The 144,179-nt window shown below is 40.5% G+C and overlaps 1 protein-coding gene across 1 annotated transcript; it reads right to left on the bottom strand.

Moving 5' to 3' along the window:
- Nucleotides 1–66,348: 66,348 nt before the first annotated feature.
- Nucleotides 66,349–137,825, bottom strand: ttll7 (tubulin tyrosine ligase-like family, member 7). The gene is made up of 21 exons (XM_062424080.1): nucleotides 137,620–137,825; nucleotides 130,921–131,318; nucleotides 130,478–130,606; nucleotides 128,349–128,470; nucleotides 125,479–125,546; nucleotides 125,001–125,159; nucleotides 120,710–120,926; nucleotides 118,645–118,809; nucleotides 115,318–115,476; nucleotides 104,545–104,639; nucleotides 102,500–102,647; nucleotides 101,813–101,886; nucleotides 98,533–98,668; nucleotides 89,652–89,738; nucleotides 86,300–86,531; nucleotides 83,932–84,227; nucleotides 82,610–82,744; nucleotides 79,357–79,437; nucleotides 77,485–77,645; nucleotides 74,431–74,604; nucleotides 66,349–68,197 (listed from the first exon to the last, which is right to left on the bottom strand). The coding sequence occupies exons 2-21, from the start codon at nucleotides 130,943–130,945 to the stop codon at nucleotides 68,077–68,079; spliced, it is 2,784 nt and encodes a 927-aa protein (XP_062280064.1). The 5' UTR covers nucleotides 130,946–131,318; nucleotides 137,620–137,825; the 3' UTR covers nucleotides 66,349–68,076.
- Between the last annotated feature and the right edge of the window lie 6,354 nt (nucleotides 137,826–144,179).

The raw sequence follows: 144,179 nt of genomic DNA, 5'->3' as shown, positions 1-144,179 counted from the left end.
ATTTATTGTACTGTACTTTATTTATTTTAGAGCTAGAAGTCCCCCTCAGCACAAAAAGCAAGTCAATGTTAAATTTGTGTGTGAACACTGAAGGAGCAAAAAGTCACCTGTTGTTGAGATTTGCACAATGCCAACAATTAAACTCAGTCCTGTGCTTTGTTTACCAGGCCCATTCAGTGCTACTAGTTTTGTATTGACTGCTGGCTGAAATGCACACTGACATTTTTTTTGCCAAATAATATACTGGTAAACATTTGCTGAGTGAATGTCAGTAGCTGATTACAGATAGTGGTGCTGTAGTAGTGGAACTTAGTTAATTTGCGATCTGTACGGAAATTAAATGTCTCATTGGAGACAAAGTAAACAAACTGCTGTAGCTACATGTCATGAACAGACATTTATAGAGCAACAACCAAACCAGCACCTAACAGGTCTGAAGTGACATTTGCAGATATGTTAACACACTGTTTAGTCACTAATTAATGTTAATGTGCACTTTTCTTCAGTAAATGTTCGTTTGGTGGCTCCTTCCACAAGCTAAGGTGCAGGACAAGACGTATGTTCATGTTTGTAAATTATCAAGTTTTGATGATGTGGACAGAGGCTATTTTTGACTAACTACTATAATTGTGTGCTTCATATTGCACTTTAATTTAACAATTGAGTATTGAATATTTTATATATTTTAAAATTGTATTTAAACATTGACCATCTTGAATGTTGTTGCTACTGGCAAAAGTCCATTGCTTTGAGTGTTTTACTTTTATTTGTCTGCCCTTTTTTTGTTTAGTTTTGTTATCTGGCTTATCTGAATGATCCAATCCTTGACTCAAAACCGATCCTAACCATGAGTTTTGTGATCTGTTGCACCTCTAGTTACAGGCACACATCTCACATGGTATTCAATGTAACATAATAAACTTGCCAATCATAAAATGTGAGGAAACAGGAGCAGCAGTCCAAAATTTGAAAACTCACTATTGATAAATTAACTGTCAGCTGTTTAGAGTTGCCTCCTGGTACTATGAAATGAAAAAGTTGATGACAAGATCAACAAAACAAGTAACACATATTTAATCACAAAGTCACATAATCACAAAGTATGAAAACTCATCTTAGTTTTATTCTTTGCCCTTCTTACTGCTTACGTTTTGCTGTTGAAGGAATGCAGTGCCTCCTGCTTATGCGTAATTGTCAGTATTCAAAGTTAAATGCAGTTGTTTGTGTAAGAGAAATAGTATTATCTGATGTTCTTATTCTGGCGCCAGTGCCTAGCTTTAAATCCTCCTTAGAACTTGTGGTACTTTCTTGTGGGATAATGTTTCATCCATCTTGTCGAGACAAAAGTCACACTCACTCTATTATAGTCTTCAGGATCTCTCGTCACATTCTTCCCGTCTCTGTGAAAGCAAACGTGCTAATGAGTGAAATCCCACAGATGGACGGTGATTGTTAAAATGCTTAAGCAGTCATATGAAGTCTTTAACCCTGACTTACCACATGACATGGGTGGGTCTGTCATTTGAAGTCATCAGAGAGAGCAAGATATGGAACCCTGGGAAATTAAGGCACATAATAAGGCCATTGTTCTGTGCAGAGTTGCTGTGCCCTTTGGTTTTTCCCACTGTAAGCGTAATGAGTGAAGCCCTAAATGGCCAAAACAACTAAGAGAATACTGGACTGGAATAATTATTTTATGCAGCGGTGGAATTCATATTGTGACAGTGACACATTTACTACACTGCAAACCTTTGATTCAGCTCATTTGTAATTTCTGTTTGCAGTATTCAGTGAAAGTTTGCTGTTCTAGTAGTTAATGATGTAGTAGTGGAGGGAATAAGTTGGGTCCACACTCTCCTTTATTCAGCTTTTTACTTTGCTATGCCTCATTTTCAATAGAAAGATGTGCATAACACAGTAGTTGATGAAAAGAGAGAAAAAAGACCAGCTAGCAGGTTTTATTTATGGATTCTCAGAGACTTTTTTTTCTTTTTTTGTACCAAGCCCAGCTATGGGCATTCTGGCCACCAGTGAATTTATTCCACACTCTCTAAAATGATGACATACACCAGGCTTTGTTGTTGGGGGAGTGTGTTTACTGTGAGGTGGTAAGCTTCCCTGTGCAGTTGTTTGGGCTGACCTCTCCTCCCCGTCAGTGACATACCATTAACTACTACACATGCTTCTCTGTGCACCTACCATCCCTCGTCAGCGCAGGCAATATATTTTGTTTGTCTTTTCCAAAGGTGGCACTGCTGGTGCTACACTCCCAGCTGCTTGTTTGGCTCCACTGCTTACCATACAGTATGTTAATGGCCCATACAGATGTCCTTCAAAGGATGGGGAGAAAGGAGTGTATTTTGTAGTCATGTCACATTACTGTTCTTTCAGAACTGATGTTAGCTGCTGACAGTTGCAATTAAGTGTAAAATAACATGCTGTTCCTTTCCTGTCAAAGCAAGGAGCTTGGTCAGAATGCCTTCACCCGAAAATGGCCAGAGGGATAACTCTTCTACAGCCCCATTAAATGGAGATGGTGGAGTGTGCCGGTATGCTGGTAAAATGGAACTGGGTTGCTAGTTTAATTTTTTTTTGCCTTTTTTTTCTGCTGTGACATCTATACAGTCTCTCTCACTCCTCATTTTCTTCTCTGCACTGTCTTGCTGTGTCAGGAGAGCACTGGAAGCTCATCTGACACTCAAGCTGAGATTTAATGTAAAAGTGTAATAAGAGCTTTGAAAAGAGTCAGCTCCCCTCTAAAGCGCAGTCCCTTCAGATTTCAGTGTTTTCGGAGGGTATTGTTATGGGTCGTTGAGGCACCAGTGCTTTTCTCCGGTGAGAGTGGCGTCCAACATATTGGCCTGTCGTCCTTGCTGATAATGGAGCCCATATTTATAGGAGTTGCGTTCTAAGTGAAACTGAGAGGTGTTCCTGCAAAATGGGAGATAGAGTGGGCGTGGGGTCACAGTGATGGCCCTTTTATTCCCAGCTACCAATTTCAACTTTGATATAAGTGTTTGGGTTCCCATGTAATCAAGGAGAGACAAATGACATTTCAGGATGCAGATGAGAGACAGTTACACAGTTCATACTGTGGCACTGTAGCTGACATTTGTGGCAAAGTGGAAAATGAGAGACAAGTAGTAGTTTGGTGGTTCTACAGCTGATACCCACATCATTTATTTATATTTTCATTATATGCATCTGCATTAGGGAATATGTTAAAATACTACAAATTAGGGATTCCTTGTGGTTGGAGGCGCTCTCTATACTCCACTGCTGTCAAGCATCATCACCCCAGTAAATTTTCGCTCATGCTACCTGTAAATACATTCAATAGCAAACAAAGTTAATAGAGTAAACTTGGTTTTATGCTTAAAACATTTGTCATAAATGTGTGATTACAGTCAACAAATGAATTTCAATGCTGTTGTTTTATTTTTGCAGCCATTTTCTTTCCTAGATTTAGTGTTCACATTTAAAACCTGTGTATTGTAGAAAGAAATGAATGGCCCGGGCTATCTTTTAATTAGGTTTTTTTTTGCATTCCACTGTTGCTCAAAAAATGGCAAGACAGAAGGGTCAAGGTCAGACCAAATTAATTACATTTTCATATCAATACAGGAAGTAAAATATTTTGTGAAAAGTATTGTGCATCAGGATCTGGGGTGGGGGGTGGGAAGGGGAGAAAGTGAAGAGCTCATCAGAATGCCAATTTCTCCTGCAAAATGTAAATAAATTAAGCACATTTTCAAGTGTCATGCATATTGCTGAAACAGGTAAAAAATGTGTGTTTTTCATCTCTGACAGTGCTGCCTTAAAAGTGTGTAATCTGGATCCGTTTTCACTTCCTATATGACAGAAAAATGTGCATCGTACTGGCCCATTGGAGGTGAAAAACTGTTTGATTTGAATCTCATTTGAATTGAGTACCAGAGATTCTTGGCAAGTTTGAATTTTTATTCTAATATTCAAAGTGAAAATGATTTTTCATAGCTATTCTTATTACTCATTAGTGCTGAAATGACAAGTTGAAGAATTGATTATTGATTGGAATTTATTTGGATAAATAATTTGAGCATTTTTTCAAGCAAAAATGTCAACTATTTCCTGGCTCTGGCTTCTCAAATGTGAGAATTTGCTGCTTGTTTTTGTCTCTCTGTCTTGACTGTAAACTAAATATCTGGTCAGACAAAACAAGCAATTTTAAGATGTCACGCTGGGTTTTGGGGAAGTCTGACATTTTACAGACAAAACAATTAATCAAAGTATAATGATTGATATCAGAACTTGTGTGCTAACATAAATGTGTGCTTTTGTGTATGTATTAGGTTTAAATACCACTGGAACCTTATGTCTTTATGTTTTTTCTCATGCAAATACCTCTTTTATTTGTTTCATGTCATTCTTATGTCAGGATGACACTTACTTCATCAGTCAGTGGGGGTGGGGTCAACAATCATGATTGGTTCTGTACCTTGGCAGAGACCTAGACAAAGAGTATCAAGTTAGACCCATATATTGTATGTAAACTTGTCACTGGTCTGCTCATTCTGAAACCAAGCTGTTGCAGATATTCTAAGAAACATTTTGATGGAAGACCATCACTGAGTCCAAAATGTTTAGGGGTCCTGTGGAAAGATTAGGAGATCCTACTGTAGCACCAGTGCCAGGTTCAGGACTCCAGTTCAAGATAGGCTACAGACACCTAAGCCAAGCTTTTAAAGTAATATTGTTAAAATGTCTTGTAACTATGAAGTTAATGTTGCTCTAGTTTTAGTGTGCACAGACATGGTGTGAATAAAAGTCACTATGTTCATTGTAGCTAGCCTGAAATGTGACATGAAACATTAACACATAATTCATCGGTTATTCTTACAGCAACACATTGTTAACATTAAGTCACTTGCACTTAGGACAAAAAAAAAGATTAGTCCTGTGGCGACTTTGTGATAGATGTGAGGTTGTTAATGATATTTGCTATAAAGAAATAAAGCTTAAAAATGGCAGCACTCTCTGTAAATTTTACACACCGAGGCCCCAGTCTGTGAAATTAAGAACCTTCTTAATACATAAAGAATAGATAGGAAGTTTTAAAATAATAAACAGATAATGATTTGTTTCAGTAGATATTATTAATTAAAGTTAAGGAAATACTTTTTTTTTTAATGTTTTGTTCATATATTTTATAACTTTTTTTTTTTTTATCAATTAATGAATTAAAATATCTATTTTATTAGTGTGATTATGACCCATCTGGTCTTTGTTAGCTTTCAGTACTGATGTTTTCTTTTGGTGTGTGTGTGTGTGTGTGTGTGTGTGTGTGTGTGTGTGTGTGTGTGTGTGTGTGTGTGTGTGTGTGTGTGTGTGTGTGTGTGTGTGTGTGTGTGTGTGTGTCTGTGTCTGTGTCTGTGTGTGTGTTTGTACCTGTGCATGCATGATCAACTGTGCGCCAACAACAAGCTGAGTGAGTTGGGGTAGCTGAGCAGCACCAAGCTGCGTCAGCCCTAATCTGTCTCTTGACAGTCCAGCCTTATTTTGAGCAGAATACTCATATTGATCTGTGCTCCTGTTACACAAATAAATAAATAAGTCAACTACACTGCACCTGAGTTCACAACCTGCCCTTGACAATACTCTGATCGTGTGCAGAGAGAGACGGGGTGGAGGGGTGGAGGGGTTGCTGTTGTGCAGCAGGGGAGCAGAGAGTCAGAAAGGGTTCTGCATTGTTGATCCAGTATGACATTGATAGACAGCAGCTGAAGGAAAGCTGATAGCCATGTTTGGCGTGCTGGTTTTTAAAGGACGGACGTGACTGCCGATCCAAAGTTGACTGAGCATGAATTCAGCAGGCGATCGCCCCAAGTGGTTGTGCCGAAGAGAGGTGAGGAAGGAAACTTTCACATATGACTTGCTTGACTTTCCATCTTTTCCACTATTATTATTCTCCCCTTGAACTACTGGTTTCTGCCAGGGTCGTTTTTACATGAGCCTGCTCCTCTTTGATTTAACACAGCAAAACGTGTTTGTGTCTCTCTGCTCCACCGCAGGCAGGATGTCAATTTTTTCTGTCAAATCTGATCTATGGCCTCATGGATCGTTCACATTAAGTGAAAATGTCTCTCATAATCTTTAAATTGTCTAGTCAATGCTGATGGTGTCTGCAGGTCTGTAAAAACAACCATACCCTAACCTAACCCTAACCCTTATTCACGGTGATAGACAGACATAAAGGCTACCCAAGTCTTTATGCTATCTGTAGTGGACTCTCAAAGTGCTTTTAAGTGATACAAGGAATATAAAAGGATGAATAATAAGGCTGACAGCAGCTACACCTGGTGCATGACCTTACACATGACTTTCAGTCAGGTAAGTGACATTCATGATAGTGCCATTGATGCAAAAACATTTTGGTTGAGAATGAACTCAAAGGCTTCACTGACAATATACACTCTCTTGAGCTTCTTCACTCTGCACAATGCAAGAAACTTTACCAAGAAGCCCAGAGAGTCTCTGGGAGTACTTAGCATTGTGTCGAATCCTAACAAAAACAATATCCTATACTGTTAGCTATCTCGCTACAGTAGGTTTCTGGTTAGCCTCACTTTTCAAAGTGCCATTTGACACTCTTTTGGGGGACTTGCAGCAGCTGCTGCTCCAAAAAAAATAGTGTAAGGCCAGCTAAAAACCCAACTTAAAGACCCTGACAAATTGATATTAAATGGGGACTGAAGTTTAGCAAAGCAACTGTTGTAGAGTTTGTGAGGTGCTCTTGGCTGCCTCTCCTCTTTCCATTCAGCTGGTTGTGTTCACCTCTACACACACTTAACACCTCAAAATGGGTTTTATGAGGATTCATAATGCTAAAACATGTATCATATTTTTGAAAAACAGAAGCTAATTGAACAAGGTTGCATTCTTCCATTTTTTCAGGCATGGGTCACATAAAAATATTATGGAGAAGAGGTTGTTTGTGTTATTTTTTAAAGTGAACTGTAGTACATAAACTGTGAACATGATAAAGCTTTAGACTTTGTATCATTGAGCTGTTTGGTGTTGGCATGGGATATGTCTTTGCTGGCACTCCTCTCAATACTTCTCAAGTTTGGTTGTTTCTTTGTTAGTATGCAGTTAGCTGTGCCTAAGACTAATAACTTGTGCTATTATGACTTAGTTTAAAAAAAAAGAAAAAAACAATACATCCTCTGCAGGAAAAGCTGACTAAATATTTGACAGTGCTATGGTGAATGGTCCCTCCTTCTGTTTTTGTCTATTGGCTGACATTTTCGAAAGATGGAGCAATTCACATGTAATGGAAGGCTACTGTGTTACATTGTCAAATAACATTGCCTGCAGTACTGCTGTGCTCTCTGGGGAGTTTTTATAAAGGAAAGCCAATGGGCAGATTGATGATGGTGCACCATGCAGTTATGTCTGCAGTGGGTGAGGATGTGATGTTAAGTTAAAAAACAACATAAAATAAGAGACATGCCAGCACGACTTGCTAAGTGAGTTGTGTTTCCTCACATTTGCTGAGCCCTGAGTTGTTGAAGACTAATTAATTCAAGAACAAACGTCCCCAAAGGCTGCAATTAATGATAAACTTATTAGACATGATGGTGCCCATGAGGTCTGGATCTCATCGTGGTGTCCACGCTCCTGGTGGTGTTACTTACCCAGCTGTCACTTCAAATAAAGTAAGAAAGGGTATGTTGTGCACGCACACATGTATGTGTGTGTGTGTGTGTGTGTGTGTGTGTGTGTGTGTGTGTGTGTGTGTGTGCGCACGCATGTGGGCGCGCATGTGTGTGAACTTGTGTAAGTATGTTCAAGCTTTATAATTTCATTTTTCAAGACACAGTCAGCCTTCGTATAACCCCTCAATCTCGTTCTATCACTTGACATTTGACATGACTCTGTTAAGGTTTTATTGACACCATGGCCAGCATTGTGGAGAAAAGATATAAATGTAACATATAGACAAGTGGTGAGTGTGCTTTCTAATGAGTCTGTCAAAACTGAATTCTCAGTAGAATGGACGTCTTCCACACTGCCTTACAGAGACTGTCAGTGCTGAAGAATGAGGGGTGATTCAATGACCTCCTTTCTTGCTAACTCTATCAGACTACAACAGCTGCACCCGGGCCATTTACAATTTAGTTAAAATGTCCCCCTGAGCACAGTCACCCTACCTTGCCATACTAAACAGAAAAGTGCAGTGAATGTGTATGTGTATGTGAAAGAGAGAAGGAGAGAGAGTGCCTGAGAAAAATAAGAAATTAATCTCAAGTCAGGCAGGCTGCGTTCAGGGTAACCTCACGCCTCACCAGTTTCACTTCAGTTTTACATCCCCAGGGGTTAATACCTCTCAGTACACTGCCCCGCTCCACTCTAACGATGCCAAGTGACGTCAGAGATGTAGAAGCAGTGTCAACAGATGTAAACGCTGTTTGTGTAGTACTTAAGACTGGTGATGACTTTTGAGTCCCAATAATTCCCTGTGCCATTCTCGCACACATGCCATTATTACACCCGCTGAATTACCAAAAGAAAGTAAAACCTTTATTGAATTAATTTAAACTAACATCAAAGTTTCACCTAGTGGTTTTAAGTAATTGTACGTATCCCTTTGTGAATCCAAGAGTGTAGCAACACAGGCAGCCAGAGACTTTCAAAACAACATATGGTTAACGAGCAAATGTGAGTCAAACATTAACATGAGCTCTTAATTTGGTGCTGATTCTATGCTACAGGAAATGTATAGGAGGATGATTGCAAATGTAATCCCCCCATCGATCAGTCCCACTGCCAAAATGACAAGTGTGATGTAACCGGTTGGTAACAGGACAGACACAGAGCAACGCCAGTAATGTGTTGGTGACATATGATGCATTTTTCAGGTTTGGTTCTAAGAGCTTGGAATCTAAGCAATACCCTGCTCTGCACTGACACAAATAAACCCTCAATAAACTTGAACAATCTAATGAGGACTTTGCTTTAACAATGTTTCAAGTCCCCTTTCACTCTCAAGCTTTCTTTTTTCACTCTTTACACAACTACTTCTGTCACTTTTGGTCTGTACAGCTGAGTGCGACACCATGAAAGACAGCAAAAACAGTCTGAGAGTGTGAATACTTATTATATACTTAATGTGTATGATTCATTACATTGTAACTAAGAAGATGACGGCTGTGGCTGTAGAGCGGGTAGTTCACTAATCTCAGGGTTGGCAGTTTCATCTCCAGCTCCTCCTGTCTGCATTTTCTTGCTCCTAACACCTTGCATAGTAGCTTGCTGCTATTGGTGTGTGAGTGTATGTGTATGAATAGGTGACTGTAAAGCACATTGGATAAAATCACTAGATGAAAGCAGCTATTTAAGATTTACGCAAAAGACAGATGTCTTAGAGAGAGATCAGGGAAGTAAGTGGGATACAGCCAGGAGGAGACTGTGACAGCAGGCTTATTTCCTCTCTTTCAAACATGGCCATTCACAACAGGTACAGACACTTTTTTCCATTAGACGTACTCAGACAATGGGTTACACAATCTTATCTGCTGGCTCAAGCGCAGCTCAATGGTATAACGGAGGAGCAGCTGCTTTAGGCCACCACTGCCCTGAATTTGATAAACATCAGCCATCTGGACACTAGCATGCTGGAGTAAACTTCTTGAAAGACTGCCAATTTCTCTTAATCTTTATATGTGGTGCGGTGCTATTTTTTTTCCATTTTACAGAGCTGTCTAAATGTGGAAAGCCAAATGTATAAAAGTCAAGTTGGCAGACATCATGGCAGGTGAACTAAAGAACAAAGTAGAAGTGCACTTTACTGCATGTTTATACTCTCCTCTTTGTCCTGTCTTGGTGTGTGCGTCTATGTGACATCCTTCAGCGACTCTGAGTCTCTCCCAGTAGTTTCAACCAGACCGAATGAGCTTTTCAAAAGTGCAAAGATTTTAATCCAACTTCCAGATCCTCTAACCTACCGTATGACATTCCTCCTTGCTTCCTGCCTTGGAAACAGAGTCTGCATGGGGGAGTCTATGTCTCACTGTTAAAGCCAGCTAAATTAGGAGTTAGACTAGTTGTGGGCGAGGGGGATGTGGTTGTGGTGGGTTGTGCTGTTGCCAAAGGGTGTGTCGGGGCAATTTATTAGCTTGCTATGCATGCATGTGTATGAGTGTGTGTGCCAGAGTGTGTTCCCAGCCCTTGGCAGCTAAGCGCACTCAATGACTGAGGCACAGCTGTACCACTATTCTAATATGGAGTCATTATAGCCATCTTTAGTGTGCCTCCAGTTAATTCACAAATTTGACCATCACACACCAACTTTTTCAAAAATGTGTATGACAATCTTGTGGTCCGTCCTTTTCCAAGTTACATGAACCTGAAGCTATGGTGCAGTTTTGCCACACTCACTGGTTTGTGTGTACCACTCAGACTATGCAATACATGCACAGTAGGTAACAGGTGTTCAACATAGAAACATAGATTGGTCCCTCTGGGAGGGGGAGTTTGAGTATATGCTGCCAGTGCTCAGGTTTTCTCTGTCTGTGTGTGTGTGTGTGTGTGTGTGTGTGTGTGTGTGTGTGTGTGTGTGTGTGTGTGTGTGTGTGTGTGTGTGTGTGTGTGTGTGTGTGTGTGTGTGTGAATATGTAGTTGTTTGTAATTACATGTTAATGACCCCCCCCCCCCCCCGTATTCAGCTGTGTTGCGAGTAGAGTAGCAGCCGTCCGATCAAGGATCAGACAGCAGAGGAATACAGTGATAAGGTTTACATACTGCCAGCACCTGCTCTGCTCCCAATTCCCTTCAGCTTTTGTCAGAGGCTAAAACAGATGCTAAGGGACACTTAGCCTGCAAAATCCAATCTGCAAGTCTTGTTCATTGTGTTTTGGGAGCAAAAAACGAAGTGAAACAAAAAAGTACAAATAACGCTGCTATCAGAGTCTGTAAGCACCTGCAGATCTTGCTCACATTGGAACATTTTAATTGACCAAGCAAAAAAGTCACAGAGACAGGGGAAACGCTTATACGAGTATCCCCACCTAATCTGAACAAACGGCTGTTTTCAAAGCCCCATCAGCAATCCTTTACTGTAATGAGGGAGGTTTGGGGAAATTGGGAAATTGTGTCAGTTTACCATCTCTGAGCTGTGGGTCCTGCTGTCCAAAATATGGGATAGAGGGAGAAAGGTGCTGTCAAAACACGATAGGCGCAGACATCAGCACAAAGTTAGAGAGATGGAGTCAAAGTCCCCATGCCTAGACTTGCAGTTCTTTTGAGCGCCACACAAATGAAGTCTCTCGACTATTATGAACCAGAACACACACACTTACTGTGTCAGTTACAAAAGCAACACAAGCTATTTTAGTTTGGCTTGTTGATTAACTACATTTTACAACAAAGGACCACACCACCATCAACAAAGGAACCAAAGCCCCTTGCTTGACATTTATTTTAAGAACAATCATTGCTTACCCTGGCACAGTGAAGGTAATAAATATTTATACCTCTTTTTGGAAATGTAAGCCATATAAATTTTTACCAACATTTGCTTTGAGAGTGACTGCCCTTGATGATAACAGTATAATTTAAATGTATTTTCCTCATTTCGCTTGTTGTCCCTCTCCCATTATCTCTCTCCTGTTCACTCTGTTTTCCCCCACCACTATGTTAACAAGCTCCTTTTCTGCCCTATCTGGTATAGGTGAGACAGCTCCACAAAATGACAGGTGAGAGGGTGCCTGTGTGGGCTTTTTTTGTGTGTATTGTGTGTCTGTATCTGTCCCTGTGTGTCTGCATTTGTGTGTAGGTTTGTGGCTTTGCTTGCACTGTGCGTCATGTGTGACCACCAACCACTGTCAGGGCTCATGTTGCCCCCGATGGTAACAATAATCATGGGATTTGATTGCCAGTTCCCTTACCCTCCATAATTGATGAGTCCAATATTTACTCTGTTACCTGTGTGTTGTAAACATTCATTATGGGGTTCCTTCCCAGATAGGTGAGCAGGAGAAGAGAATAGGACAAGTCCAGCCTGCAGGGACCAGCTGTCAGTTTGACTAATGACAGAAATGAATAAAATCTCATAATTACTTTAGAAAAAAAGGACAGTCTCCACCTTATCTCGGGCCAAATATGCATTTTAAAAAATTTTGGCGGGTTTATTAAATTCCAAGCCACCCCCACCACCTCCACCACCCAGCCCCACCATAATACATTACAGACAGAGGCAAGTTCTCAAATTTCAAATTTAATTTTCTACTCACCATACACACACAGGCTGCATAATCAGATTGGGACATTATTGTGTTTCTATTGACATTAGCATTGTTATTATTTTGTACTGTGTAAATATCAGTAACCGGAGCACGCCTGGTTGCTTTGCCAGGAAGGGATTATTTTGTGTATTTATTTTGTTCTAATGCTCTCAAAAATATCCTTTCAAGATGATATCCAATGCATTCCATTATCAAGAGATGCCGTCTCTGGATGTTGTGATGCAGTATTATTTTAATGTAGAGCTCTGCACAGTTAAATTAAAGTGGCTACCTGGAGTTTTTATGTCTGCTTTATTGTGACACCCCATACATGTTACATAGCAACTACAGGGACCCAGCTGTACGCTACAGGGCCCCCGAAATAGGATATCAATGAGACACATCAGATTTTCTATTAGACAGAAAGCCACCACAGGTCAGTCCATGCTTTTAGAGCTTCTTGTTGTGTGCGTGTGTATGTGTGTATAATTGGATAAGTCTTCAATAGTGTGTATGTGTTTTTAAGTTAGTGCATGTGGTTCGCAGTGCACCAAGTCTCAGGAATAGGCTGTAGCATAGTGAAGTGCAAAGCTCTCAGCCAAATCAGGTATTCAAGATAGAGGGATGGAGGGATAGATTAATGGCAGTAGGAATGGAGGGAGATTAGAGGGGAGGGAGGCACAGATATGGGGAGAGACAGCTCAGTGATATACAGTAGGCTCTACTTAGACAAGTCGACTCCTCTGTGCCATTAGGCCTAACAGAGGGCAGACTGTGGGAGAGCCATAGGGTAGAAGTAAAAGAGAGTACTGCTATCAAATAAACAGGAACATCTGCCACAATCTATGTCCAGTGCATGTTTGTACTTGAATTTGTTCATGTGTGAGTGTTTGTACAAATAATTTGCATTCATTTGTAGCCTCTTTAGTTCTGTGTTGTTCTTTCAAACTCTAAATATCAGACAAAACTCAACTTGATTCCATTTGAGTGGCTATTCTCTAATGTCATTTTTTGCCGAGTGGAATCCCACATAGAAGCGTGTAATACGGCATATTTGTGTCTCATGGAGGCAGACAGCTGATCGTGTCCATTTGTCATGCTGTCAAGTTAATTACTAGATTGAAAAGGAGAATGAGATTACCCCCTCCCCTTCCAACGGACACTCACACCTCCGCACTTGCAACACACCCGCACACACAGAAACACACACACTCAAGTGTCACAAAGAAATTTTCAGTGTGCCATTGTAACAACTTACTGGAGTCGAGTGAACAACAAGCAGAAGTAAAGTGAAGAAATTACACAAGGTCAGGCTAATGTCTTCAACTGCGAGTGTGTGTATCTGGGTATGTGTGTGTGTGTGTGTGTGTGTGTGTGTGTGTGTGTGTGTGTGTGTGTGTGTGTGTGTGTGTGTGTGTGTGTGTGTGTGTGTGTGTGTGTGTGTGTGTGTGTGTGTGTGTGTGTGTGTGGCAGTGAGTGACGCAGCATGCAAGCTTTGCATATTTTACTTTATCTCCGTCACAGGAAAAGAAGAAATCTTTTGGCTCTTTTGAAGGTCTTGTTAAAAATGTGCTTCACTTCTGCTTTCATGAGTCCTGCCCACTGAGAAACTAGCTCTTAGCTAGTTAAGTGAAACGTAATTCTTATGTGCTTGAACTGTGTTTTGTGCAAAGAAGTTTGTGTCCATACTTCCGCAATCAAATAGGAAACTTTGAAAAAGCAGACAGATCATTAGTGCATAATGAGCTGAAGTACTTTGGGCAGTAAGGAGGATTTCCTCTATAAGTGATGGCTTAAGGAGATGGACACAAGAGGGTGGAAATCAAATTCTCTCTGCTGCAGACAACCTTTCTTCTCACCAGGTGAGTCCTCTACCTCTGTGTATGTTTGAAGTTGAGCGCAACTCAAACAAGCCGGCTAAGAGAATTAACAAAGCCTTTTGACACCCTGACAATCATGTCTCCAGGTCTTGCAGTAGATCCATTCTATTATGAGGATGCATGCATGGAGATCTGAGTTATACATTCACCAGACTCCAGGCATGTGAGGACAGCACCTACAAAGGGTCTCATCCCCAGCAATATTCTGGGATGAAAAACACCCAGTTTTTTGTCAGGCACTGACAAACATGAGTATCATAGGGAAGAGGAAGAGGCTTTGATGTGGTTATAGTGGTATTGAATGAATTACAACACAGGACAGAAGCGGGTTTGTAGCAAACTTGGACCATTTGGGAGCCAAGACAAAGAGTACAGGGATATCAAACAAGTGATAAAAGGGAGGTGATTCACCCTTGTGTATGTGTGGTGCGTACTTATTCATTAAAACCTTGATTAAATGCCAACTCTTCCTCTTTCTCTCACCTTGACAACCAGGAGTTTTATCCAGGAGATAGTAATTTGTTTACCAGTTTCAGAGCAGACCTTCTAATGCAACTATTGTCAATATGCATGCTGATCATGTAACAAACCAGCTCTATTAATATCACACCCCCCCATGGGGTTTTAAAGAGTCATGGACTGCTTAGTTGAGATGTGATGGGGCTCTGTGACAGCACCCAGCTGGCCAAAGTTCAGCAAGGGTGTCCTTTGTGACATCACTGCAAGTGGGGCGTGAAAAACCGCCAGCACACCAGTCGCGACCCACGAAATAATCTCCGACAGACGAGGACAAGGGCCATCTTTGCTCGCACTCCCACCTGTTGCCACTTTACCCCATCCTCCAACAGCACAAGAGAAAGGCTGGTGCTTTCGGAAAGGTGTCAAATGCGCAGCGTGTATCGCAAAAAGGGAAGTTGCTTCCTGTCAGGTGATGACAAGTAAGTGGCAGGGGAGGAAAAATTAAACACACCACCAAGCTCCCCCCACCCCCCATCCCTACTTTCTCATGCTGTCAATTAGTCTCAATCAATCCCAGTCGTTTCTGTTTAGAGTTGTTATGGCAACTCCAGTCTGTCTTCCTATCCATCAATGCATAATAAATACGCTCTACAATATATGTTATCTCAACACTTCTGTCAACCGTTGGCAGCAGCAGCCCTCCCTAATTGTGCTGCCACACTGGACAAAATGAGTGTTGCTTTATTTGAACGCATCTGGGGGGAAATACGAAAACAAATGAAACCTCAGACTTGTTTTGGATTGTCAGGACATGTTGCCCCCTCTAGCCGCTCCGAAACACAATCGCTTCAGAGTCTTCTGATCGTAGATGTGAGACAGAACTGGGAAAAAGTGAATGCGAAAGTCATCTCCTCAAATGAGAAGACGTGATTGGCCTCTAACGACTCTCCTTTTGGCAATATTTGAGTGTGAGGTGAAGCGGTACTTATCAATAGCGTAAGTCTGCCGCAATGTATTATTAACAGGCTATGGCGTGCAGGGTTTGCTTGGCTAAAAAGGACTTAAGTGATGTGGGAGCAACACTGTCAATCTTAGCCTTCCTCTGAGAGTCAATTAGGAGATAAACAGGGCTACATGTCTTTGGTAGTGGGGAGAAGGCTGATAGGCTGTCCCATGGATGTCCTGGGGCAAGGTAAACTGACAGTACAGCTTTGCCGTCAGGAATGGAGGCAGAAATAACAATATGCGACTGCCCATGCCACTTGAGAGAGTAGGCTCTGTATGTTTTTTATGTCGGCATGCATGTCTGTGGCTGTGCAATACGTGCTGGATTTTTTTCTGTTTGTGTTTGTGTTTGTCCAAACACCTGACTGAGCTGAAGAAACTGAATGTGGTTATGATACTTTTCCAAGAAAAGTTCATGTGGAAGGTGAAATGATGATGAGGATAAGTTGTGACAATGACAGTAAATATTGTCATTGTTCTAAAAACACACATTTGTATTTTCTTCTCCAAATGTATACATTTATGTAAAATGAATGTCAAGTCAGATCAGTTTTTTATTCATATACCAGGAGAACAGGAGTATGTTTAAATATTTGCATACGCATGTGTGAATACTTTCAGAATGGGTGTTTGTAAGAAAAACATACAGATGGAGAAGTAGTATTTACTATCTTCCTGTATGCAATATTCATTCTGTATATAACAAAATGTGTGTGCCTAATACAGAAAACTGCTTTTCACATGGTTTATATTTAGTGTGTGCTAGGAAGTCACAAAGTAGGTCTCTCTCAAAAGCACAATTACATGCTCATTAAGTATGTAGATCCTCAGGTTATACAATGTAACCCTTTTCATAAGAATACATTACATAAGCAGTATACTGCACGTTATCTATACTGCATTGTGTGTATTCCGAGAAGGCAATGTATATTTAACCAGAAAGTCACAATGTGGCTCAGTTGAGGATATTATTACATGCTCATTAAGTATATAGATATTCAGGTCTTTACACCAACAGTGGTGTTTTTCATATAATTAAGCGTGTCAATATAATGAGATAATTTTCCAATATCTTCTTTCTCCATGTCATTTAATTCATGCTGTACACTAAGCTGAAAAAAAGCTCGACAGATGAATTTTAATCAGTGGTGTGCCATTATTACCCTCATTATTTTCCAATTAGCAAACTGTACACCACATCAGCACAGCACACAAAAGACCAACTACTGTACCATACAATAAATACATCTACTCTCTTATCTGTAAATAACAAGAAACTCAATACGAGGCAGTAAAAGACTCCACAAAGGATAGATCATTGCAAGTGCACTGCATATGGAACAATTCCATCGAGCTGGGACAAAATGTACTAAAGATAATGAAGGCTATGGTAGCCCATACCAAGAGCCAACCAGGGCTAGGAATACAGATACAAAATAACAGAATTAGAGGCATTAATTCTGCAACATGACAGAAAAACTGAATGGAGGGGAAGGAAACAGAAAACTGACCCTGCATGTGTTTTATCTTTGTAATGGCAACAAGCTGGTTAGTCTTGTCACAGTGAATTAGCAAAGGAATGTGTTTGTGGTTTAAACGGAGAAATCTAAGTTCAGGCTCACAAGTCTGAGGCGTGGGTCAGACACAAGGATGGTACAGAGTTACAAATAATTGACTCACCAGAAAAAATACAAACAAAGAAATGCCAATACTGAGCTGCAAAGCCTGGAAGTTATTTAAAATGACGGTATATATATATGTTTGATATAGTATTTTGACAATAGTGTTTATCACAATTATGACTAATATATCTCTAAAAGTGTTCATATGGCTATAGATCTTTGTTTGTATATTGGAGTATTGATTTCAACAATAAAATGGACTATTATTATTTCAGGAATGACGCAATTAGCGCCTTCCTGCAGTCCAGAACCAGAAGGAGGTAAGTATAGTAAGGGCGCCACCCTTCTGTGCTCCATGCTATTGCTCCCTCTATTCTGATGAACACGCCCTCCATAGCAGCCATTTTCAGATGAACCACATCTGCGTAGTGTTTGACCTATTTTCTGCGGGCTTGCCTTATATGCGTAAAAGAAAAAAAAATACAAACGGTGTCACTGTATTTCAGTCAGCTCAGTTATTTTGGGGCGAAAAAGAGCCGTCTTCGGGCGCATATGTAGCGTGAAATCCAAGTGGCGGACGAGTGACACTGTCAGCTCGTTTTCTCCACCTTGTCTTTTGGTCGCGCAGCATAAGAGCTGGTTGGCTAGACAGGCGGGGGCTATGTGGTCATTGTGTGTGTATGGAGAGATGTGCTGGGTGAATAACCTTCCCCGGTAACAGCTGTCAGATCCACCAGAGCAGAGCAGAGGACAGAAGAGCAGGCCCAGTCAGGCCCAAACCAGACACAAGGCTGATAGGGGTGGATTGCAGAGGGGTGGGCGTGGGCTGCACTGTTTGCAGTCCTCAAATGCTGAGCTCAAGGGTTTTGATGGGTGGCCACACCGAGCCTCTTGACGGGGGTCTTAGCACCCAGGCAGCTTATTGTTTAACACAGTGCTCATCTCTTTTATTCCCCCCAATACAGATTCCATGCACAGCAGTGCAGAGCACACAGCCCCAACGGCGGCCTGGGACGCTGCCTTTGTCGAGGTGTCAGTCGCCAACGCAGTGTCTCAGCATGGTTCACCACTGGGCATGACAGGGGATGCAGACCCCATGAAGGGGGATTAGTATTGCACCTATTGTCTGAGGGCACAGTGGTGCTGGATTTGGCTACATGGCTATTCAACGACTGTATTTCTATTCTCTGACACTTGACAGGGACGCTCAGTGGCCCCACTTTTGTTCCGCTGCAGTTTCAGAATGTGTTCATGTCATGCCCCCAGCCGAGGCCCTTATTATCTCAGTTGACATGACGAGGAAAGGTGCGATGGTGGATTCTGTTATTGCTGTCTGCCGCTGACCTGCAGGTTAGGGTGTTTTTAATGGGTTAGGTAGAAGCTTGTTTCTCATGTATAATTTACTGTTGATTCTGTTAATGCTGAAAGGAGAGCATGTTGACCGAGACTTAACCTATGAGGGTTTGGCTGAATTTGATGTTATGAATACAAAATTAAGGGATTTTTTTGTGGTGTTGTTGGTTTTGTTTTATTTGCACTCTTTTATAATTCAAATCAAATCTCATCCATTTTGTTTCACATGGAATGCTTTGAATAAATCCCTTCATATGCAACTGGCAAATGATTGCTGTGCAATCATGTACAGTCACAGGAAAAATGTGACCATACATGACATGAGAGAAAATTTGTCCTAAATTTAACTTCTAAATATCTAAATATTATTACATTAACAGCATGATTTTTAAGAAACCGGTTGTTAAAATATATTAAGTTAATTTATTTCATCTAAAAACAAAATTCCACATCAATCTCCTATTCAGCAGAGAACAATACAATAATAGACGTTTTAGTATATCTCACCATGCACAGTTGCTCAGAGGCCAAAAACCTATTGTCAACCCCACAGTACTCATTTCTATGTTAAGAGAGCAGTTTGGGCGGTAAAGCACTGTGGAAAATAGTGATGGATGGCTCCTTGGTCGCTCATAGAATAGAGAGGCAGTGGAAGTTTTTTTTATTCCTTTTTTTTTTTTTTTTAGATTAAGGCTGCAGCTGAAGTAGATACTGGTTTAGAGTAATGTATTTTTTCACTGCTGTACTGTCTGAAAAAGCTTTCACCTTCAGCTTCAACATTTGTTACATTTTTGGCATTTTGGGTCAACCTCATACAAACTCAAAGTCCATTAGAACAACACATTCATTCCATTCAACGCATCCGTTGCATCTTAAAAGATAAAACAGGGGTGCCCCAAAAATCTTCCTCAGCTCTTGAGTAATTTTTTCAGATAGTAAACAATTCATTATTTGTAAAATTCCCCCTGCTCAGATACAGAAAAACACTTTCACATGTAAACAAATTATGTGATGTGATTGTTCTGCAGTTGTGCAAGCATTGCCAAAGCATGCTCCAATGTTGATGATACAGTAAACAAAACGCCATTGTGACTTCATCCGGACTTAAAACTGAATTGCAGACATATGCTGCACTGTACACTATCCTGGTCTGAATTTTAGTTTCCCCCCTCAGCTCTGTTTATCAAAAGATTTTCCACATACCTTTCCAGGAGATGTTGAAATAAAGAGACGAGAAAATCCTGCTCAACATAGTTCACCAGTCCTTTTTGCCAAGTAGCAATCCCCTGACAAAAGAAGCCCCATACCTCAGAGGTACCACAAATGTTGAAATGGATATTTCTATTACCAGCTATTACTAACACACTTGCCTTAACACAGCTTCTCATTTATGGGGATGAGAGGGAAACACTCAGAGAAGAGTGTATCATCTTTATTTTTATTTTTATTCCTCATCTTCTCTCTTATCGTAGTGTTGATGTCACTGGATGGTGAGCAACTGGGTCATGGTTAGCTCAGAGGTGGCTGAGGTTTTACTGGCCTTGATCCCTGTCAGGCAACTATAATGAGGAGGTTCCGCTTTCCCCATCAGTTGGGAGTAATGGCCGCCATAAAGACCTTGATTGCAGCTGCTGCAGAACACTCCTCCACATGGCAGAATGACTCTTGAACTCCTTCAATCATCTGTCTGACTCATATACAACCTGTCATCCCCTCAGACCATTTCGTCAATGTATATCACTTGTGGCCCCACTACTCCATACACATGCCATGTTAAACTATAATGTAAAGCACTTCCCTCATCACACAGGGTAACCAGTTTTCTGAGCTGTCACATCAAGAATTGCTAATGTTATTTCACCTCATGGAAATTATTTACGAAATATACATTATATACAAATATTGCATTCTTTTTATTTCAATATAATGAAAATTACTTAAATTTTTCTGTTGCTTGTAATTTGTTGCCCATTATAATTTTGCCAAGAGAATATATTCAACTAATTCAATGCAGTACAGAAAGAAATGAGAAGAATCACACAAAGGTGAGACAGGCCCTAAGGTTGTGCCTGAATCTGTACAGTCAGCCTGCTTAACATTAATCTCTCTCTAAAAAGGGTGCAAAAATACTGCGCTCGTTTACCTGTTAGACAGAACGTCATGTTGTCTTGTTAAAGCCCCAGTCCATGACAGCAGGGTGGCTCCCCCTGTTGAAACAATGTCACTTCAACACAGCATGTATCACCTACAGTGATTTACTGGGTTAAAAATATAGTTTTTTTTTCCCCCACTCTTCTTTATTCTCTATGCTTTCATCCAAATTACAGTGCCTTTCTGCAAAACATGAATTTTATAAATATTTTAGGATGTGTTCATAATCATTATCAATGGATACATTAAATTAGAATTTAACACTTTTAAGTAAAACCTTTCACTGTATATAATTATTTTTAAAGTTTAGATGGGAAAATAAATTCTAACTTGCCATAAGAGGTTAAAATAAGCGTGATAAAGGGGGCCACGCAGGAGAACAACGTCATTTGGGCTGTCACAACAGAGTGTGGGCGGTGACCAGACATAGCAGAAATCTGGAAGAGGTGTCCCACTTTGTATAGGTCACTTCCAATTCACTGGATCACCATGTTCATTCACAATCAGACCCGTAATTAAGGGGTACCAACCCAGAAATTATCAATCAGTTAATTACTGGGATGCTGCAAAACAAATCCAGCTCCTGATTGAAGCCCACTGGCTGCTCTGACGAGATGCTGCCGTCATCCAAATGAAACCAGAAAGTGAACTGACCAACCAACATAAAACAAATGTCCATTTATCTATCAAAGTGGAAACACAATGTGTAGCAGTTATTTAAAAATATTTTTTTTATTTAATGTTTAAGGACCAATATTTTACTGGGGCTCAGATTTAGCATAGGCTTGGCATTTTAAGCATTAGAAGTATTCATAGGTTGAGGTAAAATTTTAATTCACATTTAATTTACTGCGTTGTATCAGTGGTTTGGCAACTCTTCATGTTAAAGTGCTTGTGTTTTTTTGTTTGTTTGTTTGTTTGTTGTTTTTTTCAGTTGTGCAGCCAGTGGCACAATACATATGTCGCATATAACATGTAACCAACTATTAAATCCCCAATGGCAAGGAAACAGAGATGTAATTCAATTGCAGAGTGTCATGTTAATTGTTTTCCTTGTGCTTGAAAATGTACAGCAGGAAAATGTTTTATGATTTTAAAAAGCAGATCATCTCAAGGCTTGATTGGGAAAAGTTAGCATTTATTTAATTTTAGTGTTGGATGGAAAAAATGTGATGCAAAAAAACACACTGCATTCACAGACATGCAGTGTCAGTGGTGTGAGACTACATTTTCCCTCAAAATCTCATTCTGTGAATATATTAAATAAAAGCACCATCATTCCTCATTAATTATTTTCCTACAGCTTTTTATTAACACATAGCTCCCAAAATAATTACCATTTTATGCATTTTTCATTTCAGACTTAATATGTATTCTATGTATCCAAAGCAAGCTTTTGTAAACAATCCTGACCAAAAAATGCAGAGAGGCTCCAGCTGGAAACTGCACACCCAGTGCTTATTGTGATTCACTTAACTCTTTTCCCATATGGGAAAGAAAAGGACCTATAAATTGCTTGACTCAGGACCTCCATTTTCCATCAATACATTTCCTCTGCTCCCTCTAGGCATTTGAGCATCAAAATGCATAAAAATCCCCTGATAGTGTCAGCAACCTATGGCTCATCTCTAAAGTAAATGCTGGCCAGATAGAATTAAAGAGGAGGTCCTGTGTTTTTCTTGGCAAAAACATTTTCATGATTTCTCTGTTAAAGAGATGTCATCACCAGAGACAAAAACAAAAAGGAAAAAATGCAGCTTGGCAGTCCAGAAGATGACAGCACATCAGGAAACTACTATATGTGAAAATACTGGAGCCTGTAGATAGGATCATGTGTAATAATACATCGTGAATAAAAGACAGTCCCTAACAATATGGCCACCTCCACCTATGATGAAACCTTTCATTACAAATGGATGAATTTGTCCTCATATTGGCTCTAGATTCAATATTGCTTTGATAGTCTTTCTTCGATTCTTTTTTACTGCTGTTCTCTTCAGTCATTTCTTGTCATTGGTTTCCTCGTGGATTCTCTGAGCGAAATGCAGATTGCACAGAGCCACAGATCTGAGCTTGTTCTGACTTGTATGAAATGACCCCATACACTAGTACCCGGTGACTTCAAGATGTTTCTGGGAGCTGCATCCAAACAGGGATGCAGAGGGAATGAGCTCCAGTGTTGGTGGCAGGCGGTGGGTGGGGTGGGGTAGTTGGAATGAGACTCAAGAGGCCAAAAGACCGAATCTGGGCCCAGGGTTTTTTGGCAGGCAGCAGAGTGTGAAATTTACAGAATTTCTTATGTTGGTGGTACAGCTGCCTCTGTTCTTACACCAAGGTAGCCTATTGTCAGACAGCACATCTGAGAGAGGACTAAAAGGCTGGACAGAGGGATTTCAAGAATTTGAGGTTTTGCCAGCGTTTGTACAAAAGACTACAATGCAGATAAGATGGCACTATTGGTAGGTTACATTCATTTTTCTACGAATAATAATAATAATTCAACAGCTGAAATTTTGGCTGCTTAAATTGTTTTTGTCCTTTTTAGTCCTCTGAATTACTTCTGCAATTCTCTTGGTGCAGCTAAGTGTAGGGGACAGTTTGTAACACTATTAAAGTCAGTGATTCATCCAACATTTGGAGTAGCAAGAATCAAAGACTAGCCCAAACAAAAACTAAAAAATAGCTGCGCTTCACTGTTTATTTCTTTGCTCCTTTTTTTTTTTTTTAACCCTGTTTTTCTTTTCTGTCTCCTCGTCTGAGCCCAAAGCCACTTATATTTACATGGCAGTGAGGTGGAAGTACTGCAGCATGCCTAATTTGCAGCAGGCCCCATGTTTTCTTTTCAAATTGCAGTCACATATAATTTAGTTTCCTTTTATTTTTGCAAAGAAAAACAATCAGAAAACCTCAAATGGGGGCCATCGTACACTGGTCTCATCCCTGGCTTCGCTTTCCCTCCCAGTTCATCTCACTAACTGTCTCTGCCTCTGCCAGGATTTGCTGGAACAGATGCCTTCTTATTTTGACGGCCTGCTGCTTGCCTCAGTCAGTTGGGCAGCAGGTCACAAATGCTCACATACCCATGAGGACACATGAGCACACACACATACATGTACGCTGTGATGACTGTGAAGCATATGTGTTTAACTTACTGGTTGTTTAAGTAAGCTGAGAAGAATCCCTTCAGGTGATTAGTTCATTTGCAAGTCTCCGGCTGTTGAGGCTAGCACAGGCCTGCTGCCCCACCCTTTCTGTGTCTTTCTCTGTTTAGCCCCTTACTCTCTTTCAGCCTTATTTTTTCACGACCGGCCTTGCTTGCTCTATCGGCGTGCTCTTTTCCCCCTCTGTTCTGCTGTTGTTTCTCTGGACTCTGAGGAAGGAAACAGAGATAGAGAGCAAAAAAAAAGGGGGAAAAAAACTAAGAGAGAAATGTTAAGTCGGCTCGAGTAATAGCATCGGTCTTTGTCCTGCACTCATTATTTTCGCTTTGATTACAATCTGGAGTAGCTCAAGTTACCCTAATTCGGCCGGCTGAGGCTCTGGCTAAAATTGTGCTGTGCTGAGTGATGGTTGAATTGAAGCTGCCAGGGGGGTCAGCGCTGGATCGGGTGTGGAAAGGAAAAAAACCCATCATAATAATAAACTAAATAAATAAATAAAAGTGAAAACAAAGGGAGTATCGACGGTAATAATGTGACAAACGCTCAGAATCATAATAAACACAATCTCCGGGTAAATATCAGACTCATCCAGCATAGAGGAGATGTAAACGATGAGACCAACCGTGTAATTCCTTCTGGGACGCTTTCATGCCAACAGGACGTCTTGTTTATGTCAGAATGAGAATGTTAAGAAATGGTCTTGGTGTTGCGCAGCGCTGAATGGATGGAAGAGCAGGCAGGCATGCTGGGATTCTCTGGCCAGTGACGGTGGTACCATAGGAGGGGAATGAGTGGTGAGGACGCCGCCTCAGGGGCCAACCACCACTAGACACTAAGCTCTGCAGAAGCCTGGTCCCCATGTAGCACTAATCACAACCCCCTGCTCCTTCCATCTGTTCTCTATCAGCAGCCTTACAGTACTACTCCACCCTTTACCTCTATCCACCTTCTATTCTCTCCCCTTCTGGCTATCGCTCTCACTATCTCTTAACCTACTGAAGCTTCACTCTTTTTCCCAGGACAGCATTTCTTTACTTGCTACTTGGAGGTTTGCAGGATTTGTTACAGCTGTTGTCTGAGGGCAGACGCTTGACCGTTTTCATCCTGAATATTGGTCTCTGTTTTCAGAAGTGTAAGCTTTTTTCTCCTTCAGCTAAACTTAAATACCTCCACAGAATACAACACACTAACCCTGCTGAATGCTTTCATGAAGTCTTGTCTTTGTCACCCTTTTATTTTCCCAATGTTTTTCCCAATGTTTCTTGATTAACGTCACTTTTTTGCCTTCTGGTCACAGCACGTAATCTGGTAGAGATGGCAGAAAGCGTCATCAGACAGATGTTACTTTTCTTACCATGTCACTGCTATCACTTCAATTACTAGCCTGGTTCACAGTTGTATTATAGCTATGCTGCCCTTAATGATCAGATTAGAGTAACTAATTAAAAAAGAAAAAAGAAAAAAAAAACAATATTACAAGCTGCCCTAACGCTTCTCTGGGTGGTGATGAGTGAGGGCAAAGTTATTATTCTTTTGAACTCCTGCCGTGTGGGGGAATGACGGCAGACATTCAAAGCAGCATGACGTTTGGTGTTTGTTATTTCTTTTTCAATTTTTTTAATGCCTGGGCCAGTGATTTATGGCTCGATAAGTGCCTCGAACCTTTCTTTTTTTTTTTCAAATGGGGATCATTTAAACACCTCACAAGCACACAGAGCTTTTTTTCCCCTTTTCTTTCTGTTCATCTGTTTCTTTCAGTCTTGCTCTGTTTTTTCTATTCTCCTTTTATTTCTGTCTGTCTGACTTTTTCTCTGTTATCTGCACCACAGTGGACGTGGTATGTTTTTCCTATTGGGATTTTCTGTAAACTCAACATTATTTAATGCAATTCAACCTCCTATGTTGGAAAAAGAAATGCATGATATGACCACTTGTGTCGTATTTAAACTTTTAAGTCATGTCCATAAGCTCATGTATTTGCACCCACGAATTGTGCCACGCTTGACTATAGCACACAAATGCTGTGTGGAGAGAGAACAGTAAATAAAATATGTCTGAGGCCAAGAAAATGACCCACATACAAAGACGCTCTCTTGTGCTGCTCATTTAATCAATTTCATCCACTTGCCTCAGATTTTAATAACTCTATCAGAAGTTTTTGCCCTTTTCTTCTTTCCAGAGCAAGTGTGAGAAAAAAACTGACTGACTTATGGATGTAGGTCAGAAAAATTTGGATTGAATATATTATAGTTTTCACAGATTTTCCAAACCATACCGTCCCAACCAAGGGCTTCTTACGTTGGTGCCCAAAAGCTAGCAGCATACGGCACTTCCTCATTCAGCCATTACATCATTTATTTCTATTTCCTGTCAAGCGTGACTGCTCGACAGCTCATCCGTATAATTAAAATGCCCTTTAAGCAATTTGCTGTTGAGTTTCTAATATTTTTAGCCTGGTCATTATTCCCAATGCACAGATGTGGCATGTCAAGGAGGGAACATGGGCCTGACAGCATCTTGCTCCCTATTGTTCATTTGGGGGGAGTGGGGTGTATAGGTAGTCAGGTCGGTGATGGAGCTATTGCCCAATTTATTCATTCAAGTGTCAGTTATACAGACAGATATGTGTAGTGCCAATGTGGTCCTGAATTTTGGAGCTGTTACAACCTGTCAACATAGTGACAGCGCAGTCATTAATCACCATACATTTGATCAGAATGCAGCAAACCTCTACTGTTTCCTGTGATGGAAGGACAATGGAAGGCTGTGTTAGATCTTATTCCGCTAATTGGGTTAGTCCAGCTAATGGCCATTTAGATGGCGGATAACAGGGAGGCATTTTACTGCACAAATGTGATGATGGAAGCAGACACTATTATGTATTTGAATTATACTCAATACAAAAACAGCTCACAATTTTCGGTAGTGCTTGCTTCGGACTTGCTTTGGATTATAGTGTGAATGTAGTTTGGTAAATTCTACCTTCAAACTGTGACTTGGTTGCCGGTTAATCTTTAAAGTGGGCTTTGCCACAGCATAAAAATGCTCTACAGGTATTTATTTCATTATTTCTTTTATTCTCATAATCCATGTGTGATACATTTGTAGATACGTTATGCATTGCAGTGTGTTGAGTGGACTTCAAAAATGGTTTCTGATTTGACCAAAATGCTTTCTGAAATCACATCACCGGCTTCTCTGTATCCCTCGTAGTTTCAGCACACAGAGCATTTTCCAGGAAATGTTACTTCAAACTCATTTGAGAAGAACAACAGCCCACTGTACAGGGATGTGGAATTAAGAGGGGAATTAAAATTACAATACCTGCATGCCCAGCTGCCCAACTCAAATTGCTTGGCTGTTATATGCTTCTCTATGCAATATCCTGCCATTGAGCTCTGTTCAAGGCATGGTAATAATGAAGCTGTCTCTGGTGTAGGGATTTCCATGTGCAGGTCAGGAAAATTGGAAAAGAGGGGATAGATATGTGACTGTACTGACCTAAATGGGCTAGGGGGCTTGCTATTCCCCAACCAAAGTCACTGCTACTGTTTGTGGTGTGTCCTGTGGAAATGACTTCCCAGTTGCTGTTGAACACGTGGCCAGGTTGAAACTACTCAAAACAACTCAAAAAGTGAAATAAACTCAATAATATCTGAAGATGTCTACGCAGCTCTTTTAGTGTTACAAAAAAAAGAAACAAAAAGAAACAAAAAACAAAGACTGGCTGACGTCCTTGGTTGAGTGTAGCTCTGGGCACAATTTCTGTCCGACTGCCAGCGCAGTTTCTGGCACCGTTATTTCCTTCCAAATGAGAAAGAAATGTTGTTTGTCCCCACCATGAGCAAGCGGCTGCTTAGATGAGAAATAAGCTCACTGCTTCACACAGACTAACGTGACAGCCTGCATGACATCACTTAGCCAAAATGGATTGCCACTTCAAAATGGGACAGTTCTGCCCAGTGTTAGTAGGGCTCTCACTGGAAGAAAATAATTGACTCTGAAACGTATTCAATGTATTTTCATTTAGTTTTAGTTCTGGCAGTGGTATTGTTTTTCTGTGGGTGGCAAAGATTAGTTGGCAGTGTTTGGTATCTTCAGCTTGGATTTGTGTGGGAAAAAATGAATTAAAGAATTAAAACACTCTAATTAGAGCCGTTGACAGCACTTCACGACGTCCTATGGTGTGTTTAATAACTTATGTTCAGCTGTATTTCCCAGGTATGATATTTAGTTAGTGAAGATCACCTTGGTGACTCCCACAGACTAAATTTAGGGAAATCATATTGGCTGAAAATCTTAAATATTACAGACCCTGAGGAGACCCATAGAAAAATTTTGATGGGCAGACCAAAGACTGCCAGTGTTATTTTTATTCTAAGTAAAATAATTAACGTAATTGTCTTCTGATTTGCAACATGTTAAAAAGGATTTGTTCATCCGAATCACAAAATGTTTCTCCAATAGTAAGCAATGGAAATAGTTGGTAGTAGTAGGTTGTATTTGTTTGGGTTTTAGATATTGGCTGCTTAATCATCTGCTGCCACCCTACTGAAGAAATACATCTTTCAGGAAAAAAAACATCCTGTTAACTCCAGACGTTGTTGTCAACAGTTATTATCAGGATCTATTTTCCAGGTTTCTCAGCGGGTGAAATCTCAAAACTTTGGCAAAGTAAACTGAAAATAACTTCCAAGTTGCTTTTTTTTTCTAATTTATGTTTTCCTCACTTTGTTATTTTTTTTCCTGAATACAAATCAAGGTCATCCAGCCTGCAACTCTTGTAGGGAGGTTCACATTAGTCAAATAAAATGTTCTATGCACATAGCTGTTTTCCCATGAGTGTGTAGGAGTGTGTGTGATCCTCCCACCCCACCTCCACTTTCTCTTAGGTGACCTGTGCACCACTAAGGCCCTGGGGGCTCAGGCACACACACATGGCCTGATCCGCTGCTCCTGAACACTTTAAATTTCACTCAATCCACAGAATACACATATACACATTTATTCTCACAGCACAAGCACATCTGGTTTCCAGGATGACTCTCATGAATGCAGACCTTTTAGCTGCCAGTATAGGCAGGCTGCTGGTGTTAATGACTGGGGCATTCCTCGGCTCCCAGGATGAAAATGGGGTGAGATGCAAAACAGAGGCAGCCATCGCTTCTAAGGAGTAACACAATCCATCCTACTACATGTGTGTGTGTGTGTGTGTGTGTGTGTGTGTGTGTGTGTGTGTGTGTGTGTGTGTGTGTGTGTGTGTGTGTGTGTTTGTGTTTGTGTGTGCGTGTGTGTGTGTGCGTACATGCGTGCGTGTGTGTGTTTGTGTGTGTGCGCGTGTGTGTGTGTGTGCGTGTGTGCGTGTGTGCGTGTGTGTGTGTGTGTGTGTGTGTGTGTGTGTGTGTGTGTGTGTGTGTGTGTGTGTGTGTGTGTGTGTGTGTGAATAAATGGCCGAAGGGGGTAGGCCAGCAAAAGGTCCTTGGGGTCAGCACAGGCTGCCACAGCACCCCGGTGCATATGTGCCAGGTCTGGCTTCCTCCCAAAAACACAGAGAGGTCACAGCAATTTCCCCAAGTCAGGAGTGGGTGAGGGTCCCACTTCCCTTACGCATCAGTCACTGAAGGATGAGGAGCCGAGCGCAAGGCATGGTCTTTGTAGAGTTACGTTCCCTAATCCCCAGAGTGTCAGGACTGGGAGGAAAGTATGCTGTTGTTTGGCAAGGCATGAGTTTATGTGAGGGGTAATGTGAAAGAGACTTTATTTTTCAGTCTGCAACTTAAAATGTAATTATTCCATTCATAATTGGTGGGGAATTTCCACACAGGTGTCATTATCTTTCTGGTTATTGGCACAGTCCCACAACTGTGGCATTCAGTTAAGTTGTTCTTTAACGTCACCTCATGTCACTTGGCAGCAGTAAGTAAACAGGGGTGCTTTGCTCAGAGCTGAAAGTGAATACATTAAGGGTGGAAGTAAAACGTTGCCCCTGAAAAGAGCTCAATAATGATTTAAGTAGCTTGCGGTAGAAGGGATTATTTGACTGATTTTTTTTCTCTTCTTCGTTTTTTTTCTCTGAGAAGTTTTTCCTTGACCCAAATAGCGGGCTTCTCTCTGTCTCTCCTCACTTGCTCTCCCACGTATCGCTTTTGAATCCCCAAAGAAAGGTTGCAGTCCAAACATACTCCATATTCACTGATGCGTGGTCATTTAGCAGGTTGCTTTGAATACATCTTCCCCCCCAAAAAAACTCCACCTGTGTGAAGTTAATAGGCCAGCACTGCTCACCCAAAACCAGCCATGGGCGACGTCGGGGGACTTAATTTAACAGACTTAGGACTAATACCATCAATACATTAAGCAGCTTGATCCCTGAATTTTCTGGCTCTTGACAAATGCAAAATGTATTTGGGTTAGGGGAGCTTTCTGCTCAGCACACATTTCTGTAGATTGCGGTGATTATTAACCGTCATGAAAATCTAAATCCCTCCCTAAGTATGACTCGGACAGCCCCAAAAAGTTGCTCAAGGGCAATGAAAGCCGATATTGGCTTGACAATCTAGGCTCCCAGTGATGCCTAATATGAACTGAGAAACCTATTGGTGCAGAAAGGAATGCAACACCATGTGAGAATTCACATATCCTATAGGCCTTCTTCTGGCCCAAGACAGCTCAGACAATAGTTGGGCCTGTGAACCCCTATAGGGGGAAGTAGTGACGTTTTTATGCAAAATGAAGTTATCCAAGGGCAGAAGAAAAACATCAGTCCTGAACTCCCCTTTGTTATTTCTTCTTTCTGTTTATTTCTCAATTTTAATGTTCTGGCTGCAACCTTAAGGCTTTGCCATGCACACACCCACCCCATGTCATTAACAATTAAGGAGTATTTATTGGCAAATATAAAAAGCAATAAACATGTGTCAAGGGATGGTTACATGGTTGTCCGCCTCGGGAGCCTGCTGCCCTGCAAAGATCAAAACTCATCAGAGCAGTGTCCTTTCCAGTTGCATGAATGTGTTTTATTTTTTTTAAATTAGCACAATGCTGCCCACTTTCTTAAAAATGCTAATCCTACAGAATAGGTGCAAAAAATCTGAGAAAAATTTAAATTGTCAGCGCTTCTACATTTTTTTTCAGAGCTAAATAAAATATAAAATAAATACAAAAAAATTGGAAAAATAATTTAATAGCCTCTCTCTTTCTCCCACTGTCCCTGTTGCAATAACATATTTCAATGGATGCATGATTAACTTTGCATCTGAAAGCACGAGTCAGTCACCCGGACACTATAGCAAACAGGCTGCCTGCGTGCTACTCGAGCTGTTGATAACAAAAGCCATCACCCTGCACTGCTAAGCAGTTACCACATGATTTTATGAGGGCCGTGCTCATTTATGAGTGCAATCAGTTGCAACCCAATGCCCCATAGGATGTCAGTGTTAGCGCCCCTCTTTGTCCTATGATGATGGACTGTCGGTTCAATGGCGTTATTGTAGCTCTAGTGGCCATCCAGGGAGTAATACATTGATAACAATATCAGCTCATGAAGATGGGCTGTTGGAAAAAAGGTCACTCCCTTTTCTAGTCCATACTGTATCTCTCTTTCCGCCTCCCTCTGTCTCATGATACCTCCCCGGATCCTCCGTCACTCCCACCTTCTCTCTCTTCCTGTGTCTGTGTCTCTCTATCTCGCTCGCTGAGGGTGACGACGGCTGCCCCTCGGTGTGTAAGGAAGCTGGAATGTCACGTTTTAACTGGAGTTAGAGGTATGTTGACAGGCCAGACAGAGGGAACAGATGGCAGCGTGACATGCCCAAGGTCATCTGGCATGCCGCTGTCGGGCGCGCTGGATTTGAAACCTAACACTTTTTTGCCTGCTTCCCTTTTCTTTCTTTAGGGTTTCTCCTCTCCATTTCCCTTCCTCCCTTCCTCCCTCCATCGTTCATACTTTCTTTCACCTCTCTCTCTCACCTCTTATCACTTTCTCTAACCCTTCCCCTCTCTCCCTTGCGTGCACTGTGTATGTTACTTCTTTTTTTCTGTTTATCATTCATTCCCACCTCAATGTAGGTCACAAAGCCCTCCTGTACAGGCTGCTGCCTATCTCTGCTTAAACACACTGCCCCCTAAACTCTCCTGACTTCACTATTCACACACACATACACACATATTCACTTCATTCAGCATCCATATTCTTTCCTGCTGCCTTTCCTCTTTCTCTTCTACACATGCTCAGTTGGAGTCCCATCTGCCCTGAGCCCCATAAAAATGTGCCAAGCTACCTTTGTCTCCTAAAGTCTTGCCCCGAACAGTCCTGTCAGCAGAGAAAGAATCCAAATGAGTTTTAATTACCTGTGCAGCCATGCCTGGAAGGTCGTGCACCGGAAATCCCAACCATACCGGTACAATAAGCATGCCATGTTGCAACACATGGCTTCTTTGTCTTCCAGCTAATTTCCAACAAAAGCATAAAGTGCAAAAAAAAAAAAAAAAAAAAAATGGGCAAAGGAGGGATATAGAGAGAGGAGGCAAAAAAGGGAGAAAACCGCTGTTGCTGCTGCTTTACCATCTGAATGTTTTTGATGGCTTGTAGCTAAATCCCAAGCAGAGCAGGGCACAGCACAATGTCCTCACCTTACCCAAACCTTGTCAGAAGTGTTTGTTTCAGCAGAGCCGTTTCTCCAAAACAGCATTGGCTTTTTCCCCCCTTTTGCTGTGATAAAGAAAACATTTTAGTGGTGATGCAAAAAGCAAGTTGGGAGGGTAAAAAGTCAAGGGATGAGCGCAAAAAAAAAAATGTATTCGTAATTTACATTTTGTAGCCAGCTGCATGCAGCTTGTGTGAGATTTGCTTGTTTATCAAGCATGTCAGTCGGCGCATGTCCATCCGGCCAAGAACTGGTAACCTCTCGTTATATTTTTAATGTTCCCCTGTGAGACTCCTACTGGTGCTTTAGCAGCATTTGCAGCTTTCACAGGTTGCTCTCAGCCACACAGAGAGTGGCCCATACAAATCCTAACGAGGGGAGAATGACACCACGGCAGCCTCCCAAGGTGACATTTCCTCTACATGAGTCGCACCAACAAATAAATACACAAATTTGTTTTTGAGAGACCTCATTTAGCTAGGTCTGCCTTTTCCTCCCTCAGATCACTGACTCAAAACTGTCTGTGTTGTGTTTATTAGCATGTGTTTACAGTTGGTATTTGTAGTCATTGGGGCTGTGTTTGTCGTTGCTGTTGCTCAGGCCCTCTGATTATGCCTGTCGTTTTTTTTGGCAGAGGGTTGTCTGAATATTAACAACATAACAATGCTAGGGCTGATTAGTCTTGAATGCCACATAGATGGCAGATCTCTATCTGGGGTGATACAGCAGTAAAATCATGCTGAGAAAGAGAGAGAGAGGAAGCACAGACGAAGGAGAGAAGGCAGGAGGAAGGGAGGGAAAAACTGTTTCAAATCTTCTCATCTACAAAGGTTATTTTCTGAATAGTAAGTCTTTCAGCATAAAACCGCATGTTTTTCCTTGAATAGAAATATGCGTAGCCACAAACAGAGAGCATATGGATGTATTTATGGCTCTGCTTTGTTCTTGCAGTGTTGAATGTGTAATGTTGAGACTTTAAAAAACCTCTTTTCATCTCTTGTTTTTTCCTACTTTGCCCCCACTTTTTTAAAACTCCATTTTACTCTGCGAGAATGGAATTACAAGGTATATTACAAGTAAACGCTAGTATAATTTGTCGCAATTACACCTTATAAACCAAGTTGTTGCTCGATATGTCTGGTACTCTTGTAGCTTTCTTGTGGTTGTGGGAATGTGGAACATTTGCTTTTTTTAAGTCTGAAGTTTTTGAGCAAATAAAAAGGGCTAAGTTTGAAAAAGGGCAGTCAAAGTTGGGGTCTGGATTGACATTTCAGTGAGAAATTTGATTTTGTGAACAACTCCAAAGTTGTTTCTTCGGCCATTAATCATCTGTCCCCGGAGAAGGGAACTCAGTGGAGCAACGACAGACTGAAAGCCAAACCCAGCTTTCTTGAACAATAGATGCCCCAACATGACACCATTTTGCTATAGTGTGCGAGTGCATGTGTGTGTGTGTGTGGGGCAAGATGGATTCTTGAAAGTATAGTGACACCTAAAGGCCTAATCCTACAGGCCCTCTCTCTCTCTCTCTCTCTCTCTCTCTCTCTCTCTCTCTCTCTCTCTCTCTCTCTCTCTCTCTCTCTCTCTCTCTCTCTTTCTCCCCCTCTTTCTCTCTCTCTCTTACACTTAAGTTAAGGACATGTTGAAATTTTGGGGAAAACTGATGAGTTTTCACTTTTGCTGCACTTGATAGTTCCAAGTGCTTGTGCGGGGCATCAAATTCCTCTCCTAATGACATGCCTGGGGCTGCCTGCAGGAAAAGTGGCATTTTCATCTTCCAACCTGAGCATTTGATTGGACATTGGGTGGTAGAGCCCAAAAAGTCGGATGCAGTGCGTTTTTAAAGTGTTGGAAGTGTTGGTAGACTTGGAATTTATTTCTGTGCCCTCAAACCAGTATTTCCTTTTTTTCTTGATTTGTTTTGTTTCATTTATGTAGTTTTTTTTCTTCTTCTTTTAGTTCTTTTAAACAATCCCAAGAATAACTTATGAGTATTTAGAAAGAATAAGTTTTACAGTACAATGGGTTTTTTGTTTTGTTTTGTTTTGTTTTGTTTTGTTTTGTTTTGTTTTGTTTTGTTTTGTTTTGTTTTGTTTTGTTTTGTTTTGTTTTTGCTTTTTGGGTTTTTGGGTTTTTTTAGTTTGTTTTTAGTTTTCTTTTGTCGACAATACAAACAGGAATGGACAGAAATATAGACCCAGCCAAGCAGTTCATCTATAAATGTATAATTAGAATATAATTTACTTACTGATCTGATGATATAAATTGATAGTTAAATAGCAGCAAATGAACATAAATATAATGTAGATCATTAAAGCTATTTATGTATTTTTTATATTATTTTTTTTATTTAACCATGTATCTAAATTTGGTATAACTCACAATCATATTTAAGCTATGAATTTATTTCCTACTCATACAGTGCTATTTTGTATTTTAACTGTTTCTATGTTACTGTACAGAGCCGCTCACAGCACACACACACTTACACACACATTCCCCAGCTGAACAGTGCCACTGTAGTGGTGAGATCCTCACTGGGCAGCCCTTTGATCTTGACTCCTCTCTTGTGTCTGCTTTCACGGCCAGCTCTGCATGCAGAGCCAGTTTTTAATATGGCAGCGCACCCAGGGTCCCAGACTAACAATAAACTTTACCTTCAACTGTCAGCAGGTCTTAATCACTGGGATTACTGCAGCACTAAATGTTGGATTCCTGTTCATATTCCTGCTGGTGAAAAAGGTAAACAGACCCAAAGAGATAAATATCGTCCACCCCTCAACAGAAATATCCTTTGGAGTTCACAATCTCATTTTCATCACTTGCAAATATGGCATGGAAGTCAAAAAGGCGGATAGAATAAGACTCAGTTTCAGTGAATGTGGACAATCACAATGGAATTCTTTTTCGGCGATGGGCTTTCTCCCACAAATGTACAATCGGTCATTCTCAAAGAGCCTTCAGTGGCGCTGTTATTTGCTGTCCCATGAGGCACCACGAGGCACCAGGGCTGAAGCTCACCAAAGCAACTAATGGAGCTTCAGAGGCCCGCAAATTGCAGGTAATAGATTTAGATCTCCATTAAGGTTAGCTTCGCTGCACAATGAAAAGAAAACAACAAAGATATTAAAGAAATTATTATTATTATTATTATTATTATTATTATTATTATTATTATTATTATTATTATTATTAATAATAATAATAATAATAATAATAATAATATTAGACTGTGGTTCACTGGTTGCAGTATTTTAGAATAAATTGCAATAATAGTAAAAATATGATTACACTTTTTTCCTGCTGATGTGAATTATAAAGTATTATTATAGCACTTAAAGCTATGTTTTTATTATACTGTATGCAGTCTTTGACAAAGCACAGAATCATTTACCAGCAATGTTGTGTGACTATTATTTTTGTTTTATGTTTGTCAACAGTTTCAGTTTCAAAATTGTATCTCATTGTGCACAATTATTTGCACTCTCCCTAACAGGCAAAATATTTTAAATGAACACATACCCAATTTGACAAAAGTCAGTGTCATCCATATATTCAGACACCCTAAAAATGTCATATAGTGGAGTGAAGCGTGCTGTTTCAGAAACCAAATCCGGGCTTCGCTGGCTACAAATATTTTACCATAGCTTAGCTGCTCCACTAGAATCTGCACTTGTGTGCACTCCATTGCCCCTTCATCTTGCTTTGAAAACACCACTGGATTAGAGGCCGTTGTCTCAGGACTCAGGCGGCTTGACTCCTCCGCGACACGGGTCTCATGCCTGTGTCATGTTGTGGGAATAGTCGACAGACAGAGAGAGAGAGAGAAAGAGAGAGAGAAAGAGAGAGAGAGAGAGAGAGAGAGAGAGAGAGAGAGAGAGAGAGAGAGAGAGAGAGAGAGAGAGAGAGAGAGAGAGAGAGAGAGAGAGAGAGAGAGAGAGAGAGATTTTTAGACAATTCAAGAGTACAGTTTCTTCAGGGAAGAGCCACTGCAGGCTTTGAAAGGTTGGGCCTGTGAACAAGTGTTCATGCATTTTCATCAACAGTGATATCATTCAAAGGGAATGCAATTCAGGTTGGTTTGAATGAATACATTAAGTAACAAAGGGCAGACATTTATTTAGATTGTGCTGTATAGTCAATGTTTAGGCTGTGCATGGCTGAGCAAAATGGCTGTGTGCATTTGGGGGTTTTTTTGGGGGGGGGACTTTTTCCATCCTCATTCACTCAATTGTATTCCATGTAAGTGACCCTACCTCTTTTTTTTGTAGTACTCTAAAACAAATTTGAATGTATGAATAAACCCACCCAATCACATGCCTGCAAGATCCCCAAAACTAGAACCACATGAATATTTTTATAAAAAACTTGTGTTTTCAGATGAAAAGCAGGGTTTTCTCACACATCAATTGTCTTTGGTTTTTTGACGCAAAGCTTGGCGAGTAAAGGGAATATTATCAGGCAGAGACGTTTCCATCACCCTATTCCTTTTAGCTAATTAAATTGCTATGAATCCTGCTATCACAGTGTTAGCACCACAGATATATGGTGGCAGTCTTTATTGAAATGATTTCCATGGGTGTTTGTCTCACTCCTGGCTCTGTTTCAGGCTTTTAGGAGGAGAGATGGAGAGAAAGAGGCGGGGAGAGTCAGAGGGGTGTGGAGGGGGTGCATGGGGGAAAGAGAATATGAAATTGATTAGTGAGCTGGGATGGAAAATAAAGACTTCATCAGGATCACTCTGTGCAGTCCTCACAATCAGCTGTGAAACAAGGCAGCCTCCCTAATGAGGACAGAGAGACAGGGACTTTGTGTGCATCTGTGTAGCTGCATGATATTTGTGTTTTGCTGTGTTGTGCCACTGAAATGAAAGTGAAAGGGATCAGAAAGAGAGAGTGTGCATTGAAAGAGTTTGTGCCACATTCACTCAAATCTTACAAATTTTCCACAAGAGTTTTTAAAATCAGAAAGTCGGCCACGCCATTCCACAAATCTTCAGGCAAAGAACCAAATGAATCTCCTTTTCAATTCTCAACTTGAGTATTGTTGAATTGAAGTTTTCAAAGTCTCATCAAAGATTAGAAATGTAATTATTGTGAACATTTTATGAGGAGGACAGCGGAAGTGGAGCCCTTGTGGGTGATGTATATAATTGACACAAAAATATCAAGTATAAACTGCTGTTAAAAATATAGACTGACAATGCAAACATAGTAGAAATAGTAGTGTCAACCTGTTTTTAAATTCAACTAATTTTACTTTTTACATTTCATGAATAGAAATTTTTTTAATTAATTAATTACATTTAGTTATTTATAATTTTGGAAATTAATATAATTGTAATCAACAGTGAATTAAATATTTGATGTTTACAAGAGCTTTCACTTCCCAAGCTTATATGAATTTATGGTGACTTGTAGACGTGGCCTTGCCGTAGTTGTATGCATGACACAATTTAAAAAATATAATTTATTTAGTATCTGTATATTTTGGTAAGGAAACAAATATTTAAAGATGAATCAGTTCTCAATGAGCTATTAGCAGAACTGGTTTTACACAGAAAACTGCGGAAATTATATTTTTATTTTAGCCTGATGTGTGACAAGCAGTACTTTTGGTACGGTTGAAGGTTTTACAAAAATTTCAGACTATTTCTTTTTCTCTTATTAAATGTACTTATTTTCCTCTACCGTGCCTTCATCGAGCATAACAGCAGAATTCTTTTTTTTATGCATTTAAGGAACTCTGTCAATCTTTACTCGTCTATTAGGGATTTTTTTTTGTGTCTTGTAAGATTTTGTAGCAATTGATTGCTTTTTTTTTAAATTTGTGTTTTGCACCAGTACTGTTTGATATACATCAGACAATAATATCACACTAATCAGAGAATAACCAGTGTAAACTATACAGATGCAATGAAATTTTTGGGACCATGTTGGATACAAGTGTTTTAAATTTAACATTATTCCTTCGATTTGTGTGTATGCGTCTGTGTGTGTGTGTGTGTGTGTGTGTGTGTGTGTGTGTGTGTGTGTGTGCGTGTGTGTGTGTGTGTGTGTGTGTGTGTGTGTGTGTGTGTGTGTGTGTATGTGTGTGTGTGTGTGAATCAATAAATGAGGTTCTCACTTAAACAATTATTTTTTGAGATGAACAGAAAAGCAGCAGGTGGTTGATGTTCATCCTCCAACTCATGACACCTTGACGTGTATTCAGCCGTGTAGTTGCTGCTAGAGGAACATTACCCACCCCGACCTGCTCCATACACCTGAAAACCCACTGAGATGCATTCAATAAAACTGCAGTGGAGGCTTGACAGAGATGCTCAACAAATACAAAAACAGCAAATACTGAAGCAATTATTGGCACACACATTTTTAAACAGAAAAAAATTGTCTTGCAATGCAAATGGTAATAAAATCAAATAAATTTACACAGCAATCACAACTGAAAAAAAGAATACAATATTATCAATTTTCTAAATTTGCTTCTCTTTTAGAGCCTCTTTAGCTCACCACCAGGGTGCCAATACCTCTGTGAGGCACGATATTTATAACACTTCAATACACAAGACCATCATTTAAAGTCTAATTTTGAAGTTCTTATTATCGACACCATGGACAGTTGTAAGATTCATTAAACTCAAGTCTCCAACTGTGAGGGAAAGATACGCACCAAACTGGGGCACATTTCAACAGCCAATCAAGACTGAGCACCATCAGGCAGGCGCCCTATCAGAAGGCTGCTTTAGGTCGAGCTGATGAATCACTCAAAACTTTTTTTTCCCCTTCTTCATTTTCCTCTCCTTCCTTATCTCTATGCTGGTAGAGTATTCTGACTGAATGTGAGAATGGCTGTATTGCCACAGTGTTGCTCTCACACTGTCCCCTCCCTTAGTTATTTTGGTACGGTAGAGAAACTGTGGCTGACTCCTGGAAGAAACCCTCTGGCGACTGCTATTTATAGGGAAGAGACACAGTCACATTTGCATCTGGAGCTTATGAGAGAGGAAAAGACAGAGAGAGAATGAGAGAGATGCATGAAGGATACAGTCAATTTTTGAAATAATTAATTTATCCTGTAACCTAAGTCATTTCTTTCCAGGACAAATAAGAGAAGAAAGGGAGAAGAGGATCGGAGTGTAAGAGAGACTTTGTCCAGATTCTCTTTTCCTGCACAAAAGTGAAAAAAACCCACCTTGAAATAAGACAGGCTGACCCAAATTGAATTTAATCGATTTGGGTTCTCCTGAGCCTGCTTTTTCCACAGTGTACAAAGTATTATCCTCCATTTCCTGTGACAGTGTCATGAGCAGTATGCATTACTCAGCTCCTTATAAAAATACTCAGGACCAACGCTATCGATTCTTGCGCTTCAATAATTGAGCTGCCAATGCAGAACAATGACATCCCTATTGTTCCCATTTGTGCCGCTGGAAGTGCATCTCCTTTAAGGCCTGCTTATAGGGAAGAAGCCCTGGCCTGTAAGCACAAAGTGAACGAATGATGTTCACCATGAGATCCAATTCAGACAGAGTACAGTGCTGATTAAAACCTTGATATATTCAGGATTCAAGTTTCATTCCGTAGAAAGAAAATGGTGAAAAGAAAAAGAGAGAAAAAAAAATGTCTTGATGGCTTAAACACATTTTCTGCCTGTGTGCGTTTGTACTGTTTGAAGTTGTGTGTGGAGCTCGGATGTGATCGGCATGAAGCTCAAAGTGTGCAGCTCCTTCAACATGAGATGGAGCACAAAAACGCACCACTCTCTACGTCAGTGAGAGAATCATAGAGAATTGCAGCAGGTCCTTTTAAACAGATCACAGCACCTTAATCTCTCACTCCACAGACATACACACCATGAGAGACTGAGCGTGTGTGTGTGTGTGTGTGTGTGTGTGTGTGTGTGTGTGTGTGTGTGTGTGTGTGTGTGTGTGTGTGTGCACATGACCCCTCTCTATGACGACCACGACAGCCAGAGCGTCCAAGTGACCATTTCTGGATCAGACTTTCAGTCGTGTGTAGGTTCAGCAACACATTAAGACGGCATAATTAAAGAGCAGCGTTGAAGTGTGAAAGGAGTTGTGTTCTCGAGGCTTTCAAATGAGTCCATTTACATTGTCGTTGTTGTCACAATTTTTTCGGATGGGGGCTTAAGATATAAATATGTTAATGCGTGTTTACCCCCATTCACCGCAAGGGCACGGACGCATTGAGTGTGGTGGAGCACGCAGTTCTGTGGTGGAAGGGTGCTGAATGGGGAGAGAGTTAAGGAAGAGAGGCAGAGGGAGAAGTGGGGAGAAAAAGATGCAGGGAGGGAGGGAGGGAGGGAAGGGGGTGGTGGCGTATACATTATTAACTACGACTTCATCACATGTTCCCAGTTTCTTGGGGACTTATTATTCCGAGGCGCTTTAATGAATAACAAGAAGACAGGGCAGAGGGAGAGAAAGCAAAAGGGAGTGATTGATGAAGCAAGTGCAGACACCGCCACCAGCTGACTGGCTCCAGTACTGCTCCACAAACAGCAATACCAAGGAAGATATAGGTACTGTTTGTAAAAATAGCCACAGAGGGCAACAACCTAAGAGTCCCTGGCATTAGCATTTGACAAGGTCCCCGCGTGCCACGCTGCATATAGATTGAGGTTTACTTTGTCAAGGATACTTGTCAAGTGGATGCATGACAGCTAGATTTCATGAGCTCTGCGCAACAGTGAGGTTGGACATCGAGGCAGGCGCTCAGTAAAGCCTCCCAGTGGGTGTGTGTATGTGTGTGTGTGTGTGTGTGTGTGTGTGTGTGTGTGTGTGTGTGTGTGTGTGTGTGTGTGTGTGTGTGTGTGTGTGTGTACAGAAGAGAGAAAGAAAGTATGTTTGAGCTAGAACAAGTCTTTGTGCTGGAGTGTGTTTGAGTTTGCAGGCATGTGTGCCTGTGTCCATCTGTGTTTGTGTGATTGAAAAAGAAAATTGGAGGGTAAAATTCACTGTATCCAAGGTGACCGCTACCTTTTTTCTCTCTCTAAGAGCGGGTGGGGGCATTTCTGATCACCATCGTCCTACTTTCCAGAAGTTTATCCTCCCATGTAAGAGAAATGTACATTTCTGTATAATTCCCTGCCATATTACTCACTGTCCACTGGTCATTACAAATGCAGAAGAGACATAGAAAGAAAAGATAAGAAAGTTAGGGGGAAGAATTGAAGACGGGTTTCTTTTTACATTTCTTGCAACCTTGGGTCATATGGGTAGTTTATCTTTTAGTATTGGCAGCATGCTGCATGCTGTTTGTTAGACAAAAACTACCCCAAAAGAGTTGCTTCTGAGAAGCTTCTGCATGCTGCAGGGCCTCAGAAATAAGAACGATGGGGGAGTGAATGAGAGGGGGTAAAGTGTAGACCTTCTGGGGAAGACGAAAAAGAGGATGCGATATCAGAGGTTGTCAGGTCCATTTACAGAGCAGTGTGATTCAGGCCTGTAAGCTCCCGGCTGCTGTCTTTCATTTTGACTCACAGGAAAAAGTGCGGCATGTTTAGAGGGCCATTGTAGCGAATAAGAGAAGAAGAGCTTTTATTCTCCTACTCAGTCCCTTCATTTCAGCCCCCTATTCCTGTCCTCTGTCCATACAAGTGAATAAGTGGCAGTTGGCCACCTACCCATCCAAAATGTTGCTGCTCTTTCATAGTGAAGTGTTTTCTTATAGACAAAGAAAAAAACTCAGCCAGAAAGTGTTTTTCTAATTGATTCTATAAAGATTAAGGGTCACTAAAGGGTTTAGGGCATTTTTCACAATTTTCGGACATTTTGTTGACTTAACAATTAATCTGCAAATTCATTAATATTAATTCGTTTCAGAAATAAATAAAATCTCTCCAAAATGTGTGAAGCACTACAAATATTAAAGACAGCCCATGAGGAAATGTTTCTCTCAGTGTCAGGAAAGGAAGTCAAAGCTGTTGGAATGTTTGCACTGAAGAACAGCGATAAATGAAATGACAGGGCATATTAATCAGGTTTCAGTCTGTTCTCAGTCGTCGCCTCAGTTTTGATGCCACTCCAGATCAGAAGCAATGTCGATGGCAAAAGTTAGTGAAAGGTGACATCTTGTCAAAACTGGAATACCAGCCCCTTTGTAATGGCCGTAAAACTTCGACAGTCAGTCTCCCACAAATGACCACAGTCTGGTCTGGTCCTCGTCATCTTTATTTTGTAACCCTAACCCCATCTGCAGCTGTTTTTGCAGCCCTTTGATTTTCCCTTTTCTTCTCAACAATCAGGCCAACTGGTACTGTGTTGCACAAAAGGCTGCTACTTGTCCTCTCTGATGTGTGACAGCTTAACTGTTTCTCTGCTTGACCAAGACTGAGTGCAGCAAACAAGCAGCAAAGTCCCAGGGATTCAGTTGGTGACTACCAACAGCCAGACTTCATAGACGTGGCTAAGCGTGTTTATAACATGGGGTCAGAGTTCACGCATTTCCTAATAACCTCAGGCAGGGCACGCCATCGAGACTGGTTGGAAAGGAAAGGCGGAGGCGTACAAGAGCGGCTGTCACACTTGTTACTTTAGAAGAAGAAAGGAGAGGAGTGATGGCAGAGTTTGAGTTTAAGAGTTTTGGGAATTGGGAGGGTCTACACCTGTAACCTGTCACTCAAAGCCTGTCATCGCCGATTTCAGCCATTCATCATGTTTGTAAAATCATTAATCTCATTCCTCCCCAGGAGCAACTGTGGTTGCAGATGAGATCCAGCCTTGCCTTGTTCCGCTAAGTGACACCTTCATCTGTTACGCCTTGGTAAGGAGGCAGCTTACATCCATTCTGAAGTGTTACAATCGGAAATATAAAGCCTGTAGTCACTCTAGCAAAACTCTTTTGTCCCAGGGTTGTAGCACACACTTGCAATAACCAGTGACATATAAATGTATCAGTTAGTTCTCCAGGTGATGAAAACCAGGATGAGTTCACATGCAGCCTCCAGACTAAATCATCCATCATGTTGTCGTACAAGACCAGACAAAAAGATCACACACACAAACCAGAAAGCAATGGGTTTGTACGCCGGCTGCAGCAGAGGTAATCTCCTAAGACTTGGCTTTATTGCCTCTCTCAGCCCTATAATGATGTTAAGACTCTGGGCTTCTTTGGTCTGCCGTGTTTTGGCTCCCCAGCCAGCCTCCATTTGGCTTTGGGTGAGAAGGTGATATTGGACAGTCTGCACTGAAATTTCCCCTAACAGGTTAAACCTCAATTTATACTGTAGTCACACATAATGGAAATATGCATGTACACACACACTAACAATGGTGCATGTAGACAAATATGCACTTGATGAACATATATTGATTGACCTATACATATTACAATATATGTGTAAAAGCAGTCACACATAAATAAAGCACACACTAAATTTATGTTAACTCCTTACCTCAGTTTGCCCCCCTTTGTTACTCTTTTTATCACAACGAGTACAATATTGAAACCCAAGAATCCACTACATCAAATGGAAATATTCTAAATGTCTTATCATTTTTCTACATATCTTGATGTTTGTATGAGCATGAGATGGTAATGACTGACCTACCTAAACAAGCCAGCAGATTATCGAAACCACTTTAATTGGATGTAAAACTGAAAGCTATGGCATCCTAAAAGTTTGTAATAAACACACAGGGTACAGGAAAACTGTGACCACTCAACTCTGGCTAGTTTGGTAGATCAAACATGAGAGTGTAAAGCTGGAACATGCTTCTCAGGGTTGCACATAAGCCAACATATACTTTATTTTATAGTTGTTTGGACGTACACTGGATCATATATTTTTTTTCTTTTTCCCTTCAAACCTGCCTCCCAACAGAAAATCGAATCTACCAATCAGCTTGTTTGATGTGCAGAGCCTCACACCATTGAGATTTGAGAGGTGTGTGTTGGCTCTGCAAACCTCTGCATTCTACACTTACCTATAAAACCTCTCTTTGTGCAGACCCACAAAGATGTTTACATGTGCCTTTGCAGAATTATTCCAAGCTAAACTATGGTGGATGTTTAAAAAGAGGGCTTATAATCCTACCTTTTTTGCCTTTATTTTTCTCTTTCAAATAGGTTTGGTTAGCCTGGTGGTTGGTTTAATTCCTGTCTGATCATTTGACTGCTCATGTTTCTTCGCCCACTGTAAAATGTTACCAGGATTTTACAATATTTAACTGTAATATTTCACAATAAATTACTGTATTATTACTTTACAGGCTTTAACTGTAATAATCACAATATAATACTGTACTTTAGTATTTACAGTAAATTACTGTGAAAAAACTGATACCAGGATTTCACAACATTTTGCTGTATTATTTCACAGTAAAATACTGTATTCAAACTGTCCTCTGTGATAACACAACAAATTACTGTAAAACTTGAATTGCGCTTGAACCGCGCTACATTGTGGGATCAAGAAGAGACAACAGGTGGATAAGGGTGGATACTGAAGAGCTCAAAGGTAAGGTTAACATCATTAGCCTAAAATATTAGACAGTTTGTCACAACTTTCTATTAGTTGTGTGAGTTAGTAAATGAACCATCTTTTGGATCAAGGTAATGTCATTTTATGCTCAACTTTTTTGGCTGTTAAGTCATTTCAAAGCCGTTTTTCTCCGCGAAGCTTTGCCTCACAGATAAGTAACTTATATCTTTGGAAAGCTCAAAGTGTGTGTTTTTTTCCACATGTCATTTGGAGGGATAGTGTGTGAGTTATTCGACCGAGAATACGCGGTGTTTTCACCGCGTATTAGCGCGAAAGTCAAAGTTAAAGTGAGCTAACGTTAGCCTCCAGCTGCAGCAACTAAGTCATTTCAAAGCCGTTTTTCTCCGCGAAGCTTTGCGTCACAGATAAGTTACTTATCTCAAAGTATGGGTTTTCATTTAATGTTCTCCACATGTCATTTGGTGGGATAGTGTGTGAGTTATTCGACCGAGAATACGCAGTGTTTTCGCCGCGAATAGGCGCTAAAGTCAAGGTTAAAGTGAGCTAACGTTAACAATGCAATATAACAATGCAATAAATCTGTAAAACTGAAAGTTGTCTTTGCTTATTGTTTACAAGTGCTTCTTGGGCATTAACCCTGAGATGGGCTCCATGTCGATGAACACACGTGGAGCCATCAATCAACATGTGAGCACACTGCAAAGAAAATTTGTTGACTTTGAGTGGTCAGTATAAAATGTAAATATGAAATTGTTATATAGTTTACGTAAATATGTTCAGAAGTTGTAAATTGTTTATACTGTATTGTTGCATTTGTTAAAAGTTGTAAATTGACGTGTGTTGTATGTGTAGGGCTTTATGTTCAGAGTGTTGAAGTCTGAGCTATTCTACTTGCTAAATCTTTCTCTATGTGTGAGCTCAGTCCACGTGTTCGTTTTGATGAAAAAATAGGAGAAGAATATTCGGTCTCAACAAGCTATTTATTTAACAGTAAATGTATAAAGCATATACAGAGCTCCGGGTCAATTTACTCTCCCTAACATTCAACAGCGTTTCTGTCAGCGTTCGTAAATTTCTGACTCCTATCTCTTTCCCTGACCCTCCTAAATACAAAAACAGAATGCAAATTGAAATGTGAGTTGTGCCGTCTCCCGCTGGGCTGTAGGTCTGGCTTCATCCTTCATCTTCTGACTCCAGGATCTGTGACCTCCCTGTGAAAATCCCTTACAGGTGGGGTAAGGTGTGATTCCCGTGTTGACCCCTACAGAATCTCCAGAAATTCTGCGGGGGTCTTTCAAGGGTTCGTTCCCATTGCCCAACAAAAGGTTAAAAGTTACCCATACAAACAAATCCAGATGTTTTCTGACCCTGTTGTTACCAGCTGATCAACAGATGGAGACTCAGGACTATGTTAATACAGTCACCCCCTTCCAATCACACCTCTGTGTGATACTGGTTCCCATGCTCTTCACATGTCTTGGGTGTATTCCTCTCCTTATGACACACATCATGTTTTCACTGTTATACATTGTACCACATTTAACCATTGAAAGAAACAATACAGTACTAAATCACATTATCTGATATTTTAGCATTTGACAAGTTATAGCATATATCTACAAGAGACAGCTATGGTAAACTGTTGAATTTAATAGTTGTATAATTATTAAAAAGTTCAAATGAGTATTGTCTTTGTTTTCTTTGTTCTTGTTTTGACTTTTAATTTAGCAAATCCAAAGTATGTTAGTGTGGTAAAATCACAGTTAACCAGTCAAATTTGCAATATTTTATAGTATTATTTAAATTGTAAATTTACAGTAAATTACTGGCTACTGAGTTGGATTACTTTTAGAGTAAAAATTAAAAAATACAGGCAATTACTGTAATTTACATACAGCAAGATACTGTGAATTTACAGTATACAGTTGTAGTTGCATTGTATTTTACTGTGAAATATTTACAGTACATTACTGTGAAACAAGTGCAGTAAATTACTGTGAAATATTTACAATAAATTACTGTAAAATTACTGTGAAAGTAATGCAACTAGTAGCCAGTAATTTACTGTAAATTTACGGTGAAACCATTTACAGTCATCTTTTCATCAATGTCCGTTCCCAGATCTCAGCAATAAACTTGGTGGGTGTACAATTATTATCGATTATACTTGTGAAATTGATGACCAAAGCTGCAAAAATAAGACCGAACGTGGAAATGAAAGCGGAAATTCCCTTCAAATAACATTGTGAGGTTGGGTGGATTAAGTGGGTGTAAAGGTGTTTCAATATGTGTTACTGTTGGCAGACATAAAAGAAATGATGCAATTACTTAAAAGGCACCACACATCCCTCTACCAAGTTGCATGGCTGTGTCCGTGTGTGTGTGTCTGTGTCTGTGTGTCCGTGTGTGTGTGTGCGCGCGTGCGTGTGTGTGTTTGTGTGTGTGGCCGCTCTTCCATGGGCTCTCTTCTGCATTTATCATGTCACATAAACTCATAGTTGCTTAACTCTTCAGAGGGCCTTTTAAGAGCACTCTATACTCTCACAGATACACACACCAATCTAATAACACACCACACACTTCGGGGTTCAACAGTTCACATGATCACCTTGTGAACTATCTTTCAACCTCTGTTCGACATCAGTGGTCCCTCTACTCTACAGAGCGCAGGAGAGGACCTAAATGAAATAATAAATATCCGCAGTATATCTCCCACTTGCACACCAGGCCACTCTGACCCCTCTCAGGACCTTCCAAACCAGGCAGGAAGAGCCAGTGAGGGGCAGGGAGCAGGAGAATATAGGGGAGGGAGGGTTGCACGCTGCTCAGGTGACCCAGGAAATGCCTGGACAAGGCTGGGGACCATTTGATTGTTTCACGGGGCCAAGAGTGAATAGCTGGACAGTTGAGCAGTGGTCAACAGAAAAACTGGAGCCTTAGCTGAGCTGTGATGAGCCAAACTAAGCCAGGCAGCTGGCAGACATCACTGAAAAGCAGGTCAGAGGGGCTCTGATCCAGGAGGGAGAGAGAGAGATGGAAGAGGCAATGAAATAAGTGAGATAAAAGAAAAATCAACTGTGGGAGAAAAGCAAGGGAGGAGAACATAAGCTCTGAAGAGCAACAAGACAAAGTGATTTCTGCAATATAAACGTCTTTACTTAATGGCATCAGATCACAAAACACAAAAAGCAAGGCAATATTCAGAAAGAATAAACTTAGATGTGATTTCAAAAACAAAATCTACAAAATTTTCTTGCAGAGCTAGAACCATTCCTAACATCTTGTTACGTTATTGCTCATTCATGCACTTCTCGCAAAGTATATTATCTTTAACAAGTGATATATGTCGACTCCTTTTTGATCCTCCAATGTGTCCTTGACCCCAAACAGGACACCGTGGGAGTGACGTCTACAGGTCCAGATGCTGCGGCCTGTGAAAATACGGTGTGGGCGAGCCCCCTTCTCTCTGAGGGCTCAAGTTCAGAGCTGTTACAACATAAGAGGACAGTGGGATCAGGTGAAAACCTACAGCTGTGCATGGAGTGTGTGTGTGTGTGTGTGTGTGTGTGAGAGAGAGAGAGAGAAAGAGAGCGAGGGAGAAAGAAAGCTTTAAAGGATGGGTGGTAATTTGAAGGATAGAAAGATAGTGTTTGACATTTGTATGCAAGGAGGTGCATGTGTGCCTATGTGTGTACATATGGAGGGGTGGCAGATTAGTCACTGATGACTGTAATTGTACCGGGCAGGCTATAGTCATTAATGTGTGAAAGTGTGAATGTAAATATAGATGTTGCTAGAAGGTGACCAGGCTCAGGTGACCTTCACTGGATGAATAAAGGTATGGGAAATGGGAAAAATACATCTATGTTTGCATTTAAACCTGTAACATGTATGTGCCTTTCTACTGTTGTCAACACAACACTTACTTCCTCCACAGGACAAAAATTGCAGTCCATTTCCTCACTTTACTTAGTTGTTAAAACATTACAAACTAATAATCGAGTATCACTTAAAAACATAGAGATGAGCCTGTTATGGCTTGAAAAACAAAGTCAGAATTTTCACATTATTTTCTCCAATGGAGTTCTGCAAGCTAAAACACGACATCAGCTGTACTTTTAGAGGATGTATAACTCTATGTAGGTGGTACATGGATTGCAATAATTAAAGGAAAAATTTAAATGAGTGTGGGGGAGAAACTGTCAAACAGCTGAAAACATGGCAGCTGCGTCAAATAGTCCACCACATCCTGAACGGTATCCAAGCCCAGCTGTTTGCCAAAACACATGCCAGGAACCAAATATCCAACTATTTCACTTACAGAGCCGACATCAACCGACGTCCAAACATCAAAATCAAAATCCCTGTTGAATTGCTGCTACAAAGTGGGCTAATTCAAGCGCAGGAAACACACTGCTCTCTGTTTTTCGCATCTGGCAGAGTATCTCAGTTTTATGAAAACAGTTTTGATATTTAACTTAACAAGAATTGTTTGATTACATTCATGATCGCTGATTTTTTTTAAAACTACTTTTGATTTACTCACAGCTATCACAGTGACTGCCTCTTCTCTCACTGTCTTTTCCTGTCTCTCCCTCCAACAGGCATCCGGGGACAGGCTTCAGTACAGCGCATTTCTAAACAGCCTGTCTACGGGGGGTTAGTTTGTTTTACTGTCCCAGCAGGAGGGCTGATGGGAGTCAACTGGGGTCAGGGCAGGCTGAGGCTTCATAGCAGTACTTTGACAGAGGGGCGTAGCCTCTTCAGACCCCACAGATTGCTGGTTCAATAACAGCACCGAGCACCACACTTGGGTGTTTGTATACCCTTTATAGAGGACAACTTTAATCAACCACCGCTGAGCTGTTTGTGTTATTGTTTTAAAGGAGTAATAAGTCATTTCTGTTTTTTCTAGACTGTGTCAGTTTGTCATTTAGGTGTGTGTGGAATGCAGTTGGCCATAAAACTTTCCTCTGCATTTCTGGCCTCTGTGCGAGAGATGGAGAAAAAGTAAGGCATTTGATCGGACTTGCTTTCAATTTGGAGGTTAAATAGAAAACTTTCCTGTTCCATATGGAGAATGGTAATGGCAAAATGAGGATGTTATTAAAAATCTGAGCAGCATGCCACTTTAGCATAGATAAAGTAACTTTTTTGTGTTGGAGGATGTATTGAGGCCAGAGTTTTTACCCACCATTGTTGTCGTCATGCATTGTGATATCCCGCCCCTGGAGGATGTGTGAGAGGAGTTTACGGGCATGGCGAACAGCTCTTGGCAGATGTGAGCAGCTGGGCTCTGCAGAAGGGCTACTTAAAGAGGCCTTACAGGTGCGGTAATGAGCAGGTTTTTAAAATCCCCCCGCCGCCTCGCTCCTAATCAGCCTCGGGGCTATTTTTACCAACCCCTACGGGCCCCTCGGGCTCATCCACTTTGAGTTGCTCTGAGAGGGCAGGCTGTTCTCACTGAAACACACACAGAAATATAGTGACACAGCACACACACTCACGTATATGTAGAATTTAGTACACACACACTGAGACACACATTTACATCTAATATGAAGCCACAGGCAAGACAGTAGTCATATGCTCTCACAGTGTTGGAGCTCTCAGAGGTTTGTGTGATGTTTTAAAGTTTTGTCTGACAAGAAGTGATGGATTCAACTTATATCTCCTGAGACGATGAACAAAAAAAATGTACAACCTGAGCTTTAAAAAAGACAAAATGAAGGATCTCCCCACAATTTGCCACAGAGATAAATATGATCTAGTATATATTTCTGATTCAGATTAAAAAAAAACTTAATGGAGTTGTGAAGTGGATGGTGTTCGGGGTTATAGACGTAAAGGCCTCATTCATTTATTGCATAGGCAGTGTAAGGTGACTTATAGTTGGAGCACTTCTTAGGCTTGGATGGGAATTAAACTTTCTCTGTTGAAGCATCAGTACTAAAGATGAGCAACTGTGTTAGAAAATATCAGATTCTTCTATTAAAATGTCACAGTAGGGATGCCCTGGTGGAGAATGGGTTAAAGCGCCAATTTTTAACTGCAATACCCGAGGTTGGCGTCCAGCTGGGAACCTTTTTGCGTGTAATTCTCCATCTTTCATCTCATTTCCTGTCATCGCTCTTAATGTCATCTGGCATAAAATGCCCCAAATACCTTTTAAAAACCAAAAATCTATTTTTTAAAGAACAAAGGTACAAGCCCTAATGGAATTATGAAACGTTCAATCACCAAGCTTACATTTCTGTTGTGTCTGGTAGGAAAAGCTTAATTTTACACTTTTTTAGAAACCTGAAAAAACATCTAGAAGTTTAAATGAATTCAAGATTTTTGATCACTTTTTGATTAATTTTGTTGATTTATACATTTGACTAGCCTTTACTCCTCTGCGACAGTGGCTAGGTAGTGCAGTATTTAGAATCAATAAAATGTGATTTCATAGAAACATGATTAGAATCGTTAAAACTGGTGGTTTTAACATAAACCATTAGTATCATTAAATGATCCCAGAGACCCACATGTTTCTATTTAAAAATATTGAGGATACCATTAAAAATGGGAATTTACACTGAGAAATATTATTTCTGGAGAAGTTAAATAATGATATGCACATCATAATGCCTAATAATAGTTTGATGTAGGTTTTTTTTAAAGAGCAATAATTTAGATTTAAATCAATAATACATATTATAAGGTATTACATTTATTGAGATCTGACAGTGTCAAGGTAAGATATATAATAACTGTAACTTCTCAATGACCTCTAATGACAGCTACTGCTTTTCAAAATATATTTTTCTATCCATCCCTTCCACGCCCTTTGTGGTTCCCAGCTTGATTGACATGGTGGAAGGTCAGCAACATGCTCAGTACATGATACAATACATCAATAAACACTCAAACACACAACATGACGCGTGGCAGTGGTCTTCCAGCTGGTAGAAAATCACAGTCCTGTCACCCCAAAGAAAGGGGATGCAGTGTGGTTGGATGTTGCCATAGCAGCTGCGAACATTTGGCCTAGTGGAGCTCTGTTTACAGTAGTTGTTTGAGCTCAGTTTGTAAAATTTCTAATATGGAGATATACACACTGGCAACAACTGGATTTTTAAACATGGCACACTAAACTGGATTTTCATGCTCAGAGTCTTGTGTTGGCATCATCATTGGGGAACTAGTCATGCTAAATATGTGTGTATGGGCATCTTCACTTCCCCCCGAAACTCTTTTTGCTCCCCATCTGTCTTTCAGTCTGGCTGTCAGAGAAAGCCAACCATTTGTCTCTGTGTCTCTTTCTCAGAATCATTCACAAGGATAAAAAGAAAGAAGAGGATTGGGATTAATTATCCATTATTGCATACATTTGAAGAGCACAGTTCAAGTTTCAAGGCAGCGCTCTCCTCTTTGCCTTCCACCATCGAGTTTGAAGCCCTCAGATCATCTATAACGTTTAAATCTGCACGAGGCCTTTGAAATGATTGCACAGCAAAGAAACGCTCATTTTAAAATCAAGTTGAATTATTTCCCTTTGCACTATGTTTCTTTTCACTCACCACACACGTCTGCATGTAAAGTTCTGCGCTGCAGTGGAGACACACCTACTTGTCGTCTCTGTTGCAGCAAAGTCTATAGCCCAAGTCCATATATTCCTTGATGAAAAAAAAAAACAGTAGGTTATCAATCCGGTCATTCATTCTCCAGTGACAGACTCACATATGAAATCTGCACCTACAGTGCAGCTTATGAAGGCTGAGTCCAAAGCCCCAGGCTAGAATCGTTCTGACACTCTTTACACATTAGCCAAGTATTGTATCCATGTGAGTTCTTGAAATACTGAGTAGATTGAAAGACCTACTCACCTCCAGTGTCATCCCTCAAATCATTTGGAAAAAATACATGGTACACAGTAGTACCACAGCATTCATATTTTGCATTGAAAACACAGTGAAAAGAAGGGATATCAACGTTGTGGTACTAACTATGTATAAGCAGTGCTTTTCATTATTTTTCTTATTGTCAACAAATCCTATTAAAACATGTAATTCAAAAACGTGTCTCTCGATACAGTCTGACTAAAAACATAAATCTTCAAAAGTGGGTCACAATTGTATACTGTTGTACATTAAAATCTGGTTATAATTGTATACTCGTGTACATTAAAATCTGGTCAGTGTAGTTTTCAGCAAATGTTTCTCAAACTGGAGTAAACACGGCATTTGTTGTGAACTATTTTCAACCACAGATTAACACATGGTGTATTAAGCAAGTACTTTATGGCAGCAAGGTTTATATAGGGCTGACTCAAAATATACTACTGAGTCATGTTCATGGTGATGAAGGAGCATGTCCATGGATACGAAGAATAATGGCTTTAGATACACAAGCACCACTTGTTAATGAGATCAGTTCATTGTTGGTTATGGTCTTTTCATGGGATTTGTTGCCCATGTGTAACATCGACACTAGCCCTCATTAGTGTTTACCCAAAACATTGATGTTTTCAATTCAACAACTTGATTATAAGGTTCAGTTTGTGTGACAGTTCATTTGAATGCTGAAATATAGCCTGTGTCCATTAGGTCTGTAATTAATGGAGTCACACAGTTAAAGTGTTGTTGGTTGTTGATGTTGTTTAAAGATCATCTGTACAGTAAATATATTCATAGGCAGTGGTGGCCTGTCAATGCGGGGCGCTGGGGCGCCGCCCCCATCAAATATCTGGCCAAAATCTACTTAAACATATTAAACATAAATGAATTAGAAAATGCAAAATAATTATGAAATAAATAGTATTTTTTTGCAAGATGGTCCTGTTAGCCTCTAAGCACCTGTCATCATTCATTATAAATCGATTCCAAATGGTATTTTATTAATTTCTATATGTACTTCCTGTATGTGGGGCGCCGGACTAATGGAAGTCAATGCAAGCCCTCAAACTTTTGACAAGCATGTGACCTGAGGCTGCTCTCTCATTGGCCTGCGTCACGTTTCCCACGGGGCGCAGCTCTGCGCCCCGGACACGCCCACTTTTATTGGCAGCGAATTGTTGTTGTTTCATGTTTTTTAATCTACTGTGATTGGACTTTTCCGGCTGTCATTCACGCCCTCCCGTCAGCTGCTGTCACCCAAACTCCTGCTGACGGTAGGTTCAGGAGATGACGTTAAAGTGGAGCCGTGGAAATTAAAGAAGATTATTTTGTAATTTCTCTACAAAAACCTAATTTCACAAGACTTTAACTAGAAGAGAGAAAGAGGATAAAGCAGCAGCAGGTGATGGAGGAGCTGAGAGTATCTCCTGCTGCTGTTATGATAAACGGAGCTGACTAGCTGGATGCAGTGTGAGTTATTCCTTTTATTGCTTCATCTGTTTGCTGTTTCAAAGTGTCAGCACCGAAGCGTTGTGGACAACGACAGGGGAACGAGACCTAAAACATCTCTCTGAAAAAAATCAAACAGAAAGCTGCAGCCATCGAGACAATAGCATGGAGCTAAGCTGTTTTTAGCAGACTTAGCATTGCTGAGCTCTTTCTGCAGCTGTTTCACCACATCTGGCCACATGTAGACCTCTGCTATGCCAAGCTCCAGAAGAGGAACATAGATTCAGTCAGTGGCTGCATCCAGCAGCTCCAACAGGACATAAAAGATCAGGTAGTAGCTGCATTGCTGTTATTAATATTGTAAAGTGTTAAAAAATACTTTATAAAAGACATAACTATGAAGTGTAAAAAACTAAAATGCATAAATGCAGGATAAGAAATGATGGAAGTAATTTTGACTATTACAGTTGATTTGGGTACATTTCATTATTAAAATAAGTTAAATAAATGATGCCTAATCACAGCAGTGTATAGTGCTTAATGCGCCATCTATTGTCATGTTTAGGTATTGCAACAACTAACAGATTACAGTGAAATCAGGACTGAAGACACAATAACTAAATTAAAGCCGCAAGCGGCGATGGCGGGCCCTCGCTCACCCATGCCACCGCGGGGCCTGAGGCATGGCGGGGCTGTGGCGTGAAGCAGAAAGTGAGAAAAAACCTGGAAGGAGGCCAAAAATGCAATGTTTCGTTCATCCAGTAGGGGGCAGTCACAGGTAGTTACACATATGGTCTGGTGTGGTCTGGTGTGTTCAGGGCGGCCACTCATCAGTCATGTGAAGTTTGGAGTGAATTGGACAAAGCATGAAGGAGTTATGAGAGGTTGATGGTTCATCCACCAGGGGGCAGTAGAGTGTAATAAAACACAAGCGGTTGCGTTCAGGGTGGGACAGTGATTACACATGTGAAGTTTTGTGGAAATCGCACAATGATGATGTAAAATATGGCACTTCCTGTTTCCACTAGGGGGCGACACGAGTTAGATCGCCTATGAGCGAATGGAGACGTTGAAGTCGGCACCCTGGACCTGTGTACCAATTTTCATGATGATACGAGTTCAATAAAGCCATCAAAAAGCCAAACGTATTTTCATGGCGAGGAATTGATGGTCGCTGCGTCGCCACACGGACGCCATTACTCGTAGCTTCACAGTCTTCATAATGTAGCTTCACCAACTAGTTCTGCATGTTTTAGAAGTGGAATGAAGTTGATGGGGTCAACTATGTATTTTTCATGAATTTAAGTTCACTTCCTGTTACCACCGGGGGGCGCTATGAGTTACGTGGGAAGTTAATATATCGGGACTTTCAGGGTGGAGCCATCATCATGTCCAGCAAGTTTGAAGCTGATTGGATGAAGTATGTGGGCATGAGAGCCACTTGTATGTACATGGCGAGCACGCCAAAGTTAGTTGAGCCCTGGCAGACACGCCCTTTGACCTACGGATGCGCAGAGCACAACTTAAGCTCAGCTAGGTCTGGAGATGTTGCGTACCTAATTTGAACTTGATCGGGCGAACGTTGTGGGAGGAGTTAATTTTAGGCGGGAAAAATCAAAACCAAAATGGCCGACTTCCTGTTGGGTTGAGGTCATGAGGTCAAGAGGCTTTTTTGCATATGTGGGTATAATACATATGTGTACCGAATTTTGTGAGCATAGGACAAAGTTAGCAAAATTCCCTATGGGCATTTTTGGAGTTTGTAGGGGGCGCTATTCCGCCATTCTGCGTCGACCATGTGCGACCACCCAAAAATATCGAATTTCGGATGAGGCCGGACGTCCATGCAAAAGTATAAGCATTTTAGCATTTGGGAAAGGGGCGAAATTGGGGCACGAAATGTCGGAATAATAATAATAATAATAATAATAATAATAAACATTACAATTTCAATAGGGCTTTCGCCAGGCGACTTGCAGTCGCCGCTCGGGCCCTAATAATAATAATAATAATAATAATAAACATTACAATTTCAATAGGGCTTTCGCCAGGCGACTTGCTTTCGCCAGGCGACTTGCAGTCGCCGCTCGGGCCCTAAATATAGGTGGTGTCTCTTTTTAAGCATATTACCTTATTGGTAACTCTGCTTTAACTGCTGGTATCTTTAAGTGATGTGAGTGAAATGGGCATTTTATCATATCTGGTTATAATTTTGTATTCCTCTCTCTGTGGGTCAGAGATACCATACTGGGACAAACCAGGGGACATTATAGTGTGTTGTGTTGTTTTTAGATTAGTTTTTCTTTCTTATTTATATTTTTTTGCTGCGGTATGAAGTGGTGCTACGGCTTATTTGACACTAACACTAGGACCACCAACCATCAAACTGCGCCCCCCCCAAACATTTTTGTCACCAGCCGCCACTGTTCATAGGTGTATTGAGCACCCTCAACTGTGGAGACTTGTGAAAATACAGTTAATGACTTTCTTTTTGAGATGATTTCAGCTTAATGGAATTGCTTTTTAAATGACAGTATGGGTATGACCAGTAGGTGAAGAAGTACTCAGGACAGTTACTTTAAAGGGAATCACTCAAAAAGTTGTTGCGCTGTTACTGTGGTGATTGACTAAATGAAATTGTCCTAGGCTAGAGCCACAGTGCTACTGTGGCTAAAATTGCAGCATCAGTTGATCATACTGTGTGTATTGTGTGTAAGGTTTTAATATGAAAGGTAATACAAGGACTGTCAGCGTCAACACGTTAATTGCAATTCAATTAAGGGCCGAGCATAACGCTATAACATTTTGGTTCTGTAATCGCACTAATCGTGTTGCTCATTGACTCACTCACTGGGCACATGTTTCTGCATAATGTCGTTCTTTGGTATGACAAACCGTTAAAGCAAAGGAGTGCTTGGAGCAAACCATTGTACAATGATGACTGATTGACCAGTTTTTCTTTTGTTCACGTTCCTCAGTTTTCAACTGAACTCAGAGTTAATGGAGATATGGAGTCTTTATTATAACGTGCTGTAGGTTTTGTGCATGCACTTCTGCATATTTCTCAATGTGGAACAGTGGAATCCTTCCAAAAAATAGGTATTTCACAGAATAAGCACTTTGAAGTTGTGTCCCACCTCAAGACCAGACTGTTGTTGTAGCCTTTCTTTTCTGTTTAATGCAAGCTATATTTTCAAAGTAAACATTGTGTCACCTCAGGCTCATTGCACTTCTTTTGATTTGAAATAAATTTAAAAGACAAGTTCACAAAGTAACTTTCTTTGCATTCATTTGATTACCATTCAAGATACACTAGTAATAATTGCTTTACATTGTTAATATGGACTTAAAACCTGTTGTGAAATGCAAAATAATAGAATTTAAAATGTGATTTTTAAAAATGTGATTAATTGTGATTAACTATTGAAATTCAACAATTAATCGCGGTTTTTTTTTTTGGTTTTTTTTAAAATAATTGTTTTACAGCCCTAGTAATTAGTAACTCAATGTGGTGAAGTAAAAAGTACAGTATCTTCCTCAAAAAGGTAGTGGATAAATTAGAATTAATGGAGATGAAATACCTCATAATTGTACTGAAGAACAGAGCTTTGGTAAATGTTCCTTCCCATTACTTGGTATAAATCCATAAGAAGGACACCAAATAAATTGAGAAAAAAACTAAATTGGATTTGTATATCTGTAAGTGATTGGCATCATAAGAGACCTACAATGATTTCTGCAAGGTTTTGGGTAATTGTATTGAACTTTTTATGTGCTTGACGTGCATGCTATTTTATGATGATAATGTCATTGTGGGCATGGCATCAGGTTCAAGGATGAAGCTGTACAAGTTGAGATGCAGACACGCCAGCATTCTGAGAAGCCAATTATTTCCAGTTTCAAAGGCTACGAGAATGCTCCGGTAATTGTCGAAAGCTGAGCTTGTTCAGTTGCTGAAAAGCTGCACATACTCTAGAACAATTTGCTCCCATTGAGTACCTAGACTAATTAACATCAGCCTTAGTATTGAGAGAAAGTTGGTTTTTTTAGTCATCCATTTACATAAGCTACTTTGATTTAACACCTCAACTTCAAAAATGTTTTGAGCAGCTGTGACTTGAGTTCTAACGTCCCTGAAAGGAAACACAAGTTTGAGGGACCTTGAGTGTTGTGCGTCTTCCTGTGGGTATATTTAAAATGTCATCTTCAAAAGACTGGCTTTCTGAGACATAATGGGAGCAAGATAACAGCTATATTTACTAAAGTGATTTTATGCAAAATAAAACACTGTCTATGAAATACAAACACAGATTTGGGTAAATACACAATGCACACAGCAAGTACACATGGAAAAACAACAAAACATATAAGCAAACACATCTGACACACAAATCTCCCACAAAGTCTAATCTCAGCAAATCATGCTATGGATGGAGCACACAAAGTGTTCAGACAAAATATTTTGCATTTACATAACAAACTAATAAGGTACAAAATAAGATTTTTGGATCAAACTCTGGTAATAATTAGCTGTAATCACAAAAAAAACTTTTTGGAAGTCAAGCCAGGATATTGACCAGACAAGATTTTTCTACACTTGACTAGAGTGAAGCTAGACACTGAAAGGATCACCAGAGAGGTCATTAACACCAGTGACCTGAGTCCAGCTTATTATTGCAGGATAACAGCTAAAACAAAATGGAACTGAGGAGCTGTAACAAAGACGGTCATACACCTGACATGTACTCAGAAAGGGAAAAAAGGGATTGCAGACATAGCAGAGGAAAAAAGCTTGCAATCTTGGCAAGCTTCGTGGGGTCACTGCTTTTTAAATCCCCTGTGTTTTTGAAAAGATGAGGTCACTGTTTCGCCTGTTTAAGCCATCTGAGAAGGATTCAAAATGGCGACTGGCTCCAGACACAGAGCTGTGTGTGTGTGTGTTTTTTTTTAGGGTTTCCTTCATGTGAAAGTGCAGAGCAGATCGTTCTGTGCTCTGAATCATCATGATTTAAGTGGAGATTGGGGATGATTTGGCATTTGAGCAGCTGGTAGCAACAAGAGAGAAAGCTAAAAGATGAGAGCTAAACATTACACAACATCTGACCAATTTATGGATCTAATACCCTAAAATCTTAATTTGGCCCATATTTAATATATTGCTTTCTGCTAAAAATATGTCTGGCCACCCATTAACACTTTATCTATTTTGCATTAGGATGGGAGATTGAGGAACAGACAATGCAGTGGAATCACAGCTAACCATTTTCCATAGAAAGCACTTGTTGGGTTCTGCGCAACACAAGGATGATTTGAACTATTTGCAATTTTCAGAAATTCAAATACAAGGTCAGCATCCTCATTACACACATAGAATATCAAAAACTCTGAAACAAAATGGAGATAGAGACTTAAAGCACAGAGTAGTGACTGATATGAGGCTGGGCAAAAAGCATTCTCCCATGAAACAAAGATGTTAACAAGAACAGGGCACGTGTAATTAATGGAGCAGGCAGCACGTTGGCGGTGTAGGCGTACCTTGGCAGTCAAATGCAGAGGAACGAAGAAGGAAAGAGCAGAATAATGGTGTGAAGATTATGAAGAGATCTGTGAGAGAAGGAGCAAGGCCAGGGGAGGGACAGTAAAGTGACAATGGAGGTTGAAGAGAGAGGAAACAAAGAAGGTGAAAAGAGACATTGAGGCAAATCAGTGTGGCAAGTTAGAAAAGACTTTGAGTAGGTAAGGATGAGGCAAGGATGGAGGACTGGTTGGCAGACATTCCAGTCAAACCAGCTGTTCCACCTAACACCGATGCTCAGCAGTAGACTAATAGGCAGAGTGAATCAGTGGCTTCGTCTCCTGTCTCCCAGGCTGCCTGGAGGGGCTGTATTGATAATATCCCAGCCTGCAAGGCTCAATCCATCCCCTGGGGCGCTCAGCAGCAAGTGGATGAAGAGTCCCCGGACAGTCTTTTGGCTCCACAACTAGACACTGCAGCGAAGGAAGAGATCTGAACACACGAGGCAAGTACATGCATGCATAGACACACACACGTGTACGCAAACAGACACACTGCCCGAACACTTCCCCCACACCTCATTTATTCTCATTTTGAGTCTCCCCGCTCACACTTGCTGCAGAGTGAGGGGCAGAGAGCAATGATCACAGAGGAGGCGAGGAGATGTGCAAGGGAGCGAAAGGAGATATGGGGAAAAAGAGAGGAGAAAGAATGACAGCCAACGCTGAGAATCGTTGTCCTCTCTTCTCTCCCATCAGAAGTGGTAATCCAACCAGCGGAGCTGCAGACCACCATTCACACCTGTCTGCTCCTCTCCATCTTGTTAGGGGCCAGATGGGAGAGAAAGTGACTTCCTGCTGTACTTCCACCACAGGGCTCATTCCCTCATATTAATACCTTTACTGCTCCGCTCCATTTGTTACACACACTCAAGACATACACTCAGGGGGAGCCTGAGGCTGTGAATGATGGCCATATGCAGAACTGTGCTCATCTATAACCCCCTGTGGCTGGAACAAAGTACAGTAGACTCCTTGAGTTTTGAAATCAAGGTTAACATTTGGAAGTGGTGCAGTGCAGTCTGATTCAGCGGCTCTGCAAAGAAGTAAGCTCAGCCAGGGTGGTCAGGACCATAAAGGTTAGTGAAGTGGGTTTATATGTAGAAGGTCAGTTGTTTAAATTTCTATGTGAGAGCATGTGTGTGTGTGTGTAAAAATCTGGCAGGGAAGGTGAATGAATAACTCACCGTCCTGTTCCACCAACCACTGTGAGATGTCATGTGACTACTCCACAGCCAACAGCAGCTAGCGGTCACCACACATCTCCCAGGTGTGAAAGTGTTTAAATATGTGAATGTGAAACTAAGCAGGGCTTGAAAAGCATGCAAGCTCAGCACATCCCTTACTCAGATAAATAAAGGGATACATAAAGGTAAAAGACACAAGATAACTGATGTGTGGATCAAGGGAGAAAACACTGGAGGACTCACACCAAACGAGCACCAATTTACCATTAAAATCCAAAGAGGGTTAACCAAGGATATGGAAACACCATGATTGGTGTTGGAAATGTGTGTATTTGGCCATGAAGCAAAACAATGGGAGATTTTCCCATTTCCATTACACAGAACACACCATTTCCCAGTTAGTTTGTCGATAAATGTAGCCCTTTGTGCTTGTGAAAGACATACAAAACGTGATGACCTCTGCTCGAATAAACTGCTATCACCTTGAAATAGCTCCAGTGTTTGGGTGATTATATCTGTGTGTGTTATCCCATTTATAATTAACCAATGTATTTACATCTTCCAGTGACAAACTCACCTGGTCTTTACACAAAGAATTTAGATATGTCCAAATTAGGATTGCAATTTATGATAATTTTCATTTTCATTCATTTTTTGTGACAAAGAAATTACTTAATTAATTATATATTTATTATTTAGTTCATAAAATGTCAAAAATAGAGAAAAATGCAGATCATAAACTTGCCAGAGTCCTTAGTGACATCTTCAAATTGTTTGACTATATATTATCAATTATCTACAACTTTAAAGATATTAATTTCACAATGATGTAACAAAGAGAAAATCAACTTATAATTAGGGCCCGAGCGGCGACTGCAAGTCGCCTGGCGAAAGCCCTATTGAAATTGTAATGTTTATTATTATTATTAGGGCCCGAGCGGCGACTGCAAGTCGCCTGGCGAAAGCCCTATTGAAATTGTAATGTTTATTATTATTAGGGCCCGAGCTGCGACTGCAAGTCGCCTGGCGAAAGCCCTATTGAAATTCGTTCATGCCCCAACGTGCAAGTGACCCCAAAGTGCAAGTGACCCCAAAGTGCAAGTGACCCCAAAGTAATCAAGTAATCAAGTAATCATGTGGTATGGAAGACCCCCGGGGAAAAATGCTATATTGAAATTGTAATGTTTATTATTAGGGCCCGAGCGGCGACTGCAAGTCGCCTGGCGAAAGCCCTATTGAAATTGTAATGTTTATTATATATTTTTGGCCTCCTTCCAGGTTTTTTCTCACTTTCAGCTTCACGCCACAGCCCTGCCATGCCTCAGGCCCCGCGTCGGCATTGGTGAGCGAGGGCCCGCCATCGCCGCTTGCGGCTTTAATTATTATTATTATTATTAGGGCCCGAGCGCCGACTGCAAGTCGCCTGGCGAAAGCCCTATTGAAATTGTAATGTTTATTATTATTATTATTATTAGGGCCCGAGCGGCGACTGCAAGTCGCCTGGCGAAAGCCCTATTGAAATTGTAATGTTTATTATTATTATTATTATTATTATTATTATTATTATTATTATTATTATTATTATTATTATTATTATTCTTCCGACATTTCGTGCCCCAATTTCGCCCCTTTCCCAAATGCTAAAATGCTTATACTTTTGCACGGACGTCCGGCCTCATCCGAAATTCGATATTTTTGGGTGGTCGCACATGGTCGACGCAGAATGGCGGAATAGCGCCCCCTACAAACTCCAAAAATGCCCATAGGGAATTTTGCTAACTTTGTCCTATGCTCACAAAATTCGGTACACATATGTATTATACCCACATATGCAAAAAAGCCTCTTGACCTCATGACCTCAACCCAACAGGAAGTCGGCCATTTTGGTTTTGATTTTTCCCGCCTAAAATTAACTCCTCCCACAGCGTTCGCCCGATCAAGTTCAAATTAGGTACGCAACATCTCCAGACCTAGCTGAGCTTAAGTTGTGCTCTGCGCATCCGTAGGTCAAAGGGCGTGTCTGCCAGGGCTCAACTAACTTTGGCGTGCTCGCCATGTATATACGAGTGGCTCTCACGCCCACACACTTCATCCAATCAGCTTCAAACTTGCTGGACATGATGATGGCTCCGCCCTGAACGTCCCGATATATTAACTTCCCACTTAACTCATAGCGCCCCCTGGTGGTAACAGGAAGTTTACTAAGATTCATTAAAATTACATACTTTGCCCCATCAACTTCATTCAGAACCAGTTGGTGAAGCTACATTATGAAGACTGTGAAGCTACGAGTAATGGCGTCCGTGTGGCGACGCGGAGACCATCAATTCCTCGCCATGAAAATACGTTTGGCTTTTTGATGGCTTTATTGAACTCGTATCATCATGAAAATTGGTACACAGGTCCAGGGTGCCGACCTCAACGTCTCCATTCGCTCATAGGCGATCTCACTCGTGTCGCCCCCTAGTGGAAACAGGAAGTGACATATTTTACATCATCATTGTGCGATTTCCACAAAACTTCACGTGTAATCACTGTCCCACCCTGAACGCAACCGCTTGTGTTTTGTTACACTCTACTGCCCCCTGGTGGATGAACCATCAACCTCTCATAACTCCTTCATGCTTTGTCCAATTCACTCCAAACTTCACATGACTGATGAGTGGCCGCCCTGAACACACCAGACCACACCAGACCATATGTGTAACTACCTGTGACTGCCCCTTATTGGATGAACGAAACATTGCATTTTTGGCCTCCTTCCAGGTTTTTTCTCACTTTCTGCTTCACGCCACAGCCCCGCCATGCCTCAGGCCCCGCGGTGGCATGGGTGAGCGAGGGCCTGCCATCGCCGCTTGCGGCTTTAATTTATTTTGTGGTTGTTGTTTTTTTTTCCCTTTCTTGTACGGCAGACAGCAGAGAGACAACATGTGATACAGGTCTCTGAACTGATTCAAACCTTGGATTCAAATCAGTACCGTAAACCTCTACTGTAGATCAACAGGCTGCCCAGAGTGGGAAATTCTTACATTTGACAAACTGACACCAATAAACACATTTTGGCTAATTTGATGTATTATCATAATTGTTTTTGGTTTTTGTTTTCTGGCAATAATAGAGTTACTGTTTCAGCATTAGTCCAAATTCAGCCTTAAAGTACAGAAACAAGATTTAAGAAAATTTAAAATAGAAAAATTAATAAGAAAATATCACTTAAAAGATAACACTATTTAATTATCTTACACCGTTTGTGAAATGTATTAAATTAAACAAGACATTGCTCAGAAAATGCAAATATGTGTGTGCAGAGAGAAATAAATATGTGTACAGTAAATAACCCAGGCTACTGGGAAAAACTGAGTGAAGACCATCCAGGCTCCTGCGTGTGCATGTGTTTATCTGTTGGTTTATGTGTCAGTTAGAGATAGGACCCCTGCTGAGAGCAAAGATGTTGTAAACGAGGCACCGCAGATAATGTATTGCAGCGGGTGTCATTGAATATGTCCCTTGGAGAGTACACATAAAACATACAAACACACACAAATGTCAAGACACAGAAGCAGTTGTGGAAAAAAACTAATAAAGCACGGCAGTGAACATATGTGGACATGCTATACACACATACAGTACAGAGCATGCTGCCATTATACACACAGTGGGAATGAGAGACAGCTAATCCACACACACACACACACACACACACACACACACACACACACACACACACACACACACACACACACACACACACACACACACACACACACAGTCACCTTTTCTTACACAGACTGTACACATGCAATATTTGTCTGATAAGAAAGGTCGCTTTTGTCATTTGAAAGCACACAAACCACTACAAGCTCAACTTTTGAAGTTTCACTGGAAAGGAAAAAGGAGGGCAGCAGTGCCTTTGGACACCTCACTCAGGCAGTCATAATTACAGAACAAATCACATTGCTCTTTTCCCTCCATGTCATATGAAATAGAGGATTAAGCGCAAAAAAAGCTGATTTTTGAAACCTGACCATCTGTGTTTGTGCAAGAGTATGTGTGTGTGTGTGTGTGCCTGCTTCTTTATCTCATCTGAACCATCCACCTCTCACACAGCTCCCAGTCGGTTTTTTACTCTCCAAGCCGGAGAGGTCGGCTTTGGGCCCTGAAACTGGGTCATCTGGGTCTTGGTTAAAAAATAAATAAAATAAAACAAGGCTGGACACTGGCTGTAAAGCTGCCTGGACCACGAGCAGATAGGGGGAAAAGGGATAGAGCAATTTGTGGTATGTGGCTGGGGAGAGTGATGAGTGGAAAGGTCAGGACAGAACAGCGCAGCCTCGTTGCTGAGGGAGATATTTTTGGACAGCATGCCGGGGTCACAGTGCCAGACTGTCAGCCTCTGCTCTCATCCGGTTGCAGGGGCCAAAGCCAAGGCGGAGGCTGGAAAGCCTCAAGGTCATGCCCTGCACCTCTTCTGCTGACAGAAAGAGGAAGGGAGAGAGGGACGGAGGGGTGGGGAGGTCAGACGAACCTGGACACCAGGCTGCCATTACAGGTCCAAATAAAACCGACTCTGTTCTCTTTGAGCGCAGGCGAGGGGACATACCACATCCATGCAGGGCGGCTGTCAGGTCAAGATGGAACAAGAAAGGGCTACTGGGTACACACTCTCATTTCTGAGGCGAGTGACAGGTCAGGAGTGTCACCTGTCGAAAGGGGCCTCTGGTGTGAATGTGATATCACTCAAGAGTCTGACCCAGATAGCCTTACAGCTCCGTAAGGAATGGATATCAGGTGGACAGGAAGTTTTAAAACCCATATAAGTGTTCTCCAGCATTTCATTTCAGTGTGTATATTTAGTTTGACTTAGCCTGTTTTTTCACAGCTCCATTGATACTATTTTAGGTAATACATTTTTTTTTTTAATAACACTGAAAAGTTTTCAGTCAAAGAGCCACGTGCTGAATTATAATGCAACTGTCTGCATTTCTGCAGGTCAAGAAATGAGTTGCATATACACACACACACACACACACACACACACACACACACACACACACACACACACACACACACACACACACACACACACACACACATTATATATATAAACCATAGTCTTTTTTTTACCATAAAGTCTTATTTGTACGTTAAGGGGATAAATACTGCAGAGGGATCTGCAACTGTTAATATAAAAACAGTTGGGAACCACCGATTGCTACTTCAAGAAAACCAATGACAAAAAGAAGGATTTTTTTGTTTAAACATTTTATTGCTATGTAAAATTAAAAATCTCATACCTCTAATGAAAAAGTTCTACTTTTAAATAACACAAATAAAATCAGGCAAAATAAAAAATATTTGGCATTATGAATTGATAATAAATGGAGAGAACTTAAATGTTAGCAGTTTAAGCACAGCATTGCTGCTATTAGTCAGAGTTGTTATAAAATGTGCACTGTACTGTGTTGTAGGGTCTTTTGGCGCACTACCACCTTTAATAATCTAATCAATGTGTCATCTCACAGGGTAGTACACAGACCCAAGTAAACTACTAAACATATAACACTGCTTTTCTCCCTAACATTTAATACTGTATTTAATTGAGGTCCTATGGTAGTTCATGAAATGTTAACCTTAAATGAAACCCAACTTAACACATGAAGTAGATGTGCTTATTATTGGCACATCCATGTTATCCCTGGCACTCATACCTACAGTGCGGCTGGGGAAAAAAGGCTGCAGCTGCTTGTCCCAGGCAAATCACCTGTTACAGTACAGTACGTGTTGGGCTGTTAAGCCCAGTCATTCAATGTGCTGCACAATCTCTGAGTGATGTAACACGTCTGTACTTAAGACGACAAAGTGAAGCGTCTTCTTCTGAGTGTAGCTGATACAAAGACACAAAAAACTGATGACAAAACAAAACTTCAAGTATATTCCAAACGCAGCTCCTCTCTCTAACGACTACATCTTGGTGACAAACTAAACTCTATGCATGCAAACACTACTGTAATGTGCACCCACTTAGCGGTGTCTTCATTCTCTTTCTGTGACAAACTGCAAAGTGCATATTAGGAACCGTGTGCTCTCTGAGACTTAAGTTTGGCTCTTTACGCTGCAGCGTCAAAGTCAGCTTGTTCTCTACGAGGCAAACAGGCTTGGCATTACTACATTGACATTCTAAACATAGTGTTAATAATGCTGCACTTAATATCACACAGGTAAAAACATGAAGCTTTAGCATTCAAAAGTTAAACATTTTCAGTTGTCTGGGCACCGCCTCTCTACTGTACTCTGAACTGCAAAAAACTAAAACATAATGTGACTGTTAAAACATTTCTTAACATAAAGCCTCTGATATAAGTTATGAAATAAATTAAATTCAGTGTAAATACAGAAACAAAATAACCGATTACAGCCAGCAAAAATAAGCTTTTTGTTGTTTTTTTAACCCTAACCCTAAAACAAGGGATCGCTATGTTGATATTATTCCATATCTGCATTATGCGTCAGCATTCACTGCTTTCATGGAATATCTTACAAAATAAATAAGTACATAAATAAATAATCCTTGCATTGTTTAGTATTTCGTTATTCTTTCCTTTTACAGTACCATGACTTGTAACTGTACAGTGAGTATGTATAATACAGCAATTACAATGAGAGAGGAGGGATGAACCCATTGTCTGGTATTATTGGAGGATAAAGGTAGGGATTGAGGGTACAGGTGGTCTGCTGGTCTGGGTAGGGCCAAACTAAACTAAAAACCAAACAAGGCCCTTAAGCAATCCCAAATCATCAGGCTTTTGTTGGTCTTCCGCAGGGGTTTTGGCCAAGGTTGAGGCTCCATCCGGTGTCCAGAGCTGCCCCAAATTCTGATCCATACTGGGAGTGCTGAGATCGGAGTTTGGCTGGGTGAGAGTCAGAAGAGGGTGGTTGAGGTCAAAAGGCTAGGGTTTCTGAAGCCAGGGTTGCCACGGTGACCTCAGAAGTGGCCCATCCTGGCTGCAAAAAGGCTGCGGGAGCGTGGCACGGCCGAGGAGATGCGGCCAAAGCTGGACGAAGGCCACTTCATGATGAACTGGGAGGTCACTGGCAGCAGATACCTGGACAGACGGACAAGAGCGAGGGATGGAGGGATTAGGGGAAAGGATGAACATAATGAGAGGATTAGATATGCAAAGGTCACAATTTAGAGGTCAGGACGCATTAGTGCTCAGCACGGAAACCAAATATCGCCCTTTTTTCATATATAAATACTACCATTCATGGCCATCTCACAATTTGTACATCACAATTTTAATAATGGTCTGGTATTCTCATGATAATATGACATCCCTCACCATAAAAAATAAAATAAAATAAAAACCGGATGCTTAAATTGTGAGATCCATGTGAGCTTAAATATTTTCCATAATGAACCAAATCTAAAATGTCATATACAACACAAATGCTATCAGTTACAGTTCTCCTTAATTGGTTTTATTATGGGCCTCACTGATAGAAGCAGGTTGTTTTTTTTTCTTTCAGGACATCTGAATTTTCAACTTTGATCCTTAAATTTTAGGTATCATGAACAGAAAATCCTCACCTATCATTCCGAGGCATAGTCGTCAGTACCTTTCTAAGACTTTTCTATGACACCTTCCACCGAGACAGAGCAGTGAGGCAGCTCCTGCTAACAGCGTTCCAGTACCTGAGAATGAGACCAGCGTCAGGTTGAGGTAAGAGTCAGGAGGGGCTGAACCCTGCTCCCATCTTCCTTAGTTACTGGAAATGAGTCAGATATGGTTGTCAGAGCAATGTCAGATGAGATGATCAAATCCTGGATAAGGTTAACTGAAGGTTATGCAAATGTTGGGGTAGTATTCAGAAGACATGAGACAGGGGCAGGTTGAATTCTTCCAGACTGATCAGTTGGAAGAATGACTTATTTTTATGGGCTTTTGCAGCACACTTGTAATTTTACGTGATATTATACATTATGCGACCTTGTTGCCACATCCACAGCAAAGATCCTTAGCTAATAAAAATGACATCTAATACTCGTTTAGTTAAACGAATATAATGGTCAAAAGAAATAGTCCCTGTGGATACGTTTAAAAATGTGACAATCTAATCAAAAGAGAGCCACTGGGGCTGAGAAAAAATAATATCTTCTTTTAAGCTGGCGCAGAGATAGCACACTTTTCTCTGACAGCTCTCTTTACCTGTGAAATAGCTCTTGGACAAATTAGCTGCGAAGCTTCTTCTAAAGTCGACCACAAAGAAAAAAGATGGGGAAAAAAAGTCGCTGAGGGCATTTGCTTCAACATAGCCCCAGACCCAAGAGAGTTAGGATGGATTCAAATTAACTTCATTTAGTCCAACGAGAGTGTCCTTGAAACAGCTTCAAGTGGGCCGTAGGTATCCCTCCAGCACATCATTTTCAGCTGTGACTGGATTCACTGAACAAGGGCTCAGTCCATCACTTCTTCTCAGACTTCTTCACCCAAACTGCAATAAGGACAGGAGGGCAAAATGTGCTTTACTTTCAGCCTTTCACATCTGCTTCCCTTCAGTTGCTCAAAGTGCAGTCTTAGAAGTGGCATTCAGTGATTTCAAAACATGATTTTGTGTCACCCTTGAATTCATTTTGTCTATGTTTCTTGTGTCTCTCCTCTCCCTGTTCGGCACATTATTCCATCACCCTCTTCTATGAGATTCATCATGTATCCACTGGGATTCTGTTCGTGGACTTGTGGCGTGATTTCTCCTTTCTCCCCTCCATTTCCATAAGGTTTTACTGAAAACTCGAGCCTATACATGGAAATGGCTGTCAAAAAAAGAAGAAGAAAAAAAGAAAATCAAATATTGAACATTCATTGGGGGCCGAGTGTGTGTTCTTCAGAGCTCCTCTGCTATTCACTTTGAGAATATTCTGCTCATAGAAAGAATCACGGTGGTGGTAGTGGCATGGAGTGGGGCGGGGTGCTGGAGTTTCTCACGTCCAAGCGGCTGCTGTCTCTGCAGGCTACATTTAATTGGACCCTCATTCGGCATCTTCCAGGTTCATCCTCCTTTTGATCATGAAGAAGATCTTGGTAACAACATGCATGCGTGAAAGCCAGGGGGAGGCTTGTTCATGCACTTCTGCTTTGCTTCAAACCATCAATTGACAGGGAGACAGAAAGATACCCTCCTGCTCTACTCCTTACATGCAAAACTACAATCTACTCCTGTTCCTACAGACAGGCCTTCAATGCCATTCCTAAGTCCTCCATCGAGATGCAACTGCCATGGTGAATTAAGAGGAGGCCAAGCTAAATTACGCACCATGACTAAGGATGGAGGGGGAGACTGCTATGATAGCTGACGCAATCATAAACCAAGAGGTACAAAGAGGCTTGAAGGTTATCTGCAGCCCACATTCAGCTCAACACCCCAATTAACCCTAATTACTGCCACACTTTTCAGACACATGAAAGTTAATAGAATCTGAAACTTTTGTCAACATGGAAAAATTGTCTTTGGCTAGTGACAGTAATTCCAGGCTTAACAAGGAAGTCATTAGTGAAGCTATTTGGCTAGTTCCTCTCATCTGCCCACACAGACTGAAGGACTTTTCTAAGACCTATGGGAGGCTGTTGACACACCTGATTAGGGCACTCCACAGAGGAAGGATGCTTGAACAAGAGCAGGCAGGTGTGGTCAACAATGGAGACCCCAAAGACCCCAAGCTAACAGACCCACTTTGACGTGTGTCAAAGGTTGCCAAGTGCGTGAGAGTATATGTGTTTATATGTATGTGTACATGCACCAGAGACAATGTGGAAATGTTGAATTTAAAGTTGCCAAATTTGCCTGCATATATGATCGCTGATTTCAATGTGTGAAATATGTGAAGTAGTCAAACTGTGGGGGTCTGCCATAATTGGGCTTCCATATTTTTCTGTGTGTGTGTGTGTGTGTGTGTGTGTGTGTATGTGTGTGCGCACGCGCGTGGTCTGACAAAGGCTACATTTGGGGACACATTTCACAATTAGGACCAGTTAATTGTGGATGGCTTTTCCCATTGGGAACCAACGCTATGTCTCCAGGTGAGAAAAAGCTCATTTTTGGGTCAGTGATTAAAGTTAAGGTTGGGTTAAGGTTAGGGTACGAGGTTAGGGTTAGGCAAATAGTGGTGATGGTTAGGGTTAGGGTAAAATCTAGGATGTGAATGTAAGTCTTGTGTCCCCAAATGTGACCACAGTCTGATGCGTCTGTGTTTGTGTATTTAATTTGAAAAGAAGAATGGAAATGATAAAACTTGATTTAAAAATTCCTCAATTTCAACACACATCTTTCCACAGCCCTAAAGAAATGTCATACAAAGTATGATATGGTAGTGTTCCTAACAATGCCTTGTTAGAAGCTGGTGCAGTAGAATATTTCATGTTTCTTAGCTTTCATCTTTGGAACAAAACAACTCATCCTCAATAGGAATTAATTCTTGACTCATCCTCAATAGGAATTAATTCTTGACCTACTGTTTCTCTCTTGGTTTTCTCTGACATTTAATTTAGTTCAGTTGTGATGAAGAGGTGAAAAAATACACCCATGGTTATTTTCAAGGTTTGTGTTAAGTATTTCAAGCCTGTTAAAAAAAAACTAAACTAAAATGCCAACTGTTGAAACAGTTCTTGATTATTGTAATCATTACTGCAGATTATTCCCAAATCCACAGTCCTTGTTTTGTTTAGCAAGTTAATATGAGGCTTCAGCCAAATCTGAATATCTTCCAGAGTTGCAATGTTTTTAGTACAAAATTCCTTTTTTGTGATTTTAACTGTTGAGAATGATCTTTTAAGGAAATGATGACTGTGGACTTTTGCCATCTCTTACACTTGAACTTTGTTATGCAGGGATCTTTTTGTGGCCATGTAGACCAGAAATATGGGTTCATGGGACTATTGTTAAAAAAAATTGTGAACCTCTCTTCTAAATTTATTTGGCTGTTTGATGTGAACACAGGAGAAAAATTTGGAGGTTAGCGGAGTATACTCAATCACTGCGGTAGGACGGAGGATTGTTGCTTAACATTCACATGACATTACACATGCACACTCTCATACACACACATGTTTATCCTCTCATATAAAGCTTATGCATCAATGAGAAAATAATCCTAATTGCTTCTCAACTATCTGAAGTGGCGTTGGGTTGCGACTGTTTCCCACATGCCTGATGGAGAGATGTGAATCGCTGATGTTGTGAAACTGCAAACCGCACGATGCAAGCCGAGCTATTTTGTGTCTTCTTGTGACAAGAAGAGAGCGGTGCTTAGGTTGATCATGACACTAAAGCGGTGCAGGTGAAGCGCTCAGCTCCCCCTGAGGCCACTCGTACTGAAAATGCACTCAGGCTAAGATGATCTTGATAAAGCATTGAGTGAAAGGCATAGTTTAGCATGTGGCAGCAGGGTGATTGGCTGATGATGTACAGCAAGCTGGCCGAATGGTTGCGGTGTTGACAAACAGAGCACCAAGCAGTCTTAATATGCTTATTTCTCCGATCTCCTTTCCTTCAAATACATTCTATAAAATTTTGGACAGTGAATAATCAAATACTCAAAATCATATCTTATTCTATGCTGTGTAAATCAATTCAAACATCCCTTATTTGAATGTAAGTGAGAGAAAGGAGAGGACACCATGCCAGACTGTTGGTTTTGCAGCCAAAGCAACCATCATTAGGCAGTCGGGACCAAGTCTTGGTTACAGCCGTGAGGTGGAGGGAGCAGCAGAAAGCAGTGAATAGGGACGGTGCTGGAAGATGGTGGGGGGGGGGGGGTTTAGCACAACTAAACCAAGCAGAGACCTGCGTCGAGGGGCGAAGAGACGGAAGAGGAGGAAGAAGAAGCAGCAGCGACAGCAGAAGTGGAGCCATGGGTAGAGGCTGGTCCAGCAGCAAATGGTAAGCTTTTTTACACAGACATATATAGACACAGAAAAAATAAGGAGAGACAGGCCAATGCATGCTTAAATAGACTCTCAAGGATACCTACTGCATCATTTTCATGCTCGCTCAACTCATTAAATCCCATTACAGTTATATCTTTTAAATTGTCCACTGATAAATGTATGTTCTTAAATCTATCCTCAAAACAAATTGGCGCAAGATAAGACAATCAATGGCAACAATGTCAGATAACTCAAAACATTAGTTATTCTACAATGTGTAGTATAAACACAAACCTCATACACTTTTTTTTTTTTTTAAACAGCTGAGGATTTTATAATGTAGGCGCTAAGTGATAGCCTGTTAAAATATGCGCAAGAGTTATAAATCATGTAAAGCGAGGCCCCAGGAAAAAAGGAGCTCTCTCTCATAAGGTCATTTGCTGCACGGGCTCATCTGGGCTCTAATTGAATTAAGCAGGCCCCAGGGGGCCCCGGGCTAACCTGAGCGCTAATCTGTGGGCCATTATTTCCTGTTAACAGCACACTCCCTCTCTCCCTCTCCCCACCCTCCTCCCTCCTGTCTGCCAGCCCAAAGCATATGTGCTTTAAAAGTTCACTCACTCCGAACCTTAGCTGCTGTCTCCTGCAGGAATCAACTTTAAAAATAGAATGAGGCTGACTTCTGTTTGTTTGTTTTATCAGGGTCATGTGATGAAGATGATGGCTCTGAGGGAGAGGAAATGTTTCCTGTGAAATGTTTCATGTTGATAACTGTTGAAATTTTCAAATCAAGGTTTTCTTGCCTGTGTGTCAAAGTGTGTTTCAACAAGTTATTTATTCATGTATTTACCCCACTTGGTTTTAATTATTTCAGATCTTTCTAAAGGGAGTTTTAACCAAGTTTATTATGAAGCATCTCTAGGTCTTATACTGCTGTAACAAACTCAGCCTTAACCACTCACCAGTATAAATATATTCCTGAAATCAAGGATGTCTCCTGTTTATCTTTATGCTGGTGTAGTATCCCAATGATCTCAATAATATGTGGTGCATGTTGTATTGTTCTTATGTGGTATTGCTAAATAAACTAGGACAATATAAACAGTGAAAACTATACATAATGGTCTGAAGGCTTCTTTTTACGATAATATAAATTTGCTTATCAGACCTTAAGATTAATGCTCTTTCCAGTCCTAAAGCTACAAATCATGCACAGGGACTTGTGCAATTTGAGACCTAACAGTAGACTAGATTAGGCTTCTTAAATCCTATCCTATTCTATCGTATGTATTCTTGAATCTTATCTGGCCACCCAATTGTTTAACATACTATCTATTGCAGCAGGAATGCTGTAAGAATCTTTCAATATAAATTGCTCAGTGCGTTGACATCAAAGGCTTGGGTTTCCTCCTCACCTGGTGTCGTCCCACTCTGGGCTGAGTCCGGTCAAAGAGCCCCGGGACTCGGAGACAAACTTGTAGACGACCAAGAGGCAGTCTCTACACAGCTGGACCAGCCTGCGGCAGCATTGCAGCTCCTGGGGTGACACCACCTCACTGCTCTTACTGAAAATGGTCTCCCACGCTGAACTGGAGGTAGAAATGACAGCAAATTCACACACACACACACACACACACACACACACACACACACACACACACACACACACACACACACACACACACACAAAGAGACAAATGAAGTTAGCAGTTGATGAGATGAGCATCACATAGATAATAGATTACAATTTCATCAATACACACAACTAGACTCTACATATACATGTATAAAGTCTATAATGTGTATGCATGATGGACGCCTATAGATTAAGTCTCATGTGACCTTTTTGGATACACATCCTCTTTTACACAGACATACAGGAAGACGCACAGACACACAGAGGGGAAGGATGAAACAAGTACAGTTAACCCCCTGTATAACCCCGGACATACCCCTGACTGTGAGAGATCTTCAACAACTGAGACACACAACCCAGGGGGGTACGTTTGATGTCTACCCCCTTCACTCCTTGGGAGGTAGGGGGTGCTTGCTCTGAAAGGGTTCAAAACTGTGTGTTTCCATTCTCTTCCTCTAAGTCGTTTTTTCAAAGCCTGTTGAATTCATTGCCCACAATAGCTGCTAGGCTGTTTGATTGTTGTTAAGTCCCTTAGATAAAATATCAAACAAGAGACAGAGAGGAGTTGGGGGTGAAGGGGGTGGGTTGCACTCGGATTTGGAGTGTGCTTTTCGAGGTGCAACGTTTCACTGTCGCCGCAAGACATTAGGCCCCCCTGTTGGGTTCATCCACATCGGGGCCGTGGCCTGTTGTAGGGAGGGGCTTGACGATATGTTAGCGAGCAAGCTGGATCTTTCAGGGCAGGCTGTCATTAGACAAAAGCTGCAAGGGGTGTAGCATGCAGGGGGTAGCTCAGGCTAGGCTATGCTAATCCTCCCTGGCCACTACCCCTCCACCGAGCCTTAACCAGTCTCTACTATTTTCTATGATGGCTCATTTTCAGTCACTTTCCTCCCAGCTCCTTCTCTGTCACTGGGTCCCTCCCCTTCTCTCCTTCTTCTTATCATCCCCTTCATCTCTATCACTCACTCGCTCCCCTCCTCACTCTCCCTCAATTACGACTGCCAAGAAAGTAAGGTAGGAGGAAAATGGAGAGCTGTGTGGGCAGCGACTTCAGTTACACCCTCTGAGCCCTCTGTGTCGAGGGAAACACGGACACTGAACAACTGAACTGTAAAGAATATGTAGAGGAGGAGATGCAGGAAGGTCACACCTTCATGACAGACGAAATGAAAAGCCGCCAGCACAGCAGCTGTATGCATGTATGTGTGTCCTTCTATGCATGTGTGGGTCTGTTTAAGGGTGTTAATGTGTCTACTTGAAGAAATACATGTGGAAACTAACTTCATGCATCTGAAGATGTCTGTCTTTGAGGGAAGCAAAATATATGTTATATGGGAAACAGAACAGTTGTGTGTGTGCAGGAGTGTGTGTGTGTGTGTTTGTGTGCATGTTTGTGTGTCTTGTCTGCAGTTTTGGGATTTCTATAGGGACATGATCATGTGGGCTGTCACTACAGTGACATCTTGTAAGAAGTCACTTTCTGTCACATCAAAAACAGAAAAAAAGTAGCCACAAGAAAACTTAAAAGTATCAGATAATAAACCAAAGTAAAAACCGTAAGAGGTCTTCATTCACCTTTTTCCTCTTCCAGCCTACCCTTTTCCTTTTCTCGCTCTCACTTGTGAAAAACCCCTGATTAACAGCCAAGATTTGTGACCTTAATTTGCGCTCTGTCTCCTTAGAGTTAGATGTTTCTTTCATCCCTGAGAGCTTTCAGGAAAGTGCAGCGGGGTCTGGTTGGTCTGTCAGTCATTCTCTGTCTTTCAGCTCGTGTTGCTTCCTCAGTCATACTGAATAAAAGAGACAAATTGTCCCTGCTGTCACTAAAACTTGAATATTGACAAGCACCAGGCTCATGGACATGGAAAGATTGCAGTGCAGGAACTAGTTATGGAGATGAAATACTGGCACTGTGCAATGAATAGAGTGGTAATTGGCCTGGTTGTGGTCATTTGTTTGTGTTGATTCTGAAAAACAAGATTCCATGAACACCTCGGATAATTTTTAGAATGTTTTTTCATGATACAAAGGGTCTTTCTTTAGTGTCTCTGTTGAACTACTTTGGTTTTTAGCACTGCTCATAGTATGGCTAAAGGAATTGCCAATGTCTGTCAGTCGGTCCACCACTTTGGATAGATTGACATGACACTTATAAGGATGAATCCTCATGTTGGCAATGCCCCGACTGGCACCACCATGTACAGACATTCATGTACCCCTCAGGAAGAAATTTTCTGGATTCCTTCTGTTTTCATCTAGCACCACCATTAGGTCAACATTTAATTCATAATTGAATGTGTCCAGTACTTTGATTTATGATTAAACAACGTGCAAAAATGATGGCATTCCCATGAGCTGTATTTTGTTTTTAGGGCTACTTAGCAAATATTAGCAACCTAATATTAAGCTAAACTAAGATGGTGAACACTGTAAGCATGTAGGCAAATATTAGCATGTTACAGTAGTGTTATAAGAGTGAGAACGTTAGCATGCCTATAACAGCATTTAGCTCAAGCTAGCATGGCTTAATATTGTTTTGTCTTAGTTTGTTTTTGTTCTATATTATATTATAGATAGATATATTGTAAGTATATAATTATTCAGATCAGTCTTTCATTTTGCTTATTGTGATATTTTGTTATTTTTCTGATTTTGAAGGTTCTTCATATGAAACAGATTCTTTGACCTAGGGGCTAATCAAATGAATTAAAAAATAAAACTGAACTTCAAATGACAGCAGCTATATTCATTTGTTTATCTACATTTTAACACAACCTCGTCTCATATACTCATTCAGACATATACTGCAGTGTATTTTGTTCAGGCATACCCGGTGTTGGAGAAGCAATTCCATAGGCCCTGGCCATGACTCCAGAGCAGCCGGTTGAAGACTCGGTTAAAGAGCCGGTAGAGGTGCAGGCTCTCTACATCTGGCTCCCTCCAGATCCGCTGCAGTGCTGAGCGTACATTGGTACGAACAATGTCCAATACCTGAGTGAGGAAAAGGGGGAATGGCAGAAAGCCACAACAAAATTTAAATAAGCCTGTCATAATGAGGAAAATTAATGCTGCAAGAAAACAAGTGACAGCATTCATAATTGATATATGTGAGTTGGCATTTGATCCAACCATTAACTCTTTCATTTTTATCTTTCCTTGAATGTAGCAATCATTGGAGCAAATGTGTTCAGTCAGTAACAGAGAGCGTGCATTTATGTATAATACAGACGGATGCATGCACACAAAAGAACACAAACACAATCTAAACTACACAAAAACTCATTTACCTTCCCACACAATGAGGGTTCGAGTTGGTTTTACATTTGCATTCATGATAAAGTATGCGCACACAGCATAAATTGTCTGTGTGTGTGTGTGTGTGTGTGTGGCTGTGGTTGAGGCGGGACAAAAAGTGCTGGGGCAGACAGTGTGGAGAGCAGGAGAGGACTAATTGCTGCACCGACGTCAGTCTTGGAGAGAAGGTGTCAGAAGTTCCCAGGCGGTCTGAGGACACCTGCGCCAGCCTTCCATCTTCCCTTCTTCGTCTTCACATCCCTTCCCACCTCACTGCCTTTTCTACCTCCCTATTGCTTTCTCTTTTCACCCCACTCCGAGTGCAGCGCTGTGGCTCTTTTGACTTTGATTCCTCGGCTCCTCATTACTGACGTGCCCGTCTGACTGTGTGTGCGTGCATGTGTGTTTGCGATGCGAAGAGGCAAGATTTCCCTACAGCAATGAGGCAAGCGAGACACGCATTCACACTCAGACAAACTGATAGATGAGTAAACACACACAGATATGTTTTGGTATGGTAATCAGATGGCAGAGCAGTGGGCCCTACATTCCTGACCTCTGCCTGCTGCTCATTAGACTGCTCCACTCCAAATAAAACATCAGCTCCCACCGCCAAAGCCCACAACACAGCAGAGCACAGTTGTGCAGAAAGCGGCAGCTGAGAGATCACATCATTACCGACACGCCTACTGGATGCCATTTCACGTCTTGTCCCCTCTTCTATTTTGTTTACATCCTATTTTGTGTCTGTACCTCTCATTCATGGTCAGACATAGTAATGATCTTCATGCCTGTGTGCTACTTTTTAAAAGTTGTTCAAAAGAGATAAAAGGAACATTTTGGAACAGTGACATTTTGTTAGGTTCACTGGTGCTCTATACAGAGAAAGAGTATAGCTGGCGTGGCAGCATAGCAGAGGAAGGCAATGTATGTGTTGAAAGATAAATATGGCCCATTTTAAAGACTTTGAGAATTTACAAATGCAAACATGAAGCATTATCTCTAACAATAGCATCTGAGAACTTCACTGTTATTGTTATTTAAGTGTTAATAACTAGATCATGTTCAGGTTTCACTCACAGACGTTCGCTCTTTGTCTTTTTCAGGCACCCAGAAGTACCTGATCGCTTTGTTCTATCAGTTTGATTGAGGACACATAAGTTTCTACAGTTTAAGACCACACTTTCACCACCCCCTCCTTCTCAGCTATAGCTGTCTTCCAAACCAATAGGCTACAACAATAGGCTAACTTCTTGTTTTCTATTTTAAAAGTTCTCTTTTTCTCCTATTTGTTAAATCGTCCCTCAATGTCTGTTGGGGTTATAATCTCATCCACTAAAAAGCAGTGACATTCAGTCCACATTCTTACAAAAAACAAAATCTTGCAACCTAATTCCATGAGACTCACCTTCCGTTGTTTGGTTGAGTCCAACTTCACAAGCCAATAGGAGGCCACCTTTGGTTTATGGTATTTCCAGTTGTCGAGGATCTGTGGAAGCAAGCAAGGGTCAAGAAAATGTTAAAAATACATTTTTGAACACACACTCACTATTTCTTAAAATGTAGAATTGCAATCAAGGAAATATATTTGAAAAACACCATCAGAGCATTTTATAGGTATAATTTTAACAAAAATGAACAGAGCAAGTCCATTACACTGCCATTTCCTTTCTTGACTTGTTAAACAGAAATCCTCTGTCAAAACCCAGATGATTACAATACTTTTACAGGCAGTCTCAATCATTGCCATAAACAACAACAACAAAATCAACAGGTCGGGCTACAAATACATGTGCAAGGGACAATTAATGCACCCTTTTAACTTGAGGAAGGGCCTTGAGGAAAAGTCTGCTGTAAGTGTTCACTGCCATGCTAGAGAGCACCACAGCGGAGCACAGTGAAATTATTATTAGTTAAACTGTATGAATGTGTCAGAAAAGGAACATATGGAGCTTATTCCCACAGTCACAGTCCTGGCAGACTTTCTTTCACACCATAAACCCACACATGTAATCTGTAACAATGCTGGATTCAGCTATCTTTTAATGAAATGACTTTTTGGCTTTCACACATACCTAGATCTCCGTTATGGAGAAGTTCCATGTCCAAACATGACAGAACCATTACGGATCAAAGTACAATATTTGTGCTATATCTAGCATCAGGCACATGAGACTAGGCAACACAGGAAATGTGTTGCAAGACCCGAAAGATTGTTTACGGAAACGTATTACTAATATGTCTTGTTATCAGGTCTTGGGCGCGTTACGAGAGAAGTGCTCTAATTTTTGTGTCCAGTCAATTTTCAGTTGTTTTTCACAAAACTAGGTTGTTTGCACACACAAAAACAAAATGTGATTCATACTTCTCCTGGCAATATGACCAGTTTTATTCACCCCAGAGTTTTATAATTTTAGGCAGACTGCCAAGAGTGCGTCCTATGGAAAAATGACGAGGTAATTTTCACTCATGACACCAACATGCAAAATTGGCAGAACATTTACAGAGTACAGTGCATTTCTGAAATTAGCTTCTGCATTATATGTTTTTGTTTGTGAATGTAAATGCAGCAAAAAGTGAGGGTTACTAGTAAAATTGAATCGTGATCTTTAGTACCTCAGCAGAAAACCCTAATGTTTTGTTGGTGTGTCAAAAATCCTTAGGGTATGTGTCATTATGCTCAAAAGCTGTTTTGGATATTCCCATGCACTTGCCTCCCGTGCAAGCATCACTGTGTACCTATAGGCACTGTTATTGTTGCTGTGTTGACTTAGTCCACATCTCCCCACTGGTGCACATAAACCTCTCACGTAGCATGCTAGATCCCCAGCAAACAGTCCTACCGATGGGAAGCTCTAGTTTAAACTTCATGTGTACACACAGACAAGAGAAAATGCGCATACAGGAAAAAAAACAACATTCCACGACAATTCAGATATATAGCTATGGTAAACAGCAAACACTCCCATTTACTTTCCAGAAAAGTTACTGGTTTGTTTTTTTTAAAACTCTCTCTCAATAAGAACCTCATGAACCTTGTCTGGTAAGCTGCACACTCATTTGTCATATTTGTTTCATATGTACACAAATTACCCCCAATTAAAGCACAACAAAACACACTTGATACATTTCACCTTTCCATGGTTCCAACTGCAACAAAAAAAAGCAGGTTTTGAGTGAAGATAAAGGAGGTAATTACTCTGATAAAAACACATCATTAGCCCAATTAGACCTCAACTTTAAATCATGGAAAACATAAAATGCCAAAGATTGTTTTCATGCCAAGTGATCACTCCTTCTCTCCTGAGGGGGGACACTGAACAGTACAGGTGCAGTCGCTCGTCTGCGTTTCCATGGTGCTCTCATTAGGGTTTGTTAACAGTACAGGTGTGGTGGTAATTGTCTGTCACGACCCAAACACACCCAGTTGTCACACACACACTTTTTTTTTTTTTGCTGTTATTATGAGGACATTGTATTGGCATACATTTATTCTCTGGTGGCTTGCCCTAACTTAACCTTAATCAAAACAGCTGCACACAATTATTATTAAGAATGTTATGTCAATCGTGAACGCTGTATGTAATCATATAAATTGAGATAAGGACAATATTTGCAAGTCAAGTACTGTTTGCAACCTCTCATTCAATACCCAGTATTCTCTGTGTCTATTCTCAGAATGGTTTGACGTGCATCCTAAAAGGGGGAAAAAACTAATACAAATACAAATCACATCAACAATTATAGTAATTAGAAATAATTAATCAAACTAATAAATTGTGTATTTGTTGAATATTTTTAAGTAAACAGTTTGCTTTATATAGTATTTGTTTCTTGTAGCCTCTTCAGCATTCATGATGTCACTGATGTGTCACTTATGGTGTAAATTCAAGGTGAGCCTCTGCCTCTCTTTGTTTCTGTTTCAAGTTGGGCTCTTTTGTTTTCTTAGGACTTTGACAATCTTGAAGCATGAGTATGTACATAAACTGCAGTTTGTTCCTGGCCAGCAATGAAATAGTATGTGGTTTTGAAAGGTTTTCTGTTTGTTGACTGTTTTAATAGACACTTTGTAGAAAAGGTATCCATCTGAAATCCTTGGCAGACTGCTTCCAACAGATTATGCACCATAAAATCATCATAAAATTATCTGCATCCATAGACTTAATTATTCTACAGTTTTTTGTACAGTAATATTTTCCATTAAGTTAAATTTAACCAATAGCTTTAGCAGTAGCACAAACATAAACACGGAAAATGCAAGGACACCGAGATCTCACCAGAAATAGAGGAGGCATGATTAATACAAAGGAGCAGTGGGGAATAGCGCTGGGCTGCAAACTGACCGACAGGTTGTCACTGGGGTCGCTTGAAAGACAATGGGAGCCAGGCCAGAGCGGACAGGCTATTGTGGAGGGAGGCGAATAGGTCACTTTTAGTTAGGCTGCAGAGTGACCGCACCTGGCCACAGACGGGGCTCTGGGAATAAAGAGCCTCCAGATTTACACTTTTCCTTTCTTCCTTTTGTTTTTGTTTTCATTACTTATTTGCACTCTGTGCCTCTAACTTGTTCTATTTTTTCTTAACACAAAAATACACATTTGATTATTGTATAAGGTAATGCACACAGGCACATACATAAACAATTGAAAGAGTGCACCTACCTCGTCCAGCACAGCCTCGGCCTCTTCCTCGGTTTTGCCAGGAAACCTGATCCTCATGGCGGTGAGCGCGGCAAGAGTCTGACGCACCAGCTCTGCCTCCTGCTCTTTACTCCTCAGGTTTATCAGTGGATCACCCTACACAATGTTAAAGAAATATGTTTAACTCAACACTATAATATCATCTCACATCTATAACAAAACCAAAACAGACTGAAAGAAATGAAAGAAAGAATTCAGATTTTTGGCACAAATGACTGCAATTTATTATTATTTTCACTATTAATTGTATGTCAGTGACTGGTATTTTCCCTGACATTTTAAAGTTTATTTATGTTTTTGTGTCAGAGGACATTTTATAAATTGCAATTTATGTAGGCATCTCACTGCAAGAGAGTATACTGTTAAGTCACATTTACACATTTATGATCATTGACATCAGAAATATAAACATTATTGTTTTCTTTAATTACCAGAGACACATTCACAGGCATTTTATCAACAGACTTTATCTGTAAGTGCTCATAAATTTAGTCCACCCAACATACTATGTTTAAAAAAACCCTCCTTTAATATACCATTTTATCATTTCTACTACAATGCTTACACTAGTATAACTATATCCAGTTTGAGATTTTCTGTACCAGCATGTACTTATCTACACTTATTTGACTCCCACAGGAAAGTTAAGTGTATAAAAAGAGGTAAAAAATTGAAAATTCTCCTGTCACTTACATGAGTGTCAAGCTACAAGAATACAACTGGTGCACTCCATGGCCTTTTTCAATATTAATGTTTTCCATTCAGTTCTTTTCTCAATGAAAAAAAAGTATTCTGCTTCATTTTATTTTGTTCCACTGTATCAAAAGGTTACTAGCGTACTTGTAAAGAAGGAAGGGGAATGGAGGAGGCAGGCAGAAAGCAACCAATGGCAACATAATGGAGGATCATTGCAATGGGCTACAGTAAGCTATACAGTATTGAAGAAGCTGCTTAAGAGATTTCAGCGGGCCGGGGTACAATATATGCCAGATGAGGTGAAATGCAAAAGTGAAATATAACAGAAAAAAAAAGTATAATGGAAGAAAAGCAGATCAGTGCATCAGACTTTGGGCAAATAGAATTGGGAAATAATTCTTGATTGTGTACTTTAAATCTATTTGGAGTAGTGGATCAAAAGAGGATTGTTGTATTGATGAATGTGACAGCCCAGGTATTTAAAAATGAATTTACTATACTTTTCTACGACTAACAGCTCATCTGACACATTCTGAATTGTAAAGAGGTAGACCCAACTCTGTGTGCGTGTGTGTTGAATATCTTACTATGTTGGAGTGGATGGTCCCCAGGCTGTTGCTATGAGGCACACGGTGGGCGGAGCCACTGCGGCTCAGCGAATGAGAGCGAAGTGTGGCAGAGCTCGGCCTGACGAGGGGAGTGGCCATGGGAACAGTAGGGGAAGGTCTGGTGGACAGCGCCCGAACTTCACTGGGTGATGAGAGCGAGGCGATGGAGCGCGGACAGGAGATGGAGCGCCTGATTGGACCAGAAAGTGTCGGAGAAGCAGAGGGGGCGGGGCTGGTTTTCAGTGACCTGATTGGAGGTTTCCAGTGCATACGACCTGTACCGAAACAGAAAAGAGGGAGAGGGATAGGGGGAGGAACACTCACTTACTGTCACACTTCAATTTCTTTTCTTCCCTGATCCTGTCTCAGTGCCCCCGTCACTGTCAAGCTCTCCTCTCTGCTTTCCATCCACTGTCGGTGGCTTTAGAGATGAAGTGTGGCATTAAAACTCCCATAGCTAAACTCAGGCACACTGGCACAGTGGCCCAGTTTGTGCGGGTTTTTAACGATTGCAGCATATGTAGTCAAAACCAGAAACTAAACAGTAGTACTGTCTGGTTTGGGGATAGATTAAAGAGAAGCTCTCTCTCTCTGTCTCATTCGCTCATTCGCTCGCGCACACACACACACACACATTGAACAAACACATTAAGCTGAAAACCCACACTGACACTCTCCATCACCCTTGAAACTCCTCCAGCTTGTCTACCAGCCAGTGTATTAGTGTATTTCCTATGCGTGCAGTGTGTGTGTGTGTCTGACATCAAGTGGACACACAAGTGATTATATATGTGTGTCTGTCTGTGTGCGTTTGTGTGTGTGGCTCGTAAATCTTCCGAGGTTTTGCCCTTGCCAAATGAGAGCATTATGAGGCTTAGTCCTAGCAGCCCTTTGGTGGCTTGGTATGGAGTAGGGCTTGGCAGGGTTGCTGTCTCTCTATACACACACACACACACACACACACACACACACACACACACACCACACACACCACACACCACACACACCACACACACACACACACACACACACACACACACGCACACACGCACACACACGTACACACACACACGCACACACAGGCACACACGCGCATGCACGCACTTACGCATGCACACTCACACACAAAGTCCAAAAGTTGGGCTTTTTCATGGCTTTGTCCTTTACTTTGTGACAACAGAATGAGCCCAAGCAAGGATCTTTTCTATTGAGCAGTAAAACCAGCTGCCCACAATGCAACCCACAGAATTTTTCCACTCCAAGGTCAGTACATATACTGCTATGAAAGGTGTGAAAGCGAGTTCTTGTATCTGACTTATATGAATTTGAAGGAATGTCTCACACTGTCACTATAAAAAAAGGAATATTTCAGCATTAAACTCAAGGTAAACAGCAAAAGCGATTTCTTCCTACTATTCTCTTTCAATCAAATCCCTTCTTCTCTTCATATCTGCCGCTTCCTTTGCCTTCAATTCTCTACAACTGTGCTCTTTAGAACACTTTTCTATCCTCAAGTGCTCTTCAGTGCTTCAACAAGTGTGCGTGTGCGTGTGTGTGTCCACAACTGTGAGGCTAGAATGCTACTTTACTTTGGAACTCGGCAACAAAGAGCCACATCCCATGAGTCTACGATCATCCTGCATACACTTTAATTAAAATCCAAGGATCTGGTGCCATTTTATCACATCAATTAGGCACATAAACGCTGTCAGGCAGATGAACATCTGTAATGTTGCCCCTGGTGATTCACACCATCACAATCTACAACACTTTGCTGCGGAAGAGTAAGTATGTGCATGCACTGTAGGCACTGATCAAAGCAGAAGTGTCAGCATTTGTATTTAAAAAGTATGTATGCATGTACATGTGTATGGCTGGAGTGGATGTCATATTATTGCAGCCTCACAGGATAATTTACAGTTTCTTTACTGTATCATTACATTTGACATACATTCAAGCTCTCAGTCTCACTCCAGGCCATACTTTAATTTTCTATCATAATTGAACGAAATGGAAATTGAGTCGGAAATGCTAAAACATTTAGTATTTGGTTGATAGATTTAGATGTGTGATTTCTTACTTACACATCTAAAAAAAACAAGTTATTTGAGCAATTAAGCTAACCACTTTAATTAGATGGAAGAAAGAAAGAAATCAACAAACAGGGCAAGAGGAAGAGAGAACAAGACAAGATGAGGAGAAACAAGCAAGCAAAACTATAAAATAAAGTAAACATGAAAGCGAGCAAGAAAGACAGAAGACAGGATCCAAGTCCGTGTCAAACCCTCACACTGTCTCACTAAAGACATTCTTAGACATTTTTACACATCCTGCCTCTTTACTGTACCTGAGCGCTCAGCCAAGTTCTTCTCCTTGCCATCCCCAAGGTCATATGAAACTTTCTTCTCCCTCTTCTCTCCGCCTCTTCCTCCTCCTCCTGCTTTCCTCCTCTCCTCCTCCTCCTCTTCATCTGAGGAGGAGCAGGAGTTTTCCGCGCTGCTGCCGCTGGTGAAGTCAGCCAGGTAATCTGGTCGCTGCCGTCTTGGTGTCTGGCTGCACTCTGGCATGGCAGTCATGTTCTGTCAGGGACAAACACATACAAACACATACACACATATGTTGCTTGAGACATACAAATACTACACTTCAGAGTAGCACATTGATATACACAAGTTTATAAAAACACACAAAGAGATCACAGATGCACACAAAAGATAACCATGTACACAAACATCATTCTTCTTTTATCCTCAACCCTCAACCATACAAAATTACCTCATTTTTGAAAAATGTCCCCCTTCCCAAGGTCTAAAACTCAAACAGGCTCTCACAATGACATAAGTTCAAGAATACACATACACACATACATACGCGCACACACACTTAAACATGAAGATATTGAGATGTCAGCTTCCCTCAGCCTCTCCTCGCCCTCAGCCCATTACCAACTGTCACTAAGAGACCTGGTGGTGACACGGCTAACCCACATGCCCACATGTTCACTTGCAAGCTCATTATGCACAGATACAGTACACAATTACACATGCACTCCTTTAAAAGCCTTACTGTCACTATAAATAGGAACTTGAGCGGCTTCGTACCTTGAACAAATTTGACCTGATAGGATATGTAAAGGTTTAAAACTAGGGCCGGGACTTTAACGTGTTAATTAAGATTAATTAATTACACAATAATTAACGCGTTAAAAAAATTGACGCATTTTAATCACACTTATTTTTGCACCGCGGAACGTTTCTCACTGGATGAGTTTCAGGCGGACCGATTATACTGGAGCACCAACTAGAGTAGTTCAGACAACAACAAACCACAGTGAAAATGAACGAAGTAGCTGATGAGACCGCTTTGGTTGGCCCCGTGGATGGGAAATGTTGTTACAAAAAACGGACGGATGGAAGTGTCGATAAGAGCATGGTTGTGTGCAAGCTATACAACAAGGAATTCGCATATCACCGCAGCACATCGAGCCTCAAGTATCACCTCAATGCAAAACATATAGCAGCTAGCGTGGACGCTAGTGTGGTAGCTAGCTAATTTCTGAAATGTACTATATTTCTAAATATGCTATTGCTACACTTAATGGCAAAATTGCACTGGTCTGTTGGACTTGAACAAAAATAAACAATATTTTTGTTGCTTAAGCTTATGTATTCAGTCATTATTCAATGGTATACTAAAAATCCATGTGAAAAAAATTACTTCTCACTGTTCTCAGGTCAAATATTTATATGCAATTAAAATGTGATTAATTTCGATTAATTAATTACAAAACCTCTAATTAATTAGATAATTTTTTTTAATCGAGTCCCGGCCCTATTTCAAACATATGTTTTTTTCTTTTAAATCATATGTTTTACATATCTGATGGTTTCTGTATAAGAAAATGAATGTATGTAGAAAAGCAGTAGCAACATCTGATGACTTCTATGATTCTGGGGAAGTTGACACAAACCTGCTGTTGTTTTTCTACTAATAAGGTGAAATAAAATTAGCCAGTATTTCAAGCAAGGACAACTGTGATACTTGAATTTTGAAAGTCTGTGGAGTGATAAGCACAGCAATGACTTGCACACATGAAATCTACTTCTGCCCCAAAACACTCAAGTTTTTTTTTTAGTTTGAGCTTCATTAAATTAAGTGTCTATTTCACATCCTGGAAGGGGACACACTGATAGCATTAATAAAGCATTTATACATCTGTTATTCTACGGTTAGCTCGGGCAGCGCTGTCAGGCCACACAAATTAATGGGCAGGAAGTGATCACAGGGCTTACACAGTCACCGCCGGGTAGTTGTGTGGGTGAGTGATAGAGGAGGATAGAGACAGAAAGAGATTAAATACATGAGAGAAGAATAAAGGGGAAGATGGGAACATGAGATTGATGGGGAGAGAACTAAAGAGGAGGACAAGGTGAAGTAGAAAGAAACAGAGAGGATGCAATGAATAGGTGGAGAGAAACGGAAATGAACGAAGAAAGAGAAAAGGACAGAACATATGATCAGAGACAGAAAAAAAAAGATGTGAACAGACAGTGGATAAACAGTGGAAAGCCAGATAAAGAGAGAGAGAAAGACATTTTGGATATTTGTGAAGAGTACAAACAAAGCAAGCATGGAGAGCTGAGGACAAAAAGATAGGGAAATAGGGCCACACCATGAAGGACACATGTGATAGTATATATAGTATAGTATGTATACAATATGACCGGAGAAGTTGGAGTAAAAAAAAAAGACATTAAGAGAAGCAACTACATCAGACAAAAAGAGAAAGAAAACCTGAAGGCTAGCTCTCCCTCTATGGCACTTTCACCATTTCACTTCCTTCTTAACTCAGCGATAACAAACCTTAGCACCCCTTCCTTCCCTGAAAATCCTCTCTCTAATCCCTTTGCCTCACTCCTCTATTCTAACTCTCGCATACTTGTTGGTTCAGTTTCACCAGATGGCTTGTGAGCACTACACCCCAAGGAGTGAATCTAACCGTCACAGCTCTGTCTTTCTCCTGCTCTCAATGTCTCTCTCCACACACTCGGCAACATCGAAATGACGGGGCCCAAATTAATTTGGACAACAGTGATTGTGTCTGAACAAGTCCTCATTCCAGCTAAGGCCTCTCTAATGCAGCACTGAACTGCCCTGTCGAGTCCCTAACACACTCTTTGAGTGTTCCAGCCAATTTAGCCCTCGAGTGAGGGATGGATGTAGATGTGCAGTGAGAAAAAAAGCGGATCGAGAGGTGAAGGGAGGCAAGTGAAGCAAGGTGATGGAGGGAGAAATGTGCTGTCATGGGAAATCGAGGGGGCGTATAGGTGTATGTGACAGAGAGAGAGAGAGAGAGAGAGAGAGACAGAAAGAAAGAAAGATAGCATGGAGAGAGTAAGAGAGACAGCCTGACAGCTGTCCCCTAGGGGAGTTGGGTCTTTTCTTTGGGCCTCTTTTTGATTCTTTTCTTTCTCAACTAACCCACTACCCCCCCACCCTCTTTATTTTTCTGAACCACGTTCTATGTGCTTTCTGGGGGCGTTAGCTCGAGGCATCTGTCTACCTGCCTCCCCCCTCGTTCCTTCTCTCTTTCTCTCTGACACTCTTCTTTGCACACTTTCTTGGGTCCCTCGAGGCATGTGGCCCCTATTCTCCCATATCTCTCTTAGTTTGTGTCTCCCTATCTCTCTCTCACCCACCTTAGGGCCTCGTTGCCTGGAGGATTTGCCCATCAGCTTCTCGTCGTCCAGTTCACATTGCTCCAACAGATCCAAGATGTCCTCCTCCTACACATCAACACATACAGAAAACACACAAAACAGATGAGAAAAGCAAAATGTGTTGATTTTGGGGACATGAGGGACAAACAGTATAAAACATCAACAGAGTAACAGGGTAGTTAAATCTTGATGATACATTGATAAGGAATAATTAAAATGCCTTGATGTTTCATAAATCTTATCTAACTTTGAAGTCAAATGAGGTGTGAGAAAACAAGAAACTTAAATTGTTAGAAAAAAGTGGGGGGAGGGATGAAAAAGTTTGACTTCACAGGCATATGGGCCTTATCTGGGGTTTAGAAAAAAGGCCCTGGCTGAACATGCACTGCTCTTTGGCAGCATTGATAGAGGCTGAATTTGGAAAAGGCAGCATCATGGCCATCGCCAATATGCTGGAGCCTTGGCCATTTGGCTGTAGCTGAAATGCAGGCAAAGGTGATTAATGTTGTTTCACGGCTGGGACATAAAAAGCTCCCACTTGCCGCTCAAATACAGATGAAAAGTGATTGTTTTCTCTCAGATTAGCCATCAAGCTGCTTTCTGGGGTCTGTGAAAAGGTCAGTGTGCCCCAGACTCTCTGTGTTGCTGTGTTTGTGCACATGTCTGCACGTACATGTGTGTTAGTGGCATACTTCCTAGAAGTATATGTTCATCTGTCTTACACTTACATGACTACACAACCATTTATAAATGTACAGAACTGTGTGCACTTAAAATTCCCACCGAGACCACATATTTCAGCAAAAAAAACATAAAAAATAAAAGGGGCAAAAACCACAATAATTAGATCAAATTAGTTACACTAGGTGTTGGTCCTTATAGGTCTGTGTTACCGCTCTCACACGCGCTGCATTTATAGTCACACAAACACATACACACACGCGCAGTCACTCTCTAGTGCACGCTCTTGCTCGTTTACTCCAGATTCCGGGAGATTACGTCTCATTTGCGGGCGCCAGGGAGTCGCTATCAATATGCGGGAGACTCCCGGAATTTCCGGGAGAGTGGGGATGTCTGTAAAACCATACTAGCTATTTCAAAAGATTGGATAATATGATGCATTATTTACTACTATATACTAAAATAATTCTAAGAGTGTCACTTCCGGTTATGGAGGCACAGAAAACAGACGTGTGGTACCAACCTCTACTCAGTAGTCCACTAAAATTAGCCTTCTGACGAGTCTTAACTGAGATAACTTTATACCACCCAAACTTTCATAAGTAAATGTACTGAAAGCAGGATTATGTCACCAAAAAAGACAATGGTTCATATCTGAGATGGAAAAAAGAATACAGAAGATTGAGTCCATAATTGAGGGAGAAACTAAACTTTCTCAAACGACTGAGAAAATTGTCAGTGACAACAAAGCCATCAGGCACTGAGTTAGGACATCGATGTAAACATTATAAGTTTAATGACTCCTCAGCCGCCATGCAGCTTGAGCTCAACGACTACAAAAAAGCTACAAAGGAAGAACTGAGAGTGCTGAAGGAACAACTGGATGACCAAGAGAGTAGAGCTCGTAGATCAGCTTTCCAGAAGGAATGGAGGGGAAGAACACAGTGGCATTCATACAGGAATAACTACCCAAAATATTAGATTAAGTAGGGCAAAACTTTTGAAGTGGAACGTCCACACAGGTCACTGTAGATGGCCAGCAGACTGCTTCTCAACTTTTCTGAGACTGTCAAGATCAACAATGCAGCCCAGAACAAAAACTACAATATGGCAATCTGACTACCATGATCTTCAAAAAAGAATAAAACCTTTGCTCCAGTGAAAAGGAAACTCAATAAAAAGCGTAACTTTGAAGGTGCTGCATCCAACCACCTTTACTATGAATCTAGAGGGAGGAGGCTGCACTTTTACAACACCACAAGCTGCTGAAAACTACCTGAGGAAATATAACCCAGACGCGCTGCCACAAGACTAACCATCCAGCCAAACACTGTAGGCTAATTATCCCAGATTTGCTTCACACTGTTCAGAGTTGTTCAATCCTGGGTCCCAAATGTAAGTACCGGCAGGGTGCTTACGGATATGTGCTGAGAGGGATGTTTAGAAAATGTTCAGAAAGAGCTACAACATACACTTAAAGTCTACAGGCTCTGATATGCTGCAAACTAGTCTTTCCATGGTAAAACAAAACTGATCACTTTCTTTTATACCCTGCTTAAGCACTTTACTAAGACATTTTTATTTCATTTTTTCTGATTATCTCTTTAGATCGACATAATTTCCAACCATCTTTTAGTCATCCTTTTAGCTATAAGATCTTTTTGTGTGTTTGATGTTTAAGGTTTCACACACCAGGAGATTATCAGGAATAGCCTCACCTGGGGTTATTATGGGGAACTGAATGTAAACTTCTGTTGTAAATTTGGTTAAATTACTAATAGATTATTTTAGCTTCAAGGAGGATTGGTGCCACTTAAAAATGCAATAGGATGTGTCCCAACTGCATTAAAAAAAATCAAGAAGAGTAGGAGTTTGGTACGAACTCATTTGGGGAGAAAGTGGGGTAAAAGGGGGGCATATAGGGGTTTACTTTTATTCTTTTGCATCTATTTCTTTTTTTTTCTTTTATAACATGCATAGAAATGAATCACTTAGAAGAGGCAGTGTCTTGGGCTACATACTCCAACTAGCTTCATTATATCGTATATTACCTTATGGGAAGAATAGATGAGGGGAAATGAAAGCTGCAGAATTTTGGTATTTGATGTGGAACACTATGGGCATCAACAAAACGTCAAGACGTAAAAACTTACTTACATACACCTGCTCAATGACACAGATTATTATAAATTTATCAAAAAACAACATACTTTTTTTTTTTTAGCATTAACTGCCTCAGGGACTGCCTCATCAACCCTTGTATGGGAATCCTTAAAGGCTTATTTGAAAGGTGAGACTATAACTTCTGCATCACGGGAAAAAGCAGCATCTGTTAAAAACAAAAACACTTTAATCAGATATTAGGAATCTTTAGAGGGGGGGGGGGGGAGACAACTTTTGACCTTCTAAACAACAAAAGGGGTGAATGTGATATTCTAGCCCTGGGGGTGATTGAAAATGCCATGGCTAGAACTAAACCATAGTACTACAAAAATGGAAATGAAAGTGGTAAACTATTAGCCTGCCAGATCCAGAAAGATTATAACTCAAGATGTATCTCCTCAGTTAAGGTCAAAGATGTTGCCACTGTTGTCCATAATCCTGAATTTATCAATGAGACCTTTCAGGACTTTTATCTACACTTATACTGCTTTCAGGGTCTAAATACTTGTAAAATCAGTAACTACTTAGAAAGATTTCTTGTTCTTGGGATGGCTGCTGAGACATGACAATCTAGAGGCTGGCATTATTAAACAGGAAGTTCTGTTACAATAGGAAAGCTTTCTGGAGCAAAATCACCAGGGTCAGATGGGTTCCCTATACTCTTCTACAGGGCTTTCACATGTAGTCTGATTACACCACTAATGGATATGTTTAAGCATGCAGTTAAGATCTACCAGTTGCCCAAAACATTAAAATAGGGTCTGATAACAGTTCTGCTAAATCCAGGCAAAGACCAAAAACTCTGTGGATCCTATAAGCTCTCTTCTCATCAAAATATCAATCAAAAAGTGTTTACCAAGGTTATAGCCACTAGACTGGAGACTACGATACCTAGCCTTATAAATAAAGATCAGACTGGCTTCATTCAAAATCAGTTTTCTTCTGATAGGATTCGAAGGTTCCTCAACATAATCCACTGTGACAAAAAAATCAATAACCCTTTAGTTGCCCTTTCATATTACTAAGGAATTTGATCATTTAGAATCGTCTTCCCTTTTTGCAGTTAAACAAAAACTTGATTTTGGTCCAAAACTGATACAGACGTTATATGCTAATATGTCATCTCTTTTACACTTGTCACACGGTACATACCAGAGTTGTCCCCTTGGCCCCGCTTCTCTATAAGACCACATCCTGCTAAAGAGTGTGCTATAGTTGAACAGGAAATGCATATCATCTCACTATATGATGATGATATTATGTTTTACTTGACCAATGTGGTGTTATCACTCCCTGCCCTTTGCACCCTATTAGATGAATATAGCTCCATCTCTGGATACAAAATAACCACACATAAAAGTGTGATAATGCCCCTCAATTCAGCAGCCCAAGTTTTTGGCGCAGGTGACCTTGTTTTTGGGGCATCTGTGAAGATGAGACTAGAGCTATGTGTGTCTCTGGGGTTGGGCTGTGGAGGGTGCTTGTGTCCTCTGCCTCTTTTGGTCCATGCAGTCCTGGGCATTTGCTGGCTCTGGTGGGCGTGCATGGCTCTACAAACCACTCAAAACTTGGGTAAACCAGAAAAAAGGCTGAGTGCAATGCATCATTATGTAAGAGAGCAATAAACTGCATGTTTGTTTTTTTGTGGGGGAAAACAGGGAAAATATCATTAAAAGTATTGTTTAAAAAAAAGAAAAAAGTCTACAATTCTACAAGTGGTCCTGAGGAGCTAATGATAATTTTTTCAAAAGTTTTGTTTATTTAAGTAGATAATTATAAACAGTAGGAAAACATAAATAATTTCCCCTATTTTGAATGAGGTATTTAAAAAATATAGTCCTTTTTACTGCAGTAAAAGTGCCAACTTATTAACCTTTCACGAGGTTAAAGTTTCCCCACACACAGTTGTGTAAAAATCACTGGAGGCCCATTACCTTGTTAAATTGTGCAGATTACATAGACGCTTTGACATGTTTTATAGCATGGAAGAAAACCAAATTTGACAGATTTATAGAAATTACAGATGAACTGAAAGCTATTTTCTTTCTCTTAAGTAAAACTGTTCATAACAACGCAAGTCTACATCAGATAATGCATCTCTATAGTTTGGAGAGAGCTTTTATTTAGGGATCACAAGCTGCACTGTCACTAACAAGTATTTCCAAACTTTCTCAAATTATGTCTTTCTAATGTAAATGATCACTCTGTTTTAAAAATTATACGCCCTATGTGTGTCAGTTTTCATAACATATAGCAGTACCTGTTACAGGGGGCAATACGTTCATAAACTATATTGTCTAAACAAATATTTTTTTGGCAACAGAGGACCAATATGTAGTCCTGTCCAGGGGTGAGCCTTTTGTATAGGTATTCACATTTGTTGAGAAAGCAGATTTTTTTTCTACTCTTGGCAGCTTCTAACATGACATTTTCTGCTTACATATTTCTTGGCCCATTGACAGATTACACTGTGGTAATGTAGTCATAACACTGGTCAGAACTTTATTTCCACTATGGTAAAAAAAACATATGAACTAAGCCGGTGGCAAACTTCTGTGGGTAATACTAGGTTCAGTAGGCACTTTTGGGGTTAGATATTAATGCTAGCAGACATACTGTAGACTGACAGGTAGACACCTGCTAGCCTAAAAACATAGGGCAATAAACAACCAATAATATAACCCTTTCCTTCAGCAAGATACATCTATACAAGTAAAATCTGGTCAGGACCCCTCTTATTTTTTCATAGGAAGAAGAACAGTGTCAGACTTTTGTTCTTTTCCCAGATTTTTAATTCTGCCTAGTGTGCATTATCAGCAGCACATTGATCTTGTCTCCCTACTGTATATAAAATTCAGGGGGGGGAAATCAGTTTAAAACTTATCTACTCCTTTTAAACTAAATTTAAAAAACATTGGGTAATTTTGAAAACTGGTAAAAGCCAAAAACAAATGGACCACAAAGACATCATTAACATCCTTTAATTAATGTACATTTGTGGTGCTTGCAGACCACCTTTATAGGATCTGACTGACTGTGAGCCCAGTGTCCCCAGACAACACTTGGAGTTTGTGTACTTGTTCTTTGTCTTGGTCTTTTTTTTAACTGGCAGAGTGCCAAAGTCTTATTTCTTTTATTTTCAGTATCCATGTGAATAAATGTAGGAATGGAAAAACATCAGCTGAGCCGGTGGGAAAACATAAATACTGTAGCTAACAAGAAAACACATGATTTGATGCATACCTGTCAACCTAACTGTAATGGAAGTGGGGAGAAGGGTGATGCAAACCCTGTAGAAACCAGTGTAACCCCTGGCTGTGTTAAATGTAGCACAGCAAGACAGGGAGGGTTCTCTCCAGTGCATCAGCAAGTTATCAATGGGGTTACAACACACTTTTTATGTTCTCTGATAGTGTGACAATCTGTGACATTTTTTTCAAGTCAAGGCCCACAAAGGCAGCAAACATGAGCCCTGGGGGTACAATGTCCGGCAGACTTGACAAATATGTTGATGGCAAGCTGGCAAATGACCTCTGGCCCCTTGATGCAGGAAAAACTGGCCAAACAGGCAATGCAAGTCAAAATTCCCCCAGTTATGGGCCAAAGCACTGTAATTTGTGCATAAAATCAGAAGCTTTGGTTTATCATAAGATCATTAATTGTTTTGTTTAGGTACAAACCAAATGGCAACAACCACACGTTGACACTGAAACCAGGGCAGAAGCTCCTTAATGCCACTGACTAGATGCTGGCTCCAATTGACTCCCATTTAAAAAGCATAATTTTCTCACTAGACATTACTAAAGTCCAGGTCCGGGACTTAAGCTAAGTCAGACTATTGTTGCAATATTTCTGTAAGTTGTAACCTGTCGGGACATGTTTCCGGAGGCGTGAATGGAAATACCTAGCGAAAATGAAGAAGATGGGGCTATAGGCAACAGCCCTGAGCTTCAAACCAGCTCCAATGGAAACCAGTGGGTGACATCATGGCTCACTATGTCCATCTTTATATGCGGTCTATGGTGCAAACCTATAAGAAGGGTAAGTATGTAAAAGTCTGTCACTGCACAGTTAATGGAAAGAATTCAGGTCAGACTTCCAACTCTGCCTATGAGAATGCTGGAATACATAGGATTGCTAATTTCCTAACAAGGTAAAGGGCGCAACAATAAAGTCAAAACCACTACTGCAGCAGGAAACTTTGATGCAGGCTAAAAACATGCACAACTCTGTCTGCACCATCAATGTGGCAGCCACTAGGAGCATCTACATGGACACAAGGCTGAGGAGCACAAATAAATCTATTGTAAGTCCATCACAAAAATTAAGTCACATGTTATTCTAGACTGTAGACAGGCTTAAAAATACACATTATATTTAAAACGTGAGAAAAATTATGTGCGTGAAATGTTTTATTTATGGTTTGCTGAATATCTTTTTCAGATTCAGGAACATCCATTCTTCACAATAAATTGCAAAGATTAGAATCTCACACTCTGTCCTTTAATTAGGACACTCCAGTTGTCAGTCATGATCATGTTATTAGATAGCGAACTATAGAGTGTGTTTTGTTCTTATTATCTCTATCCCTTTATACTTTGAACAAGATCCACATCTCTGTGTGTTGACTAAATTAAACTTTCCTCGGCCTGGTGTTTCGACTCGGTCTGATCATTGATTGACATCTCTATAAAAATTATCTCCAGAGAATTCACTTTTGTAAGGACACACAATAACTTTCTAAAAAAACAAAATGTGAATGGGTAGAGGCTGTTGTTTCAGCAAAAGCTGCAATAGTTGCATATGACATGTTTTGATATGATTCATAATGTTAATGTCAGAAATATTCATATTCAGTATTCATTAATAATATTCAGTTACCAAAAGAATTTTAGGTTTTTTGTTTCATCTGTATCTTCCCTACTTACCAATGCTTCTTCCCACAATGCCTTACTCTGTCTTTTTATTTTATTGATCTTTTCCTTCTGAATATATAACTAGACTTGAAAACAGAAAATTGCCTTTTTGTTGCTTTTTTGTGTACTCTACTCAAGTCATCTTGGTTTATAAACTATGTCTATAATAGTCTGCCACAATACTTTAAACAGAATTTCACAAAAACAAAAGTGCCGAAACAAGTATTGCTCAGTTCTCTTTGCATTGTCTTAAACAAACGACTATTTTTCTCATCCTTCTTTCATCACGACTTAAACACTGCTTTCTTCTCTATCCCCAGCACTCTCTCTCTCATTAACTTGTGTGGTATGGAAATCAATTTTTCTCTTTCCCTAAGTTTCCTCATACCTTTACCTTCAAAGCTTCACTGAAGCTACATTCCTCCTGGTACCAGAGAGCTTCTATGCATACATTGACTTCTAGAGCTGTTCCAATTACATTCACATGTAAATGCCCAAACGTGTGTCGCTGAGTCTTTGTCATGAACTAAATAATCAACCTGTAGGAAAGCAAATTCAAATCTGTGGGCAGCAACAGTCTTTATCTGTCTTTTATCTCTGAAGCCTCTCTGCAACTAACTTTAACAGAAAGGAAAAATAAGACAGGAAGATACAGAAAGAGGTAAACTCAAGAGAATGTCTTGCTATAACATGTGGGATTTGATTTGCTTTTAGAAGTTCACACAACACAATAAATATTTGTGGAGAGACAGAGTGAATGACAGTTGAAAAGTGAGGCAAATAGATGGAGAAGAAGGACATTCTGTCCGACTCCCTAACAAAAACGAAGGACTGCGGCACACTGTCCGCATTATTTGCGCATCCTTTTTTGTCTCTGTGGGCAGAATCTTAATAGAAATGCATGTGTGTTTCTTTTCTTTGACATCTGCTTGTCCACAAGTGTCTGCATATTGTGTGTATATGTTTGTGTGAGTCTCTGCACGTTTCTATTATGTGTGTGTGTGTGTTTGTGTGCGTGTGTGTGTGTGTGTGTGTGCGTGCGTGCGTGCGTGCGTGCGTGCGTGCGTGCGTGCGTGACAGTCTGCCACTGACGTACGTGCCTTCATTCGTTTCAGAGGATTATTCATTTCCTTTTGAAGTGAGGCAGCTCGCCCAGCGAGGAAGGTCTGAAAGGCGGCCGAGAGCAGGCTTTCATACTTCTCCAACAGCAGCTTGTCGTCTGGGGGGTAAATACGTCTGTAGGCCGCAGAGACACAGAGAGAAAAGCAAGGAGAGTGAGGGAGGAGTGGAAAAAGAGGGGGAAAGAATAGGCGAAGAAGGGTCATCAATTCAGGAAGAAAGAAGATTGGAAGGGAAGAGAATAAATTATGAAATAGAGAAAGAGAAAACAGAATTAGGGGGTCACAAAGAAAAGGATGCAGGTGAGAAAGAGAAAAGGGGAGAAAAAGAGGGATTGGGGTTCAGCAAAGGAGGAATACAAAGTTAGAGGAGGAGTGGTGACAAAATAATGAGTGGCCAGTGAGGGATAAAAGAGAAAAGGGGAGGATTGTAAGAAAAGCAGGAGAGAGAGGGTTGGCAAAGAGATAGATAAAAGATGAAGAAAATGAAAGAAAAGAAATGATAGGGATACAGACCAGGAAGGATTGTGAGCCAAAAAGAGATTGTAAGAAGATATGGGAGTGGACGGAATAAGGCACAGAGAGGTCGAAGCACAGCAGGTAAGAGTGGTAGATGGACAAAAAAAGAGCAAGCATGAGAGAAAACACAGACAAAAAAGAATTACAAGATAATATGAATGACAGGTGTGTGGCAGGATCAAGGGAGAAGAATAAAGGAGTGGTGGGGTGCAAAGAGAATGAACAGAAAGAAAGAAGTATTAATGGGGACCTTGAGTTAAGTAATTACAAATGTCAGGCAGTATTTTCACATGGTGTAATGCATTAATGCACAACTGCTTCCCACACTTACACACACACCTCCTCCCTGAGATGTGCACTTACTTTCCGGTTTGTCGCAGTCTTTGCTAATGTGCCTATTCACACGTTCCACATATTTTGTGCCCTCAAGACTAAACTAAAAGTGCTCTGTGTTTATCTTAGGCCTGAGGGGATTAGGAAAATGTATAAACCTCCGCCTGGTTATCCTCATAATACATCTCCAAATTTCACTTTAGCCATCAAATCAAAACAATGACAGTGTTGTACAGTAATCAAAATAAGCATTGGCCAGTGTGGAGTGTCAAAGCAGGGAAATAGTTTGGCTTTTACGAGGACATATTTAGAGCCAGACTCGTCTGGAGTTGAAAAGGTCACTGACACAAGCGCAGACCTCCTATTAAAAAAAAAAATATAGGAGCGGGTGTGCTGTTAGCGCAGCAGCAGGAAATTTCTTCCATGGCAAGATGTTTTGTTTTTTGGGGGTTTTCTTTGTAAATATTGATAACCACACTTTTATTTCCTTTTATTTCATTTCTTTAAATAATTTGTGTATTTATTTAAATGTTATTTTTTTTTCTATTGGGGAATGTTATTGGGATGACAGTGCAGGAAGTTCAGAGCTATTCACACATCAGCATCTGAGATTTTAGTGTAAGTACGATGCCAAGTAAAGTAAAAAAAATTATACAACTATACCATTAAAACTTTTACTGCACCACATCTGTCTTTTTACAAGTGTATGCAGTGTTTCTGTCCTAGGTACAAGATTTCCATATTGTTGAGAAGTTGACCCAATTCTATGCATTATTTTAGTTACTGCAGTTCAAATCAAGCAACTACTGGATGTTGAGAGACCTGAGATGAACCAACAGCCAAGTCACTTTAGTTCCTTCCCTCGGCACTATCCTATATGAGATTTTTTTTTTTAACCGCCACACGTTTTAACCACCTTTACGGTACATGAACCAGATTCTTTTCTTCCTCTTGACATACTTTCCAATAAATGTGTCTCTTCACAGCAGCCGGATATAAACTGAACAGAAATGATAATATGTGAAAAGAGCCAGAACTTGTCAATCCTCAAAGAGCAACATAAGTCACTTGACTGAAAAGCAAAAGGTCAACACTTTAATAGTGGGTGTTAACAGCCTTCTCAGCACTGTACATATGGACATTTTATTTGAGGGTGACCCTGCAATATTTTTTTTTACATAAAACTTCCATGCTGATGGTTATTTTCCTCCCACATGTTCCCAGTCGGGCTAGAGGCTAAACTATTATTCATATCCTATTTACATCAGTTTAAAACCTTACTTTTCATTGTATTTCAAGTATCTTGATTCCAACTGCTTGAAAGATGTTAACTGAACAGTGACAATGATATCAACCAGCTGAGTTTCCCTCTGATGCAACAGGGTCCTGGCTTGTCTTTACCTGATGATGAAGTTTCATCTAATGCCCAAATCTAAGTTCATTACCCGAACTCCAATAATGAGAAGCAGTGTGGTAATCAGACTCCAGTGCTGTGCCAGGACACCATTTGAATGCTAAGAGGTCTTTATTAGTGGTGCTCCAGACAGACCTCAGCCTGTCTGATTGACTGTCTGGCTGCCTGTCGGAAAAGAGGAAGGAGGTGACAGCACTTCATGCCGTATTCTGACTAGCCATTCAGTCAAGTGATGAGTCAAGAAGTCACTTAGACTTGGAGAGACGGCAAAAAGGGCAAGTATGTGTGAGCCAATTGTGTGGGCGTGTGTGTGTGTGTCTGTGTGTGATTGTGTGCATACAGTTGTGTATGTGCAAGAGACCAAGACCTGGAAAATGTGTATATGTGCACGTGTTGAATAAAGAGTAAGAGGCAGGAAAAGAAACTGAGGGAGTGAGGGAGTGAAGGATTGAAGGAGTAAAGGAGCATTAACATTTTATAAGGGAAAAGTGGCAAATCAAAACTGTTGCTGAATCATGTTCTGAGGTGAATCTGCTTCATCTGTGAGGTGACTATTAAAAATTGACACACTCTATGTCTTTCAAGGTCTCAGCTGGAGTTAGAGGAGAAAAGAATAAAAGTGTGGAGGGATGGATGGGACATGGAGAATGGCTTGCAGTAGGCAGGCAAAGTATACGTTTTATGTATACTCTAATGTTGCAAGGGTAACTTTGAGAAGTAACAGTAAGAACTTTGCCATTACACACTACCTCTGATTTCCTTTCTCTCTCTCACTCTATTTTACATATTCTCTTGGTCTTAATTCTTTTGTTTTTATGTTCCCCAAAAATGGGTGCTCTCTGTTGTTTGCTCTCCCTGCAGCAGCATTATTTATTCTCCTGAGAGCTTGGCGCTCCACAGATGACCTCATAAATGTAAGCGGAGCTGGCACAGGAATTAAGGGTGTAGTTCCTGGAGGGAGAACCCCCTCTCCCTGGCTGTTTGCCTCTTCCTTACCTGTAGTTCCCCAAATGTTGTTTTTCATGCTCTTCCCTGGAGATCTGCTTGCGGACCTGTGCCAGTCGCTCTTTCTACAAATAAAAGACAACGAAAAGAAAAAAAGACTAAATCTTTCAGGTGAAAGTCACTGCCACCCCCTATCTTCTACTAGAAACAGAGAAAGAGTGGAGTCTTTAAAGGGAGAAGGCATAAAGGGAGAAATATAAGGAGGAAGTTGTCTCACCCATACAGTAAATGAGTCATAATTTAGAGGCAATTTTCCATCTACACTCTTATTATTATGTTAGAAAGGTATAATTGTGGAGCTCAGTTGGCCAATTTGGAGTAAAGCAGAGAGTAGGGGGTCACTTCAAGACTGGCACTGCAATATAATTGAGCACTGAGTAATATGTGCCTGCAATAGACCTGAAACTGGCCCCGTACTTCAGCCATAGCAGCACTCATAGATGAAGTAGGGCTCTATGGAGCTAATTTCCTGCCAAAACTTAACAAACAAAACATGTTTTACAAATGCCCTACGATTCACTACCAAACGTAGTGTGGTTTGCAAATACAAAAGACCATTAACAAGCTAATGCATTTTGTTTTGCCAATACAAAATTTAAACATGCCGGGTAATTTTTTCCTAGAAAAAAATAAAACTTGAACCAAATGTAATAGTTTATTTATTTGTTTGTGCCTTACTAGTTCTTCTCTCCTTCGCTCCAGTGTGTGACGTTGTTTCTCCCAGTCTGATGAAGCAGCTGAAAGTTTCTTCATGGAGCCATGGCCATAGAGCCGTCTCTGAGCCTCTGCCTTTTGCTGAGCCAGGTTGCGTTTCTTATCACTGGCTCTGGATCAACACAAAGAAGTACATGAGTCAACACAATGCATAAGGTAAGGGTTTAGACACCATATGAGAACACTACCTCAGAACAAAACCACTGATAAACATTTTCTGTTTCTATTCTGTCAAGCTCCAGCTTTCTACAATCTTTAACTTACATCTTTGACTTGTTTTTTGCTGCTGTTAAAGAAAGAAACGCAACTGAAATTGACTTGTTTCAAACCATTTAAATGTTCTTGCCCTTATTGTCCATAGTTACTATATGTAGTAGCCCCTTTATAATATTTTAACACTGAATACTACTCAGTAAAGTCATTATCTGCAGATAAACAGTTTTCATGAATGTTAACTACTGTGATGTGGTTAGACTGCATGCAGGTCTCATCCCTAAGCTATGGACTGACCTAAATTTATCTTTTGATCATCACATCATTGTAATGGAGAAAAAAGAAAATACCCCACAAAACACCAAACAATATAGAGATAAAATATGGAGTTGAGACACAAACAAACCCACTAACTCAGGATGAACAGGACCAGACAGCTAATTCTGAACAAGTGGGCCATTGCGGTCTAGAGAAAGGGCAATTCATTTTAGTCAATCGCTGGCCCTTTAAATTGGATATTGAGTGCTGTTGGGGAGCTGAGGTTTATCAATGTCCATGCCCAGCCGGGTCTGAATTGATCCCACGTTGATACAGTTGGTGTTGTGAGCAGAGTCAGGAACCGACCCTACCCCTTATACACTACCAACCCCTCCCTTTAGGGAAGCAAAGCCATTACTATATAAGGAAAAAGTGAGCAAGGTAGAACAAAGCTCTCATTCACTCCAACATGAACATAAGCAGTTTGTCCAGTGGAAAGAGCTCCCCACCGCCTTTCAAGGCCCCCTACAATTTATTTGTCATGAAATAATCAAATCTCCTCTTTTAATCTGTGGGAACACAGCAAACATCAGCCATGAAACAAATCATTTTGATAAGAGATTTGTTTGTGCCGACTGAAGCTGGGAGTGAGGATGAAGTGTGTTTTAATGTGGGATGGCTGCACCACGCGCCACACTTGGCCAAACTGAATCTATGGTGCTGCATGTAATTGATCCATTGTGTGTGTGTGTGTCTGTGTGTGTGTGTTTGTGTTTAGTAGAGTTGAGACTATATTTAGTGCAGTAAGGGGGAGGACAAGCACAGAGAGTGAAAGAGAAAAAGAGAGCAAAGATCCAGAGGTCTGGTGTACAATGATCAATCACTGGACAAACTCATTGTAGCCAGGGGACAGAAAAGCATGCCAAGAAACACACATATATATACAAACACACACACACTACATATAAAACACATAAATTACACAACAAGAGTTGCAGAATGTGTAACATAAAGAGGCAAACAACCACACACACAAAACAAAGTAAAAGAGCCTCACATGAAGCTTTTGTAAATATAAAGAGCAGGGTAAACAATGATATCATAAAGTACAGGTAAACATCACACATTCAAACACACACACACACACACACACACAGCATGTCTGATTGAAGGGTGCACAAAGCGCACAATAAAGGCATAGCTTTGTACCTTGGCCATTATTTGTATTTGTATCCACCACAGCATTACCAACACACATATTTACAAGGACAGCATTTTTTTGTCCAAAGCTAAAACCTCTTGTTACTTTTAGAATAGTGCCACTTCTGTGTCATCAGTCTGAATTGTGCCAGCATCAAAATAATTCCACAGTTTTCAAGGTTGACAAATAAAAGAAAAACTGAAAGAATCGATTGGGATCTTCAAACATTCAGAGCCCTGTAAAATAGTGTTTGACGTAAGCTTTGCCTACCCCTGCACTTGAAACGTAATGGGCCCCTAAATGGAATTCATGTGTGTCTGATGGTGGAGAACAGTACCTAATGTTGAGGAGTTTGAGAGCATTGAGCAGCACCCCTTTCTTCACGTCGTAATCAATCTTCTGATCAGTCCCAAAGCTCGGAGCACGATTGATCTGCCAAAGAGGAGAGAAACATTCAAAGAATATTTTACTTCATCTCTTTTTTTTCTCCTTACTTCTGAATTCAGCAGACAGAAACGCTACGCAATTACAGGAGTGGATTTAGGGCATCTTTGGAAAAAAGAGCAAGAGAGGAAAGAAGGTAAAAAGATGCAAGGGGTGGATTTTTTTTCTCTCTGAAAGACACTTTGGAATGCTTAGCCTTTGCCTCGGTATAAATCCTGCCTAACACTGATGTGTGTATGCTTGTGCATGAAGAAAAGGCTATGTTTGCTTGCTTGAACACATGCACACATTGTGTAGGTTAGAGTATCACCAGATAAGTAACCTGCCCTTTCAAACACAGTAAGCGGCCCATGATTCTGTAATCTAAGTATGCCAACTACAGCCAGGCACTGCAACATCCATCTATACTATTGCCATCAATAATCTCTTTGCGAGCCTCTGTGTTTTGCCACATCACAGCTCAATGCCATCATATACAATCAACTGCACTCTGAAAGATTCAACTGAGTGAGAACAGAATAAGCCACCTATGATTTGAGGTACAAAAGCCTCAATCACCAGGGGAAAAAATCAACAGTGGCTTACCTTTCTTAACAGAACAATTTCCAGTGCTGGTGCAAGGTATTCAGATATCAGTTATTATACCTGACACAACAAATCAATTCTTCCTTTTTACACTTTATTATGTTCTCTCTGTCTCTCTCCCAAGGTGAGAAAGAGATTGTGTGAGACAACAAAAGGACCAGCAAATGGAGAGAAGTGCGCAGGTAGGTTAAATGAACTGGCAACTGTGATTGGAATGATGTCTTCCTATGAGGTGACTTCAAATGACAAAGCAACAGATGCCCACCAAAAGGCTGGCTCGGTTTGATAAACCTTGATTGTTGAGATAAGTCAGGCCCCCTCCCAAAGTCCTTTTCATGTGGGGAACAATAGGATGGGTGGCACCTTTGATGTCATTAGAATTGTAATAACTTTAATAAAAGTGTATTTGTTTTATGAGTGAAAGTAAGTACATGTGAGAATTGTGGACACATTTCTTCAACACAAAGGAATATCTAAATGTAGAAGTGTGCAATGTTTGTATTAGTATAAAAATGTTATCTGGGTAGGACCCTTCATAGGGCAGTAGAAATTGATGAAGCTATATTTAAACTTGTGTCGCTGCTGTAATTTTTTGTTATGACTGATTTGAACATACTGTATTAAATATCATTGGGAAAATGTTCTCCGTAGAAGATTGTTTATCAAATATATCTTTGTAAAGATTACACAAGGGCATATAAGTTTACACCAGTTGGAAACTCTGTAACTTAGCCATACTGTTTTAACATGCTATCCCTCCCTTTTTTGTGTTTGGAATAATTGAATTATGTTTGTCACGTTATTATAATGTCTGCCTCAGTATGACCAAACATTGCTTCATCTTTTGGTGTCCTATTGGCTTATATTATCTCCATAATAATTACTTGATTGTTTGTTTGTTTGTTTACATGTATTTACTTTTACATATTCTTACATGGATTGGTTTACACATAAGCCACATGCCAAAACGTATCCGTTTTATGACAAAAAATCACTGCTAATAAGTCTGGAAACATAGCCGGAAATGTATCCTTCCCAGTAACCTTAATCTGCAATCAGAGTGAGTATTTGTGTCAGAAACATTATTTGTCCTGTTCCTATCCTCCTTTTGAAAAAAAAAAAAAAAAGCAGTTGGATACAGTTGAACACATCACAGCAACACAAGAGCTAATCAGAAGTTGTAATTTCAGTCGCAGAGCAACACTGAGCCAATCAGAGACTTTAGAGCATGTTATAGATCCATTCTTTCCACCAATCAGCAATGTCAGTAAACACTGGTGAAATCAACCAAAAAGAAAACAGCTTGGTGTGTGACATGGGAACATTTGGAACCAGAACGATTTTTTGGCAGAAAATAAGCAAGAAAACCCGAAAGCTCCTTTACCAAGATGTGCAAAGCGTCACAAGGGTTGCGGGGGTAGCACTTAGAAAGCTCCATCCCTCATTCTCTCCCCGTCTTTTGAACTAACCATTACTAATCCTGACACAAAGGTGCTTACTGCTTTGTGGCAGATTGGGGAACAGTGCTGTAAAATAATATTTCACAACCACAACTAAGCTTCCAAGAACTGAGACAGCCACAGTGTTAACTGTATTTCCAACTGTGGGGCAGGTAGCCCAAAAAAAAAGGTGACTAATGAATGACTTTCCATTTGAAACAATCTAGGTAGGCTTAAGTGAATCAGTAAAGCTGCCCCCTACATCAATAGCTACTCCCAAATTGTTCTTCAGCCAGAAACCAAAACACCTACGAAGTTGTTAAAAAAAGCAAAAGTGTGAAGCAGGGAAAAGGTAAAAACAAGCAAACAAGCTTGAGAAACCGTATCCCAAGCTGAAGATGTCTATGTTAACCTGAAGCATCAATATAAACTCCTCTGAGACTGTTGGGCCTTCACTGCTCAATTCTTCAACTAATTCAGAGGACAGATCCACAAATACAAGTGAGCTACTAAATATACACCAACAGGAGGTAGATTTGTAAGGGCGTGCCTTCGTCAGTGTGTGCGTGCAGTGCACCCACATGTGCATTTTTCTATTAAGCAATCAATCAGAAGGAGCGGGAGGTTGGTGATGAATGTCTTCCAGTGCAAAGAGGAAAAAAGGAACAGAGACCCTATCCAACTCTTTCACTCAACAGAAGGGACTCTACAATACATTCCTCTGTTTGCTGAGGAGGACAGAGCTACACTGGACCTAGAGTAAGAAAAAAAATTACAAAAGAAAAAGAGGAAAAGGTCTGTTTTCATTTAAGCACTCACCAATATGACAGCCACAATGAAAAGAGTATGGCTTTAGAGTGCTGTAGCCTATAGGTAACAGCCAGACTGGCAGTGATCCTGGCGACGGTTGTCTCGTTACTTGTCTTCATTTCTTAGTTTGATTTGTGGTGTCAAGCTGTCACAGGCTAGACTGGCATTGCAACACTTGCTGTCTCTCTTTGCTCTCCCTCAATCTTTCGTCTCTCTCTTTCTATTCTCTGCCTGCCGTGCGCTCCTCTTCTTCTGGTTAGTTTCTCTTCCCACTCTGTTTCAAGCTGTCTCTCACCCCGTTTTCTGGTCACTCATGCCCCTTCGTTTGCTAGCCCTCACTCTCTGGTCGTTACCTCTGTCTTATTCATTTCTCTCTGTGTGTTTCTGTGTTCTCCTTTTCCTCTCTGGCAGAGGAAGTTGGACTAGTCTGGTCCTAATGAACCCCTGCAGGCTCTCAAAACCCCCACTCTGATTTCCTTAAGTGACTCTGGCAGGGTCTTAAAGAAGCCCCCGGTTGCTTCAAGACGCATTCAATAAAAATGTCAGATGAAAAGATTAGACACTCCTTTTTACTTTGATTCGGTTCAGCATCAGCATCGCATCAATGTAACCCAAATATCGCTTGGTCAAACAGCAGAACGCAGGAAAAGAACATATCAGTCAGTAACTTTTCACAGGACAGCTTTATCCTCTTCTGATCATTCAATTAAATATACCAATGCTTTTATTTTCTGCACCTGGAGGTGTGTGACTTTGACGTACAAGTTACCTGTCAATGTTTATGGCAGAGGTGAAATAAAGCTTGTGGTGGGGGGCCTTATTTATTTTATTTCTTTTCCAACTCTCCTTTTGGTTTGAATTGTCTGTGAACTGCAAGTCTCTCCTCTGGTCTTTATTGCAGGTCCTAAAGTACAAACCGAGGGGGTGAAGTGCAAACCACAAATTTTACATAACCATTTGATTTGATATAGTTTATTGATTTTCAGGGGGGAAATTCTCATCACCCACTGGTTCAGATGCAGGGCTAGTCTGCTAATGTTTGTTCCCCTTCCTGAGCAAGTGAGAACGTATTATATTGCTGAAGCATATCGGGTAACTAAGTAATGGTCATACAGTAAGATCAAGCATTAACAATAACACTATTATTACATATTATTACATTGGCCATTTTTTGCTCCTGCCCATTTTAAGAATAAAGTAAATCTTACTTCATACTGTGGTATTGGTCCCCCTCTTCATTGTTGTAATGTCAATTGAAAATAAAGACAATGAGGAAAATCCTCTCCAATGATCATACGGTTCACTCATTTTTGAAAATGTAGCGGGCATCAAACAGTTTGTGTCTGTGGCCTCTGCTGTGTCACACCGATCCTAATAACATAGCAACAGCAATGGATCAACAACAATCAGCTGCTTTCTTTCCACAACAAATTGCTTCCCCACATCAACATCTATTCTGTGTCTGGAATACTCGTCAAACAAGTGCAAGGGCTGGTCGTGATTAATCGGTTCAGAAAAACGAACCCCTCTTATTATTCCTGACAGAGTGTAAACAACCACTGCTTTGACAAGCCTCCCATTCTGCCACGCACACTCGAGGGTATCGGCACAGTTCAACCGCTGTCAGAATGGAGTGTTTGTTGCTGCACAATGGTGGAATGATAAAGGGAGGCAGAGAGGGAGATGGGGGGTGGGGGTGGGGGGCATGAGTAGCAGAGCGACAGAAAGACAGACAGCTGGCCACCCTGTTAAGTCGCTCTCTTGTTTCAGCCGTCTTATCAATCACTGTTTTGTTCTTTTCGTGCCGTTTTTAGTGGTCCAGTCGGACACAAGGAAACTCTAGCTGAGCATGCTGAGCTGCTGGTAAAGGTCCTGGGAGTGAGCGGGCCAACGCTTAGCTTAACCACCAGTAAACCTGACCTTTTTTTTGAAGACACACAGAGATATAATCACACACAGACACAAAAAGTAGAAGATGTTTCAAAAGTGCACCGAAAAGGTAAGAGTGGACACACTTAATACCAACTCAAGTACTTGCAAACATGCAAGAATACATCAATAAAAAATACCTGAGGTCCTAGTACTCAAGTATGAATATGCAAAAATATATATCTTCCTTTTCAGTCTCTCACACACTCTCAATCACAACCACACACTACCGTTCTATATGTCACCCATGAACATGCAATATACAATACCAGTCAAAAGTTTGGACACACACTCCCATTCCCTTGAATAAGAAAAGTGTGTCCAAACTTTTGACTAGTACTATATATCTTCCATCTCAATCACATGCATGCACACAAACACACAAACACACACAGTGACACACACAGTGACTGCTACTGCCGTATACATGCCTGATGATAAATGACTAAATGTTGGGGTGTGTTTTCAACTGCCCCATATACGAGGCCCGTGCGCTCCTAATTTGATACTTATTCCATGAAATAGTCATGTTGGGGGAAAATGGATGGCGATAGAGACAGACAGTCCCATACATCATTCTAATTATTCTTTAATAAACCTCTTATAAGCCAAAGAGCGGCTTGTAGGTAACTACTGCCACCTAGAGTTCACAAGAAGAAAGGCACCCCCTCAGAGCTAAGGACAATATACATGGACATTTAAATAAGAATGAATCGCAAGTGCCACATATTAATCATGGCAAAAGGAAAATGAAAGGTGAAAGGGGGCAAGAGAGACTCTGAAAGATAATGTTGTATGTCAAACTGTATGTATTCTCCTCTCCTCATTTTTTCACCCTGGAATTCAAATAATAAATTCAATCATGACTGGTGCCAGCACAGGAAGGATGTTAATTTCTCCATAATCACAATGAATATACAATAATGTTCCCGTAGGCTGTTATACGGGTTAGGAAACACGTCTCAAATTTCCCTTTAAATAATTTTTCCAAATCTACTAGTAAAACAGCAATGCTTTAAATCACTGTTCTTTAGACTTTTATGAAAAGCTATAAGAACAAACAATTTCCATCACACCCCACACAGATGAAATAGAATTTTAGTTGAATGGTTAAATAAGTGAGTGCTACTATTTTTCTGCGCAGGAAAGTAAGAGTTTTTTCAGCAGTTCATTCATTTGCAGTTTGTGTGTCTGTGTGAGTATGGAGAGGAAGGCGGGTAAAAAAAAATCCATGTGTGGGTTCCTATGTGTATGTGTGTATCATGGCATCTGTTTACACTTGCCATCACAGATTACTCCCCACAAACACACCCCCAATACAAACACGCATACACGTACATTTGCACTCAAAAGAAAAGGAAGTCTGGATTATGTTGGCTCTGAGGGAGGGACAGGCAAACCAAACTCATCTTGAAACAATTGGGGGCAGAGCACTGAAACAGGGGAAAGTTGCAGGAAGGGAGGGATGGAGCGATGGAGGGAGTGGAGTGGTGAAGTATCACAGCCCTTGGGGGAACAGTCCAGATGCAGTCTGTTGGTCTGTTGTCGTAATGCCCATTCACATACACACATACACACACACACAGACACAAACAAACCCGTGCCACAGTTGACCTAACCATGCCCGCCTCATTAGTTACCAATCACTCTGCACGATTTGTCCTGAGCCACAGAAGGGATAGAGAGACGGGAAGTGATGGATAGCGAGATGGTAGTTAAGTTGCAGCCATCAATAATCAAGCTGTTTGAGCTCTGGTGTGCGGTGGCATCTCAATACTTAATACTGACATGTACAACACAATGAAAGTTATCAATCGAGGTATCTTCTTCTTATCACGTTTGTGTTGCTTATTGAATTGGTCTACTTGTGTGTTTTGAGCAGGATTCCTCCCTGCCTCTCCAGCTGGATAAAAGTATGAACTCTGGGCTGGAGTTTGAGTGTAGGCAGATCAGAACCCCCCCACACACACACTATACAGAGGACTATTCACTGAGGTACAAAGACCACACGTCCACACGCGCACGCACACGCACTCACACTCACACAGTAGCATTCACAATAAACACACACACAACAGTAATCTTGGTTGTACGCAGTGGCTCTCGTAGTGCATATGTATGTTTATAGTGCAGAGCAAACATACACAATATATGTATGTACCCATTTAAACACAGCACTGACACAGCACAAATCAAGTTTAGCACCCTTACACACTGACTGTGGCCCTAACAAGCGGGCCGACAAGCCTTTGAGCTGCCTGGAACCCAGCACAAGAGACAGCTTCGCACTGACCAGGAAGGTTTATAATTATTCCTGCTCACTACAAACACTTGTTTCTTCTTATTTAGAGGTGACCAGCTGGAGCTTTTTTTAATGCTGCGTGTGGGGGGAACAGCTATAAAAGAAAAAAGAAAAAAAAAAAAAGGAAAAAAAGTGAAGTGAGCCAGCGACTATAATGAGGCAGGGCCTCAATCCACCGGTCCTTGTGTTGGGTTCCATGAACACCCATCGGGACCTCGTGAGAATGATCAATTGTGCCCTTTGTCAGGTTCTGTTTCAGATATTAAAGGGTGACACATTTTTTGTGTATATATTCCTCTTCTCCTCACCCATCACCCACCGAACCTCTTGTGATTTTTTTTTTCTATTTTCCTCACTCCATTTGACATTTGTCATGCCGGCTTACAGCACATGGGCCTTGGATAAACTTGGGGTCGGGGGGGTTGCAGGGGTGATAATGCTATCCGATTGCTATATTTTGCCACTGAGTGAATGCACTCCTTATGACTCACACTGGATTTGGAAACATGCTGTTCTCTTTGACCCACACGCCCCAATTTTAAGACGACCCCACATGCTAGAAGATTTTATAATTAAAGCTTGCATCATGATGCAGATCCTGAACTAAACTAAATATATGTGCATTTCTGCGTTATTATTTTTATTTTTTACGTGCATATTTGTTGTGCCATAGTTTTTATTTTGCTTTTAAAAGACAAAGAAAACACTCAATGAAGCCCTAAAAGCAAATGCTTTGGCAATGACAATACAGTCTGTGCAGACTGTGTGTGTGTACACTCAACTGTGTGTATCTGTGTGAAGATCACGGCTCAGTGAAACGCCTTTTCTATACGAGACACAGATGCTGTCTGGGCTGGTTTAATGAAAGTGAACGTCTCAGGTTACGCCATTTGAGCAAGTGCGCATGTATGTGTGTGCTCCTATGTAGTGCTGATAATTTGAATGTCAATAGGAGGTAAAACTTATGTTAAAAACCCTGATGAATTAAGATAAAGATCACATAAAAGCCTCACTCTCTACTTTTTTCATGCTCTTCTGTCCTGTCCATATTTGCTCTGAGCACAATATGCCTGTTTGATACTTTGCCTTAGTTTGAGAAGCATCATTCTTTCCCTTTCTGTTTTCACCCCTGTGACAAGCTATTTGGCAGGTGTGCACTGGTCTGTGAGTGTCCAAATTCGTTATCAGCATATTTGTAACAATTTCTCTTTTTGCTTGTCTGCTTAAAAAGAGTATGTTTGTGATATCATGCACAGAGGTTTTCTTGCAATACCAAGATAAAGGCAAGCACGTCCTCTAGTCATTGGAGTTTTGAGGTGCACAATTTTAAATACCTTGTCCAGAAAACAAAAAACTCTATTTTCTGTAGGTGTAATTGGAGGATGTGAGAGGCAATCATGTTACTTTTCCCTCCGCAGCCTCCTACACAGACCCAGAAAATGGCAGACAAAAATACAAATACAAAGGGAAGGACTAATGTAATTTGACAGTTTCTTATATATGATACCATCGAGCTTTCAGGTATCTGACTGGCTTTGAGTTTACACAGGTTGAACTTTCATTTCCTGGCTGCATGTTTGCATGTCTAACAACCAACTTTGACATTTTAAAGAGTAAAAGAGGAAGAGTGTCAGAACGGCAGTCTGGGTAAAGCCCCAACGAGGCGTGGCACACATAATTCACAGTGACACCAATAAGGAAACTCGAGAGGTGAAGTCCACAAATTCAAAACAAACCTGTGAGACCTAGATTGTGTTTCAATTCCTTACTAATTTTTACTGTTTTGGGACTCGGGGAAGGGACAAAAAAATGGTGAAATAGGATGAAATAGATTCAATTTACCACAAAATGTTGCAGTGATCTGCTGAAAATTTTAATTTGGACCTGAGGGCTTGCCATAGGGTACGGTTTGTGGCAACCAGCCTATGGGCCCGGCTGCGTGTTGTGTCCCTGCTGAATAGGAATGAACATCGACAGGCTAAAGAGGTAATAAAGTTATTTTAAGGCTTGACAGCCTGCACAGTGAGGATTTGAGAAGGGGTCTCTATGCTTGCAACTATCCCCTGACTAATCAGTTCAATTTTGGAAATAAATGATTGTTGCTGTAAATGTTGCGTGAAAGAGAAGCAGGGTTATGTGTGTGTATGTGTGTATGTGTGTATGTGTGTATGTGTGCGTGGGATGTTAATTGATGAGAGTTATAGAGAGCTGCTAGTAGCACAGGGGGGATCATTACTGCTGGAGTGGAACAACTGCATTCACGGCTGTTTGCCATGTCTCATACACATTTACACTGGCACACACTGTCACACTGCACCAGCAGTCAAAAGGAACACCAGTCTGGCTCTCTCTTGTCGTCCTTTTGTCATATAGTACAACTGCTCAGTCACACAAAAGGAATCAGGTAGGGTAATTATAACACCCTAATTCCACGATGACTTTTTGGTAAAATCGTAAGATTTATTTTGGGTTGGCATGATAGGGAAAAACAAACAATTATCCCAGAGGCATTTCCCACTTTTTAGACAATTTGTGGAAAAGGGGAGGGGGAGAAGGCGCACAGCCACTTTGGGTTAAAGGATTTAGGTCATGCTTTAACTGACTGGCTGACATCAAAAAGGTGAGACGGAAATCCTGGAGTGGATTCTGAAGTCGAATCCTTCTCCTGAATGACTGACACTTGAGAGACAGACACTGAATGAGGGGCGGGCGTCTTGCTAGTCAACTTGACGCCCTGACCTATATTTTCATACCCTGCCTGGAAGGTATGAAAATATAGAAATTATATTAAGAAAGCTGTTTTGTGTGTGTGTGTGTGTGTGTGTGTGCCTTTGGGAGAAGAGGAGGGGTATTTGTCTTAGATTGCTGTGCATGCGTCTATTTCTATACCTATATGTGTGTGTGTATAAATGCACACAGCCATGTAACAGTGTGTGTACATTTGCGGTTGTGTGTCTGCCTAAATAAGACTGTGTACATGCATCTTTGTGACTGTGTGCGTACTTTCCTTTGTATTTATATGGGAATGTGTCTCTCCTTGAGTTCAGGGGTGCATAAATACATACTTGAGACTGTGTGGGTATTTGTGTGTGTTTCGGTGCACCAGGGACAAGAGCGTGTAAGCACAATCAGTGTGTGTTTATGCTTTCTGTCGGTGTGAGGCAGAGTCTTCCTCTCTCCAGCTGATGGCACATTACTTCAGTTTAGGAGCCGCTGTCACTTTAGAGGCAATACAGACAGGTGAGACTCCACAGACTGCAGCCCCTCTTTTTCTGACACATGGGTGCACACACATACACACACTCAAATACAATTTTATAAAGCACGGTAGTACAACACCTACTGCACATTCAACATTTTCCAGTGTTTTAATGAATACAAAAACATTATTATGAAATTAACTTAAATACGGTTTAAATGGGTTTTTTTGTTTTTTTAAATTACATGTATTATAATTACCTTTAAAGCAAATATAAAATAACACATCTATTTTATAAAAAGTGTCAACATATATAACATAAAAACATCTTTTTTTATTTACAAAAATTAAATGTGGTTTTTGACAGCAATGGCAAGTACACACACACATGCGGAGTTGTACCTCCAGTAGCCAGGGTTTGAGTTTGCGGTCCAGGATGATGTCAAAGCCCAGGACCTCAAAGCAGACACTGTCGCTCCCTGGTGGCTGGCCGGGGCGACACATGCGGTATGCATGCAGCACATGAGGCTCAGCCACTATTAACGTCTTCACAACCAGCTCCTGGTAGGGCATACACAAACACAAAGAGAGAGAGAGAGAGAGAGAGAGAGAGAGAGAGAGAGAGAGAGAGAGAGAGAGAGAGAGAGAGAGAGAGAGAGAGAGAGAGAGAGAGAGAGAGAGAGAGAGATAGAGAGAGAATCATCAAGCTGAACTGACACAATGAAAGAATAAAAATCAGTCAGTTATATTCATCCCAAAAAGCCATAGGCTGCCATTTGTAGCTACAAATTAAAGGTCTTCTTAAACTCAAAATGGTGAAATTACATGTCACACTTTAATTACAGGTTGCAACTGCAGACTGCTTACAGTACCTTTGGATTTAGAACTAGATTCAATAAGTAATAATAAGTACACAATGTAGTAATCATGACGCATAGACTTATAACCTGTAGAACTTCTTTACAGAGGTAGTTTGACATAATCTGACAATTTTCTTATGTTTTAAGACAATCTGTTGGTCTAAAAACTGAGGAGATACACAAAGTACTACTGGCCCAGAATCTTTTGAATTTCATTCACATACAGACTTATTCCAACATTGGTGGTGGTCCATCTGTGTGGCTAGTGGCTCCCAGTGTTTGCTGGCTGCTACCTGCCTGCCTACTCCCACTGTGCAACTGGGGTAAACATGCTCACTGACATACACACTCTGCAAAAACCTTTCCACCAGTCAAGCCCCACGCAGTGCTGCTGGCCTGCAGTCTGCCCAGACCAGTCTGACTGCTGGGTGAAGGAGAGGGGTGCGGTGGTCTGGCCCTGGCCTGATAAGGAGGCAGCCCCCTGCCACCCTTTTCTATCTGTCTGTCTGTCAGTCACACACCTACCTCCATCTGTCTATCCATCCCCCTGTCCGCACCACAGGCTGCCCAGTACAAACACCTGCTCCCACTACCTCTGTTGTTGCCCTAAGTCCCCAGCACTGGCTGGTGTGTATGTGTTTGTGTGTCTTTGTCCCTGCCCCTATCACCTCCCTCCGTGTCCCAAGCCCCCAGCATTGGCCACGGCCGAGCACTTTGCATTTGTGTACATGTGTGCCTGTGTTTTGTTAGCTTTGAGCTTAAATAGTTTAATAAGCCTCTGAATTTTGTTTATCATTTTATTTTTTAAATTTCACCTGCATATTTTTGTACATTATTTCAACTATTGTACATGCATGAATATAATGTATTCATTAAATCTCTGTTTTAATACAGTAGCGTAATTTTCACTTGTGTCCTGATGCTTATAGTGAGGTTCCTTGGTTCAGTGGATATTGTAGCATGACTTGACTGTCAAATTAAACAATAAAATAACACTTTCTCATTCAAGTGAAGTGGAAGATGTGTCCAAACTTTTGGCTTGTTGTACTGTAGAACATACAGACAATAATTTATATAATTCTACTTTGTTAAGGCAAGAACTCGTTGCCTTTGTGCAAGTATTTCTGTGCCAGTTTTTTGTGTGTCTATTAAAGTAATGTATTATTTGGTCAAATTAAAATATATGCCTTCAAATTCTTCAAAGCTATTTTCTGAAACACTGCATTTTAATTGAAAACTGTATCTACTGTAGTAAAAAGATGTTCACTTAGGATATTTTGTTTTTCCAAGGGGCATAAAAATTCTTACATTTGACTGAGTGCTCATCAGAATAGGAAGAGATCCATCCATGTTGCCGAAGTGTAACCTTTTCATACTAACTAACAAACTGTCAAATATGACTTTAGTCTTTGGCAAGGCCACGCATTTAAACAGCAAGCTACAACTGCTTCTCAACTGTATTTTTTATTTAAATTTTTCTGCAAGAGTGTGTGTGTATTAGCAAATATAAAACCCATATAAAAAAGCAAACCTTGGATACTCTGCACCTCATCAATAATACCTCAATATTAAATAGATGCAAGTGTATACACACTAAAAACACATACACAATTTTCTTAAACCCCACAGACAATCTTTTTGGCAAACAAACTCTTTGATTCTCTCACTCTGACCATGACTGTTGGCGAAAAGAGTCAAGGCAGCTTGCTATGTCTGTACAGGAACAAAATGTAAGAGGAGAGATGAAAAGTGAAGGAGAGAGGAGAGTGAGCAGAGAGCATAAATACAGAGTTGAAACAAAGCACAGAATGTGCGAACTGACAGCACTAACACCAAAGTGATGCAACTTCAGAAGAAAGGGCAGAAAAAAAACTGAGAGAGCAACGGAAAAGGACGGTCTGGGGCTAAGTCAGAGGGTGACACTTTGGTGTATCACAGAGGGACAAGACAGGAAAGAAAAGGGAAAAGACTAAATTTAACACAGTGACAAAATGGAGCACATGGAGAGATTGCACAAAATGGATAAGAGAGGACAATAAAGATGAGGAAAAGTTACCTAATTTAACCCATCACATAAAGCACTGGCCACATTACCTAGTCTTAAAAGCTGCTTTTTAAACAGAAAAATAAAAAACAGAAAGCTGATTGAACGAAGAAATAAAAGATTGCCTTGAGCAGAGTATAATAACCAATGAGATTTGATTTTGAGGTTGCATACTGGTAGCATAAGAACAGACAGTACCAGAGAAAAAGCACTGAGGGACCGTACAACCCAAATGAATACAGACAGAGGGACTAAAAGTCAAGGTCAAGAGGAATGAAACAGAAAAGCACAGAAACATGGCTAAAGAAATGGGTATAAAGGAGTAACTGAGACCATAGTAAGAAAAAGACAAAAGGGCACACGACGGTATGATATTGTGTAAGTAAAAAGAATGAATCCGCTTCAGGAGGTAAAAGAATCAACTAGACATTGATGAAAGAAAACGAACAAGGTAAAGGTGTTTTATGACACGGGAGCAGTGCATGATAGGGAGAGCTCACCCTCCAGGAATGATGTTTTCACCAAGCTCTTCCAGAAGTTAAACAAAGCTCTGAAGCTCACTGAATTACTGTCATAACAAATCATATCAAACCTTTGGCAGTTCACCTGTGTTTTGTGTGCAGCCATGTGTTGGTTAGTTGGTTAGTGTGTATACATGAGTATTCACTTACATAATACAATTACGCATGTATGTATGTGTTGTTTGCATTTGTGGTGTCTCTGTTATCATACCCCGCGTCTTTTTCTTTTGTGGCAGAACACATCCGTTGGGATATGTCAGCATATAACTGTGTATGTGTGTGTTTGGGTAGACTACCCACGTACAGAGACATCTCCCCAAAATTTGGCTACGTCATAGTCGTTGGTGCGGAGGAACTCTGTGAACCAGCTGATGGATCTCTTGCTGCCTTTGTCCACAGTCTCATCCCGCTCAAAGTTCTCATTGTGTTTGTTGACCGAGTAGTTGGTCAGGTGCATGTAGAGCTGGCTCTGTGGAGACAACAAACAGACATTAAGACTGTCATATGAATGACAATGAATAATAACAAATATTTCTCAATATTGAGAAATAGAGTACATCTATTTGTAAAATAAATAACCTTTTTTTCTGACCACAGTAAACATTCAATGTCATAGCAATCACAAATCATATTATGTTTTGATTGTAAAAATCTTTCTTTCTTCTTTCTGCTGATTTCCCTTATATACTGAGTTGGTGAATGAATTAAGTTATTACATTTTTATAAAATGTTTCACATACCTCCTTCCCCCAAATGCATCCATTACTCAGGGTTGTCCAGTTCAACCTCAATTTAAGGCAAATACTGAGAACTACTTATAACTTCACTGATATATGGGAGAGAGCAGTGCAATAGTAAATGCAATGAAATGTAATTTTCATATATAGTGTATATATTGTTTTTGTACCTAAATAACTACATGTAATTCTACCACCAACAATGGTGATAATCATCACAGATGACATACTTTAGGGTGTTTATATGTTTATCCCTACAGAGCACATAGCCAAGATGTAATGTAAAATATTTTCTCCAAAGTAAAATGGTTAGACAAGAATAAAGGAAAAAGCAAAAGTATCACAAACTGGCCCCTTGGCAACAACTAAAGGTGGTTAGAAATAGTCAGTAAAAACAATAAAGAACAGCTTGCTGTGCTGTACTGGAATTATCAATATTGTATTTTTAAAATGTTGCTCATTTGATGCTCTTGTGGGAATGACTGATAATATGTCAACAGCAAAGCAAGCTTACAATCATACATCACTAAATTCTCAAGCACTCAGCGATAAGGGGAGTCTGAGCGCTAGTGCGCCACAGTTCCCACAGCGCATGGCTAAAATGCATCATCGAGTGGTTGACTATTACCAGCCATTGTGTAACCTCTGTTGTATCCCCCTCTTTAAACACTATCTCTCACAGTTGAAGACAATACATCCTTGTCCTTAGCCTACAAGGTAATACCGCTGTGACCACAGGCCACTCCAGCTCCTGATGGCTGTCTGGAAGCCACACTCTGTGGGATTGAACATCCATCTCCATGGCATGACTCACTCCATCATGTGTCACAGGCCAAGTAAGACAATACACACTTGTGTCACAGGAGGGGTCTGGTGTGTCTATTTGTGTGTGTGTAGATAAGCATCACGCTTGATAGAAAGCTCTCTGTGTGTGTGTGTGTGTGTGTGTGTGTGTATGTGTGTGTGTGTGTGTGTGTGTGTGTGTGTGTGTGTGTGTGTGTGTGTGTGTGTGTGTGTGTGTGTGTGTGTGTGTGTGTGTGTGTGTGTGTGTGTGTGTGTGTGTGTGTGTGTGTGCATCCCATCATCAGCAACAGACTGTGCATCAGCAGGTGCAGAACCTCAAGGCAAATATGAGCGGCTTGATATTACAGAGGACATCTGGCATGTGGACATTTACGCTCAGCTGTGTGCATACAGTATGCCTGCACATCCTGTGTGCATGTGAGGGTGGAAGTGTTGAACAATATCAGACTTGCAGTTGTCTGCATTTGAACATCATTTGACTGTGTGTAGGAGCACATGTTTTTGTGATCAAATGGAAGTTATAGTTTTCCTAACTGTGTCTTTATGTATCGTATTTTCATCATGTTGAATTATAGATACCCGTGACTCCAGTTCAATTGAGTGCATGACAAATACATTGTTGTATGTATGTACTCACTATCATCTGTCTTTCTGACTCACCTGACTGGCCTAACACTGGGTACTGATTGTATTTTCTAACATAAATCATTTGTGTCTACAGGTCTTCAAACTGGCCTCGTGCACAGATAGTAAACATAAAAGGTGCATGTATTATAGGTACGTGTATATAGCCATGTGTGTTTCCATGTGTGGCCTTGTCTGACTCACCAGGTTGGCCTCGCTGGGTGCATGGTACTTTTCGGTACCCATGCGCACCAGTCCGTCATTATAGAGGAAAATGCGAAGCGGATCACAGGAAGTAACAAGGATGTAGATGCGCAAATCAAACTTGTAGCCCTCCATCAGGAAGGGTTTGTCCAGGTACTCCTGAACGATAAAGTGCTCCTGGGCTGGCAGCTTCTCACAGTTACGGATAAGCGAGATCCTGGATAGACAGAAACTTTATTAATCCTCGGGGGGGAAATTGGGGTGTCGTTAGCAGCATAATAAAATATGGCATAGTAAAGACAAAAAAGATAATTAAAAAAATGATAGATGGGAGCATAGCAGGGACTGTGAACATGACTGATGACATTGGCACAGTCTTATATACATGTTGAGCAAAAAATTGAGCCAAACAGTATACAGATTTCAAGTTTCAGCACAATATTTCATTTCAAAGTCATCGGGGAAAGCTGGGAACATATTTCTAGGATGCCACATCTGTATATTGTGGTGATTACTTCAATCTTCACATCCCCAGTGTGACTTTGCCCTGCTTCTGTTTTTTTAACGCAATGTATAATAAGCATAATGTTCTAATGGAGCAATACAACGCAGAGGGAGAAGATATGTCCTTACTGTGCATGGTATGACTCCTAATTTACATTTAAGTCATTTAACCCTTGAGAGTGAAAGGGTCAGAGACATGAGGTATGGTGCCCTGATGGTATTGATGTGACCTTGCACTGCTACAGAAGCTTCACTGAAAACATATGTAAATGTGTGCACTCAGTATGCCTCAGGTCTACTTTGAGCAGGACAAGCTGTTTGGCTCTGTGGGACATAAAACATTCCAAAAATGTTGTTACTCTGTTCATTACCTGGACCTCTAAACTAAACAGTTAAAAAATAAATGTACAAAAAACAGACCGGTACAACACAACTGCTGGTTTGTCTAAGCAAAACTCTGTTAGCATCTGGAGAACATTGTGATTCTCTAAAGCCAAACTCCACTCTGTCTGAATGGCACAGTGCATCAAATGCTGCTGCCGGGTCTTTTAGCTGGGTGTAAGTTAATAGGAGCAGACATTGTGCCTCGTTTCAACCTCCCCTCTAATTCATTTGCTTTGGTCTCATGTCACTCGCACTCAGGCCTTATAGTACGCAGGCCATGGCTAGCTGTACTCGAGAATGACTTGTGTTAGTTTGTGCGCATTCATGTGACTGTGAACGCGAGTCTGAGGGGCAATATTTTCAAACTTTTTGTACATGTGTGTGAGTGTGAGTGTGTATGTCTGTCCATATGTGTTTGGGTGTAGGTATGTGTGTAGGGAGGGTGAGGGGTCATTGTTAAACAATCTCCCACTTTGTACAAGCAACACGACTGACCTATATCACCATCACTCATAGTTAAGGCAGACTTTTCCTAAATTGGTTGCATGCACAGCCTAGAAGGCTCCATTATACACATGCAAGCAGAGACACCATACACACAAACACAATATTTGGCCAAGATGTAAAGACTTGATTGTTCAAAAAGTACAGTTTAAGTAATTGAGATATTGTGGCACCAAGCCACCAGAGGGCAAACATTGCTCTGCTTTGTGACTTCTGTAATCACAGCCAAACTTACAGTATGCTGGGAACAGAGAAGTCTATGTTGTTAAAATTTTTACCAAATAATTCACCAGTTCAATCAGCTCTAATGACGCAAAAAAACACTGATGCATTGTTGATGAGCTTCTGGGGAAGGTTTATTTAACAAAAATCTGAGAGAAGACATGATAATCTAGGTCAGGTGTTGGCTTTTAGGATATGATGAAGATGAACTTCAGAGCTCTTCTTTTTGAGATAAAAGCTTCCCAGCTAGCTCTGCCTTTGCGTGATGTTGTTGTTACTTCGGGTTTATCAGTCACTCCTCATCACCACTTGCTCCTGCCAACTCAGACTGTTGTGTTATAGAGAAGCACTTCACTGGGCTGCTTATCACCACACTTGAACAGAAAAGAACAAGTAGAAGTTGATGGGAGCCTGACCGACAATGTGAGGGGGCCGCCTAACAGGCAGACGGCAAGCTGAATGATGAGGACAGGGTTAACAGTGTTAGTTAGTCGAGGAGGAGTAGCTGAGGAGAAGACGACATGATTGATGAGCTGGGGTGTCAGATAATCACAGCCCACTCTCCCCTGCCTATTTAATTTGGCACCAGAGGGGATCTCACCTTTTTAAGCCCTGCACGCGCTTTTATTTTGATTCCCTTATAACAAGCTGCGCTTCAGACACAAACAATAACTTCATTTAGTTGGCCGATGGAAAAATAAATTACAGGGGGTAGATATAACTTAATTTCCTGCCGCGTCACACCATGCAAAAAAACAGAGAAAAATCTAATCTTCTGAGCCTCCCGCCGTTGAGTGGTCGAGCTAAACTCATCATCTTTCATATTGTTAATGTATTGCAATAATTCAGCCTTTGCTGCCTTTTATTGTTTAATAAATAAGGGCTTAGTGCAGCATGGAGTTATAAGTAATGCTCACATTATACCAGAAAGGACAAATTCAAAGAGAATTAAAGCGAGAGGTGAAGCACACTGTGCTATTTCTACTTCAATATCCCCATCTATTGGTGCCAGTGATGAATGCAATCCAAAGTATTTCTTCATACATGCATATTTTTTTATTCGAAAGTCCAAAAAAAGAATCTGAGCAGTTTCAACATTTGTTGACTTACTCAAGACAGCTATGTGCAATGTGCAAAGCAAAAACACATTTATTTTCAGAAGACAGCATATTTTAGCACCAGGTCATAGCATTCACTGTTTGGCCTGTCTTTTATCTTGTATTTTATCTGGTGAAACACATTAAAACATTTTTAAAAAACACACTTGAACTGAATTTGAAACCACATGGCATTTTCACTTTAATTCAGACTGAACCTCCACACAGGTCAAATGCTGTTTTAAGTGCCAAACGTGATTCACTGATCAGTGTTTGGGTGGCAAAAGAGCCTAAATGTCCCTTTGCCCAGGAAGCTTCCTTACTTTCTTTAACTCTATTTATGTGAATGAGATGTAATCCCTCCAGCATGTCTTGGCTCTGCCCGAGGGTCTATTTTCAATCAGTGTATCCTTGAATACCTCCAGAGGGAGGCAGCTGGGAGAATTTAAGTGACCAAACCAGGTAAACTGGCTTCTTTTAAAGCAGGGCAGCCTCAAAATCAATACCAAAGTCCTTTATCAAACAAAGTGATGCTCCTCATGCTCATCCTAGTATATTATGTTCAGTTGTGTTGACGGTGTTGATGATTCAACTCTTTATTCATTTTTGAGACTGAACTTAGTTTTGATGTTGAATTGGACTACACATTTTTTTTTTGTAATGTTTTGTAATTTTTATTGCAATTTATACAAATTGGGGTGATGTAACATTAGTAACACCTCTGAATATAACGCCAAAAAACACTATGGGCTCAAAAAAAAAAAAACCTGAGCTGCTTTGAATGCTGGGATTTGCCTTTGATTACTGTAGCATGTAATAAACTGGTTATTTGTAAGTCTGTTTGTAAATCTAAGGAGACTAAGTCTGCTTGCACTTCAGGACAAACTGGATTTGGTGCTGATTCTCTAAATACTTCATGACTTCAACTGTCAGAATAGTAACAAAAAACATACCATGGGAATGTGAAATCACCACCTGAGATGGGCTCTTACCCCATGGGACTGAAAGTATGAAATATGCATTCAGTACCACAGCCTGTCCATCTTTTGATAAAGAGTTGCTATTGAGAGACAGAGTTCCCTGCAGCAGCCATCTTGGTCCATTTTCTAGTCTGACTGGTCTCTGCTGATGGTGCCTCATAAAGGAATCCAATAATCACATGCAGAGACCTTCAGGGAAGGAACTACAGTAACTGCCAGGGACCATGTGTGTATGCATGTGTGTGTGTGTCCTCCACTGGCAGCGATAACCTCTGATATATGGTGAGTGTGACCATCAAGGACAATGAGGCCAACAATGAGATTCACCACACCCTCTCAGCTCAAATACTCAATCTGGTCCCAGCCATAATGCTATTTCCATAGACACCCATGTCAGTGCCACAAACCTCTTTTTGTCTTATTTTGCTTTGCTTGTCCTCCATTTGTTTTACTTCTAATTTCCTCTTTCAGTCACTCACTCACTCACTCTCTTCCTTTTTCAGTCATTCTGTCCTTCTCCCTGTTGTCCCGGCTCCCTGTCAGTCTTAAAGTCGTTGTGTGTTAAGATTGCACTGGGGCATTTGTTAGCTTCTGACCTACCCGTGACCCATTGCTCCGTTGGCAGGTTTGACAATAAAGGTCTTCTGCTTGCGTTTCCTGCGTAGCTCCTTGACATAGTTCTGAAACTGAGTGTATTCGGCAGGGAAGATCCAAGTTTTGGGTATGAAGCTGTACTCTTGAGGCTGGCACTTGATCATTCTGCAACAGATAACATGTGAAAATTAAGTCACATCTTGTTGTTCTTTCAACAAAATGTTATACTTTTAGATTAAGTAGAACTTGTGTTTGTATTTTTCCAGTAGTAATATTATTGGTTGCATTTTGTATTTTAAAGGATGCATTTTGTGCTTTTACAGCAATGTCTTATATTTATCTTGCTTTAAAAGGTGGAGTATTACAAGTACCAAATTCTACCTTCTCAGAGTGCCAACTGGCTAAACACTTAGCTTTGAAATCCTCAACACATCCTTGTTTTATGCACAGCTTTAGCCTGACCAAAGAGACACAGAAAACTTACTTGGACATGTTTCTTGCTAGGCAGTCTTTGCGGCAGATTTCGCCCATACCAGGGAAATGGTTAATTCTCTGCAGAGGGACAGGCAGACATAATAATGTTGTTAGGGCCATTACGCTATTCAATTCCACCCCCACCCCTTCATAAAAATGAGCACATTAAAGGCAGCAACCTGAAGTGAGCTTACAATGTTCTGACATTTATGCCCAATTACGGACTCAAAACAAAAAGGTGACGCTGAGACCTTTCTCAACCCTTATTTAGTTTACCATGTTTTTTTATACTTTAAAGGTTGGGGAGGGAAGAGGCGAGTAAAAAAAAAAGATCAATCTCAACTCTGAGGGGCCGAGGTAATTGGTTCTGCATCGCAAGCTCCTGCAGTGACAGTTGAATGAATTGCTTTGAATACGCCAAAAGGGGGGGGGGGGGTAAAGGAAAAACTCTGGGTTTTCTGTATTCTTTGACCAAATGATCCTGAACAGGGGCGTTAATTAGGCTCGTATGAACTGAAACTTGACAGCAAACTCTCACATTACATTACCAAAAGGAAAAAAAGAGAACAAATTAAAAGAGAGAGAGAGGAGAGGGGAAAAAACAAGAACACAGAGTGTAAAAGGGATCCGTGATTATTATCCAAACGAGACAGACGTAATTAGGGATTCGGAAGAGATTGCACAATTATGCCAATGCCGCGAGATGCGTGGCTTGTGAGGGGAAATCAAAACCAATTGTTGAGGGACTTCTACTTTTCTTTTGAGAAATTATCTTATGAAACACTACAGCACGCGAAGGAGCAAGTGAAAACAACTGACAGCAAATCACCACATCACTGTGTGAAGCATTAGCCACGTTGCTACACGTAAAGCTGTTACAGTATTCGTAATATTCAGTCTGCTTAGCTGAACTCTTGCTGCCCCTATCCTAACAAGCCATACTCTTTCTGACTAGCTTGTGATTTAATCGATCATTAGTGCCCAGTCTAATCAAATAAGCACTCTGTAAGATGGATGGCTAACGCTCGGAGCTGAGGGGGAGCAGCCAAGTTCACTCAGCAAGACAGAGAGGTCAAACAGAGGTAAGATCACTCTCAGACTAGTACACAGAAACTCAGAGTAATGCTTGTTGTTTAGGCCCGTCTTATCAACATCACTAGTGACATCTGAAACCTGCCTCCCCACCCCCTGTTGCTCACAACTTGTCAGTCTGCCTGTCAGTCATCCATCTGTCTCTGTGAAAGCTCTGTTGTTCCCTCTCATTCTGTCCACCCGTCTTCCCTGTTTGCTGTCTTTCCCTTACCTCACACAGTCTGAGGAAAAGCAGATGGGCATATTCAGTGTGTTCCACCCAACCTCACTTTTTTCCTCCCTTTCTTTATATTTTATTTCAATTTATCCATATACTGTATTCACTACATTCCCACTAACCCCTCTTCTATCCTAAATTTTTTCCCTCACTTTTTCTCCTGTACGTATTCTTTTATCTCTACTTATCACAGGTCAAAAAATGTATTATAAGGCAGGATAGTGTGTTAAGACCCCACAGGCCCAGGATGGGGTACGAGGATTTGGGAAACAGATATACCACATGTACAGAGACTGATAAAGTTCAGCTTCATCATTTTCCAGCTTCACTGTTAGCAGCAACCTGAACCAAGCCCTTCTTGGAAACGGTTTCATTTCTGTAAACTAATATAATACTTTCTGTCTTCTGTTTTAAATTATACTAGTTGTGTGGAACAAATTGAGGCAAATTGACTTACCTAGTCTTGATTTACATTTCTTAATACTGATTTCTTCTAAAAACAATATGGAAATGCAGTTCAGAGTTAAATAACAAATGAGACTAATTCCTTATTTCCCCCTCTTATTCTGCTCAAAAATACAGTTTGAAATGGTTTTACTTACTTTTTATATACAAGAATTTGTGTTGTTTGTGTGTTGAACGTTTTAGAACATGATAACCTGACAAATGAGGTTAATTACAGTCATTTATAAAATTTCACACATATGTTTATTGATAAGTAACAATAAAATCATATTGTTTTCAAATTTTTCAACAAACCTCTTTGTGTGCGTGCTGCATGTGCTCATCTGTATGATATCTGGTGAAGGGGTGAATTCAAGATGCATTTTTGTTTCTCATTATAAATTTCGATGTATGTATGTGTACAACATGTGTAAGTGTGAATAAATATTTTAGTTACAATTCAGATTTACAAACACTGCCGCACGTACTTTTAGAGTCATTGGAGCTGATTTGGTGTCCTCTTTACAAGAGTGTAAAAAACATATCTAGAGACGTTTTATGCTGTAATAATTTCTGCACATCTGTAGAAAACGGTGTCATGTTTATCAAACTCTAAGTGAAGGAGTATTTGAAGCAAGGGATTCATCTTTCTTTGGAGGAAAATTATTTAAATAAAATCCTCTAAGCACAGGAAGGTTAGAGTAGAAGTCGTGTTTGTTTCATCCTTTAAATCCCTTTCTTCTGGGGCACCGCACTGTTTCATCTGAAAGGGATCTCTTTCACCTTTTCCCTTAGGTGGAATCCATGGGGAAATACTACATCACATTCCTGATATGCATTAGTGCAGACAGGTTATTTGGTTTGTAACATCTTGTTTACCAGTGTGAAGTCAGCTAAACACATATGATCCTTTTCAGAAGTGCTCCTACAGACATTTTATTTCCAAAGTCACATACATCGTCTTCAGCTGTTGCCCACTGAGCACCTTAGAGCATAAAGTTTAAGATCCAGATTTTCCTGTTCAGTTCAGAAATTGGATGTGACATCTAACCTTTTTTCTCTAACCTCTAGGCTAGTGTGTCCCCAACCAAGGTGTGCTGACTTAAAATGGTAGTCATGCAGTGTACCTGATAATTCCTGAGCTCAGCGATTTTCTCATGCTGCACGGCCGAGTCGCTCCAGATGAGGTTGGCAGTATCGTCATCATCCCGGGTCTTGATAAAGTCCATCTCGTTGATGACTATACGAACTGGGTGGAAAACAGTCACATAAGATTTATAATCCATTAATAGAATGAGCAAAGCAGACATTTAAATAAACTTGGCAAAGCAACTTCCTGATAAAGATGCAAAATGAGAACAAGATGTGATTTGGACCCACAAAGCAAATATTTCTACTTAACAGATCAATGTTTCACTCAAACATTTTGCAAGCTTAAATTTTGTCTTTCCATACATTAAGAGAGGAATGAGTCTCGGAGAATATAGATCAAAAAGCTCACGGCAATATTTACCATTTATGGAATGGTTGCAGAGCCGCCAATCGTAATGCCTTTCTTCAAAAAGATAAATTAATTGTCTGTAATGCATTCAAATCCCACTGGAAACCCCATAGTATGAGAGATAGGTGGCAAGCCCATTTGGACATTAATCCAACAACTATTCATTATTCAGGGTGTAATGAAAAATTCATATGCCCTAACGAAACCAGGTATTAATTAATTTCTTGAAAGCCTTCACAAACCTGAATAAGGCTTGCCTAATGTTGCATGATGGCACTTGAATGGGAAAAAGATGTTTCCGATGTGACTTCATCAATCTGTTAACAAGAGGCTGACTGTATTTTGCTAAGTGGAACTGGGAGGGTTTACATCACAGCAGGCCTATGCTTACAGTTACCAGTAGGGTCTATGAGTACAAGGCTATAATCAATCCTGTCTTACACATCTCACTTAACAGACATCCTTAGGGCCAGAGTTTACATTCCCTTCTCAGTGGGTGTAAAGCAAATTTCCAACACCATATTCTTTTACCTTTAACCTTTATCTGTAATTCTATTAATCCTGAAGCAAAAAAAAGACAGGTGCAAAAAAGGAAATGCAAAAATGACCCATCCATCTGGCCCTTAGTGTTAATTTTCCTTCAAAATAGCCCCGCACTGCCCTCAAAAGGGCCACTGTGAGAGTCTCGTCACAGCTAGCGAATTGACTCACAGCTAGACTTCCATCTACCTGCAGGATCCCGACAGCCCCCAACTTCTATTTGCTGCTGCTGACTCCTTAGTTTCAGAGGTTGTAGTTCACCCCTGAGAGCTCTGCTGCCACACAATATACTGAACATGTGAGGAGTGCTTACTAAGCTCTTTTAGCCCATCTTAAAAAAAATCCTCACTGTCCAGTTAAATTATCTCAACAAAGATTTATGTGCAGTATGTATGTGATGCTGAGTTGTCTCGGTGTGAACCGTTTCACTGGACTGAAACTCTATTCGCTTTAATTTAATATGTTAAATAACAATGCCCGCTTAAAACAATCCACCACAGCAAATTTGATTTGATTACTGAGATAACACTGAGATTGGATTTGTGTTTCTGATAGACTGACTGACCCATACTGAGAGCTGTTTCTAAAATGAATATGCCACTCATTGTGTCACAGTATACATACTTATTGTCATCTTACCTGCAGGACCACCCTAAATGCTGGTCTTGTTATTTTCATTATTTTCATAATGAAAATGTAAATATAAATGTGTAAGCTTAAAAATGTAGGCTTATACAATGCGCCTGGATCTGATATAATCCCATTTTACCAGGTAAGATCAATGATCATTTACTGTGCTCATTATTGTTAATAGTGCTCACCAGTGTGCGTGAGTAGTATTCTGAAGTTACACTAATACAACTGAAACTATAACCTCTTACCCTACTGATACAGTAAAGCCTTCCAAGCTACTCTGTTGTTTTTCCAACAACAAACAATACTGAGATAATACACGTCAACGAAAGGGTTTCATCACCATCTCACAGAAAGCCTCTTTTCATCCCACGTTGGCAACACTCAGACACAAGACAAACTCTGTGATCAAAAGATATTTTTTCTTTGTAGACTGACATTTCTTCAGTCTACAGGACTGTTTTAGCTCCTTTTCAAACTTTTTTTAACGTGTCTAACATTTTTATTGTACATTTTTATGTACTACTGCTGTTGTAGTCATTTGAAAAGCTTATAGTTACTATTAGAAATGTGTTACCATACCAATCTCATATTTGGTGCCAGCGACATTGGCGGTGATGGTGCCTTTCTTCTTTTTGGTGCGCACCTTCCTCCCACTGCTCTGGTAGGAGCCCACAGATGGCACGTTCACGGGGGATGCTCCTTGATCCTCTGGAGGAGAAGACAGCACACAACAAAACTAGATACAGTCACAGCTTGCGCTCCAGACTGGAAGGGAGCAAGAGTTGCTGTAGTCTTCTAATGCATTTTCCCTCATTTCGGCAGGGGATTTAGTGAGGTTTGTTTGTGGAGCTGCTGTGTAAATGAATTAGGTGTGTAGTTTGGTATAGCTGCACACATAATGATCCTTTCATCATGATCTGGGTATGTGTGTGTGTGTGTAATGTGTTGTCTGTGTTTATGTATGCATGCATTTGTTTTTACAAATACCCATCAGTCCTGAGAGTTGAACCCTTCTTACTCACCTCCATCATTGGGAGGGGAGGGCATCTCAGGGCCTGGAGGAGTGAAGGGGGAAGCCAAGCTTTCTGCCAGGATTGGCGAGCAGGCCTCACAGGGCACTGGCTGCACCCTCCAAGGGCTCTCTCACACTTGCACCAGTTAGTCTTCCCTGTCTTGCGCTGTATGCACGATGTGGTTCAGGATGGCCCAATGGATCATCTGAGCATCTTTCGGGCGCCTTTCAGCAGCATAAAGAGCAGCAGCAGAGTCTGGCTGGGCAGGGGAGTTTGAAGAGGGTAGCGGTGGTGGGGAAGAGTGGGAGGGTAAGGGCCTCTCAGGGGTCTACACGGCCCAGGCTTATTTACAGCCCCAAGAGGAGAAAGGGGGGGAGAGGGATGGGCAGAGGGGTGGATAGGAATGCCTGTGGAGGACAAGAAAAAAGATCTTTTACAGCTGCAGAACAGTGGTATGCTGACTGCTTAGAGGGTGACTACTGCATGGTGTGGATCAGTGTGCATTTTCTTGCTGGACTGGAGCGCATTGGACATGCTTTTGATGTAAAGCAGCAGCAACAGGAGCACACAGGCCTATCAAAGGCTACATCAGTCAATCTGACACTGACCGGAACAGTTCAGTGAGAAATCTGTACAGCTCTGACACTGCAGTACTACTAATGAAATAATCTAAAGCTGTGTGATGTCCGCTGGACTAATTGGTATTCCACGGAAAAATTGTGAAATATTAATGTGGTTGTCAAGTTAAGGGTTTGCAGCATCTCATTGTGTTTCATGCTAATGCCAGCTGGATTTCATTGTATGGCTGCAAGGTCACTTCATTCAAGCAGATGGCATTTTTACAGTGGTTTGTAAAAAGGATACTTCCAGCTATGAGCAGTGTGTGCAGAATTTACACAATTCACCAGCCAAATACTGTTATTGTTTGGCTCTGGTCTTTGAGTGTGTCATCAAACCAATGTTGAGGTAATCAGCCATTGTTGAGATGTTCTGTCACATTAGATTCTTTGCTGGCTCTGGAGTCGGGCAGCATAGAGACTCAGTGGTTAGCTCTGTTTCCTAACTGCAGGAGGACTGGATTTGATTCTTTGTGTTATGTGCAGGGTGCAAAATGTACTTTTTTTGTCCACTGGCCAAACAGCTAGTGGATGTTCAAATTTTCCAGCCACTCAATACACTACCATTGGTTTTTGGTGGTGAGTGAAGCAAATCTACCAGCCACTTGCATATTTTACCAGCATTTGGCTGGTGTCTGGGGCAAATGTTGTGCCCTGCAGGTGTGGGTACCCATAACCAGTTGCTCTAGATAGTAAAATATTCAAAGACAAAGCATCTCTGAGGTGAATTGGGGACTGCAAACTGCCCACAGGTATGAGTCTCTGTGAGTCCGTTCAGTGATGAACTAGCAAGCCGTACATTTTTTCCCTGGACTTACAGTATGCTGCAATAGATTCCAGCTGCTCGTGACACTTGCTCAATAAATGGTACATGTAGCTGCAAAATTTGTATCCAGCAATGATCCATACTAGTGGTTCCCCAGCCAGAAGGGTTGGAACCCATGCAGCCCAAGGGATGGCAAGATAAATCTGAGGGGCTGCGACATTATTAACAGAACAGGAAAGATGAACAACATATTTCTGCTACTCAAAATTACATATATTAATCTACAGAATGTTCCTGTAATATTTGCTATTATTTTATGACTTACTGAATATTATTACCTCTGCATGCCTCCAAAGACGAATCAAATAAAAAAAGGGGGGGGGGGGGGGGGGGAATCCGACTTTGGTATATGATGACATCTTATGCATACCCTCAATAAGACAGTTTCCTAAGAAATTAGAAATTCTAGTCAAGATGTTATTATTTTGCAGAGGAAAATAAATGCAATCAAAAAAGTTAACTCAAAAACATGAAGGGCATTATTTAATTAAATATTGTAACAGATAAAAAGACCACATAAATCACATATTATTAACATAAACCAGTGAGGCTACATCGACAGCACACTGTCTTCTGGTCCTACTTTTGATTTTCATAAAGAGATCAACAGTAGCCTCTAGTGGTGAGAATATAATGAAAGGCCTCTGTTTTTTCTACCACTGCACTGGCCACATGCACACACATACAGATACTCTTACAGGAGCGCACGCACGCACGCACGCACACACGCACACACACACGCACACACACACACACACACACACACACAGGAAGATATGCACACAAACTGACTTGAAAAGCAACCCCATCGATTTAATCTGCATTCTCTGGGCAAATTAGAATAGGGAAACAATCCAATTGCATTAATGCATCACTCAGGAGTCTTCACTGTCATCCCCTTGGTCTGCCTGTGGTAAGCACAAGACATTGATCCTGGGGAGGACAGAGACTGGAACAGGTTCAGCTGAGAGAGGGGGAGCAACAACAAAGAGTCAGAGTGATGAAGTGAGGCAAGCTGCACTGTTGACAACCTGCACAATACTGCAGAATTATTAATCCTCATAATCTAAGAAACAATTATTTTATTGCCCTTTTCATGTTATATCAACATTGCATACCAGCATTTTAACTGTTTTCAGCTACAGTCGACATTTCCAATTAAAAGTCAGTTTCAGTGTGGCAACGTATACCAATAAAAGTAATTATTAAACCTAATTTAAAGCTTAAGATCTTCTGTTAGATCTTTAGTTTCAAAGAGCTAATATTAGATACTAATATGGTGTTAAGTCATGCTACCATAATAACTGAGAAAAGAAATTTAGTTTTCAATTGTCTTCACTGATAATGTAAAATAATTTCTTTCTTTGCGGCTTTCAAGAGTAAAATGTCAACACCAATTTCTATGTGGGCTTGTTTGCCTTATAAGCATATGAGGTCATAGTTGAGGCACTTTGGTAGCACACTGATGGATGATCCAGCAAGAAGAGGCTCTCTCATGTTTTGCTCTTTTTTTCTCAGTGGCAGCAGTGGTTATCAGGCACAATACGGCCTACTTTTAATCGCGTTCACGTGGTAGAAGTGGGATTTCAACGTAATCAGACACCTGATTAGAGGTACTGTTATCGCTGACTGTTCAGGGGACTGAAGCAGGGATATTCTGATATGACGTCACAGGTTTGAATTCAACTCAATGACTTTTGTCATATCCTCCCTGATGTTACAGTCCCTCTACAAGTTGCTGTAAAAGGAGAAATGTTTCCATCTTTAAAAAGGTAGATTGTGTAACCTTCGAAAAGTAGGGTACATATAAAAAGTACATACTATAAATACCTACTAGACATAACATATTCTGCCATTATCTATACTGTGCTGGAGCCCAGTATAGTTTCAACATCCAAGAGACAAAGTGAGTTTGTCAACATGACATGTCATTTTATTTTACTGCCAGCATTAGAAATACATTATGACAATTAATCCTTCAGTAAAGTATTACCAACTAAATCTTAACTAAATCCCCCACACTAAGTACAGTATGTGCACTTAATCCTCTGGTGCTGTAACACCTTTTCTCCAACAGAGTGCGCCAGAGAGCTAAACTGAATGGGCAGAGCTCCTATAGATGCTGAGCTCATGCTCTTCCCTCTGCCACACAACACTCAAAGACCTCATTGTAGATTCAGCTCTTCATGTTGCTCATCTGCATCACTCTCTTGTTTTGCAAGCCCTGAATGCACGACAAATGCATGTCTGTCTTTCAGGGCATTGTTATGCAGAGTTTTTCCCTGATTATCCTGCACAAGTTGGTAATGCAAGTGTCCCATTGTGTCCTGTTACTATACATGAATGTTTTATTTTTGAGGATTATATACTGTATTTTGCTGCAGTAACTTAGGCTACATTAAATACTTTTAATGAAACAATATCAGAGAGTGATGTGATTCTAGTTCAAAACTACAAAGAAAATTAATCTTCACACTGATGTTATCCCATTGTAAGGCAATGACACTTCAAAAATTCCCCTTTTACATCACAAGCATGTCCACAAAGACAGCTCCAATAGCTTTACAAGATGTGTGGAAAAGGAAAAGCCTAGCTGTACTGAAGCTGTGTACTCTCTTTAAGCGGTGTCACACTTATTACACAAGTCCCTTCAACAACCAGCAGTATGTCCCTGAGGGGCTTGTTTTATGTTTTCTCTGCCTCACATGAAACCACATCTTGAAAGCAGTCGTCAAATACAGAAACAGAGAGACTTGGGGAAACACCATTTAGATGTGTGTTGTGCTGAAAGAGCAGGATTTGCAGACAGTGGCTTTTTTTCTGTACATGCCGTATCCCCCAGTCCTGCCATTACAGCAGTGATGGGACCTCAGGGTATGTAAAGCCATTCACAAGGCAAGAGACACTGTCTGAGAATGGAGACATTTACTATTACGCATCCTTGACTGAAAAGAAAATGTAAACAAAATAACTTTATTGTAATACATATAGTATAAAACCCTTCTCACTGGACATTTTCTTACATTTAAAAGAACAGATTTTGTGCATCTTCAAGGCCTAAAGCATACAGTGTACTTGGAAGATCTTCTATCGCAATGTATTTAGACAATATTACCACATTGCTCTCTCAGGAAAAGCGATAGCTGAGTTTGCGGACTACTCTCACAGGAAAGTAGTTGGTTTAGAATTGCCAGTGGATCTAAAATTAGCTCAAACCAGTGACCCAACTATGGCTCTGTGCCTTCTTCCAGATATGATGAGGAACGAGTGTGGGAGCTATCAGCCCACAGGGTACTGAAATACACCAACAAACATCTGAGAGCAAAGATTAACTTTATCTGAGAGATTTTACAGTGATACAGACAAAATAGTCAAAAGTCAAATTCAGCCACAGCCTCAGTAATTCTCTTAAACCTCCTGTTGTATTACCGTCAACCTTTCAACTGTTGTCCTCCTGGGTCAAAATTTACCCGGTCTGGTTTGACAGTTTATAAAGGTATAAATTATCACCCAGTTCTGTGTTAGACCTTTTTAGTAAACTTAATTTGAACTTATAACCACAGGTTTTACAAATATTTTTGAAAATTATGGTCAATAGGCCTCATTTAAATGAAATTACACCTCATTTTTTAGTTAAAGCCTGTTGTCCTCCTGGGTCAAAAATGACCGAAGACAACAGTAGGGTTAAACATTCACATTAACTACAATCTTGTCCAACCTTTTCTTTTTTTTTCTGTAAGACAAAGTTGAGCAAATATTTGTGTGCTCACAACACGTGGTTGCTACAGTCTGCACTTAATATGAGTTTGTTTAAGCACTGCACTGTACAAAGTAAGCTTTATGTGTGGAGGTGTATTATCAACAGACATGAATATGGGTTCCACATCAAGCGCTTTCAAAAATGTTATCTAATCCCATCTGAGTATTGAGAAATCAGATTGTGAGTTTCACTAACTGTTGTGTAGTCAAAAGCAACGTCAATTGAATTAGTGAAGTCAGGCAGAATTTAACTGATAAATCAATAAAGTAAAAACAAAAGTGCTTCTTTGTTGTGTGGCAGATTGGGTGCTGACACAGACAATATGTGAACAAACAAGACTACTCTGATAAGTGGGTTTACAGTTAGAGATGAATTTACGCATATAGTATGACATATATAGTATATTATATTATTCAAAAAATGTAAACCTGATGAACAATGAAGAAGTCCAGTCTTTGCAAAGAAAAAATCAGCCAAACCTGCCTAAAAATATGTTGTTCTCCAGCTTCAGAGATGTCAAAAAGCAACCAAGCTCAATTTACAGATATTGTAGTAGTGTGTAGTATGGTAGTGTGCAACACTGCAACAAATATAATATGTTGCACTACTACTATATGAATCCAAAAACTTCAGGCTGCCAACTGCAGCCTGCATTAAAATAGGAGATTATACATATCATATCCATATTAACAAACGTATCTCTGGGATATGGCCAGCAGGCAGGATGCCAACCAGAAATCATATGTCATGCTGGTATTTTTATGTAATCCATCTGCCCTGTTGGGAATGGTCATCTCCAGGATGATCTTTCAGCATGTGGTCTGTAAGTACAGTTAAGTACAAACAGACCATACTACGTCATATAAATACTGGTTCTTCAAACATCACAGCCTTTGTATAAATAACAAAGCTCACAGCATCATGCTAAACGTGCATGGCATCATATTCAGGTTCCCTGCATAGCTAGCCTGAGCTAAGAAGCAGCATATCAGCCAATATGGTATCTTCCAGATGACTGGGATAGGAGGCCATCCCCTTTTGGAAATCTTGTCTGTATTACAGGATTAGCAGAGACTGGAAATCTTAAATCTTGCATGTAGCATTAATATCTTGGATATGTGAGGGTTTTTCAGGAAATGAGTTGCGCTCCCAAAATCAAATGTCACACAGCCTAAGCAGGTGTTTCATTGCCATGAAACAGTTGCTAGCGAGCTGCAGCTAGCGTTGGGTCGCTAGCCACTTGCATGGGTCAGATGGAGGGATCGCAAAGGGAAACAATCTGGCAATGCTGCTACCCACTAACTCGACTCCTCCAAATGAAGCGTTAGCGTTTAACAGCCAAGCGAATGAGGGCGTTTTCACTTCAGCTTATTGAAAATTATACAAAATGTATAAAATCCTGAATGAGACACCGTCTAATAATTCAAAAGGAAAAAATGACACTGGACAACTCTACTGTTAGCTTAGCCGCAGCGGTGGAAAGTGAAGTAGCCCGTTAACGTTACCTTATTTATCCCGGACACTTGGCAGTGCAGCTCTTCTGCTGCCCTCATCCGAGCGACACAGCCGCTGGGGTCTCTCTAGGGAAACCGTCCAGACCCGACAGTATTTTCAAGGCTACAACAGTGTTTATGGTGTGTAAGTGCGTTAATAGTTAAACATTGGTTGACAGACACACACAAAATCAGTATCTTGTAGTCCTCTAGTGTGCTATGAGAGCTGGAGCGAGTCCATGGGCTGAACCATTTGCGCTGCAAGAGGAGGGGGGTCCCGAGTGAACTGCTGAAGTTTGCATTCTCTATCCGGTACCAACATGACGTTTAGTGCACTGTAGGGCTTACGTGTTAAGTCAGCACATTATTATTATCATTCAGCTCTTAACTTAAAAACAGAAGTCTTACTAGCGCTTTCAGTTATATGCCGTTCACCTTTTTAAGTCATTGTTTTTACAGGTTTCTGTTGCAGTTGTTCCTTCACACTTTCCGATACAAAACACTGAAGCTACCTAGCAACTGTGTCGCTGACCATGGTGCTAAAAAAAACCAACCCTGCCTTGTATGGGCGCGTCCCGCTCAGAGGTCATTCACTTCTTAATAATCACATACAGTAATAAAGAAATAGTCTTCAAAATGTGCCAAAAACTCTTGCTTTCCTACTGATGTTTTTGTAAACCTTAAGTGACACAACCTCCAAGTTTCCTAGAAGGTTTTCAGTCAGTTACAATAATAATAATAATAATAATAATAATAATAATAATAATAATAATAATAAACTTATTTTAAATAGCACCCTAAAAGGCTAGTGTAGTTCGAAGTGCTTTACAGTTGATAATACAAGCTGATAATAAGACAGAACAAGTGACAACATAAAGAAAAGGAATAAAAACGACGATAGACCAAAAACAAAGTACAAATTAAAAAACAAGAAGAAGAAGAATGTATTTAAATTGTACTACACTTTTCATTTGCAGTGAATCTCAAAATGCTACAGTGTTAAACCATCTATAACCTTCCTGCATGAAAAGAAAATCTGTTCACAGCTTTGGTTTTGAACAAACTTCTCAACTTGAATCAAATGTGAATTTTGAATATTGAAAAAAATTACAATCAATAATAAAATTATTAATAATACCATCACTGCCCAAGGCTTTTTGTAGTAATTTAGCTGTGATACTGCCATGGCATTTTTTTCCACCCTTTGACTCATTCTCTGTTGACAAATCCATTTTCTACAATCCTAGTGAGACCAGGTTAGATCAATGTAGTTTTGTTGCTTGTTCCAAACATTTTTGGTTGTTTATTTTTCACAGCCATTTCTTTCATCAAGTCATTTCCTCATACAATTATTTATTTACACACATTTACTTAAGTATCATCATCATCTAGGATTATGTGAACTTCTCAACAGTGAGCATCCAACTGTAGATGTCTGTATTTGTTAATGATGTAACTGCACTGATCCCCTCAAAGGTCAGAGGTCAGTGATTTGCAGACTTGAAAGGAGTAAGGAATGTTTGTACTCATCACAACTGGATTGGATGAGGTTAAAAGACAGTTTAACATCATCTTGCATGTTACCCATAAAGAAATGTATTTGACACTTAAGCGAAACAATTATAAGGAAGAGGTGGCACAAATACACTAAGTAAAATACCAAACTACACAAAATATGATTGACAATTCAGTCACAGTAAGTTGATCAAAGTTTATCTTATTAAAAGGTTGGATATGCTCTAGCAATTTAAGACTAACTAACCTGCTAAAACCAAAGTCTACACCCAAATATAGTTAAAGCCAGATATGATGAATACCTACAGTGGGTTGAGTATTAAGATGTTTTACAATGCATTCATTTTTCATAGGAAATCCCTTAATAAAATTAAGGGTTTTCATCTTTTAACCATGCACTCTAAAAAGCCCAACTTGAAATTTGTTGTTCTAACATTTTATTCAAAGTTAAGTAAACAAATATTTTTTACAAAAAGTTTAGCTAACCCCAAATTTCAAGTTTACTAATAATCCACTGAAATGTTTAAGTTGAGAAAACTTCGGATAGTGGTTTGGGCATCTGCTGAGGTAACTAAGGCACAGGTAGTGCACAGATGTTTATTAACAAGACTTGGGAGTAGTGATGCCACATTACCAAACAACATGTACATCATGACAGTCATCATGAAAGTCAACTCACACAAGTTCATGAGCCACCTTTATGTATACTTTTGAGCGTTTCTGAAATCTAAAATGTACAGCATGTATGTGTGTGTGTGTGTTTATCTGTGGTCCGTGTATGTTTTGGTCATTTAATTTTCTTTTCAGGAACGAGTATTGAAAAACAAAGAACGAGTGGTTATTTGATTTTCGTTTTAAAATAGACCTACAAAAGATTCAACTGAAATACGAGTTGTTTTTCTTTTTTGTGGTAAAAAAGGGATCAGCAGAAATTAAAAATGAGTGACAAGTTTTTTCATATTCTGAGACCGGATGTCGTCATCAATGCAGGAGCGCAATAAAGATTATTTTTAAATCTGTCCGTGTCAGGGAAAAGTAGTTTAACACTAACCAACAGACCGTCATATGCATCTATCAAAGAGAACAGCTGCAGGTGGCACCAAATCATGAACACATAAAACAAAACAGGCTTTCTAACCCAACAGATCCCCACTGACTAATCTTACCTGTCAAAATAAAACATAAAACATACTCTGACTAGACAGTCAAATTCCCGTGTGGTGCCGAAATATTCAATTTATGAAAATAACAAAGTAAACCTACTGCCCAGATCCTGGAACCTCTAAATTAGTACCTCAGACTAATTAACAATATTTTATACACACTGACAGGGTGTGATCACAGGTGGAGGTCCGGGATTCCCCCCGGAGAAACACATCATCAGGAGGGATTCCCACTCCATGACGTTCTGACAAGCCCTAACTGTTCTACTGCTCTGCTATCTCTACTGTAGATGAGATGATATACGTGTTTCAATTATTCTCTGAACTACTCTGTGTGTGTACTTGCCTCAGAGATGAAGACATACTGTCAGGAACTGAAGAATTGGCAGAAGATTTTCTACTGCAACAACTGGGAACAAGGTTGGTTTGGTTCAAGTCGTACTATTGCAGATACTGGCCTTTATTGATTTGTATTATTTATTGATGTTGACTGTACTTTTTGAACTGTCTTTCTTATTTTGCCCAAATTGTCCTTGTGATTTCAGTCAGAGCCAAAGCAACATGTGGACCCAGCAAGACTGCACACAATTCCTGATCTGTGGCTGAGGGACATGGAAAAGTTTTTGCCTTTCGGGTAAGTAGTTATGCACTTTATAATAATAATAAAGTAACAAACGTGTTTGTTCACAATCACATGGTTCACTTTGGACATATCAGGTAAAGAGATAACAAAGTATTTCCTACCCTTAATCTATCAGACAAAATATGTTTAAAGTTATTTATAATATTGACATTTATACTTCATGTGGATCAACTGCAGAACTGGAACCACTTCACAACCACATCTTGATGTACACTGAGGCCTGGATTATAACCATCATTTCCACGGGCCAGCAATAAAAAACAGGTATTTTTCAACCTAATTACCTTAACATGTATTTATCATTACAATCACAAATAGAAGTATTACAAAAACTACTACAAATTAAAAATGTCATCATATAAAGATTGTTGTGGTTTATCTTTTTTATTCTCTTTAGGTAAGTCTGAAACAAAGAGTCTGGGAGATGGAGCTTATATGCTGTTGCAGTTCCAAAGGATGACAGTAACTTGCCAGACACGAGCCAGACAGCTGGCTGATGACGAGGGGATGCCCAAAAACAGAGTGATGCATCCCTCAGACCCACGTTAGCTCGGGTTCGTCTCTGGAGTTCCAGCCCTGACCACAGAGCAGCTCCTGGAGCATCATTTACAGCATATGCTGAAGTAAGCAGGAGACCTGGAACAGGTAAACTGACATATTTTTACTGCAGCAACAAACCAGCAGGGCACCTACACTAGACAGAAGATTTCCTTCATTCAGAAAACACAAAATTAAGGTTTTGTTTCTTGTTTACTTAAGCTGCAAATTAGTTTTCACAATATTCCTGTAAACACAAGTAGATACATCTATCATGCATGTTTGTGTAATCAGGCTACTAATTCCTAAACTGTTGTTGTTTTTGACAGACGTCACAGGTACCACTCCAGGTATAATCTCCAGCAGTCAACCAGAAAAGCAGCCATCCAATCAACCTGGCAAATGAAAAGATAGCTTTGATAAGAGATGGACACTACTTTAACTACTTTGACTAGAGAGCTGACATTTAAATCTAATTTTCTCTATAATAAGTAATAAAACAAAGTTTTGTAGCATGTTGTCTGTCTTGCTTTTGGATTTATATGTATTTAGCTTTGGTAATGTTATGACACATAGTTACAAGTTTTAAGCAGTACAATGTGATACAAACCAATTCAATGCTCAACAGTTTTTAAAGTTTTAAGACTCCAGCCCTGGCCGTGACCCTGTGAGAGCTCATGATTCAGCTCTGGGTTATTTTAACGGCACTGTAATGATGTATCGTACTGCAGTGCCCTTTTCAATAGTGCCAAAACTGTCTTCTTGGACACCACCTTCCCTTAGCTGGCCTTTGTTCCCCTCTCAGGGTTTATATCTAAAATTTAATAACCAAATAGCATGTAAGAAATGAAGTGTGGTAGGTAAAGATTATTTGCACTTAATAAAAAACACCATTGCATTCAGCTAATAAAAACTTCTCAAATAGTGACCTCTGAGTTAATATTTAAAAACATTAAAGATTAAAACAGACCAGTTGTTTCCATTATGACAGTATCTTATTTCGATGCATTAAGAGTGTTGGTATATATTTGTACTTTGGAACAGAACAGTGTTAAGCAGATTTTAGTAGAGTAAACTTCAAGATAAAAATAGAAATTATAATAATAACCTTGATGACTTCAGTATTTTAAAATGTTAAATATCACTATAATGAATCTGATGTCACCTAATAATAATGCCATATACGTTACTCAAGGATACCAATGCATCCTATTTACTCACACCAAGGAGGAAATAAAAGCAAATCAAACCAGTGTTATAAAGGCCTTACCCGCTGACAAAATATCCTTTTAGTAGCAAAATTAAAGGCCTGCAGGTACAAGTGTAGTGAAGCACTCTTCTATTACCCTCACTGTATTTCTCGCTCACTCTCTCCCCCTCTCTCTATTGATATCAAATTCAACCTTTAATGAATTGTTTTTGGCAAACATTGGTATATGTATATATTTTGTCCTGCAGTGCTTTGGCAACAAACTACTGTCATGCCAATGAAGTTTTAATTTGATATTCAAAGAGAGAGAGTGTGAAAGATGGTGGGGTGCAGGGATTTTCTCCCTTTATCGCTTTACCTCTCTTTAAAGAGGAAGAATTGTGATTCAAAAATATGTAGTGTTATAATACATTTGGTCTGAATCCAGCATTACACTTAGATGCACATGCCAGCTTAAACTTCAACTCACTACTCAAAAACTCAAGGTACAGCGTATACTTTTTCGTGCCCCTGGTACTCCATAACACTTGAACCCACCAAGGTTGGATAAAACAGCAATGTCGCTTTAGCGCAAGTCACCAGCAGATAGCATAGGATAAATGATCGACATTGCTGTACCGCCATACAGTTCCATATCAACTTTATAGTTTAAAATTCAAAAGAAGAGTATTTACTGTATTGTCCAATTTCACATTCATTATTAGTAGTGAAAGTCAAAATCAAGTAAGTTTTTTGTCTTCAGATCCACAGGAGGTTTGTGAACTTCCTGTACTCTCCATAAGTCTTGCTTGCATAGGGAGAGGTTTGTGCAAGTCAGAATCTATGGCCCTGACTGTGGCTCTGAACTATCAGCAGCCTAACCATGCTTTGTATTGATAAATCCATGGTGTTGTCCATGGTGCTGAAGCAACAGACATATTTTTAATTGCACCTTTTTCTCTCAGTCCTGCCCTTCTGTCAGTTTCATTTTAGATCTATAATATTGTCTAAACTATATAATATATATATATATATATATATATATATATATATATATATATATATATATATTCAATTCTATACTATATTGTAGCCTATATACTCAATCGATCAAAGTGACAAATAGCAACATGTAGTTGTAGAGCGAGAAAGATCATAGAGACACACTGCTGCCTGTAGTATTTCTATATATTTCTATGATCAGTCAGTGGTGCTCGTGTTGCTGAAAATACACCCATAGGCCAAACCACCTCTGTAAAAAAATATTTTAGGGGAAACGTGACTACAGATATAGTTTTTACTATAGATGTTTGGTGTAACCTGGCAGTGGAGCAGGTAATGTGGCTGAGGAAATCAACCTCACCATGACTGCATTATGCTCAGTTTCAACAGTTAGACAATTCAAGTTTATATTGTAAAAAATTAGCATTATTAAAATATGCAGCGTCTACATCCAGTAAAAGTAAACTGAAATTATCACAGCATTTATAATGTTATCAAGAATTAGGCTAGGCCTATATGATAA

The sequence above is a fragment of the Scomber scombrus genome, chromosome 8 (assembly GCF_963691925.1).
Source record: "Scomber scombrus chromosome 8, fScoSco1.1, whole genome shotgun sequence".
Classification (NCBI taxonomy): domain Eukaryota; kingdom Metazoa; phylum Chordata; class Actinopteri; order Scombriformes; family Scombridae; genus Scomber; species Scomber scombrus.
Note: the sequence above shows the minus strand (reverse complement) of the source record. Positions and strands in the feature narration are given on the sequence as shown.

Bases quoted from the DNA above. Each gene is read 5' to 3' on its own strand.
- ttll7 (XM_062424080.1), bottom strand. From the start codon at position 130,945: ATGCCCTCCCCTCCCAATGATGGAG. The intron at 120,927-125,000 runs GTAGGTCAGAAG...CTGTCTATCCAG, and splicing joins AACGGAGCAATGGGTCACGG to GATCTCGCTTATCCGTAACT. The intron at 86,532-89,651 runs GTGGGTGAGAGA...TGTCCCTGACAG, and splicing joins CCAGGCAACGAGGCCCTAAG to AACATGACTGCCATGCCAGA.